Raw genomic sequence first — 144,179 nt, forward strand, 5'->3', positions numbered from 1 at the left:
TCAAAGAAAATAGATTAAAAGCGAAACGAGTAGCTCTCGTCGTTGATAAACTATATATTGATAACCAGTTGTTCAGAGACACAAAGATTACTCCATGGTTATTTTAAAAATTACAAAGTTCTCATAGATGAGGAAAATAAACACAATTCAAGCCTGGTTACTGATTGTAACAATACAATACAAAATATAGCTTTTCTATAAATCTTCACATAACTAATTGAACACAAGCACTATTTCTACATAGTGAAGATAAAAACTAAGTAAACAGAAGGCACAGTATGTGTGGATGGTGTGGTGTGTGTTTATTTTTATTTGTTATGTTTGGAAAGTTGAGTGAGTGAGTAATGAAATAGTTGCATATCCCAGAGCCAGTGTATTGCTGTGGGCCGGGTATGAGAGGGCTTTCAATGTTGTTCAGATGATGGATATACTTTTATAATGAATTATACGTCTTATTTATTTATTGTCCTATCATGGGGAACTACATTTTTAAAATAAATTATATCTAATTATTTATTATCCTATTTTAATGGTACGGTCCATGGCCCTATACCCTAGACACCCACATGAATGGCCCAGATACTAAGGAGAAGTCCCTAACTGTTTTATGTGCATGCTGTAAGCGGTCTGTATGCAGCCAAAATGAGGTCAGGGACCAAGAGCAGCACTGCCCCCTCAAGATTCTGAGCCTGCTTGGCAGGGTTGGTCCTGCAAAGCCAAAGCCCCCTAAAGGGAGAGCATAATAAACAAGGAAATTCTCAAAGCTGCTAATGAGAACCTTGACGACCTTGTACCTAGCCGGTGGGGATTCCGGTGGGGTGCCCCCACCCAGGCAGTGGCAGTGCTGGCAACACTAGCTGCAGTAACCCATGGGGAGGGGGTCACACTCGGACATTCAGAGAGGGGGTATATTATTGTGGCCCTGGTGGCACGAAACCAATCGGACTGCATGGAGATGCTTGGGAACATGGTCAAAATGGATGACCGTATTGTGGGTGTTTCAGGAAGAAGGTGTACATTTGACCTCCATCATCTAGGATGTGACAATGGTAAATAAATCTCTACATTTATGCTCATTTTTTGCGCGGTCTTGCAGGCCTTCTCATGCAGCTGCAACTGCAAGTACATTTGTAAATCATGACCCATCTTGAGTTGGGCTCTGGGATGGTGCAATTGTTGAGAGGGTGAGCTTATGGTTGTGTGGGGGTAAGGGCTGAATGTGTGTGGGTGTATGTGTGTATCCCACAACTGTTGCGAAGGAAGAAGTAAAAGATGTTAGGGACTATAGAGGATGATTCACAGCAATATGTAATAAAAATCGAGGTGAGGGCGATGGAAATGCATTTGGCAATGGATCTGCTTCGGTTCGGTGGATGGTGCTGTGTGCACTTTTCGAAGGATGGATCCCAGTCGGTCCGGGGCTGTGCAATGCGGGGGGTCGGGGGTGGTCTGCCGGGCATTGGGATGACAACCCAACTCGAGATGGGGGCTTTTGGCGGGTGGAATAGTGGGGACCAATTGGAGGTTTGCTTAGTGGAGATGCAAATGTCATGGTACAACTATATAGACACTCAATCATTATGTTACTTTTTAATAGGACGTTTACAAACATATATTTTGATAAAAATAATTGAAAGGTGTGTCTCATTATGGTAAGTGGTGAAATAAGTATAGCCAGTTACAATTGTAATGGCTTAGCAGATAATAAGAAAAGACGATCAGTATTTACCTGGCTAAAAGAGAAGGATTATAATATCTACTGTTTACAGGAAACCCATTCAACAGTTTTAGATGAAGTTTTGTGGAAAAAGAACTGGGGGGGCGAAATATATTTCTCCCATGGGCAAAGAAATTCAAAAGGGGTGATGGTTTTAATTAATAATAACTTTGATCCAAATGTGCAACTTGTCCAAACAGATCCTCAAGGTAGATGGATTATTTTAAATATGTTATTGGACAATAAACATATATGGCTTATTAACCTATACGGTCCGAATAATGATGATCCAAGCTTCTTTGACAATATATATAAGAATGTATCAACTCTACAAGCAACACTAGACTCTATTATTATAGTGGGAGATTTTAATACGGTCTTAAATACCTCTATGGACCGGAAAGGAAATCACACTACAAACTATCACCCTCAGGCACTTAAGGAAATCAGGAATGTCATGGATATATTGGAATTAGTGGATATATGGAGACTTAAATACCCTGACCTAGTGAGATATACATGGCGGAGGCTTAATCAAGCTAGTCGCCTTGACTACTTTCTTATATCATTCTCTCTGGCACCAAAAGTTAAAAAGTGTTTGATAGGGGACAGAATGCGGTCGGACCATCACATAATTGGCATATATATTACTCTTACAGAATTTCCACGTGGGCGAGGATATTGGAAATTTAATCAAAGCCTACTAGATGATAAATTGTTTAGAACTAGGACAGAAGAATTTATAACTGACTTTTTTAGACATAACATAGGTACAGCAGATCCCCATATTGTATGGGACACTTTTAAGTGTGCCTTTAGAGGCCATGCAATTCAGTACTCATCTATAAAACAAAAGCAATTTCGATCAAAAGAGTCCATATTAACAAAGGAAATTGAAGGACTAACAGTACAGTTAGATAACAATAAAAACGGTACCATAGAGGCACAGAATAAGTTAGAGGAAAAACAAAAAGAAATGGAGGAACTTATTCAAGAAAGATCCAGTGTAATATATTACAAAAATAAAGCGAACTGGATGGAATATGGGGAAAAATGCACCAAATTCTTTTTCAATCTTCAATATAGAAATGCTACCAAAAAAAACGTATTAAAACTTGTTACAAATGATGGAGTCACGCATGATTCACCAAATGATATTTTGAAAGAGGAAGTAAAGTACTTTAAGAATATATTTTCGTTTCAGGCTCCTCCATCTCCACTAACTGAAACTAATTGTATGGATTTTTTCCCTAATAATAATGTAAAATTAACATCTGTACAGAAAGACTCATGTGAAGGCCTAATTACAGAGGAGGAACTACTTGATGCAATTGGGGCCTTTAAGGATGGGAAAACTCCAGGACTGGATGGCATACCAGTGGAAGTATACAAACATTTTTTTGATATACTCAAAGGACCATTATTAGCTTGTTTTAACCACTCCTATATAAATGATAGATTATCAGACACGCAACAAGAAGGTGTGATATCATTATTACTGAAACAGGACCCAAGTGGTATATATAAAGATCCAGTCCATTTAAAAAATTGGAGACCTCTTACACTTCAGTGTTGTGATGCAAAAATCCTAGCAAAATGCTTGGCGCATAGAATAAAAAAAGTTTTGTCAGATATTATTCATCCTAATCAGACAGGTTTTTTACATGGACGATACATTGGAGATAATATAAGGCAAGTACTGGAAACAATAGAACACTATGAAATATCGGGGACACCAGGCCTGGTTTTCATAGCTGATTTTGAAAAGGCTTTTGATAAAGTACGACTGGAGTTTATATATAAATGCCTAGAATATTTCAATTTTGGGGAATCTCTTATAAAATGGGTAAAAATTATGTATAGTAACCCTAGGTGTAAAATAGTAAATAATGGCTACATCTCAGAAAGTTTTAAACTATCTAGAGGAGTAAAACAAGGTTGTCCACTATCGGCATATCTATTTATTATTGCCATCGAAATGTTAGCTGTTAAAATTAGATCAAACATTAATATTAAGGGATTAGAAATCCAGGGCCTAAAAACTAAGGTGTCATTGTACGCTGATGATTCATGTTTTCTTTTAAAACCACAACTAGAATCTCTCCACGGCCTCTTAGAGGATCTAGATACATTTGCTATCCTCTCTGGATTAAAACCAAATTATGATAAATGTACCATATTACGTATTGGATCACTAAAAAATACACATTTTACATTGCCATGTAGTTTACCAATTAAATGGTCTGACGGTGATGTGGACATACTCGGTATACAAATCCCAAAAGAAAGAAATGATCTCACTCCAATAAATTTTTATAGAAAGTTAGCAAAAATAGATAAGATCTTGCTACCATGGAAAGGAAAATACCTGTCTATTTGTGGGAAAATCACCCTGATTAACTCTTTAATCATATCACAGTTTACCTATTTGCTTATGGTTTTGCCTACACCTAGTGACCTGCTTTTTAAATTATATGAACAAAAAATATTCAATTTTATTTGGAACGGCAAGCCAGATAAAATTAAAAGGGCCTATTTATATAACGAATATGAATTCGGAGGGCAGAAATTATTAAATATTAAAGCATTAGACCTCTCACTAAAGGCATCAGTCATACAAAAGTTATACTTAAATCCAAACTGGTTCTCTAGTAGATTGGTACGAATGTCTCATCCTATGTTCAAGAAGGGCCTTTTTCCCTTTATTCAGATTACACCTGCTCACTTTCGGTTGCTTGAAAAGGAAATAATCTCCAAAATATCTTTATTTTTTAAACAAGCCTTAGAAAGTTGGTTGCAATTTCAGTTTAATCCACCTGAAAGGACGGAACAAATAGTACAACAAATCTTGTGGTTAAATTCAAATATAGTAATTGATAAAAAAACTGTATTTATCGAAGAAATGTTTAAAAAAGGTATAATTTTTGTGAATGATATCATAAATAGGACTGGTGGAGTAATGTCACACATGCAGCTAACACAGACATATGGAAATGTCTGCTCTACCCAAAATTACAACCAATTAATTGCAGCATTACCACAAAAATGGAAGAGGCAGGTGGAAGGGGATAAAAGTAAGGAACTTGTATGTCGGCCTTATATTAAAGAACATAAATGGTTAAAGAAAAGTGTGATAAATAAAAACATATACCAATTTCATTTAAGGACCAAAAAACTTACAGCTGTGCCATATAAATTGCAAAATAGTTGGGAAGAGATTTTCGATGTACCCATTCCATGGCACATGGTTTATGAATTGATACGCAAAACAACGCCGGATTCAAAACTTCGAATTTTTCAATTTAAATTATTGTACAAAATTCTTGCAACTAATAGAATGTTATATATATGGGGGATACAATCTTCCCAGCTCTGTAGATTCTGCTGTGAGGAGGCAGAGTCATTAGACCATTTATTTTGGTATTGTCCGCATGTAGCTCGTTTTTGGTCACAGGTCCAGGAATGGTTGAAGAATTGCAACATTTGCGTAGAACTAACGCTACAGATAGCAATACTGGGGGATTTGAAAAGCCATAGTCAATCAATCAATAATATAATAATTATTTTAGCAAAAATGTTTATTTTTAATTTACAATCCGTGGAAGCTATGAGAATAGGAAGATTCAAATCTTTTGTGAAGCATCACAGCACAGTTGAAAAATATATGGCAAATAAAAATCCGAAATGGATGATGTTGGAAGATAGATGGGAAAGGTTGAGTGGAGCTGAAGGGTGGGACTAATAACAAGATAAACAATGTAGGGCATACGGGATCTGTGAAATGTGTATAGGTGCGGAGCTATTGTGAAATAGCACAGTTACAAGTGGAAATCAAACTGGATGGACAACAGAAATAGAGGAAGGACTAAGAACAAACAAGAGAGAACTATTATAAAGTAGACTGTGTCTGTAAAATGTGTATAAGATGTATAAATTGAAGGTAAAAACAGAAATGTTTATCAGTTTACTCCAATTGGGGGATCGGTGGTAGGGTTTGCGGGGAATAATAATAAAGGTATACTCTTTAAAAAAAGTATGTATGTCTATGTAGGTATGTATATATGTGTATATGTATGCATACGTGAATGGATATATATATTTACCCCAAAAAATATGGGGGATTGGAAATGATGCAGACAATTACATTGGAAGCAACATTCTTTCCGCAATATTAAGCTGATCCACCCCCCAGAAAAATAAAAATAAAAAAAAATAAAAATAAAAAAAATAAAATAAAAAAAAAACGTAAAAAAAAAAAAAACATCGGCGTCTGGTAAGACAAGGGGCGGCGGTCTATGTATTCTTGTAAACAACAGCTGGTGCATGATATCTAAGGAAGTCTCGAGCTATTGCTCGCCTGAGATAGAGTTTCTCATGATAAGCTGCAGACCACACTACCTACCGAGAGAGTTTATATCTATATTCTTTGTAGCTGTTTACATACCACCACAGTCAGAGGCTGGCACTAAGATAGCATTGAATGAGCTGTATTCTGACATAAGCAAACAAGAAAACGCTCACCTAGCGGCGGCGCTCCTAGTAGCCGGGGACTTAAATGCAGGGTAACTTAAATCAGTTTTATCAAATTTCTATCAGCATGTTAAATGTGCAACCAAAGGGAAAAGAACTCTAGACCACCTATACTCCACACACAGATATGCATACAAAGCTCTCCCTCGCCCTCCATTTGGCAAATCTGACCATAATTCCATCCTCCTGATTCCTGCTTACAAGCAAAAATTAAAGCAGGAAGCACCAGTGACAAGATCAATAAAAAAAGTGGTCAGATGAAGCAGATGCTAAGCTACAGGACTGTTTTGTAAGCACAGACTGGAATATGTTCCTCGATTCCTCCAACGGCATTGAGGAGTACACCACATCTGTCATTGGCTTCATCAATGATGTCATCCCCACAGTAACCATACGTACATACCCCAAACAGAAGCCATGGATTACAGGCAGCATCCGCACTGAGCTAAAGGCTAGAGCTGCCGCTTTCAAGGAGCGGGACTCTAACCCGGAAGCTTATAAGAAATCCTGCAATGCCCTCTGACGAACCATCAAACAAGTAAAGCGTCAATATAGGACAAAATCGAGTCATATTACACCGGCTCTGACGCTTGTCGTATCTGGCAGGGCCTGCAAACCATTACAGACTACAAAGAGAAGCACAGCCGAAAGCTGCCCAGTAACACGACTCGAGCTAAACTACTTCTATGCTCGCTTCGAGGCAAATAACACTGAAACATGCATGAGAGCACCAGCTGTACCGGAAGACTGTGTGATCACGCAGCCGATCACGCATCACTGCAGCCGATGTGGGTAAATTTTTAGACAGGTCAACATTCACAAGGCCGCAGGGCCAGACGGATCACCAGGACGTGTACTGCAAGCATGCGCTGACCAACTAGCAAGTGTCTACACTGACATTTTCAACCTCTCCCTGTCCGAGTCTGTAATACCAACACGTTTTAAGCAGACCACCATAGTCCCTGTGCCCAAGAACACTAAGGTAACCTGCCTAAATGACTACCGACCCGTAGCACTCCCGTCTGTAGACATGAAGTGCATTTAAAGGCTGGTCATGGCTCACATCAACACCATCATCCCAGAAACCCTAGACCCATTCCAATTTGCATACCGCCCCAACAGATCCACAGATGATGCAGTCTCTATTGCACTTCACACTACCCTTTCCCACCTGGACAAAAGGAACACCTATGTGAGAATGCTATTCATTGACTACAGCTCAGCGTTCAACACCATAGTGACCTCAAAGCGCATCAATAAGCTAAGGACCCTGGGACTAAACATCTCCCTCTGCAACTGGATCCTGGACTTCCTGATGGGCCGCCCCCAGGTGGTAAGGGTAGGTAACAACACATCCGCCATGCTGATCCTCAACACAGGGGCCCCTCAGGGGTGCGTGCTCAACCCCGTCCTGTACTCCCTGTTCACTGATGACTGCACTGCCAGGCACGACTCCAACACCATCATTAAGTTTGCCGATGACACAACAGTGGTAGGCCTGATCACCGACAACAACGAGACAGCCTATAGGGAGGAGGTCAGAGCCCTGGCCGTGTGGTGCCAGGACAACAACCTCTCCCTCAACATGATCAAGACAACGAAGATGATTGTTGACTACAGGAAAAAGAAGACAGAGCATGCCCCCATTCTCATCGACGGGGCTGCAGTGGAGCAGGTTGAAAGCTTCAAGTTCCTTGGTGTCCACATCACCAACAAACTAACATGGTCCAAGCACACCATGACAGTTGTGAAGCAGGCACTACAAAACTTACTCCCCCTCAGGAGACTGAAAAGATTTGGCATGGGTCATCAGATCCTCAAAAGGTTCTACAGCTGCACCATCGAGAGCATCCTGACTGGTTGCATCACTGCCTGGTATGGCAACTGCTCGGCCTTCGACCGCAAGGCACTACAGAGAGTAATGCGGACGACCAAGTACATCACTAGGGCCAAGCTTCCTGTCATCCAGGACCTCTATACCAGGCGGTGTCAGAGGAAGGCCCTAGAAATTGTTATAGACTCCAGCCACTCTAGTCATAGACTACCACACGGCAAGCGGTACCAGAGCGCCAAGTCTAGGTCCAAGAGGCTTCTAAACAGCTTCTACCCCCAAGCCATAGACTCCTAAACATCTAGTCAAATGGCTACCCAGACTATTTGCATTGCCCCCCCACCACCCCACGGCCACTCTCTGTTGTCATCTATGCATAGTCACTTTAATTAACTCTACCTACATGTACATACTACCTCAACTAACCGGTTCCACGCACATTGACTCTGTACCGGCACCCCCCTGTATATATTGTTATTTTTTACTGCTGCTCTTTAATTACTTGTTACTTTTCTCTCTTATTTTTATCCATATTTTTTGGATAGGAGCTTGGTTTGGTTATTTTTTGGTTAGGTGAAGAAGCCGGATGTGGATGCTCATAAATGCTCATTATGTAAACAAATCTATTGGAGAGATGTGACACAATGCTTCCATGAGAAATTCCATAATTTGGTGTTTTGTTGACGGTGGTGTAAAACGCTGTCTCAGGGGCTGGTCCAAAATCTCCCTTAAGTGTTCAATTGGGATGAGATATGGTGACAGACGGCCATGGCATATGGTTTACATCATTTTCATGCTCACCAAACAATTCAGTGACCACTCGTGCCCTGTGGTTGAGGGCATTGTCTCTCTTGAACAAGGCATATTTCCCATGGACATGAAACACACTAAAGTTATACCTCTGTATAAGAAAGGGATAAAGTCTGACCCTGGGAATTATAGGCCTGTATCTATCCTCAGTGTAACATCAAAGATCATGGAGAGAGTTGTATATGAGCAAATGTATGATTTTCAGTCGGGTTTTAGAAAAACATACTCCACTGATTCATGTCTACTCAGTTGTGTAAAGTAACGAAGTAGAAATACTTTGTTACTGTACTGTAGACATCAGACAACTTTTTACATGGTGAAGCCGACAGGTTAGCCATCTTGTCAATCTTCCACAATCTTTGGTATAACAGCCAGTAAAAGAGTACTAGTCATGTTTTTGGGGTATCTGTACGTTACTATTTATATTTCTGTCGACTTTTACTTTACTAAATAAAAAAAAGTATACTTTTACTCCAATACATTTCCCCTGACACCTTCGTTACTCGCTACAAAATCAAATCAATCTGAAGCTGGAAGAAAAAAACGAATCATGTTGGCAAAAAGATGCTAGCAACATCGGAGAGTTGGCACACATGGGTGAACTTGTTTTGCTAGGCAGCAGGCGACGACATACAGAGTTTATCCAATCCTCATCAGTTTGGGCAAATCCAAGGGTCCTAAAGTGTAAACCCCATCCACCGGGAGCCTGTCACTTGCAAAACAGTCATCCACTCAGCAGCACTTTGCCCAAGCGTGTCCGAAATCGCACAATAATGTCCGACATCGCTCTACCACCACCTCCAGATGAGGACGAACACCCTTGGCTGTATCTAAAATAAATGTTGTCTTTTCTCGGAATGAAGGATTCATCCTACCGGATGAAATGTCTTATGTTTACCAAAAGTTCAGGAAATACTAGCATTCAAGAACTCACTGTCGATCCTAAAAAAACACAATGTAAGTCTACTGTTAGCTTGCCAGCTAGCTAGAATAACTTTAGCAGCTAATTAGCTAACCTAACATTAGCTAACCTAACTATCCCACATTTGCGAATGCAACAAGCAGTGTTAGTTGATGCTAGCTAATCCTATATAGTTCACTAGCTAGTAGCTACCTACTTTAGCTGGCTAAAATGTGCCCAGATTCAGAAGCTTTGTTCGCTAAAGCAATCTTTTTGCAAGACGGCACCGATAGAGATGGCAGCTTTGATTCAAGTCCTTAGGAAACAGTAGTATTTTAGTTTTTTTTAGGTGGTATAATTTCTTAAGTGTTATTACATACAGCCGGGAGAACTATTGGATATCAGAGAGACGTACATTTACCAGAGCAACCAGTACTACGACCAGGAATACGACTTTCCCAAAGCGGATCCTTTGTCTGCACCTCCCAGTGCAATTGAACTGATTGCAGAGGCCGACCCAAAACAACACCGTCGGAGGAGAGGGTGCCGGAGCGGTCTTCTAGTGAGGCTTCGGATGCGCGCACACCACCCACCGCTTCCAAGTATATTACACGCTAATGTCCAGTCCCAAGTTAACAAAGTCGACGAAATTAGGGCAAGAGTTGCTTTCCAAGAGATATCCGGAATTGTAACATACTCTGTTTCACGGAGACATGGCTAGCTGGGGACGGCTAGCTGGGGACATGATGTCGGAGTCCGTACAACCAACAGGATTTTCAGTACATTGCGCAGACAGGAACAAACATCTCTCTTGTAAGAAGAAGGGCGTATGTTTCATGAATAACAACTCATGGTGTAATTGTATCAACATACAAGAACTCAAGTCCTTTTGTTCACCTGACCTAGAATTCCTCACAATCAAGAGAACTCTCCTCGGTTATCGTCACAGCCGTGTATATCCCCCACAAGCGGATACCAAGACGGCCATCAAGGAAATTCACTGGACTTTATGCAAACTGGAAACCATATATCCTGAGGCTGCATTTATTGTAGCTGGGGATTTTAACAAATCTAATCTGAGAACAAGGCTACCTAAATTCTATCAGTGTATTGATTGCAGTACACGAGCGAGTAACACACTCGACCACTGCTACTGTAACTTCCGCGATGCATACAAGGCCCTCGCCAGTACTCCTTTTAGCAAATCTGACCATGACTCCATCTTGTTGCTCCCCTCCTATAGGCAGAAACTAAAACAGGAAGTGCCCGTTCTTAGGTATATCCAACGCTGGTCTGACCAATTGGATTCCACGCTTCAAGATTGCTTTGGTCACGTGGACTGGGACATGTTCCGGGTAGCCTCAGACAATAACATTGATGTACACGCTGACTCGGTGAGCGAGTTTATAAGGAAGTGTATAGGAGATGTTGTACCCACTGTGACTATTAAAATCTTTCCTAACCAGAAAACGTGGATTGATGGCAGCATTCGCGCAAAACTGAAAGTACGTACCACCACATTTAATCATGGCAAGGCGACTGGAAACATGACAATACAAACAGTGTAGTTATTCCCTCTGTAAGGCAAACAAACAAGCAAAGCGTTAGTATAGAGACAAAGTGGAGTCGCAATTCAACGGCTCAAACACGAGACGTATGTGGCAGGGTCTACAGACAATCACGGATTACAAAAAGAAAACCAGCCCCGTCGCAGACATCGACGTCTTGCTCCCAGACAAATTAAACAACTTCTTTGCGCGCTTTGAGGACAATACAGTGCCACCGACACAGTCTGCTACCAAAGACTGTGGGCTCTCCTTCTCCGATGTGAGTAAAACATTTAAACGTGTTAACCCTCGCAAGGCTGCCAGCCCAGATGGCATCCCTAGCCGTGTCCTCAGAGCATGCGTAGACCAGCTGGCTGGTGTGTTTACGGACATATTCAATCGATCCCTATCCCAGTCTGCTGTCCCCACATGCTTCAAGATGGCCACCATTGTTCCTGTTCCCAAGAAAGCTAAGGTAACTTAACTAAATGACTATCACCCCGTAGCACTCACTTCTGTCATCATGAAGTGCTTTGAGAGACTGGTCAAGGATCATGTCACCTCCACTCTACCGGTTACCCTAGATCCACTCCAATTTGATTACCGCCCCAATAGGTCCACAGACAATGCAATCACCATCACACTGCACACTGACCTATCCCATCTGGACAAGAGGAATAGCTATGTAAGAATGCTGTTCATTGACTACAGCTCAGCATTCAACACCATAGCTTGAGACCCTGGGTCTCGACCACACCCTGTGCAACTGGCTCTTGGACTTCCTGACGGGCCGCCCCCAGGTGGTGAAGGTAGGAAACAACATCTCCACTCCCCACAAGGGTGCGTTCTCAGCCCTCTCCTGTACTCCCTCTTCACCCATGACTGCGTGGCCATGCACGCCTCCAACTCAATCATCAAGTTTACAGACGACACTACAGTGGTAGGCGTGATTACCAACAACGACGAGACAGCATACACGGAGGAGGTGAGGGCCCTCGGAGTGTGGTGTCAGGAAAATAACCTCTCACTCAATGTCAGCAAAACAAAAGAGATGATCATGGACTTCAGGAACCATCAAAGGGAGCACCCCCTATCCACATCGACGGGACAGCAGTGGAGAAGGTGGAAAGTTTTAAGTTCCTCGGTGTACATATCACCAACAAACTGAAATGGTCCACGCACACAGACAGTGTGGTGAAGAAGGCACAACAGCGCCTCTTCGACCTCAGGAGGCTGAAAATCTCACTAACTTTTACAGGTGCACAATTTAAAGCATCTTGCAGGGCTGTATCACCGCCTGGTACGGCAGCTGCACCGCCCACAACCGCAGGGCTCTCCAGAGGGTCTGCACAACACATCACCGGGGGCAAACTACCTGCCCTCCAGGACACCTTCAACACCCAATGTCACAGGAAGGCAAAAAAGATCAAGGACAATAACCACCCGAGCCACTACCTGTTCACCCCGCTTCCATCCAGAAGCCAAGGTCAATACAGGTGCATCAAAGCCGGGACAGAGAGATTGAAAAGCAGCTTCTATCTCAAGGCCATCAGATTGTTAAACAGCCACCACTAGCACAGAGAGGTGGCTGCCTACCTACAGACTTGATATCATTGGCCACTTTAATAAATGGAACACTAGTCACTTTAAGAATGTTTACATATCTCGCATTACTCATCTCATACTGTATACTGTATCCTTCACTATCTCTTCTTTACTATCTATTGCATCTTAGCCCCTTTGTCACTGCTCATCCATATATTTTATATTTATATATTCTCACCCCATTCCTTTACTAGACTGTGTGTATTAGGTTTTGTTGTGGAATTTGTTAGATATTAGGTTTTGTTGTGGAATTGTTAGATATTACCTGTTAGATACTGCTGCACTGTCGGATCTAGAAGGATAAGCATTTCGCTACACTTGTAATAACATCTGCTAACCATGTGTATGTGACCAATACAATTTGATTTGACACGAGCTAACTAACTAGCTTCCGAAGTTTCTGAATCTGGGCACATTTTAGTCAGCTAACGTTAGTCTAGCCAAATACCTTTTTTCCAAACACCCAGTCAAGCTAGCTAGCTAGCTAATGTTAGCTTTCTAATTTTAGCTAACACCCAGTTAGCTAGACATTTTATTCTTTGTGTTAGTTGATAAAGTTGTTCTTACCTTGCTAATTACTGTAGACTTAAGTTATTGACATAACCTACTAACTAGCTAGATCAATTAACATATTTTTTTCTCATTGTAATATTAAATAGTCACTAACTGTCACTTAACAAATGTTGTTTATAGCTTTAAAATTAGGATCCTATACCTTAAGTATTTGGTGATGGTAGTTATCTAGTAACAGTTTTTCGCTTTTCCTTTTCTTCTTATTTCAGAGAAAGCATGTACACCATCTTAAGAATTATGGAGAACTGACGGCAAACACACTGAAGAGAAAACATGCCCCTAAGATTCCCTCCACCAGCAAGCAGAGCACATTACTGAAGACAGTGTCTCAAAAATCCATCAACAAAGCTGTGGTGAAAGTCCAAGGGTTCCAACCATTCGCTGTTGTAGAACACAAACCGTTCAGAGAGTTTGTCCAGGATCTGCAGCCTAACTCAAAGATCTTATCAAGGCCCACACTGCGCTCCAGGATTGATGAAGGCTCCAAGGAAATGAAGAAGAAGGTGACTGAGGCCATGAGAGGAGTTGACCACATCGCCACCACCACCGACTGCTGGTCTGCAAGAAGACAGAGCTTCATTGGTGTTACTGCCCACTGGATAGACCCTGACAGTTTCAACAGATGCTCTGCAGCCCTGGCCTGTAAACGGTTGAGAGGATCGCACACCTTCGATGTGTTGGCAGGCGCCCTAAATAACATCCATTCTGAGTTTGAAATCATGGGTTAAGATTGTGAGAACAACAACAGACAACGGCTCTAACTTATTGAATGTTTTCCGAGTTTTTGATGAAAAGATGAAAAACAACGAGATAGTGGAAGCAGTGGGTGGTGAAGCAGCTCAGCCAGGACAGGAAGATGGTGAAGAGGAACAAGAGGAGAGTGAAGAAGTGGAGTTTGTTGAGGTGGCAATGATCCTGAATGAAGATGATGGTTTTGAGTACCAGTTGCCGAAGCACCAGCACTGTTCTTGCCACCGACTCAACTAAGTATCTACAGTCAATGCCCTGAAAGCAACATTCAGTAAGAAAAAATAAATAAAAAGTTTCCCGTTCAATATTTGCCAAGTGCCAAGCCCCAAGCACTTTGGAACAAATGAAGATGCTTGCAGCTGCTGCGCCCGAATGCTACAGTACAAGGTGGAACTCCTGGTTCATGGCTGTAGAAAGACTCCTGAGGATCGTCAAAGACAAAGGAGTGGCGGTCGTCAGAGTTCTCTGCACAGACTTCAAGGTTCCAATGTAGGTAAGGATTATGTATTATTTTGTCATAATTTAAGTTCTTGAATGTTGTCTAAATCTGTTGCAGTTTCCTGACCCTTTGCTTGGGGACTAATAATTGTTTCATGTTGTAGCCATACACTAACATTGATTACTGTAGTTGAATCAGGTGAAATGGTTAGTAGTCCCCTTTGTATAGGGTTAGGAAACGCAGTATTATTCTATATAATTTTTTTTCATAGGTTCAATCCAGCTGCACACGCCTTCCTCACAGAGTATGCTGCCACCATGAGCCCAGTCGCAAAGGCCGTCAACATCCTGCAGGCTGAAACCAATGTCCAGATGGGGTGGCTACTTCCAACTACCAACCTGCTGATCACAAAACTTGACCGACTCAAGTTGTCCCTGAAGTACTGTAAGCCTCTGGTGGATAGCTACAACTGGGACTGAAGAAGCGCTTCAGCCACATGTTTCACAACCCTGAGCTGATAGCAGCTGCAATCCTTCTCCCCAAATTAAAAACAATGTGGACAAAGGATGATACCACCATCAGAATGGGTAACACAACATGTGGTAGATTCATAGTTTTTTATTATTCATAAACTGTGTATAGTGTACATTTTGACACTTCATAGAGTTGAGAACCACCCATTTAAACTACAATCCTGACTTTGTGGTTCAGTCCAATGGGTAGCCTACTTAGCCCTGTTGCTTGGTTTATATATATGGGGGATGGGGATGGATTAATGTAGGCTCTTGACTGCATGATTGATATTGTCATCTCCCTTGTATTTCAGGAATGGACTACATCAAGGACCTGGAAGAACCCTTGATGCAGCTAGGTGATGGCATCAGTTCATCAGATGAGGACTTCTTCTCTGCCATGAAAACCTCTCAAGCACAAGAAAGCTCCAAACAGATGGACGGACACCTGGCCTGTTCAGCTGATCATATGGAGTTGCTCAAGTCCTTCCCGGCAGTCTGTAAGCTGTCTCTGAGGTTAAACACACCCTTACCTACATCAAGGCTGTTCAGCATTGCAGTACTTGTTTTCAGCCCCAATGGCTGGATTCCAGAAACGTTGAAAACCAGCTTTTCCTGAAGATGAACCGTAAATTCTTCAACTTCAAGTAATGACAGCTTAACGCTAGCAAGCCCAAGGACACAGCTGCCTTATGCGTTTTGTTAATTTATGTTTAAAATTCTAAATCTTTACACCCAAGCCATAAGACTCCTGAACAGGTAATCAAATGGCTACCAGGACTATTTGCATTGTGTGCCCCCCCTAACCCCTCATTTACGCTGCTGCTACTCTCTGTTTATCATATATGCATAGTCACTTTAACTATACATTCATGTACATACTACCTCAATTGGCCCGACCAACCAGTGCCCCCACACATTGGCTAACCGGACTATCTGCATTGTGTCCCACCACCCGCCACCCCCTCTTTTACGCTACTGCTACTCTCTGTTCATCATATATGCAGTCACTTTAACCATATCTACATGTACATACTACCTCAATCAGCCCGACTAAACGGTGTCTGTATATAGCCTCGCTACTGTTATTTTTCACTGTCTTTTTACTGTTGTTTTTATTTCTTTACTTACCTATTGTTCACCTAATACCTTTTTTGCACTGTTGGTTATAGCCTGTAAGTAAGCATTTCACTGTAAGGTTGTTGTATTCGGCGCACGTAACAAATAAACTTTGATTTGATTTATAGGTGTCCTTGTTACGAAGGCATGACCTGACACACTGATGGAGCCAGATACTTAAGGACATCCACCACTGCTTAATATAAGGAATTTAATGTATAACTTTTACTCAAGTTTGATGATTGAGTACTTTTTACACCATTGAACTTAAGTACATTTAACACCAGATACTTTTAGACTTTTACTCAAGTAGTATTTTACTTGGTGACTTTCACCTTTACTTGAGTCATTTTCTATTAAGGTATCTTTACTTTTTCTCAAGTATGACAATTGAGTACTTTTTCCACCACTGTGTCTACTTTAATTCACTGACATCAGGAAAGAGATTGAGGGAAAACTCTGTGGAATGGTACTGCTTGACCTACAAAAGGCCTTTGATACAGTTAATCACTGTCTCCTAATCTTCAAACTGGAGGCACTGGGGTTAAGCAGTATCCCTCTAGGCGAGCAAGTAGTAAAGGTTAATGGTTCACTGTCTCAGGCAAAACCAATGAGTTGTGGCGTCCGCAGGGGAGCGTGCTTGGGCCTCTACTGTTTTTTTACTGTATATTAACAATATGAAAGATGCTTGTTCTTGCCGTCTTTTCCTTTAGGTGAATGACTCTACACTTCTTGTGTCTCACAAAAGTAAAACTATGTTGGAGAGCATACTTATCACAGAGCTTACTAGCAAATGGCTTGGCGATAATAAGCTATCTCTGCACTTTACAGAAGTATTTATGGTCCTGCGCTCAGATATCTAACTGATTACTTTCCCTGTGTTAGGGATGACCACAATCACAGAACCAGATCAGGTGTTGCTAATGTGTGGTTATACAGGTTCAGGAGTAATGCTGGGAAAGGCACTTTTTAGTTTACTGGAGCTTCAGAGTGGAATGAGTTGCCTCTGCCCATAAAACGACATCTTCTCTGGGCAGCTTTAAAAATAAAGTAAAAAACTGTTTGATGTCTTCTGTGTCCATATGAATGACCCCTATGATGTAGCTGCAATGATAATGTTCTTCTTCTTTGTTTCAAGAGGACCACAATGGAAATGAAGCCCCAGACTTTGTGCGTTATTGTCACGTTCCTGACCTCATTTCCTTTGTTTAGTCTTTGTTTAGTTGGTCAGGACGTGAGCTGGGTGGGCATTCTATGTTTTGTGTTTCTATGTTGGGTTTGTTGTTTGGCCTAATATGGTTCTCAATCAGAGGCAGGTGTTTGTCATTGTCTCTGATTGGGAACCATATTAAGGTAGCCTGTTTTCACTGTTGGTTTGTGGGTGATTGTTCCTGTTCGTGCGTTCATGTGTTCTATGTTCTCTAGTTTAGGACTGTAGCTTCGTTGGTTTTCGTTTGTTTATTGTTTTGTTCGTATTGAAGAAGTATTCTAATAAATATGGATACATACCACGCTGCGCTTTGGTCCTCCTCTCCTTCCAATGACGAAAGCCATTACAGAATCACCCACCAAACCCGGACCAAGCAGCGTGGTAATGGGCAGCAGCGACAGCAGCAGCAGCGGCCCATTACACAGGACTCCTGGACATGGGAGGGAATTCTGAACGGTAAGGGACCCTGGGCTAAAACTGGAGAATATCGCCGCTTTCGTGAAGAGCTGGAGGCAGCTAAAGCCGAGAGGCGGTGGTATGAGGAGGCAGCACGGAAGCGAGGCTGGAAGCCTGAGAGTCAGCCCCAAAAATGTATTGGGGGGAGGCTAAAGGAGAGTGTGGCGAAGTCAGGTAGGAGACCTGCGCCAACTTCCCGTGCTTACCGTGGAGAGCGAGAGTACGGGCAGACACCGTGTTATGCGGAAAAGCGCACGGTGTCTCCTGTACGTGTGCTTAGCCCGGTGCGGTACATCCCAGCTCCATGTATCGGCCGGGCTAGAGTGGGCATCAAGCCAGGTGCCATGAAGCCGGCTCAACGCATCTGGTCTCCAGTGCGTCTCCTCGGGCCAGTGTACATGGCACCAGCCTTACGCATGGTGTCCCCGGTTCGCCAGCACAGCCCAGTGCGGGCTATTCCACCTCGCCGCACTGGCCTGGCTACGGGGAGCATTCAACCAGGTAAGGTTGGGCAGGCTCGGTGCTCAAGAGCTCCAGTACGCCTTCACGGTCCGGTATATACGGTGCCACCTCCTCGCCCCAGCCCAGTACCACCAGTGGCAACACCACGCACCAGGCTTCCTGTGCGTCTTCAGAGCCCTGTTCCTCCTCCACGCACTCGCCCTGTGGTGCGTGACTCCAACCCAGTACCACCAGTTCTGGCACCACGCACTAAGCCTCCTGTGCGTCTCCAGAGCCCTGTACGCCCTGTTGCTGCTCCCCGCACTAGCCTTGAGGTGCGTGTCCTTAGCCCGGTACCACCAGTTCCGGCACCATGCACCAGGCCTACTGTGCGCCTCAGCAGGCCAGAGTCTGCCGTCTGCCCAGCGCCGCCTGCGCCGCCCGTCTGCCCAGCGCCGCCTGCGCTGCCCGTCTGCCCGAGCTGCCCGTTTGCCCAGCGCCATCTGAGCTGCCCGTCTGTCCTGAGCCTTCAAAGCCGCCCATCTGTCTTGAGCCTTCAAAGCCGCCCGTCTGTCCTGAGCCTTCAAAGCCGCCCGTCTGTCCTGAGCCTTCAAAGCCGCCCGTCTGTCCTGAGCCTTCAGAGCCGTCCGTCTGTCCTGAGCCTTCAGAGCCGTCCGTCTGTCAGGAGCCGCTAGAGCCGTCCGTCTGTCAGGAGCCGCCGGAGCCGCCCGCCAGTCAGTCAGGAGCCGCCGGAGCCGCCCGCCCGTCAGGAGCTGCCCGAGCCGCCCGCCAGTCAGGAGCTGCCCGAGCCGCCCGCCAGTCAGGAGCTGCCCGAGCCGCCCGCCAGTCAGGAGCTGCCCGAGCCGCCCGCCAGTCAGGAGCTGCCCGAGCCGCCCGCCAGTCAGGAGCTGCCCGAGTCGCCCGCCAGTCAGGAGCTGCCCGAGTCGCCCGCCAGTCAGGAGCTGCCCGAGTCGCCCGCCAGTCAGGAGCTGCCCGAGTCGCCCGCCAGTCAGGAGCTGCCCGAGTCGCCCGCCAGTCAGGAGCTGCCCGAGTCGCCCGCCAGTCAGGAGCTGCCCGAGTCGCCCGCCAGTCAGGAGCTGCCCGAGTCGCCCGCCAGTCAGGAGCTGCCCGAGTCGCCCGCCAGTCAGGAGCTGCCCGAGTCGCCCGCCAGTCAGGAGCTGCCCGAGTCGCCCGCCAGTCAGGAGCTGCCCGAGTCGCCCGCCAGTCAGGAGCTGCCCGAGCCGCCCGCCAGTCAGGAGCTCCCTGAGCTGCCCTTCAGCCATGAGCTACCCCTCAGCCATGAGCCGCCCCTCAGTCCGGAGCTGCCCCTCAGTCCGGAGCTGCCCCTCAGTCCGGAGCTGCCCCTCAGTCCGGAGGCGCCCATCAGTCCAGTGGGGTTCATTTGGAGGGTCGCCGTTAAGAGGGGCCACGGAAGCGAGGATTAACTATGGTGGGGTGGGGGCCACGTCCAGCGCCAGAGCCGCCACCGAGAACAGATGCCCACTGAGACCCTCCCCTATAGGTTCAGGTTTTGCGGCCGGAGTCCGCACCTTGGGGGGGGGGGGGGTTACTGTCACGTTCCTGACCTCATTTCCTTTGTTTAGTTGGTCAGGACGTGAGCTGGGTGGGCATTCTATGTTTTAAGTTTCTATGTTGGGTTTGTTGTTTGGCCTAATATGGATCTCAATCAGAGGCAGGTGTTTGTCATTGTCTCTGATTGGGAACCATATTAAGGTAGCCTGTTTTCACTGTTGGTTTGTGGGTGATTGTTCCTGTTCGTGCGTTCATGTGTTCTATGTTCTCTAGTTCAGGACTGTAGCTTCGTTGGTTTTCGTTTGTTAATTGTTTTGTTCGTATTGAAGAAGTATTCTAATAAATATGGATACATACCACGCTGCGCTTTGGTCCTCCTCTCCTTCCAACGACGAAAGTCATTACAGATATCCACGATGATTTTACTGTGCATGTATGGCTTTTAAGTTTTATGTGCTTGTTTTTTAAAATGGTCGAATTAATAAACTAAACATCCTATGGGGGCTTTGCCATGGTAGCCAAAATCAAGGCCAGCCCAGCATTTTTATACATGACCCTATACATGGGATGTTAATTGCTTAATTAACTCAGAAACCACACCTGTGTGGAAGCACCTGCTTTCAATATACTTTGTATCCCTCATTTACTCAAGTGTTTCATTATTTCAGCAGTTACCTGTACTTTTCTAGTCCTTATTATTCGCCTTCCACTGGAACCTCTAGCGCAACATTTTCTAAAGCTACCGAGACCAAAAAAACTTCAAAACCTATAGGCTGACTTTCTCCAGGTTGCTTGGAAAAAACCTTTTTGATAGTACTATTACTTTTCATACTACAAACACATTTGCATGAATCACAATGGAGAATTTACCCAAACAACCCAATATTCAAGTCTATCAAAGTAGTCATAGTGCTAAACAGAACTCCACCAATCCTTAGCTAGAACCTCCATATGCAGCTTACTCTGTGTCTGTCTAAAACAGCATTTCCCAATCTCGGTCCTCAGGAGCCAAAGGGGTGCACTTTTTGTTTTTTGCCCTAGCCCTACAAAGCTTGATGATTAGTTGATTATTTGAATCAGCTGTGTAGTGCTAGGGTAAAAAACAAAATGTGCACCCCTTTGGGTCCCGAGGACCGAGATTGGGAAACCCTGGTCTAGAATGGCAACGCAGTACGCTATTGAAGCACGTTCTTTCCGTGGCTTACCGCCCCCGGTTGAGCTGGCTGTGCCTTGACTGCCGCGGCTGAGGAGCATGGTCATTGGAGAGAGCCATGGGGGGTGGCACTGTACTGTGCTGGCTCTGGTATTTTCTAAACACATTCTCCTTTCTGGCACAGTTCCAGCAATTATGCTGAATGCCCATAGGAAACCCTTTGAATAACCCTTTTGGGTTCCAGGTAGAACACTTTTCACTGATGGTTCTACATGGAACCAGAAAGGGTTAAGCAGGTAACCAAAAAGGGTTCTCCTGTGGGGACAGCCGAAGAACCCTTTTTTCTAAGAGTAGAGACTACATAATGAGACCACAGACAACAGTACTGGATATGTAATAAATCACTCTGTGCCTTGAGATGTCATAATCCTCCTAGTCTGTTAACTGACCAGAATCATGCTGGTCTACAATCTTTGTTGTTGAATTCTCATACTGTTAACAGCAATACACAATACATGAACAGTAACCTCCCCTGAATTTCAAATCAAGTTCCATCCCCCACTACATCCTATGCACTTTTGGATTCAGGGTACATTTCAGCTTTAATAGAATATCAAATGATCTGGTAGCTTGACATCATCATTGTAAAGGATTCAGATAGGCTACACGATCACAACAACATTTATAATGACCATCTGAATATCTTTTTAGAGAAGACTATGCTGTGATTTTGAACATGTAAACCTCAGTGTTTAATGTATGGATTATATCAATTTTGTCAGATAATTTTTTTTAAATAGATGTTGAGTCTTCTGTGGTTTGAATCCATAGCAACATGGCCATAGTTTCATTAAAACATTTCATTTTCAGTAGATGCAGTCGTATGCATTTTCATCATCGCAGTAGAAACACTGAAATGTAGCTTTTGAAATAACGATCTCACATAACTTTAATAGCAGGTTTAGAGTTACAACAGCAGGTTGTGACATGTATTAGCACAAATCAAATTAACAAAATAAAAAAAGGAGTTAAAAAGGTCAAATCCTACGGCCCATCTATGACCATGTATTAAAATGTTTTTGTTCACTTACAATATTAAAAACAGATCACGAGTTAGTCAATGTGTTACCAGGAACTACAAGCATCAAACCAAATAAATGGAGAGGTTCTATGAGCTCTGCCTTAAAAAAAAACATGACTTCCTACACATGAAAGCACTTGGTCGGGTCCAGGTCCAGTGTCTGTCACACTTCATTGACTTCGTCACCTGTGAAAATGTCAATCATCAACAGAACATTCCCTGCTTGGCCTAGGATTTTACAACATATAAAACAATGAACATAAATCTTCACAGGGCCGGCCCCGACCAAATAATATTAATATACACTGAACACCTGCTCTTTCCATGACAGACTGACCAGGATATGATCCCTTATTGATGTCACTTGTTAAATCCACTTCAAATGAAGGGGAGGAGACAGGTACATTTTTTATTTTTAAGCCTTGAGACATTGATTGTGTATGTGTGCCATTCAGAAGGTTAATGGACAAGACAAAAAATGTAAGTGCCTTGGAACGGGGTATGGTAATGGGTGCCAGGCGCACCAGTGTGTGTCAAGAACTGCAACGTTGCTGGGTTTTTCACACATCTTTTAATGTTTTTTTTTTCAGTTTCCCATGTGTTGTGTGTTATAATTGTAGAATACACAAGGTGCAGTTTTGAAATTTTGTTGTGGATCAGCAGTTTCTCTTGTTATGTCCGTCACTCAATCAGCCATGTCAGCTCACAATTCTTAGATTAGGCACATTCAGGGGCCCAGAGCGACTTACAGGAGCATTTTTAGGGTTAGGTGCCTTGATCACGAGCCTATTTGGCTCGGGGACTCGAACCAGCAACCTTTTAGTGGCCTAACTATCCTTTTATTTATTTTTTTGTAGTACGTTTACTAGTTTTTCTCCCCAATTTCATGATATCCAATTGGTAGTTACAGTCTTGACCTATCGCTGCAACTCCCCTCCAGACTCGGGAGAGGCGAAGGTCGAGAGCCATGCGTCCTCCGAAACACGACCCTGCCAACCCACACTGCTTCTTGACACACTACTCGCTTACCCAGAAGCCAGAGGAAACACCATCCAGCTGGCGACCGAGGTTAGCTTGCAGGTGCCCGGCCCACCACAAGGAGTCACGTGAGCGCGACGGGACAAGGAAATCCCGGCCGGCCAAACCCTCCCCTAACCCGGATGACGCTAGGCCAATTGTGCGCCGCTTCATGGGCCTCCCGGTCACGGGATTGAACCCCGATCTGTAGTGACGCCTCAAGCACTGCGATGCAGTGCCTTACACCACTGCCCAACTCAGGAGGCCCCTCAGCCCAACGATCTTAAAACGCTAGGCTATCTGCCGCCCCGCTGATTTTGTTAGTCACTCTCATATCATTAACATGGCATAAGTCTTGACAAAATGTGTAGAATTGCAGGAAATTAACTGTAAAACCACTAATTTTATCCTCTCTGCCCCATGGCAAAATTTGTAGAATTGCATGGAATTTGTTATAAAGTTGCTAAACTTCTCTCCGAACAATGGCAAAATCTGTAGAATTGCCGAAAGTTTGCTTTAGAAATGCAACATTTCCTTTACTCCCCATGACAAATGTATAGAATTGCAGAAAATTTGCTTTACAACAAAAATATTTATCTCCGCCGTCAAGAGGGGGGCCACTAAATGTTTTTCCTGTGAGGTGCAAATCTCACTTAGGGCACTCAAAATGCTAGGGCCGGCCCTGTATCTTCATTCCTGTCAGTTAAGCATGAGTATGAGAAATGTAGGTTTGGTTATAGAAAGGTTGTTATGTACTTACTCTCTGCACACGGGGAGCTGTATTCACTCACAGCTTCATCACCTGAAAACAGAAGAGAGGAGAATGCAGAGGTCAGTTCCTTTATAATGATAACTACTTCCCTGTCAGTCAACATCATTAAACTCCCACTTCAGGGGTGAACCAATGGGCCCATACTGGTGATGTCTCATTTCCTTCTTCAGGGAACTAGAGTTATGGACAGTACCAGTCAAAAGTTTGGACACACCTACTCATTCAAGAGTTTCTTTATTTTTTACATTGCAGAATAATAGTGAAGACATCAAAACTATGAAATAACACATATGGAATAATTTAGTAACCAAAACAAAGTGTTAAACAAAATCAAAACCTATTATATTTGAGATTCTTCAAAGTAGCCACCATTTGCCTTGATGACAGCTTTGCACACGCCTGGCATTCTCTCAACCAGCTTCATGAGGTAGTCACCTGGAATGCATTTCAATTAATAGATGTGCCTTGTTAAGTTATTTGGGGGAATTTCTTTCCTTCTTAATGCATTTGAGCCAATCAGTTGTGTTGTGACAAGGTAGGGTTGGTATACAGAAGATGGTCTTTTACCAAATAGGGTTAAGTCCATATTATGGCAAGAACAGCTCAAATAAACAAAGAGAAATGACAGTCCATTACTTTAAGACATGAAGGTCAGTCAATGTGGAACATGTAAAGAACATCCAAAGTTTCTTCAAGTGCAGTCGCAAAATGATGAAACTGGCTCTCATGAGGACCGCCACAGGAAAGGAAGACCCAGAGTTACCTCTGCTGCAGAGGATAAGTTCATTAGAGTTACCAGCCTCAGATTGCAGCCCAAATAAATGCTTCACAGAGTTCAAGTAACAGACACATCTCAACTGTTCAGAGGATACAGCGTGAATCAGGCCTTCATAGTCAATTTGCTGCAAAGAAACCACTACTAAAGGACACCAATAAGAAGAAGAGACTTGCTTGGACCAAGAAACATGAGCAATGAACATTAGATCGGTGGAAATCTGTCCTTTGGTCTGATGAGTCCAAATTTGGATTTTTGGTTCCAACCGCTGTGTCTTTGTGAGATGCAGAATAGGTGAACTGATGATCTCTGCATGTGTGGTTCTCACTGTGAAGCATGGAGGAAGAGATGTGATGGTGCTTTGCTGGTGACACTGTTGGTGATTTATTTAGAATTCAAGGCACACTTAACCAGCATGGCTACCACAGCATTCTGCAGTGATACGCCATCCCATCTAGTTTGTGCTTAGTGGGACTATCATTTGTTTTTCAACATGAATGACCCAACACACCTCTAGGCTGCGTAAGGGCTATTTGACCAAGAAGGAGAGTGATGGAGTGCTGCATCAGATGACCTGGCCTCCACAATCACCCAACCTCAACCCAATTAAAATGGTTTGGGATGAGTTGGACCGCAGAGTGAAGGAAAAGCAGCCAACATGTGCTTAGCATATGTGGGAACTCCTTCAAGACTGGAAAAGCATTCCAGGTGAGCTGGTTGAGAGAATGCCAAGACTGCGCAAAGCTGTCATTTAGGCAAATGGTGGATACTTTGAAGAATCTAAAATATATTTTGATTTGTTCAAAACTTTTTTGGCTACTACATGACTCCATATGTGTTATTTCATAGTTTTGATGTCTTCACTATTATTCTACAATGTAGAAAATAGTAAAAATAAAGAAAAAACCCTTGAATGAGTAGGTGTGTCCAAACTTTTGACTGGTACTGTATCCCAGACAGGTATGGCATTTCCACCAAACACTGAGCAAAAATATATATACAAGATGCAACAATTTCAAAGATTTGACTGAGTTACAGTTCCATATAAGGAAATCAGTCAATTCAAATAAATTGATTAGGCCCTAATCTATGGATTTCACATGACTGGGCAGGCAGGGGTGCAACCATGGGTGGGGCTTGGAGGGCATAGGCCCACCCAATTGGCAGCCAGGCCCACCCACTGGGGAGCCAAGCCCAGCCAATTATATTTTTGTTTAGTATAGATATTTCAGACAGAAAGGGGTGTATTGGAAACTGGTTATTAGAAATTGGTAGTATTTCATTAATATACAAAAAAAGCAACATCCAAACTCAATTCATGGTTATCTTATATTAAAATAATTTGACACTTTCTTTCAAGGACTAATATATGTAGGACTAATATACCCTATGGGCAGTGGAGGCCCGTCATTCAGGGCAGGTGGGGCAGACCTATGAGATCAATATCATGTCAAATGTATTCACAAATGTAAATCACTATCCACAAATGCAATTCACTATCCACAAACAAACACCTTTTGATTTGTATATCGATATATTGCGTTAGAATTCTTTTAGAACTGCAGATCATTTCCAAGGGCCTTAAGTAAAATGACTGCCATAAAGACAAAAAGTTCAGGCATAGAAAGTGATTTGTAGTCGTAGAAAAAAGGAGCTGTGGAAAAGGAGGTGAGTGTAACCGGTGTGAAATGGCTAGCTAGTTAGCGGTGCACGCTAATAGCATTTCAAATCGGAGACGTCACTCGCTCTGAGACCTTGAAGTTGTTGTTTCCCGTGCTCTGCAAGGGCTGAGGCTTTTGTGGAGCGATGGGTAACGATGCTTCGAGGGTGACTGTTGTCGATGTGTGCAGAGGGTCCCTGGTTCAAGCCAGGTTGGGGCGAGGAGAGGGACGGAAGCAATACTGTTACAAAGTCTGATCCCATATCCTACACCTCCCCTTTGCATGACTCTCCTGGGGAAACATTTAGAGGCTTCAGGAATACCTATGTCTCCTTAATGCTCATCGTCTGTGCAACTTGAGACAGCGAATGGATTATAATCACTTACAATGTATGACATAGCACCACTAAATGTGAAGGATATCACACTGGCCAGCTAATTCAACTATTTGGGCGATGAATGGGTGTACACTGCAATAGCGTTGCAGATATAGAGTAATCTAGGGTTTCGATAATTTACGTTGGACATTATGTGATTACACATATGGTTAACATATTATGGTTACCATACTATAATTTCTGCAGCCTTGAAAGGCAGGCATCAACATGGCCGAACGAGGCTGCCAGCGATTTATAGAAATCGCTTTCTATGGGTACCAACCTTTTTTCTACGACTAGAAATCGCTTTCTATGTGTGAGAACTTTTCTACGCGTTTGAACTGTCTTTTTCTTGTCATCAAATCCCTGCCAAAAGTCAGGTGACCTAAGTTCTTCCAAATATGGAGTTGCAGGTTTGCCATATCTGTCATGTTTGCGCTATGTGCAAATTTTTATGGCAGTCATTTTACTTAAGGCCCTTGGAAATGATCTGCATATCTGCAGTTATTTAAAAAATTATAGTCACTATATCGATTTACAAATACAAATCAAAAGGTGTTTGTTTGTGGATAGTGAGTTGCAGTTGTGGATAGCGATTTACATTTGTGGAAAGTGATTTACATTTGTGGATTGGTGATTTATATTTGTGAATACATTTGGCATGATATTGATCCCATACAGACACCACCTATTTTTTGGGGGGGGGTTTTGTGCGTGTTTTGCATGTTATTTTGCCATTAATACGTGTCACATACATATCAGTTTGCAAACAATGTACATTTTTTATAATCAAATGAGTTAATACAAACATGGTCTCTTTTTTTCTTTCTTGAGTAATGCAGGTGTTTCAGACTAGCTCAGTGCTTTCTGTGGTGGTGGGGCAGCCAGCGGAAAATACGGAGCGTAGGGGTTGGTAATGTTCTCCAATTATGCCGTGATTGGCTGAGTGTTCTGTCACTCACGGGGACACTATGTCACTGCAAAATGTACGGGTAGAGCTCGAAAATTCAAGCCCCTTGGATGCTGCAATAGAGTTGCATTAGAAGTGCCTATCCAAGAAGGCTCAAGGTCATTGGACAGAGATAAAATGACGTCAAATCACGTTATATCTACTGTAGCTTTAATTGGACTGATCATGTCAACATCGTACTTTCAGAATCTTAGCTAGCAAGCTAGCAGTCATCATCATGAATCAAGTCAACAATCTACTGGCAAATCCTTTTCCATCATTGTCATATGAAGAGAAATTATGAAGAGAAATGATAGATAAAACACTGGTGCTCATCGGCCATAAATATTACACAACAAGTTGGAAAATCGCAAATTCAACAATAAATGGTTTGGAAGGAATCAGTGGCTAACTGCAAGCTCTGCAAAGCAATCACTAGCCTGCTATTCAGTGGAGTGGGTGTGTGGTCCAAGTCTGGATTTAAGGGTCAACATTGGCCATTCAACATTGGCCATGCTTTCAATCCAGCATCACTTCTGCCGTGTTCAAGACAACTGGGAACTCTGAAAAAAACAAGCTCAGACTAGGAAAATACATTTTGAACGGTCATCCAACTCAGAATTCCAGGTTGTAACTCAGGCCTCTTTCTAGAGCTCTTCAGTTTCCTGAAGATCACTGACATCATGATTGGACCTTGTTTTTTTGTTGAGTTCCCAGTTGTCTTGAAAGCCCTTCATCAATAAGTACATCGATGACGTCGTCCTCACAGTGACCGTACGTACATACCCCAACCAGAAGCCATGGATCACAGGGAACATCCGCACTGAGCTAAAGGGTAGAGTTGCCGCTTCAAGGAGCTGGACTCCAACCTGGACGCTTATAAGAAATCCTGCTATTGCCTCCGACAAACCATCAAACAGGCAAAGCATCAATATAGGGCTAAGACTGAATCCTACTACACCAGCTCCGATGCTCATGTGATGTGGATGGGCATGCAAATTATTACAGACTACAAAGGGAAGCCCCGTGAGCTGCCCAGTGGCACGAGCCTCCAGACGAGCTAAATGACTTCTATGCGTGCTACGAGGCAAGCAACAAAGAAGCATGCATGAGAGCACCAGATGTTCGGCTATGGAGAGCGTAACCACACAGTCGTCCCGATGTGAGTAAGACCTTGAAACAGGTCAACATTCACAAGGCCGCAGGGCCAGACGGATTACCAGGATGTGTACTCCTAGCATGCGCTGACTAACTGGCAAGTGTCTTGTTCAACCTGTCCCTGACTAAGTCTGTAATAACAAAATGTTTCAAGCAGACCACCATAGTCCCTGTGCCAAGGAACACCAAGGTAACCTGCCTAAATGACTACCGATCCGTAGCACTCACGTCCGTAGCCATGAAGTGCTTTGAAAGGCTGGTCATGGCTCATATCAATATCCCAGAAACCCTAGACCCATTGCAATTTGCATACCGCCACAATCTCTATTGCACTCTGCCCACCTGGACAAAAGGAACACCTACGTGAGAATGCTATTCATTGACTACAGTTCAGCATTCAACACCATAGTGTCCTCAAAGCTCATCACTGAGCTAAGGACCCTGGGACTAAACACCTCCCTCTGCAACTGGATCCTGGACTTCCAGATGGGCCGCCCCAGGTGGTAAGGGTAGGTAATAACATCTGCCACGCTGATCCTCAACACAGGGGCCCCTCGGGGGTGCATGCTTAGTCCCCTTCTGTACTCCCTGTTCACCCATGACTGCGTGGCCAAGCACAACTCCAACATTAAGTTTGCTGGTGACACAACAGTGGTAGGCTTATAGAGAGGAGGTCAGAGACCTGGCAGTGTGGTGCCAGGACAACAACCTCTCCCTCAACATGGTCAAGACAAAGGAGATGATCGTGGACTACAGGAAAAGGAGGGCCGAGCACGCCCCCATTCTCATCGACGGGGCTGTAGTGGAGCAGGTTGAGAGCGCCAAGTTCCTTGGTGTCCACATCACCAACAAATTATCATGGTCCAAACACACCAAGACATGAAGAGTGAAGAGGGCACGACAACGCATATTCCCCCTCAGGAGACTGAAAAGATTTGGCATGGGTCCTCAGATCCTCAAAAAGTTCTACAGCTGCACCGTCGAGAGAATGGTCACCGCCTGCTATGGCAACTGCTCGGCCTCCGACCGCAAGGCACTACAGAGGGTAGCGCGTATGGGCCAAGTTCCTGCCACCCAGGACCTCTATACTAGGCGGTGTCAAAGGAAGGCCCCAAAAATTGCCACCGCACGGCCAGTGGTATTGGAGTGCCAAGTCGAGGTTCAAAAGGCTTCTTAACAGCTTCTACCCCCAAGTCATAAGACTGCTGAACAGCTAATCAAATGGCTACCCAGAATATTTGCATTGAAACCCCACCCCCTTTTTTACGCTGCTGCTACTTGCTGTTTATTATTAATGCATAGTCACGTTACCCCTACCTACATGTACATATTACCTCAATTACCTTGACTAACCTGTACCCCCGCACGTTGACACGGTACTAGTACCCACTGTATATAGCCTCGTTATTGTTGCTCTTAAATTTCAGTTAGTTACGCTTACTTAGTAAATATTTATTATTTATTTAATTAAAATTGCATTGTTGGGTGCCTCCCGAACGGCGCAGCGGTCTAAGGCACTGCATCGCAGTGTTGTGGCGTAACTACAGCCTGGGGTTTTATCCCAGGCTGTGTCACAACCGGCCGTGACCGAGAGTCCCATAGGGCAGCGCACAATTGGCCCAGCTTCGTCCGGGTTAGGGGAGGGTATGGCCGGGGGGGGGGGGGGGGGTTGGTGCGCTGGCTTTCGGGTTAAAGGAGCGGGTGTTAAGAAGTGCGGCTTGGCGGGTCATGTTTCGGGTATGCATGACTCAACTTCCACCTCTCCCGATCCCATTGGGGAGTTGCAGCGATGAGAATAGATTGCAATTGGGGAGCAAAAGGTGGTTAAACATTCTCATTTGTGTTCTTTTGCCCATCTTAATCTTTTATTTTTATTGGCCAGTCTGAGATATGGCTTTTTCTTTGCAACTCTACTTAGAAGGTCAGCATCCCGGTGTCGCCTCTTCACTGTTGACATTTGATACTGGTGTTTTGAGGGTACTATTTAATGAAGCTGCCAGTTGAAGACCTGTGAGGCGTCTGTCTCAAACTAGAGACTCTAATGTACTTGTCCTTGTGCTCAGTTGTGCATCGGGGCCTCCCACTCCTCTTTCTATTCTGGTTAGAGCCAGTTTGTGCTGTTCTGTGAAGGGAGTAGTACACAGCGTTGTATGAGATCTTCAGTTTCTTGGCAATTTCTCGCATGGAATAGCCCTCATTTCTCAGAACAAGAATAGACTGACGAGTTTCAGAAGAAAGGTCTTTGTTTCTGGCCATTTTGAGCCTGTAATCAAACCCACAACTGCTGATGCTCCAGATACTCAACTAGTCTAAAGAAGGACAGTTTTATTGCTTCTTTAATCAGAACAACAGTTTTCAGCTGTAAGGTCTACTCTACACCTGTTGTATTCGGCGCATGTGACAAATATAATGTGATTTGAAATCCATAGAATGCCAGACTTTGATGACAAAATTTCCCCACGATGGCCCGCTGCACCACCTTCCTGTTCAAGTGAGCACAACAAGGTAAGTTGAAAAATTTATTGTATGCTGCTGCATAAATGATGTAATATGCCAGGGAGATAGATATACTGTAGCTAAGAAAGGAATACTAAGTGTATGTTGTGTAGTAAGCTGTTAGTAGCCCATGTGCCTCACCCTAATAATTTGGTCCCTTTCCCCCTCATAATTTAGGCTAATGTTCTGACTTGGTGGTGCACATGTAGCCTATAGCCTGTTTAGAGAAATGTAATCATTGAATATTGTAAAAGCTTTCATTGTCTGCTTATATGCCCCTTTTACTTATCCTACGGTTCTGACTTGGTGTACAGGGAATACTGTCAGAACGCCCATGTTCTGAATTATGTCGCTGTACATTTCAAAAGTGCTGAACAAAGTTAAATTGACTACGTCCGTCCTAGCTCACTCATTAATGTCTTAATCGAAATTACGTATTGCCTCTTATCCGCTCGTCTTCCCCTTATGCCATAGTTTGTACATCTCAAAATGTCAGTAGAAACCACATTTGTTTAAGCAAGTCAGCCATATGAGCCATGTATTTCTTTCTTTTAAAGGCAGTAAAATGAGGCTGAATTAACTTTTTCACTGCCAGACAAGGATTTCTGCACAAGAGATGACAATTTTGCTGTCTGTGTTAAGATGGAATTCTTACTTGTCTGGTAGTAGTCATACACTTTCACCACAGCTGGTTTCAGATTCCTCACAGGCACATCCTCCTCTATGGCCAGGCTGTACGTCTTCGTTTCCTTCTGCTTGAGCTGGAAGAAAAGGAATAATACATTTGACATTGCAGTTCAATGTTATAGATTCACATAGTGTTACTGTATAAAACATCCACTACAGTCTTACTTTGATGTTACTGTTCAAGTTAAATCCAGTGTGTAGATGCAGATGAGACCACATCCAACTAAGTTCTGTAACCGATAAAGACAGCCCCGTTTAGATGCAACAGTCATGTTCCTACCCCATCTAGGTAGATGATGACATGTCCTTCCTCCAGGTCAACACGTTTGACAGTGGGGTCATTTTTCAACTGGAAGAACAGAACACAGGATAAGATTGTGTCATAGTACAACTGATACATTCAAAGGACAACTACTGGCATTGACAAAAGGATAATACTTACAATTAGAACAGATGCCATTATCATTTTATACATTAACTAATCCTCAAGGGGATTATACCTAGGGCCAGGAGTGTTCCCCAAACTGGTAAAACTCCTGGCCCTGATTAACTGAGGTTCTCTTATTGACTCACAGGCCCGAGGGAGGATTTGTCCAGGACGAAGCCGGAGAGAAGCTTGACATTGATGATCACCATGTTGGTCTCCTCTCGCCGACCATTGTACCTGTCAGTCACACAGAGTCAGATGAAGGATGGATATTATCTTAAAGGTGCAAATATGCAGAAATCGCTCCACCATTTCCTGATTGCTATAATTCTACTAGTTAGCTTAAGTTAAGTTTGTGACAAAACAAGCAAGAAAATCATTGTACCATCTAAACCACTTTGAAATATATTTTCAGTAACCAAACATTTTTTATTTTATGCTGTTCAAAACCGAAAGTAAAAGACGCAAAAACGATACTTAAGAATGGGAAGCATAAAAATAGCGTACATAGAACAGATCTAACACTTCTTAGACTTGCTGTCAATAAGGACGACAGATCTATAACTCATATGTCTACATGAATTTGGTCAGGTCGCCCAAAAAGTTATAGTGCAGCTTTAAAGATGCATTTTAAATGCATAAACAAACTGGTGGTTGTCATTTTTTTCAGCTGCTATTTCAAAGGTAAAAGGAATACCACTGTACCTGACATCCACAGACACTATCAGAGATTTCTTGGTGCCGTCACATTTCCCAAGCGTCTGTGTTGAGATGTTGAAAGCAGAGAAGTCAGGAGGAGGGGGAATATTGTAGTGCATGGCGATCTGAAAAGACAGACGATACTATTGAGATGCATGAAATCAACAGACATTTCAATGTACAGTAGCACACATGCATTTCCATTAATGCTGAAATTCTAGGGATGAAACGTTAGTTTTTGTGCAACAGTGTGCTCTACTGAACACAAACCAGATACTCAGTACATGCAGTACTGAGAGGCAGCAAAGGGAAAATGACTGGAGCCTGACCTGCACAAACACGCAGCTCTTGCCCTGTGCCTTGATGTTGTAGTCTCCAGGGACCTCCCTCAGCTGCTCCTCCTGATAGAGCAGCCTGTTGTTCTGATTCACAGTGAACTCCATCTTCAGGCCTCCGGCCGAGTTCACACTGACTGTACTGGCGCCCTCTGGACTGAAGGTGGCAGCACCGTACTTGGCCAGGGCCTGCAGTGCTACTACTGTGTCCTGGTGACAGGGGGGGGGGAGAAAAGTACTGTTGCAAAATCAAATCCGGGTCGACTATAGCTTGGGTATGAATGGAGAGAATCAATATAATAAAGCAATACATATGAAGATTGTAAAATGAAACACAACAATTCAAGGAAATCCATGTGTTGTGTTATGAAATGATTGTAAAGCTTTAATACAATGTCCAATTTACTACATTTCATATACAAATAAGGATTTGGTGTGATCCATGTTTGGCCATGTACTAACAGTAGGAGCGATTGGCAGATGAGTTGCTAGAGTGAATGAATGTCTACCAGACCAACAAAGTACCTGTGTGGAGGCAAAGCCTCCGTAGGGGTTCTGCTGCTGGGCCAGCCAGCGGACGATGCCAGTGGAGTAGTCCAGCCCAAAGCCTGGCATGGTGGGACCGGAGAGCAGCGCCAGCAGCACATAGGATGTCATCTCCACCTCCAGAGAGTCAGTCTTCGTCCCTGAAGCCTCTGCTCTCTCCCAGTGACGATTGCCACCTGTGGTAATTTTCATTGTCAGTTTCCCAGCAGTCAGAAAGGTAGAGACATTTTCACAAAGCGACAAGACATACCTGAGGTAGCAGCTATCTTGTCCAGGTGGGTGATGAGCTTGGCCCTCATGTCCTGGTTTTGGGCCAGGGTGAAGGTGTAGGACAGCAGGGCCATGGTGTAGGTGTTCTCCAGCTGGTCAGACACTGCTGCCTTCAGACACGTCAGACTCTTCTCCACCATGGGGTCCTGACACACCCACATACAACAGGATTGTGTTTATTAGGCACCAAGCAGAGGAACACTGATTGATCCAGATATTCCCTCCCAGTTTCAATAAGAAACATGCACATTGTTGCAAAATGTTCATGGGTTTTCCATTGCGCTCCCTAATGAACACAACCCAGACCTTTTATCAGGTTTTTAATACGGGTATGAGTACCAAATAATGTTAGCAATATAAATAAATTAACTAGTGTATATACTGTGTACAGTGACAGAGCTTGAGAGAATCTGCAGAGAAGAATTGGACAAAATCCCTAATATATATACACTGCTCAAAAAAATAAAGGGAACACTTAAACAACACAATGTAACTCCAAGTCAATCACACTTCTGTGAAATCAAACTGTCCACTTAGGAAGCAACACTGATTGACAATAAATTTCACATGCTGTTGTGCAAATGGAATAGACAAAAGGTGGAAATTATAGGCAATTAGCAAGACACCCCCAATAAAGGAGTGATTCTGCAGGTGGTGACCACAGACCACTTCTCAGTTCCTATGCTTCCTGGCTGATGTTTTGGTCACTTTTGAATGCTGGCGGTGCTTTCACTCTAGTGGTAGCATGAGACGGAGTCTACAACCCACACAAGTGGCTCAGGTAGTGCAGCTCATCCAGGATGGCACATCAATGCGTGCTGTGGCAAGAAGGTTTGCTGTGTCTGTCAGCGTAGTGCCTTTTGGCAAACCCCAAGTGGGCTGTTATCTGTCTTTTACTGAGGAGTGGCTTCCGTCTGGCACTCTACCATAAAGGCCTAATTGGTGGAGAGCTGCAGAGATGGTTGTCCTTCTGGAAGGTTCTCCCATCTCCACAGAGGAACTCCAGAGCTCTGTCAGACTGACCGTCAGGTTCTTGGTCACCTCTCTGACCAAGGCCTTTCTTCCCCGATTGCTCAGTTTGGCCAGGCAGCCAGCTCTAGGAAGAGTTTTTACATTTAAGAATGATGGCGGCCACTGTGTTCTTGGGGACCTTCAATGCTGCAGAAATGTGTTGGTACCCTTCCCCAGATCTGTGCCTCGACACAATCTGTCTCGGAGCTCAACGGACAATTCCTTCAACCTCATGGCTTGGTTTTTGCTCTGGCATTCACTGTCAACTGTGGGACCTTATATAGACAGGTGTGTGCCTTTCCAAATCATGTCCAATCAATTGAATTTACCACAAGTGGACTCCAATCAACTTGTATAAACACCTCAAGAATGATCAATGGAAACAGTATGAACCTGTATCATTGCAAAATATCTGAATACTTGTGTAAATAAGGAATTTCTGTTTTTTTATTTTCAATACATTTGCAAACATTTCTAAAAACCTGTTTTCGCTTTGTCATTATGGTGTATTGTGTGTAGATCGCTGAGGATTTTTAACATTTTATTAATCCATTTTAGAATACGGCTGTAACGTAACAAACTGTGGAATTAATCAAGGGGTCTGAAAACTTTTCCAGACGGAACTGTATATTGGGATGCTGTTTTACAAATTCGAATACATGGTAAGTGAGGCGTTCTGTGGGTGATATCGTCTTATTTAAAATTGTGTGAAGTAGTTGGACGGCTAAGCAGAAATATCCACTAGGGCCGTTCATGTTTTGATAAAATCAACAAATGTGGCCTTCTTGTTTATCAATAATATATATATTTTTAAATACTTGGATATGGAAAGAGGTGATAACTCACAGAAGTGTTGGCATCCAGCTCCAGCAGTGCAGCGGTGATGTAGGCAGTGAGCGACACTTGATCCCCGACCCCTCCCTATGACAACAAAGGATGCCAGTAAACGTCATACAGTACTCCAAGGTGTTACAGAGTTTCAAAGTCACTGATGTCAGGTAAAATCATTGCAGTGTTTAAAACATTCAAATGATAATGGTGCAAAGATAAAGAACAGGTGGGTAATAATTTTAAGAGTACTGTTTTGGAGATGCAAAAGCTGTCGGGACTAGTCAGTCAGACTGAGGTCCCTTTAGGGAGGTGGTGTGTTCTCAGGACTGGCTAAAACATGCTTGGGATTCTTGTTGTGCTCAGTATGTGCTCCTTTAGGGCACACGTGGGGTTTTAAGGTCCTCCTGAACAGTACATTATCCTACATGTCAGTGCAATATGAAGTATGTAAAGTACAGTCGTGGCCAAAAGTTGAGAATGACACAAATATTAATTTTCACAAAGTCTGCTGCCTCATTTTGTATGATGGCAATTTGCATATACTCCAGAATGTTATGAAGAGTGATCAGATGAATTGCAAAGTTCCTCTTTGCCATGCAAATGAACTGAATCCCCCAAAACATTTCCACTGCATTTCAGCCCTGCCACAAAAGAACTAGCTGACATCATGTCAGTGATTCTCTAGTTAACACAGGTGTGAGTGTTGACGAGGACAAGGCTGGAGATCACTCTGTCATGCTGATTGAGTTCAAATAACAGACTGGAAGCTTCAAAAGGAGGGTGGTGCTTGGAATCATTGTTCTTCCTCTGTAAACCAAGGTTACCTGCAAGGAAACACATTCCGTCATCATTGCTTTGCGCAAAAAGGGCTTCACAGGCAAGGATATTGCTGCCAGTAAGATTGCACCTAAATCAACCATTTATCAGATCATCAAGAACTTCAAGGAGAGCGGTTCAATTGTTGTGAAGAAGGCTTCAGGGTGCCCAAGAAAGTCCAGCAAGCTCCATGACCGTCTCCTAAAGTTGATTCAGCTGCGGGATCGGGCACCACCAGTACAGAGCTTGCTCGGGAATGGCAGCAGGCAGGTGTGAGTGCATCTGCACACACAGTGAGGCAAAGACTTTTGGAGAATGGCCTGGTGTCAAGAACGGCAGCAAAGAAGCCACTTCTCTCCAGGAAAAACATCAGGGACAGACTGATATTCTGCAAAAGGTACAGGGATTGGACTGCTGAGAACTGGGTTAAAGTCATTTTCTCTGATGAATCCCCTTTCCGGTTGTTTGGGGCATCCGGAAAAAAGCTTGTCCGGAGACGACAAGATGAGCGCTACCATCAGTCCTGTGTCATGCCAACAGTAAAGCATCCTGAGACCATTCATGTGTGGGGTTCAAGACTAGTCATTCAACTGAGACTGCTCTTCTCTGTGTCACGGAGGCGCTCCGCACTGCTAAAGCTAACTCTCTCTCCTCTGCTCTCATCCTTCTAGACCTATCGGCTGCCTTTGATACTGTGAACCATCAGATCCTCCTCTCCACCCTCTCCGAGCTGGGCATCTCCGGCAAGGTCCACGCTTGGATTGCGTCCTACCTGACAGGTCGCTCCTACCAGGTGGCGTGGCGAGAATCTGTCTCCGCACCACGTGCTCTCACCACTGGTGTCCCCCAGGGCTCTGTTCTAGGCCCTCTCCTATTCTCGCTATACACCAAGTCACTTGGCTCTGTCATATCCTCACATGGTCTCTCCTATCATTGCTATGCAGACGACACACAATTAATCTTCTCCTTTCCCCCCTCTGATAACCAGGTGGTGAATCACATCTCTGCATGTCTGGCAGACATATCAGTGTGGATGACGGATCACCACCTCAAGCTGAACCTCGGCAAGACGGAGCTGCTCTTCCTCCCGGGGAAGGACTGCCCGTTCCATGATCTCGCCATCACGGTTGACAACTCCATTGTGTCCTCCTCCCAGAGTGCTAAGAACCTTGGCGTGATCCTGGACAACACCCTGTCGTTCTCAACTAACATCAAGGCGGTGACCCGTTCCTGTAGGTTCATGCTCTACAACATTCGCAGAGTACGACCCTGCCTCACGCAGGAAGCGGCGCAGGTCCTAATCCAGGCACTTGTCATCTCCCGTCTGGATTACTGCAACTCGCTGTTGGCTGGGCTCCCTGCCTGTGCCATTAAACCCCTACAACTCATCCAGAACGCCGCAGCCCGTCTGGTGTTCAACTTTCCCAAGTTCTCTCACGTCACCCCGCTCCTCCGCTCTCTCCACTGGCTTCCAGTTGAAGCTCGCATCCGCTACAAGACCATGGTGCTTGCCTACGGAGCTGTGAGGGGAACGGCACCTCCGTACCTTCAGGCTCTGATCAGGCCCTACACCCAAACAAGGGCACTGCGTTCATCCACCTCTGGCCTGCTCGCCTCCCTACCTCTGAGGAAGTACAGTTCCCGCTCAGCCCAGTCAAAACTGTTCGCTGCTCTGGCACCCCAATGGTGGAACAAACTCCCTCACGACGCCAGGTCAGCGGAGTCAATCACCACCTTCCGGAGACACCTGAAACCCCACCTCTTTAAGGAATACCTAGGATAGGATAAAGTAATCCTTCTAACCCCCCCCTCCCCCCCCTTAAAAGAGTTAGATGCACTATTGTAAAGTGGTTGTTCCACTGGATATCATAAGGTGAATGCACCAATTTGTAAGTCGCTCTGGATAAGAGCGTCTGCTAAATGACTTAAATGTAAATGGGTTGCTTCTCAGCCAAGGGAGTGGGCTCACTCACAATTTTGCCTAAGAACACAGCCATGAATAAAGAATGGTACCAACACATCCTCCGAGAGCATCTTCTCCCAACCATCCAGGAACAGTTTGGTGACGAACAATGCCTTTTCCAGCATGATGGAGCACCTTGCCATAAGGAAAAAGTGATAACTAAGTGGCTCGGGGAACAAAACATTGATATTTTGGATCCATGGCCAGGAAACTCCCCAGACCATAATCCCATTGAGAACTTGTGGTCAATCCTCAAGAGGCGGGTGGACAAACAAAAACCCACAAATTCTGACACACTCCAAGCATTGATTATGCAAGAATGGGCTGCCATCAGTCAGGATGTGGCCCAGAAGTTAATTGACAGCATGCCAGGGCGGATTGCAGAGGTCTTGAAAAAGAAGGGTCAACACTGCAAATATTGACTCTTTGCATCAACTTCATGTAATTGTCAATAAAAGCCTTTGACACTTATGAAATGCTTGTAATTATACTTCAGTATTCCAAAGTAACATCTGACAGAAATTATCTAAAGACACTGAAGCAGCAGACTTAGTGAAAATAATTATTTGTGTCATTCTCAAAACATTTGGCCACGACTGTACTCATATTTGATGTTAGACTATGTATTATTATCAAGTCTTTTGTTTGCTAGTTATCTAGCATTTTATGCAGACTCCACCATTGCACTCTAAATAGAAATGGGACACTTGCACCAGAACCTCCTGCTGAATCTCTGCCCTTAACGTTACCTTGTCACATTTGGTGGCTGCAGTATAATACTCCTCTTATTACCCACTGAGCTCTGACCCCCCTTTACCTTCATGCCGTTATGGAAGAGTTTCCCCACTGACGCGATGCAGCCATCCGTCTGCTGGTGACTGGCCAACCAGGCCTTGGCCTGGGCAATGTGGGCGGGGTCCACAAAGATGTAGGGCTTGGCCCCTCCAAAGGACTTCAGCACAAAGGAGGTGAGCCTGAGAGAACACAGGTCAGATGTCACTGGAGTTACACGGACTAGATGTCGTGAGCCTTGCCTAAACTATGGATCATAGACTCTAGATAACAGTAGCTAGTAGCCATACTGTATGTGCTGAAGCCAACTCTATATTTGCCATAGCACATGCTAGTATGGTTTGAGACCATCACATTCCTACCTTGATTACATACTGCAACCCCCTTTAAACTAATGTAATTTTCATAACAAACAAATGTAAATTGAGGAATCATCTAAGAGAAGGTATTATGACTGTGTGGACAACTGAACTGACCACGTGTTTCCAGACTCATCGCTCTTCCCAAAGGCACTGTAGGAGCCATCGTCATGCTTGTAGTTGAGCTCTCTCTGGTAGCCTGCAACACAAATGGCCAAATGAACAAAGACACTCCTTCTAGGGACTTGTACTGCATGTGGAAGGTGACGTTAACTGGTTCAGAGCCAAATACACTGCTCAAAAAAATAAAGGGAACACTTAAACAACACAATGTAACTCCAAGTCAATCACACTTCTGTGAAATCAAACTGTCCACTTAGGAAGCAACACTGATTGTCAATAAATTTCACATGCTGTTGTGCAAATGGAATAGACAAAAGGTGGAAATTATAGGCAATTAGCAAGACACCCCCAATAAAGGAGTGATTCTGCAGGTGGTGACCACAGACCACTTCTCAGTTCCTATGCTTCCTGGCTGATGTTTTGGTCACTTTTGAATGCTGGCGGTGCTTTCACTCTAGTGGTAGCATGAGACGGAGTCTACAACCCACACAAGTGGCTCAGGTAGTGCAGCTCATCCAGGATGGCACATCAATGCGAGCTGTGGCAAGAAGGTTTGCTGTGTCTGTCAGCGTAGTGTCCAGAGCATGGAGGCGCTACCAGGAGACAGGCCAGTACATCAGGAGACGTGGAGGAGGCCGTAGGAGGGCAACAACCCAGCAGCAGGATCGCTACCTCCGCCTTTGTGCAAGGAGGAGCAGGAGGAGCACTGCCAGAGCCCTGCAAAATGACCTCCAGCAGGCCACAAATGTGCATGTGTCTGCTCAAACGGTCAGAAACAGACTCCATGAGGGTGGTATGAGGGCCCGACATCCACAGGTGGGGGTTGTGCTTACAGCCCAACACCGTGCAGGACGTTTGGCATTTGCCAGAGAACACCAAGATTGGCAAATTCGCCACTGGCGCCCTGTGCTCTTCACAGATGAAAGCAGGTTCACACTGAGCACATGAGCACATGTGACAGACGTGACAGAGTCTGGAGACGCCGTGGAGAACGTTCTGCTGCCTGCAACATCCTCCAGCATGACCGGTTTGGCGGTGGGTCAGTCATGGTGTGGGGTGGCATTTCTTTGTGGGGCCGCACAGCCCTCCATGTGCTCGCCAGAGGTAGCCTGACTGCCATTAGGTACCGAGATGAGATCCTCAGAGCCCTTGTGAGACCATATGCTGACACATACACATTTGTGGCCTGCTGGAGGTCATTTTGCAGGGCTCTGGCAGTGCTCCTCCTTGCACAAAGGCGGAGGTAGCGGTCCTGCTGCTGGGTTGTTGCCCTCCTACGGCCTCCTCCACGTCTCCTGATGTACTGGCCTGTCTCCTGGTAGCGCCTCCATGCTCTGGACACTACGCTGACAGACACAGCAAACCTTCTTGCCACAGCTCGCATTGATGTGCCATCCTGGATGAGCTGCACTACCTGAGCCACTTGTGTGGGTTGTAGACTCCGTCTCATGCTACCACTAGAGTGAAAGCACCGCCAGCATTCAAAAGTGACCAAAACATCAGCCAGGAAGCATAGGAACTGAGAAGTGGTCTGTGGTCACCACCTGCAGAACCACTCCTTTATTGGGGGTGTCTTGCTAATTGCCTATAATTTCCACCTTTTGTCTATTCCATTTGCACAACAGCATGTGAAATTTATTGTCAATCAGTGTTGCTTCCTAAGTGGACAGTTTGATTTCACAGAAGTGTGATTGACTTGGAGTTACATTGTGTTGTTTAAGTGTTCCCTTTATTTTTTTGAGCAGTGTATATACAACAGGTTGTTGCTAGTCAGAGAAGAGATGCACACAGGATCAGACAAACTGTCAAACAGTGTTGATCTTTGCAGAGTCCTGTTCAATCACAGCTCATTATTCAAAAAGAACAAGGCCTACTGCAAATTCTCTTGTCATATCCCATTCTATGCATTAGGTTAAGCAATAGTCTTCAGAATAGATAGCGGTCAATTTCACCAGGGTTGTGTCCAGTAGGGAGATTTTAACATTTTTATTGAGTAAAACGGGGAGTGCAGGCTGTAACTGAACATGTCTGATAATAATTGCTTGATTTTCGTTGCAACATGTTGTGCCTTACTGAACTGGACCCAGTTCACTCACCACTGTCTAGGAAGCCTGTGGCCCTGGTCTGGATCTCCATGGTGAGCTGCCGGGTGCTCTGCAGGTAGTTGAGGATGTAGATGTTGGGAGCAAACAGCACCATGTTCTGCTCTCCACAGCCATAGGGCATCTGCAACAGGCTGTCCAGGTTCTTCATGGCCCGACCCATCAGGTCACCTGGTGAAAGAGACCAACCATTATGACAATCAATCAAACATAGGTCTCTAGTCAATGGCAGTGTATATTCGACCGGCAGATCCCGGTTTCTTACCCTAACCCTAAAATTAACCATGCTTATCCCGATCATAGATCTGCAGGTTGAATATCAACTTCCCTCGTCATGAATAGAGGGATGAAAAATCATCTGCACCAAAATGGAAAACATATCCTGAAAATGTTATAAAACTTTTAAAATCTATATATATTAGGTGTGAAAAAAACTCAGCAAAACAGATGAGGAATTCTCACCCAGTACTGAGAGGGAGGCCTTGGCAGAGCCCTCCACAAACACCTCAGGCAGCTTCAGAGAGATGTCCTTCTCCACTGGGCCCTCTGGTGACGCGAGACAGATAAACGAGACAGACTGAGTGACTTGAGAACCAATTAAAAAGTATCTGTCATCTAAACCACAACAAATGCACGTCAACTTAATCGTCGGGGTAGTTATGAGAAAGTATGACTGATAGAGGTCAGGAGATTACCTGCAGGGCAGAGCAGAGCGTTGTGGCTGACCGTCTCCTGGGTTCCCTCGGCCTGACAGAGAAAGTGAAACAGCACCAAAATTTAAATTTTAAAAAGTGTAATGACAAGTAAATTCTGCCATAGAATTTATATGGTAACCACTTAAAGGTACATTTCACTCAAATGTTTTAGACCTGAAACGTAGACCAATTTTAAGATAAGTCTACGTCCCAGACCATCTGTTATGTAGGTCCAGCTATACAGCTTAATCTAAAAATGTAAAAGATATGCACCAAGTAATTCTTTATTAAAAATATATATACACATTTTCAATTTATTATGCATGGGCCGGAGTCTAACTGCACTTGGGCTTGAAACACCAAACCTCGTTGGTCTCCTCGCATAAAAATATGCAACATACAATAGCAGGGGATATAAATTCTACTGTATTCACCCTTGCCCTAGTGTTACTGAACACCCGGATCTCTTTATAATTAATGTGGGAGAAAAACAGTTGACTTGCTATACAGGACAGACACTCACCTCCACCAGCAGTGTTTGCACAACGGTGTCAATGCGTCCTTTCTCTGGCACCGTGGCCACTTCGTTGCCGCAGAGCTCCTCAGTTTTCAATGCCTCAGCGCTCACTTTCACACTCACCTCCCCTATAGTTCAGGTAAACATTAACATTCCAGTCTAGACCAGTCACTGATGAACCTGCCCCTCCATCAGCTTGCTCCCTTTTACCCCGTCCACCTCCAGCCTCTCAGTCACTCATGTACCCTGGCTCAACTGTTCCCGCCTTCCCTCCTCATTCCTTCCTTTCTTTCTTCCTTCCTTCCTTTCTTCCATTCCCTCGTTCCCTGCCTCCATTTCTCCGATAGCCATGATACCCCTGAGGGAGAGCTTTCTGAGCATGTCATCAGATATCCCTCTCGACTTGTTAGTACAAGCCATTGTCAACAATTCTTTACAGGGCTAGGATATATACAAGGAATTTATTTGAGCCATGTCAATAAGATAAATAATTGAATATTCTTACATTTCAGTCTGACAAGAGCTGTGCAAAGTGAACAACCCTGTCCTTAGGCACCACAGTGGTGCCACAGACGAAACAATTCACATCCTACCTCCTCCACTTTGGTCCTAACCTTTCAACATTTGCATGAATTGAGAGTCTGGATTTCTTAAACCTTAGAGAAGGGTTAGGGGGTAAGGGCCAAGGTGTAGGGAGTAACTGTGGAGTCTATTGCAAGAGCCTTGTGATAGATTGACAGAGAGTACTGTATGGCTCACCTAAAGCAGTTGGGGTGAGGATCCACTTGAAGGTCCTGCTCTCTTCAGCACACAGACACAGTGTGTACTGGCAGCCTTCACATGGCCTGGCTGTGAACTGGTTCGACTCAGCTAGAGTCACCTTCACCTAGGAGAAACACATGGGGTCAATCGCAAGTCTTTACTAGATTCCATGCGTTTCTTCTCTCATCCTTAAAATGTCAGAGCGTCTATAGGTCTACAGGGACTATCCAAATGAAGTGGGACTGGAGAGGTAAAGAAAGAGACAACACTGGGAGGGCTTACCATGATACACTTGGAGAGGTAGTTGAACACTGTGGCCTTGAGTGTGAACACCTCCCCCCGGATGACAGAGTAGGGCAGCGTCAGGCTCACAAAGAAGGGTTGGAAGGCAGTGAGGCCAGTGTTGGGAGCCAGGCCAAAACCCACTGGGGAAGTACAGAACGCTCCTGCAGCCCACTTAGTGATGGTGTCCGGGACAGTCTTCTCAACATTCACTTTTCCTGTATGTCTGGTAGTGGTGAAAAGGGCGCAATAAAAACACAAAATGTATATTAACATTAGAACACATGACATGGTCAATTCAATAAATAAACCTACCCCTTGGACAAAAACATTCATGTAGTTTCAGTATAACCCCATTACAAGGCAGTGTCAGCCCAGCACCCCATGGAAAGGGATGTAATGTTGGACTACAAATATGGCGTCTGTCACAAAGCTTACCCCACAGGAACCAGGTCCCAGATCCAGGTCTCAGGGAAGTACGTGCGGACAGTCTCCTTAGGCCCGTCAGAGGCTCTAGCGGCTGAAGTCCCTAGCATCATGTTGCCCATTAACACTGGATCATCAATTTCTTCTACTGATTTAACTCGGATAGCTGAAAATAGAAACGAATCCTTTATTATTAGGTTAAGACTAGAAAGGTTCACATATTAGAATATATCATACCCTCTTCTACCATACCGTCATATTCCATTGAAAAGGGTATAATACAGTGGTAAGGTTTTTCCACGTCAGAGTTGGTCAGGATCTTGATTCCAACTTCCTAAAATGAAAAGTACATACAATTGTAAAACAGTGTCCGTAAGTAAAGGCCATATCATACCTGTATTTCAGTTTTGCTAAATTATGTGGGTATTGGTTTAAAAACCAAACATTTTTAAAGATACGGTGTATACGTCTTCACAGACTGCATTCCATTTTAATTAATTCAGTGTCTACTTTCTTACTTAAATATTAAGTATTTATTTATACATTTTCCATATTCCAAACAGACAAAAACAATAACATTAAACTTATTTGATCCTCTTACTTTAAAGATGTTGTAAACATCGTTTTTGTCATCTTTGGGGACAAACCAGACTGAGCGTTTTTTCCTGTCAGGTACAGGTGGTGCTTCTAACTCCTCGGACAGTTTAGGGACAGGTAGAGGGGGCACTTCCATCTCCTCTTTAACAATTGGAGGAAATGGTCGGCATGGGTAGGGGTCAAAGTCTTCTACTCTGTATGAATATCCAGACAACTTCTGAACAGGCAGCTGACTGAAGACCTGCGGAGAGAGAAGTAATATACCTCTAGTAATACTGACTTTATAATCCGCAGCATCTTGACACAGTCAGAATGTGGTCGGTGCATGATCAGAGTGTGGTCAGTGCATGGTCAGATTGTGGTCAGAGGTTACAGGGTCAGTACGTAGTTAGGACAAGGTCAGTGCATAGGATAACACCTGGTTTAAATACATATGACAAATACTTGATCTGTACTCGATTTTGCTTGAGTGGTACAAGACAACCAACGAAATAGTCCCACAAGTTGAAACTTCTAAACTAAGTATCAGACAGTGGTTAAAACCTCTAACGAGTCACAAACCCGGATCCGGGATCCCCCCCATCAAAAAAGCTGACTAGCATAGCCTAGCCTAAAGCCACAGGGATATCATATAATAAAATGTTCATGAAATCACAAGTCCAAGACACCAAATGAACGATACACATCTTGTGAATCCAGCCATCATTTCTGATTTTTAAAATGTTTTACAGGGAAGACACAATATGTATTTCTATTAGCTAACCACCATAGCAAAAGACAACTTTTTTTTCTCCACCATTTTTTTCCTGCATAGGTAGCTATCACAAATTCGACCAAATAAAGATATAAATAGTCACTAACCAAGAAACAACTTCATCAGATGACAGTCTGATAACATATTTATTGTATAGCATATGTTTTGTTCGAAAAATGTGCATATTTCAGGTATAAATCATAGTTTTACATTGCAGCCACCATCACAACTCTCACCAAAGCAACTAGAATAACTAGAGCAACGTGAATTACCTAAATACTCATCATAAAACATTTATGAAAAATACACAGCGTACAGCAAATGAAAGACAAAGATCTTGTGATTCCAGACAATATTTCAGATTCTTTAAGTGTTTTACAGCGAAAACACAATTTAGCATTATATTAGCTTACTACAATAGCCAACCACACAGCAGCATTGATTCATGCACGTTAGCGAATAAACCAGCAAAAGATATTCAATTTTTCACTAACCTTCTCAAAACTTCAGATGACAGTCCTATAACATCATATTAGACAATACATATATTGTTTGTTCGAAAATGTGCATATTTAGCGGCACAAATCGTGGTTATACAATGAGAATAGTAGCCAAGCTGCCAACAAAATGTCGGGAGAAATCTTGGGAGAGGCACCTAATCTAATCAATAACTAATCATAAACTTGACAAAAAAAAATACAGGTTGGACAGCAAATGAAAGATACATTAGTTCTTAATGCAACCGCTGTGTTAGATTTTTAAAATTAACGTTACTACGACATACAGCGTGCGTTAAAGCGAGACCGCACCGAAATTAATGGCGGAATAGTAGTTTTACATTTTTCAACAGAACAACGAATTAACATCATAAATAGTTCTTACTTTTTGATGAGCTTCCATCAGAATCTTGTGCAAGTGGTCCTTTGTCCAGAATCATTGTTGCTCGGTTGTAGATTGTCGTCTTCAACTTAGGAATTAGCAGCAAACATTAGCTATGTGGCACAGACGTGTCCAACTCTTCATAACGCAGCACAAAGAAATATCTGAAAATCGCAATATACTGATATAAACTGATATAACTCGGTTTAAAATAACTACATTATGATGTCTTTAACACCTATATCGAATAAAATCAAGGCCTATAACAAGAGCTTTTCAGAATGCCATCCTGAGGTCTGTCTTGCGCCATGACGAACGTTGAAAAGAGTGCACCCCACGTTCCAAGACCCTTTATATGGCCTCAGATCTGCCTAGCAACACCATTCCAATTCTCACTGCTTACTGACATCTAGGGGAAATCGTATGCAGTGCATGTCGACTCATAGATTACATGCAAATTAATAAACTGACCCTGGAACAGAGTGCCCGATTTCAGATTTCTCACTTCCTGACAGGAAGTTAGCTGCAACTTGAGTTCTGTTTTACTCACAGATATAATTCAAACGGTTTTAGAAACTAGAGTGTTTTCTATCCAATAGTAATAATAATATGCATATTGTACGAGCAAGAATTGAGTACGAGGCAGTTTAATTTGGGAACACATTTTTACAAAGTCGAAATGGCGCCCCCCTATTGACAAGAAGTTTACATGGTTAGAGGAAGCTGAAAATGAGCCAAATCCTATCTTGAAAAACATGGGTGCACAAAAACAATGCCAAAGGTGGTGTGATCATGGTTAGGCTTCAGCTTAGTGTGGTGAGTCAATGGTTAGTTAGTTAATGTGACGGGCTGTGTCTTGTCCCAAATGGCACCCTATTCCCTCTATAGTGCACTGACCACAATGAGGCCCTGGTTAAGAGTAGTGCACTACATAGAGAGCCATTTGGGATGCAGGACCATGGAGAACGTACAGAGTCTAGGCTGAGCTCCTGTTCAGGCTGCAGCAGCAGCACACTCTGGTCGATGGCCCTGAGAGAACACAGAGACCCTGGGTGGGCCTGGAGGCTCAGAGAGGTCTTCTCCCCTGGCAACTCCTGGGGGGACGAGAACTTCAGGGACACCTGGAGAGGAGAAAAGCAGGAGACATCACAGAAAATGTTTAAACATATCTACAGTGCCTTCAGAAAGTATTCATACCAATTGACTTAATCCACTTTTTTTTGTGTTACAGCCCAAATTCAAAATTGATTAAATATGTATTTTTTCCTCATCCATCCACACACACACATCCCCATAATGACAAAGTGAAAACACGTTTTTAGAAAAAGATCGCAAATGTATTTAAAATGAAATACAGAAATCTAATTTACATAAGTTTTTCTCCCCCGAGTTAATAGTTTGTATAAGCACCTTTGGTGGCGATTAAAGCTGTGAGTCTTTTTGAGTTTTGCGAACCTAGGGCTGTGGCAGTCAAAAAAAATTGTCAGCCGGTGATTGTCAAGCAAATAACTGGTCGGTCTCACGGTAATTGACCGTTAATTAACAAACATTTAGCATCTCCTGGCTTACACACATAGCATACATCCATTTTTAAAAAGTCTAATAAATCCATGTAATATAGCCTACACCTTCACAATAAATCCATTATTTATTTTAGACGGGTCTAAAGAAACATGATATGAAGAAAATATAGTCTATTTCAGAAGAACAGAACAGCATACTCTGAGTTGTCCTTATGTTAGGTCATGATGAGGCTATGAGTTACACTAGTTAATTAGCAGACATGATTTGCTTATAATTCCATGGCATTATTTTATAGTATGAACAATACAATTGAACAAAGCTGAATAAAATATAAATATTTTCTTCAAAAGATGAGCGCATGTGGCTATTCTGTGGTGAGAGGTTAACAAAGAAATAGGTACTCCTATATGCTTAATTTAGAGTTATTAATTTAACTTGTTGTTCGACAAACGTTGGGCTATATGTTTTGATTTTTAATACATTGTAAGGCTGCATGATGACTAATGATGATTTGAAAAGTCGTTTGAAAGGCATAAGCTCTGCTTTGTTGATAGCGCAGGCTGTACACACTCCAATAGTCTCTCATTCACAATTTGACAAGCACTTGATAATGCCTCACATTTCACGGCGGCATCCCCTTTGTGGCCGTAATGCACCCTAAAAAAAATCCATGCCTTTTGCGGCCCGGAGTGCTGCATTGTGCCCTTCGACTGCGCCTCTCACTGACATGGCTCTACAAGTGAAGACAGACACATCGGGGCCGCAACTGCGCTCGTCCTTATCCAATTCCGAGGTGCATATTGAAGATAATGGAAGAACTGTCCACATTTACTTTTTGTCAGCCAACAAGATGAGTAGGTCTAACGAACAGCAAAAGCACTAGCTTATGTCAATCTTCTATCCCCTATAGTACAAAAGTCGACCTATTCTATTCCGTGCAATACATAAATATTCAAAACAGTCTGGGAAAGTTGTGGGGTGCAATAAATCCCAAATTAATACAACCACGAGCATAAAAAAAAAGAATTTTGACACATTGTGGCTAACGCAACAAATCAGAACGTTCAGCTTAAAATGTTGATAAACTATTAAGCTATTTCTTCAAATTATAAGTGCAGCAAAGCGCACATGAAAGTAGGCTATAAGCGCAAATGTTCCACTAGCGGGAAAACACCATTATCAAAATTGACCGCAAATGAGATTATGCATGTAATGCTTTTATTAGAAAGGTGCATTTTATAGTGAACATTTTCTTCCCCAAACTCACGCGCTGCTTATGTATGCCAGTTAGGCTCTAAACCCCATTTTAAGAAGTTATTTGGCCACTTTAGTTGTGGTACAACCCTTATCAAAACATATAGGCCTATGGACTAGGCTACATGAGGTGTGCGACTATGATTAAAAAAAGGTTGCAAAAAAAGGCAGTTTCTTATGCTGGGCATCATTCACAAGTGATAATATATAATTCACAAGTGATAGGCTAATATCGTCACCCATCAGACTATTCTTGATTTAATCTTGACTTTACATACTAAATAATGTTTGTGAGAATTTATTTAGAAAGGATTTAGAAAGGTGCATGATAATGGTCCAGTCTCGAAACAGGGGCAGTAGGAAAAAAATATGTAATCTATGCACTTAAATAACGAATGGAGGACACTTTCCCCATGGTTCATTTTCATGCCAGCTGGGTAGGCTATACTCCTGTTCTAAAGATAAACAATGTGCTTAATATTAGGAAAGTTGAGAAATAAATATAGTAGGCCTAGTCTATTGAAAGCTGATGGAATCCTCCTCTTTTTAATAGAGGCAACCACTGTTGTTTTCTCGTGCAATTGCATAGCCTATAGAAATGTTTTGCAACATGAGCTCTCATTAAGTGTTTGATTAGATTTTCAACACATTTGCATTGATGACAGAGTGATTAGAGGGACAATAGAGTGCCGAGTACCAGGCAGTTAGCAAGTTTGGTAGGCTACTAATGACCATCAGCAGCATCAGAACTTGGAGGCCTAATTAACATGACTAAACGGTCACGTGGAATTTGACTGCCTTCATGATCGATGGAGCGGCGGTAATACGGTCACCGCAACAGCCCAATTGTACAATATTTGCCCATAAAAATTGTTTACATTCTTCAAGCTCTGTCAAGTTGATTGTTGATCATTGCTAGACAGCCATTTTCAAGTCTTGCTAAAGATTTTTGTTCTTGGAATTTATATGTTTAAATTAATGATTAGAATATTCCACCCTGAAACCATATAGTTGTATGAAATTGATTAGAATCCTAAAATTATTATTAATGATGTGTGTAGTTTTAGTCAGAATTAGGGTAAAACAATATATCTGTACAATATATCTTTATAGTATCTTAAACACAGACTGTCTGAGCAAAATTCGGTGCCGACCTGGCTAGGCTGGGAGATTTGGGAGAGGGCAGGGAGTACTTCTCATAGTCTCCCTAATCTTGGGGGAGGACAGGGAATGCTTCTCACGGTCTCCCTAATCTTTATCGGCTGGGTAGTGATACAGTATGTGCATAGGATACCTACTGTTTGTGTGTGAAGGTATATGCGTAAGGAGAAAGTATAAAATGGATGGTTTTGTACAACGGACTAGGACGTCCTCGTGAATAAATATTTGACTATTGTAGGCTGGGCCTCTGTCTGTTTTCATTTCAACCAGTATCTTACAAATTCTGGGTTGCAGACTGAGTAGTTAATTGAAGTTCAGTTTATGAACATTGAGAACATAATTCTCTTAACAATTTTCAAGCCAATTTAAGTCAAAACTAACATTCATAGCTGAATTTGAAAAGGCTTTAGATAAAGTACGACTGGAATTTATAAATGATTTCCCCACGATGTCAAGCAAAGAGGCACTGAGTTTGAAGATAGGCCTTGAAATACATCAACAGGTACACCTCCAATTGACTCAAATTATGTCAATTAGCCTATCAGAAGCTTCTAAAGCCACATCATTTTCTGGAATTTCCCAAGCTGTTTAAAGGCACAGTCAACTAAGTGTAGGTAAACTTCTGACCCACTGGAATTGTGATGGAGTGAATTATAAGTGCAATTGTCTGTCTGTAAACAATTGTTGGAAAATGTACTTGTGTCATGCACAAAGTAGATGTCCTAACCGACTTGCCAAAACTATAGTTTGTTAACGAGAAATGTGTGAGTTTTAATGAGGTAAGCAACTCCAGTGTAGAAATAGCCTTGTGTTTGAAGTTATTGTCCTGCTGAAAGGTGAATTTGTCTCCCAGTGTCTGTTGTAAAGCAGACTGAACAAGTTCTCTAGTATTTTGCCTGTGCTTATAGCTGTATTCTGTTTCTTAGCCCTTGCTGATGACAAGCATTGTATTGGTTTTGCCCCAAACATAACGCTTCATATTCTTTGCCTATTTTCTTGCAGTATTACTTATGTGCCTTTTTGTAAACAGGATGCAGGTTTTGGAATACTTTTATTCTGTTCAGGCATCCTTCATTTCACTCTGTCATCTAGGTTAGTATTGTAGAGTCTCTGAGCAGTTCTTTCCTCTCCGGCAACTGAGTTAGGAAAGACGCCTGTATCTTTGTAGTAAAGCCTAAATAATAACTTCACCATGCTCATAGGGATGGTCAGCATCTGTTACCAATTAGTGCCATTCTTTGAGAGGCACTGGAAAACCTCCCTGGTCTTTGTGGTTGAATCTGTGTTTGAAATTCACTGCTCAACTGAGGGACCTTACAGATAATTGTATATGTGGGGTACAGAGATGGGGTAGTCATTCGAAAATCATCCTAAACAATATTAATGAACACGGAATGAGTCCATGCAACTTATTATGCGATATGTTAAGGACCTTTTTACTCCTGAACTTATTTAGACTTGCCATAACAAAGGGGTTGAATACTTATTGACTTAATAAGACATCAGCTTTTCATTTTTTATTCATTTCTAAAATGTTCAACAAACAAAATTCCACTTTGACATTACGGGGTACTGTCTGTAGATCAGTGGACAACATCTAAATTAAATCAATTTTAAATTCAGGCTAACCCAACAAAATGTGGGGAAAATAAAGGGGTGCGAACGCTTTCTGAAGGCACTGTATACTAGCATACATGTCCAACACATTGGTTCATTTCAAGTACAGTAGCATACTGATGTGAATATTGGAATAAAGCCCACACAACATAATAATTGCTAGAGGGATAGTTACAGACCCGACGAACGTGATGATCAAAGAGGAGCAGTTGAAGCATTTCATATCATAGTCTGATGCAAAGTCATTTTGGAAAATGATTGTAGTGCACATGTTGCCCCAATATATCTACATGGCTCAGGCTCTCTGATGAGACATTTTGACATCTCATGTGGCTGGCAAAAGATGCAGAGTTGCCTACCTCGTTTTTTAGGCAGAGGTGAATGGGGAAGTCTCGGCTGTCTGCTACTGCCTCCCCATCAGGCAACACGGTGTACACCACCACCTGGGCAAAAGGGGTCAGCTCAGGCATCCGCTGCAGCGAGAGAGTCAGCTGCCCTTGGTTTACTAAAACAAGAGATGGACAATGGGATAAACATTAGGTCACCATAAACCACCAATCATCCAATACGGACATAGTGTTCAGTGACTAGTCTATGAAATAAGTAAGAACTTGTACTGAAGATGTAATCTGGATGATTGAATCCTGTCGTGACAGGTTTATATCCCATGCCAGTTTAATGCCATTAGGTCTTTTCCAGGAGGTATGTTCTCTAATCAAGTGGGGTTCTGAGAAGTCCTAATGAAAAACGGCAAGAAACATTCGGGAGAATCCAAGTCCCATGTATTTACCTTTTCCTTCTGTAACAGTCACCGGAAGATGGCCGTGCTGCTGAATGCTGCCTCTAGATATAACCTGGGACATAAGAGACAGCCAGGTGGCAGCGTCAACATTAATAACCAGAGAGTGACCCAGGGAGACTGGAACATTGGATAAAACTGGGGGATCTGCTAGCAAATATCTTGAAGTTACTGCTTTATTAAAGTGTAAAATTACTGAATATCCCTAATGATTAACTTTTCAACTGCATGTAAAGTACTGTATGGTTTGCCCGAGCCATTAAAATATTTCCAGACGCAACACAATGACAATCAAATACCGAAGTAAGTAAAATATATATCCCAAAACCACAGACCAAGTGTAAAAACCATGTTAGGTTGTACTTTGAGTGAAACATCCCTTTAATCTTACCAGATAGAAGAAGTCCAGGGTCGTCTGTCCCTTTTTCAGCTCCACCCCTTGGATGATGTAGTGAGCAAGAACAATACCGTCCTTCTCACAGGATAACTTCCCTTCACCCTGCATTATCTTCACAAAGCTCTTGCTCTTGGAATAAAATTCTCTTGTGAATTGGTAATCGGATGAATATTCTGGTCTACGCACACCCTGCTCGTACGGATAATCCTCCATAACCTTTTGATAACGAGCCTGGTTCAAGAAAAACAGAAAATATATGAAAAATAAACAATTGTAGTAACCTTGGAGAATACATCAGGAGAAATGAGTGATCTCACTCAGAACAAACAATTTAATATTTAAATAATATCATTAAATATTTAATAGAGGAAAACATGAGTGAGTGACCACTGACCGACAGAGAGACAGAATCAGAACTCCATAGAGAAGTGTCTAGAGAGAAAGAAGCAATGCCCTTGCTGTCTGTGGTGAGAGTCCAGTTCTCAGATGTGCCACTGTTTTGTAGGAAGAGATACACAGGCTCATTGGGAATGGGACTAGAGTCTGGACCGGTCACTTTGATCTGAAAACACAGGACAGGATGACTGCAGACATTCAATATACTAAATATACACTCCCATTAAATACAAGACATCAAATGCCTAGTTTACATGCTCCAAATTACATGTTAACATTTATCACCACTTCATGCTCAAATCGATTTTTCTGAGTAATACATTTTCTGCAGCGTTATTAAAAAGGCATTTGTTAATATAGTTTGTCCTCACCTTCCCCTCGTATGCAATTCCTGGTTTATATGCTTGGGGCACGTCCTCAAAACGAACAGTTATGATGACATTGGTGAAGCTTGCCTTGCCACTACCTTTAAGGATGACCCCTGGAGAGAACACAGGCAAGGGTCAGAGGTCAACAGTTGAGCATGTAAACACATCTACGTTCAAGATAAGGTTCTCTCCTACCCGTTCCATATTCTTCCATCTCAGTCTCCACTTCGAAGTCATCAAACTTTGATTCATTTAGACCGAACCGGGTCACGTCAATAATTTGGGTTGCACAACCAGTTGTGTCGGTCTAGGCAGAATGAGTAGTTATTGTAGCTCAGCTTAAATCCGCTACGAAAACGTCTATAAACCTCAACATTTTCCCCACAGTGAGTGTTCTTTGTCATCAAAGAATTTGGCATAACAAGAATAAAAAATACTTACTTTCATATGATACAACTCGCAGATATTAATAGCATCATATAACCAGCGATATTGAATGACATTTCTGCAAACTTTCGCCATGACAGACCCCAGCACTGGTTTTCCATAAGTGTATCTAGAAACAAAGTCAACAGAAGAAAAACAATTCAAGAATGGCAATCACGTGTTGTAAAAATAGAAACAGCTATGAACATGAGCAAGTATCAAACATGGGACAGTATATATATCAAGTAAAGTCTATGCAACACACAAATTAAGTCTGACTTAATATTCTGCCCATAAAATGTCCCAGTTTAAAAGCTTGTTTGTCATTATCATCTTACTGTCTATCATGCTCTATCATCTTATGCACTTACTTTCCACAAACTCTCAGTGTTGCTTGCTTGTCCAGAATAGTTATTGTTTGGGGAAGATAGACTTTCACCTCATATTTGGGCAACACTAAAAAATACATACAGATATTACATCCTCGTGGTCTGTTGAACTACACCAAAAACATAATCACACCACAATTAAATCACCATGTAAAAACAATATAATCATCAAATGTTTTTATCCCATGCCAATTTCCTCACCATATTCTTTGATGTCAAAGTTTTGGGAGGTTTGCTCTCCCTTCTCATTCCATGCAGTGATGATGTAACTTCCTTGCGTTGCCTCTGCGGACATGGGGTGGGACAGGTCCAGAATTCCACTCACTGTTGACTGGTTCAACCACTGAGCAATGCGGTTGGAGTTTGGGTCCTGTATACAGATTCATAATAGGTTTAAGGAATGTATTTTTGTTATAGAGAGGAATTGTATAAATTCATGCCACAGTACATATTGGCAGGTAATATTTTTGAAGGGAGATCATGTCATTATTATTGCTCATGTTATATACAGCTTTGGTTTTTAGTTGCAATGGATTTGAATGAGTCTCACCTGAAGCTCCACTGTTAGAAACTAGAAAAGATAAACAAAACATTCAGCATTTAACATTTGGCCCCAAAAAACATTTTCAAACTTTATTATTTCCCTAAATTATTTTCACAGTAGGCCTAAAGGGAACTACTGTCGTGTCAGGAAATGGGTTTAAAACAAACATTTCATAACTTTCCAAAACAGTTTCTACAGTACAGGCATCTTTATCTACAGAGTTACAGTACAGAGCAGGCCTTGAGTTCATGTTGACTCAGATGCTCTGCTCAAACAGCCAGGCCAAATGAACTCTGACCACATGTTTGCTGAGCCACACACACACACACACTGACCCATTAAACAAATAAAATAATAGCAGACAAAATTAGACTGCAAGAGGATGAAATCATTGCTCCATCACTTGCCTTCCTTACTCAACTACAGTAAACCTCTCCCAAACTACACCTCCCTAGAATGTTCCAAAGCTGACTAACACTCGGCTGTCCTGTTCAACCCAACTTAAATGCTTTGAAAGAGTAACTTTATTTATATTGAACAACATTGAAAGAGTAACTTACTATCTGATTGAATGACAAGAAACTGGCATCCAGCGAGACGATTCGGAACTTGACTGGAAAAGTGTTAGAAACATTTGTCTATATAGTATCTGTCTATGTACAGTATATTCATCATCCATTTCAGGAAGGACCTTTCTGATGGCCTCACAAATATACTGTAAAGTATGCATAATCATCAATCAAAATTAACAGTAGGCCTAGACAAAAGAGTCAGTTTAGTACATTTACAAGTAATAACTCAGGAAGGGTCAGTTTCAGTGTTCATCAAAGATGATTTCTAACTACCTGTCTGTCCAGGTTTGTAGACTGGTTTGTCTGTCTGGAAAATGGTGAGGAATCTTTTAGGCTTGATAAGGATCTTGGTCTTTTTACTCATCTCATCCTTCCTCCCCTTGATGCTGACATGGACAGTGGCCACACTGTCAGCCTTCACTGGGGGTACCTACAACATGAAGAACAGAAGAATGGAAGCTTGTTAGAACTTCTACAATCCTCTAGCTCCTAACCAAAGCTTGGCTCTCCGAGTAGCTTGAGAACAGAGGGCTTTTTGTTAAATGGTAGATAGCATAGCAAAGTATGATTTAAAATAACTGCTATTGCCTTTAATAGGTTGGATCATTTTGCATATAGCACCCAGCCTGGAATTCAAGTTGAGTTCCACACAACATGACGGAGTTACAACCAAACTATTCAAAATAAAATACTGAAATGAATGTGTTTTGTTGAATGAATGCGCATAGGTAACTTAAAAGCTAGTAAGAATAGTACTTTATTTAGACAAAATGACCACAGAAGAGCCAGGAGATTCTATCAACTGTAATCTTACACACACTGAGTGTACAAAACATTAAGAACAACCTGGTCTTTCCATAACATAGACTGACCAGGTGAATCCAGGTGAAAGCTATGATCCCTTATTGATAACACTTGTTAAATCCACTTCAAAAATCTGTGTAGATGAAGGGGAGAAGACAGGTTAAAGAAGGGTTTTTAAGCCTTGAGACAATTGAGACATGTGTGCCCCATTCGGGGGGTGAATTGGCAAGACAAAAGATTGACAGATAAGTGCCTTTGAACAGGCTATGATAGTAGGTACCAGGTGCACCAGTTAGTCAAGAACTGCAACGCATCTGTTTTTTTCACACTCAACAGTTTCCTGTGTGTGATGTGTCAAGAATGGTCCACCACCCAAAGGACATCCAGCCAACTTGGGCCAGCATCTCTGTGGAACAATTGACACCTTGTAGAGCCCATGCCCCGATAAATTAAGGTTGTTCTAAGGTCAAAACTCAAAATTGGGAAGGTGTTCATAATGTTTGGTATACTCAGTGTATGTACAACTGATGGGGGTAACTGTTCAACTAAAATCAATATGAAGCGAGGCACAGGTTGTGTAACACCATACCATTGACAGGAAAGAGACCCAATTCAAAGTGTCAGCTACTATTAAAGCTGATGACTCCGGTCAGTGTTAAGTAAAGAAATGACGTCAACATTTAACCCATTGGCTTGTTGACTGTGGTCGGGATGCTTTTGCATGAAAGACGATAGAATAGGGCCACATTCAGTAGCTCACATCGTTGTGGAACTTTGCAGTTAGAAATGTCATACATAGGGCTGGCATGACTTCTTAACCTACATGTCAGAGAGGCATGTTGGTTCTACATGAAATATTTATATCAGAGCATTCCACAACGTTGTAGCCTGCTGAACGCAGCACAGTTGCAGCTGACCTGGAAGGAGATGCAGCGATAGAAGTCCTGTGTTACAGCTTCCTCCAGTAGAATGATGCTGCTGCCACCCTCCATCTCCAGCGACACCGTCAACGACAGAGGCTCTGTGGCTTGGTGGACCTGAGCACAAAGTTTCTCTTTGGTCCCTCCTACCACCTCCGAGCTGACCGTCACCAGGTAAATCCTAAAAGGGGAAAGAATCAGCATGAATGCGGCTGTGGTAATAATACTTAAGTGGCAGTGTACTCAAACAGCTCTTTAGTTCCTTTGTAGCCTACTGATTTTTTTAAAGTTGGGGACAAAGTGACCTTAATTGTCTCTGGCTATGTGCCCCACTCAGAGTCCAAACAATGAGAAATTGTTTCTGTTTCAGACAGTGTTGGAGGGAATACCAATTAGTTGTTTGATGGTCTGTCAACCATGTATTGGGGAACAAGGGCGTCATGCCCATTGGGGCTCGTGCCCACTCAGATTTGTACTGTTTAAAATAGATATACATATACACACTGGACAAACATATAAAACACAACATGTAAAGTGTTGGTCCCATGTTTCATAAGCTGAAATAAAACATCCCAGAAATGTTCCATATGCACAAAAAGCTTATTTCTGTCAAATTATGTGCACAAATTTGTTTACATCCCTATTAGTGAGCATTTCTCCTTTCTCCACCAGACAGATGTGGCATATTAAGAAGCTGATTAAACAGCATGATCATTATACAGTGCACCTTGTAAAAGGCCACTCTAAAATTTGCAGTTTTGTCACACCAGAATGCCACAGATGTCTCAAGTTGAGGGAGCGTGTAATTGGCATGATGACTGCAGTAATGTCCACCAGAGCTGATGCCAGAGAATTTAATGTTAATTTCTCTACCATAAGCCGCCTCCAATATCATTTTAGAGAATTTTGCAGTACGTCCAACCGGCCTCATAACCACAGACCACATGTAACCACGCCAGCCCAGGACCTCCACATCCGGCTACTTCACGTGCGGGATCATCTGAGACCAGCCACCCATAAAGCTGATGAAACTGAGGAGTACTTGTCTGTAATGAAGCCCTTTTGTGAGGAAAAGCTCATTCTGATTGGCTGGGCCTGGCTCCCCAGTGGGTGAGCCTATGTCCTCCCAGGACCACCCATGGCTGCGCCCCTGAACAGTCATGTGAAATCCATAGATTAGGGCCTAATGAATTTAAATTGACAGATTTTCTTATATGAACTGTAACTCAATAAAATCGTTGAAATTGTTGCGTTATATATATTACGCATATACACTACCGTTCAAAAGTTTGGGGTCACTAAGATGCTGGCCTTCTAAGCAGAGTTGCAAAGAAAAAGCCATATCTCAGACTGGCCAATAAAAATAAAAGATTAAGATGGTCAAAAGAACACAGACATTGGACGGAGGAACTCTGCCTAGAAGGCCAGCATCCCGGAGTCGCCTCTTCACTGTTGACGTTGAGATTGGTGTTTTGCGGGTACTATTTAATGAAGCTGCCAGTTGAGGACTTGTGAGGCGTCTGTTTCTCAAACTAGACACTCTAATGTACTTGTCATCTTGCTCAGTTGTGCACCGGGGCCTCCCACTCCTCTTTCTATTCTGGTTAGAGAATAATTGCAAAAGGGTTTTCTAATGATCAATTAGCTTTTTAAAATGATAAACTTGGATTAGCTAACACAACGTGCCATTGGAACACGAGTCATGGTTGCTGATTATGGGCCTCTGTACGCCTATGTAGATAATCCATTAAAAAATCAGCCATTTCCAGCTACAATAGTCATTTACAATATTAACAATGTCTACACTGTATTTCTGATCAATTTGATGTTATATTAATGGACCAGAAATGTGCTTTTCTTTCAAAAACAAGGACATTTCTATGTAACTCCAAACTTTTGAACGGTAGTGTATACACACACACACAATGCATTTGGAAAGTACTCAGACCCCTTGACTTTTTCCACATTTTGATATGTTACAGCCTTTCTCCTAAAATTGATTAAATTGTTTCCCCTCCTCAATCTACACACAATACACCATAATGACAAAGCAAAAATAGGTTCATAGAAATGTTCACATTTATTACAAATTTAAACTTAAATACCACATTTACAGAAGTATTCAGACCCTTTACCAGGTACTTTGTTGAAGCACCTTTGGCAGCAATTATAGCCTTGAGTCTTTTTGGGTATGACGCTACAAGCTTTGCACACCTGTATTTGGGGAGTCGCTCCCATTCTTCTCTGCAGATCCTCTAAGCTCTGTCAGGTTGGATGTGGTGCGTCGCTGCACAGCTATTTTCAGGTCTCCCCAGAGATGTTTGATCGGGTTCAAGTCCGGACTCTGGCTGGGCCACTCAAATACATTAAGACTTTTCCCGAAGCCACTCCTGCATTGTCTTGGCTGTGTGCTTAGGGTCATTATTATTTTTGTTGTTTCTCTATACTACTAGCCACCTAGCAATTGTATTTAGTTGGCTTTAGCTAGCCAAGATATGTTCCCAGTCTCCTAACCATATAAAGCTACCAAGAAGCCATTTCAGGCTATCAATCAAGACAGACAAGCAAGCTACTCTTAGCTGGCATGCCTGTTGGCAAGTTGGGAGACTTTAGAAAAGCAACATTCAACATTCTCCAACTTCAGGCCAGGGTCCTAAGCCCCATATGGACCACCCCCCAGCCATCCTTACATACTTTGTGCCCCTCAGATTTTGAGGGTGCATGAAGCCCCTGTTGGGGATGATTGCACAGAGGGACATTGGAGGAAAGCACACTAATATGGACTATCCAAGGACTATCACAAGTCGGATTTGTAACCCCAAAATGTACAGGCCTGTTTGCCAGCATGTCTCATAAGATATGAAAAGCCTCTCACGTGCAAGAAAGAGAGAGAATGGTACTTTTCCTGTCCTGTGGCCTTCCCATTTCCAACTTTTTTATATATTGTTATTCACAAATGGAGACAATTACAAGCAGATATTCAGCTATATCAGTGCAGTAAGCATATACACGATTGTTGTTATGTAATATTATGTTTATAACTAAAATAATTATATTGCTCAGGTGACATACCCTACATCTGCAGGTGCATAGCCTGGAAATTACGGAGAATAATGAATTCCTCAATTTGATTATAGACTGTGGTATGCAGCTGTAACAGTATAACTTTAAACCGTCCCCTCGCCCCGACACGGGCGCGAACCAGGGACCCTCTGCACACATCAACAACTGACACCCACGAAGCGTCGTTACCCATCGCTCCACAAAAGCCGCGGCCCTTGCAGAGCAAGGGGCAACACTATATCTAGGTTTCAGAGCAAGTGACGTAACTGATTGAAACGCTACTAGCGCGTACCCGCTAACTAGCTAGCCATTTCACATCCGTTACACTCACCCCCCTTTCAACCTCCTCCTTTTCCGCAGCAACCAGTGATCCGGGTCAACAGCACCAATGTAACAGTATAACTTTAAACCGTCCCCTCGCCCCGACCCGGGCGCGAACCAGGAACCCTCTGCACACATCAACAACTGTCACCCACGAAGCGTCCTTACCCATCGCTCCACAAAAGCCGCGGCCCTTGCAGAGCAAGGGGCAACACTATATCTAGGTTTTCAGAGCAAGTGACGTAACTGATTGAAACGCTACTAGCGCGTACCCGCTAACTAGCTAGCCATTTCACATCCGTTACACAGCCAAACATGTAAACGACAATTGCTTGTTGTGAGTTTAATCCCTCAATTAAATGACGAAAATACTACGTGCTTCTACTGCCTACTACTTACTGTACGTTAAATGTTTTGTAGCGTACTTACGATTCATTGAAGGTACTCGATGTCGCAGTTCGTAAAATTACTGATGTGATAAATACAAGGCAAAGGAAGTTGAGAGCCATGGCCATAACCGTGGTACACATCCTCCGCACTTCGAAATGCTCCCTTCCCTCGTCCAGATGGTCAGGAAAGTTGCACAAACGGTGCTGTTTATACCCAAATGCACCCTCTTGTGTCACCCCCTTCCAAATTGTTTGGCACACCGCAGCCACCTCCCGTTTCCTCCCAATTCCGAAGAAGTTCTCAAACAGTCACAGCCCCGCGAGAAATGGGATGGTCAGAATGACACAAAATTCGGGCGTAGGAACTCTTTCCCCCTCGAACATCCATCGACGTAAAGAAAGTTTCAAGTTGGATATTCGACCGATATTCGCGCTTTCAAACCACTTGAGGCACAGACTCCAAATAAGTGGCATGATGTTGGAAAAATTGCGCACAACATTATTTTCCCGATTTGGACATTCATTCGCATTCCAAAGCTAATAAACATGTGGAAATGTGAGCAACATTTGGTATTCCTAGTCGAATTAGTTAGGGAGCGTAAACAAAGTACAAACTTTTTTTACTTTCGAATTTCAATAGCTCCTTGGTCATGTGACCTACTTGACTCAAACAAGTTTCAGAATGTCCACTGACTACCCTTCTATATTGCACACCCTTTGGTTTGTTCATTTTCATCTCACACGTTTTAACATGAATTGTTCAAACTTTCACATTTCAATAGCTCCTTGGTCATGTGACCTACGGACTACAAACAAGGTTCAGAATGTCCACTCCAAGACAATGAGGCTGCAGGCCAGGTATGTTTTTTTTCTTCCAATGTTAAAGGATTGTGATAGTTTGTTTTCAGTTCATGTTTAAGAGGACAATAACTCTTCTAAATGCGTTTCATTTGCATATTGCAGGTCACAGCTCTGTGGCGAAGAAACAATTGCGAGGTAGTGGTTGCTGATGTGAGGTCTACAGACAAAAATTCCTCTTTCCTTCTCCATCATTCAGAGTTTAAAACTCTGCAGCCCCACAAATGGCTTGTGGATGAGGTAGTCGTAACATGACAATAAGCATTTTTTTCAATCACAATTCTAAACATATCGTGGAGAGAAATTCATACAATATGAAGGATGAACATAGAAGTACATTAGATGTGCACCTAACCAAGTCTAATGACATGTAATATCATTATGTAGTTAAGTGGAATTGGAGTTGAATGTTTCTGATGATGTACACTTGAGTATTTATGGCCCTTATTCTGTCACTTTAAAGTAAATAGTGAAGATGTGTCATCGCATAAACACAGTGTTGTCAGCAATAACACATTTTTTGACTACATAACACCTTATGTATGATACTTAATCTCCCTAACAAGGCATATAAACTCAGCAAAAAAATAACGTCCTTTTTTCAGGACCCTGTCTTTCAAAGATAATTCGTAACCTGTGGAACAGTCGTTAAGGCACTAACAGTTTACAGACGGTAGGCAATTAAGGTCACAGTTATGAAAACTTAGGACACAAAAGAGGCCTTTCTACTGACTGAAAAAGACCAAAGAAAGATGCCCAAGGTCCCTGCTCCTCTGCGTGAACGTGCCTTAGGCATGCTGCAAGGAGGCATGAGGACTGCAGATGTGGCCAGGGCAATAAATTGCAATGTCCGTACTGTAAGACAGCACTACAGGGAGACAGGACGGACAGCTGATCATCCACAGTGGCACACCACGTGTAACACCTGCACAGGATGGCAACAACTGCCCAAGTTACACCAGCAACGCACAATCCCTCCATCAGTGCTCAGACAGGCTGAACTGAGGTCTTGTAGGCCTGTTGTAAGGCAGGTCGTCAGACATCACTGGCAACGTCGCCTATGGGCGCAAACCATCGCTGGACCAGCCAGGACTGGCAAAAAGTGCTCTTCACTGACAAGTAGCGGTTCTGTCTCACCAGGGGTGATGGTCGGATTCGCATTTATCGTCAAAAGAATGAGCGTTACGCCAAGGCCTGTACTCTTGAGCAGGATCGATTTGGAGGGTCCGTCGTGGTCTGGGGGCGGTGGGTCACAGCATTATCGGACATTGCCTGCAATGACAAGCTCTCTCAACAACGCTGTGCGTTACAGGGAAGACAGCCTCCTCCCTCATGTGGTACCCTTCCTGCAGGCTCATCCTGACATGACCCTCCAGCATGACAATGCCATACTGCTCGTTCTGTGCGTGATTTCCTGCAACACAGGAATGTCAGTGTTCTACCATGGCCAGCGAAAAGCCCAGATCTCAATCCCATTGAGGACCTGTTGGATCGAAGGGTGAAGGCTAGGGCCATTCCCCCCAGAAGTGTCCGGGAACTTGCAGGTGCCTTGGTGGAAAAGTGGGGTAACGCCTTAGTTGTTCATACAAATATTTAAACATGTTAAGTTTGCTGAAAACAAATGCAGTTGACAGTGAGGGGACTTTTTTTTGATGAGTTTATACATTACATCACACGGTGCACTTTTGGTAAAAGCTAACAAGTTGACACTTAAGGTCACATCCAAGGGGTGTCACTCATTTAATGGAGGGCCGCCTCTGCTGGATTTTTTTTTCTTTCTCTCAATTAAGTCCTAGACAACCAGGTGAGGGGAGTTCCTTACTAATCAGTGACCTTAATTCAATCAAACATTTACAAGGGAGGAGTAAAAACTCCCACTCGAATGAGTTTGACACGGTCTAATATCTAGTTGAGTGTTTATCTTTTTCCATTTGAGAAAGAGTATCAGTTTTTCATGATAACCCTTGGGGAGCACAATGTTTTCTGCAAATGAAATCACTTTTAAGGTTGCAGCATTTCAGGAAACTTAAATACCCTGGTATTCCATAAATCCTGGTTGGAGGATAATGGATATCCTGCTTATTCTCCCTTTTCTGTGAATCCGCCAGTCGGGATTTTGGGAAAACCACAGAATTTATTTAAAGTTCTTGGCAACCCTACACATTTCACTGTTAGATGGAATTCTTACTTGTCTGGTAGTAGTCACACACTTTCACCACAGCTGGTTTCAGATTCCTCACAGGCACATCCTCCTCTATGGCCAGGCTGTACGTCTTCGTTTCCTTCTGCTTGAGCTGGAAGAAAAGGAATAATACATTTGACATTGCAGTTCAATGTTATAGATTCACATAGTGTTACTGTATAAAACATCCACTACGGTCTTACTTTGATGTTACTGTTCAAGTTAAATCCAGTGTGTAGATGCAAATGAGACCACATCCAACTAAGTTCTGTAACCGATAAAGACAGCCCCGTTTAGATGCAACAGTCATGTTCCTACCCCATCTAGGTAGATGATGACATGTCCTTCCTCCAGGTCAACACGTTTGACAGTGGGGTCATTTTTCAACTGGAAGAACAGAACACAGGATAAGATTGTGTCATAGTACAACTGATACATTCAAAGGACAACTACTGGCATTGACAAAACGATAATACTTACAATTAGAACAGATGCCATTATCATTTTATACATTAACTAATCCTCAAGGGGATTATACCTAGGGCCAGGAGTGTTCCCCAAACTGGTAAAACTCCTGGCCCTGATTAACTGAGGTTCTCTTATTGACTCACAGGCCCGAGGGAGGACTTGTCCAGGACGAAGCCGGAGAGAAGCTTGACATTGATGATCACCATGTTGGTCTCCACTCGCCGACCATTGTACCTGTCAGTCACACAGAGTCAGATGAAGGATGGATATTATCTTAAAGGTGCAAATATGCAGAAATCACTCCACCATTTCCTGATTGCTAAAATTCTACTAGTTAATGACAAAACAAGCAAGAAAATCATTGTACCATCTAAACCGCTTTGAAATATATTTTCAGTAACCAAACATTTATTTTATGCTGTTCAAAACCAAAAGTAAGATGCAAAAACGATACTTAAGAATGGGAAGCATAAAAAGAGATCTAATATTTTAGACTTGCAGTCAATGAGGATGATAGATCTATAACTCATATTTCCACATGAATTGTCAGGTCGCCCAAAAAGTTGTGCAGCATTAAAGATGCCTTTTAAAATGCATCTACACACTGATGGTCGTCATTTTTTTCAGCTGCTATTTCAAGGGTAAAAGGAATACCACTGTACCTGACAGCCACAGACACTATCAGAGATTTCTTGGTGCCGTCACATTTCCCAAGCGTCTGTGTTGAGATGTTGAAAACAGAGAAGTCAGGAGGGGGAATATTGTAGTGCATGGCGATCTGAAAAGACAGACAATACTATTGAGATGCATGAAATCAACAGACATTCCAATGTACAGTAGCACACATGCATTTCCATTAATGCTGAAATTCTAGGGTTGAAAAGTTAGTTTTTGTGCAACAGTGTGCTCTACTGAACACAAACCAGATACTCAGTACATGCAGTACTGAGAGGCAGCAAAGGAAAATGACTGGAGCCTGACCTGCACAAACACGCAGCTCTTGCCCTGTGCCTTGATGTTGTAGTCTCCACGGACCTCCCTCAGCTGCTCCTCCTGATAGAGCAGCCTGTTGTTCTGATTCACAGTGAACTCCATCTTCAGGCCTCCGGCCGAGTTCACACTGACTGTACTGGCGCCCTCTGGACTGAAGGTGGCAGCACCGTACTTGGCCAGGGCCTGCAGTGCTACTACTGTGTCCTGGTGACAGTGGGGAGGGGGGGAGAAAAGTACTGTTGCAAAATCAAATCTGGATCAACTATAGTTTGGGTATGGATGGAGAGAATCAATAAAATTAAGCACAATTCAAGGAAATCCATGTGTTGTGTTATGAAATGATTGTAAGGCTTTAATACAATGTCCAATTTGCTACATTTCATATACAAATAAGGATTTGGTGTGATCCATGTTTGGACATGTACTAACAGTAGGATCGACAGGCAGATGAGGTGCTAGAGTGAATGAAAGTCTACCAGACCAACAAAGTACCTGTGTGGAGGCAAAGCCTCCGTAGGGGTTCTGCTGTTGGGCCAGCCAGCGGACGATGCCAATGGAGTAGTCCAGCCCAAAGCCTGGCATGGTGGGACCGGAGAGCAGCGCCAGCAGCACATAGGATGTCATCTCCACCTCCAGAGAGTCAGTCTTCGTCCCTGAAGCCTCTGCTCTCTCCCAGTGACAATTGCCACCTGTGGGAATTTTCATTGTCAGTTTCCCAGCAGTCAGAAAGGTAGAGACATTTTCACCAAGAGACAAGACATACCTGAGGTAGCAGCTATCTTGTCCAGGTGGGCGATGAGCTTGGCCCTCATGTCCTGGTTTTGGGCCAGGGTGAAGGTGTAGGACAGCAGGGCCATGGTGTAGGTGTTCTCCAGCTGGTCAGACACTGCTGCCTTCAGACACGTCAGACTCTTCTCCACCATGGGGTCCTGACACACCCACATACAACAGGATTGTGTTTATTAGGCACCAAGCAGAGGAACACTGATCCAGATATTCCCTCCCAGTTTCAATAAGAAACATGCACATTGTTGCAAAATGTTCTTGGCTTTTCCATTGCGCTCCCTAATGAACACCCAGACCTTTTCTCAGGTTAATACGGGTATGAGTACCGAATAATGTTAGCAATATAAATAAACTAGTGTATATACTGTGTACAGTGACAGAGCTTGAGGAGCTGCAGAGAAGAATGGGACAAAAACATTATGGATTTTCTCCCATTCTTCTCTGCAGATCCTCTCAAGCTCTGTCATGTTAGATGGGGAGCGTTTCTGCACAGCTATTTTCAGGTCTCTCCAGAGGCAAAACAGTCAGGGGTCCTGAGCGCTCTGGAGCAGGTTTTCATCAAGGACCTCTGTACTTTGCGCCGTTCATCTTTGCCTTGATCCTGACTAGTCTCCCAGTCCCTGCTACTGAAAAACACCCCCACAGCATGCTGCCACCGCCACCATGCTTCACCGTAGGGATGTTGCCAGGTTTCCTCCAGACATGGCCCTTTGAATTCTTTGGCCTGAATGCCATCTTGGTTTCATCAGACCAGAGAATCTTGTTTCTCATGGTCTGAGAGTCTTTAGGTGCCTTTTGGCAAACCCCAAGTGGGCTGTCATGTGCCTTTTACTGGAGGAGTGGCTTCCGCCTGGCACTCTACCATAAAGGCCTGATTGGTGGAGTGCTGCAGAGATGGTTTTCCTTCTGGAAGGTTCTCCCATCTCCACAGAGGAACTCCAGAGCTCTGTCAGACTGACCGTCAGGATCTTGGTCACCTCTGACCAAGGCCCATCTCCCCCGATTTCTCAGTTTGGCCGGCCGGTTCTAGGAAGAGACTTGGTGGTTCCAAACTTTTTCCATTTAAGAATGATGGCAGCCACTGTGTTCTTGGGGACCTTCAATGCTGCAGAAATGTTGGTACCCTTCCCCAGATCTGTGCCTCGACAATCTGTCTCGGAGCTCAACGGACAATTCCTTCAACCTCATGGCTTGGTTTTTGCTCTGGCATTCACTGTCAACTGTGGGACCTTATATAGACAGGTGTGTGCCTTTCCAAATCAAGTCCAATCAATTGAATTTACCACAAGTGGACTCCAATCAACTTGTATAAACACCTCAAGGATGATCAGTGGAAACAGGATGCACCTGAGCTCAATCTCATTGCAGAAGATCTGAGGAATCTGTTTTATTTTCAATACATGTGCAAACATTTCTACAAACCGGTTCTTGCTTTGTCATGTGTATAGATTGCTGAGGATTTTAAAAATGGTATAAGGCTAACGTAACAAAAATCAAGGGGTCTGAATACTTTTCCAGAAGGAACTGTATATTGGGATGTTGTTTAACAAATTCGAATACATGGCAAGTGAGGCGTTGTGGGTGATATCGTCTTATTTAAAATTGTGTGAAGTAGTTGGACGGCTAAGCAGAAATATCCACTAAGGCCGTGTGGACCACCTTGTTTATCAATAATATTTTTTTTTAAATACTTGGATATGGAAAGAGGTGATAACTCACAGAAGTGTTGCCATCCAGCTCCAGCGTTGATGTAGGCAGTGAGCGACACTTGATCCCCGACCCCTCCCTATGACAACAAAGGATGCCAGTAAACTTCATACAGTACTCCCAAGGTGTTACACAGTTTCAAAGTCACTGATGTCAGGTAAAATCATTGCAGTGTTTAAAACATTCAAATGATAATGGTGCAAAGATAAAGAACAGGTGGGTAATAATTTTAAGAGTACTGTTTTGGAGATGCAAAAGCTGTCGGGACTAGTCAGTCAGACTGAGGTCCCTTTAGGGAGGTGGTATGTTCTCAGGACTGGCTAAAACATGCTTGGGATTCTTGTTGTGCTCAGTATGTGCTCCTTTAGGGCACACGTGGGGTTCTAAGGTCCTGCTGAACAGTACATTATCCTACATGTCAGTGCAATATGAAGTATGTAAAGTAATTCATATTTGATGTTAGACTACGTATTATTATCAAGTCTTTTGTTTGCTAGTTATCTAGGATTTTATGCAGACTCCACCATTGCACTCTAAATAGAAATGGGACACTTGCACCAGAACCTCCTGCTGAATCTCTGCCCTTAACGTTACCTTGTCACATTTGGTGGCTGCAGTATAATACTCCTCTTATTACCCACTGAGCTCTGACCCCCCTTTACCTTCATGCCGTTATGGAAGAGTTTCCCCACTGACGCGATGCAGCCATCCGTCTGCTGGTGACTGGCCAACCAGGCCTTGGCCTGGGCAATGTGGGCGGGGTCCACAAAGATGTAGGGCTTGGCCCCTCCAAAGGACTTCAGCACAAAGGAGGTGAGCCTGAGAGAACACAGGTCAGATGTCACTGGAGTTACACGGACTAGATGTCGTGAGCCTTGCCTAAACTATGGATCATAGACTCTAGATAACAGTAGCCATACTGTATGTGCTGAAGCCAACTCTATATTTGCCATAGCACATACTAGTATGGTTTGAGACCATCACATTCCTACCTTGATTACATACTGCAACCCCCTTTAAACTAATGTAATTTTCATAACAAACAAATGTAAATTGAGGAATCATCTAAGAGAAGGTATTATGACTGTGTGGACAATTGAACTGACCACGTGTTTCCAGACTCATCGCTCTTCCCAAAGGCACTGTAGGAGCCATCGTCATGCTTGTAGTTGAGCTCTCTCTGGTAGCCTGCAACACAAATGGCCAAATGAACAAAGACACTCCTTCTAGGGACTTGTACTGCATGTGGAAGGTGACGTTAACTGGTTCAGAGCCAAATACACTGCTCAAAAAAATAAAGGGAACACTTAAACAACACAATGTAACTCCAAGTCAATCACACTTCTGTGAAATCAAACTGTCCACTTAGGAAGCAACACTGATTGACAATAAATTTCACATGCTGTTGTGCAAATGGAATAGACAAAAGGTGGAAATTATAGGCAATTAGCCAAATATATACAACAGGTTGTTGCTAGTCAGAGATGCACACAGGATCAGACAACTCATTTAAAAAGTACAAGGCTTACTACAAATATTGTCATATACCAGGGCATGCTATGTATGCCATTAAACATTGCAGTCCATTTCACAAGGGTTGTGTCCAGTAGGAAGATTGTTATTTTTAGGCTGTAACTGAACATGTCTGATAATAATTGTTTGATTTGTTGTGCCTTACTGAACTGGACCCAGTTCACTCACCACTGTCTAGGAAGCCCGTGGCCCTGGTCTGGATCTCCATGGTGAGCTGCCGGGTGCTCTGCAGGTAGTTGAGGATGTAGATGTTGGGAGCAAACAGCACCATGTTCTGCTCTCCACAGCCATAGGGCATCTGCAACAGGCTGTCCAGGTTCTTTATGGCCCGACCCATCAGGTCACCTGGTGAAAGAGACCAACCATTGAGACAATCGCAGTGGATAGTTGACCAGCAGAGCCCCATTTCTTACCTTAACCCTAAAAATAACCAATGCTTATCCTGATCAGCCATAACCTTAAGGCAATCATAGATCTGCAGGTGGAAATCCACATCCATGAATAGAGGGATGAAAAATCCTTGCCTACACTTCATCTGCACCAAAATGGAAAACATATCCTGAAAATGTTATGAAACTTAAAATAATTAGGTGTGAAAACTCAGCAAAACAGATGAAGAATTCTCACCCAGTACTGAGAGAGAGGCCTTGGCAGAGCCCTCCACAAACACCTCAGGCAGCTTCAGAGAGATGTCCTTCTCCACTGGGCCCTCTGGTGACGCGAGACAGATAAACGAGACAGACTGAGTGACTTGAGAACCAATTAAAAAGTATCTGTCATCTAAACTACAACAAATGCACGTCAACTTAATCGTCAGGGTAGTTATGAGAAAGTATGACTGATAGAGGTCAGGAGATTACCTGCAGGGCAGAGCAGAGCGTTGTGGCTGACCGTCTCCTGGGTTCCCTCGGCCTGACAGAGAAAGTGAAACAGCACCAAAATTTTAATTTTAAAAAGTGTAATGACAAGTAAATTCTGCCATAGAATTTATATGGTAACCACTTAAAGGTACATTTCACTCAAATGTTTTAGACCTGAAACGTAGACCAATTTTAAGATAAGTCTATGTCCCAGACCATCTGTTATGTAGGTCCAGCTATACAGCTTAATCTAAAAATGTAAAAGATATGCACCAAGTAATTCTTTATTAAAAATATATATACACATTTTCAATTTATTATGCATGGGCCGGAGTCTAACTGCACTTGGGCTTGAAACACCAAACCTCGTTGGTCTCCTCGCATAAAAATATGCAACATACAATAGCAGGGGATATAAATTCTACTGTATTCACCCTTGCCCTAGTGTTACTGAACACCCGGATCTCTTTATAATTAATGTGGGAGAAAAACAGTTGACTTGCTATGCAGGACAGACACTCACCTCCACCAGCAGTGTTTGCACAACGGTGTCAATGCGTCCTTTCCCTGGCACCGTGGCCACCTCGTTGCCGCAGAACTTCTTAGTTGTCAACGCCTCGGCGCTCACTTTCACGCTCACCTCCCCTATAGTTCAGTCCAGGGAGACATTAACATTCTAGTCTAGACCAGTCACCCATCAACCTGCCCTTCCATCAGCTTGCGCACCCTTAACCACTCCACCTCCAGCCTCTGTCACTCATGTACCCTGGCTCAACTGTTCCCTCCTTTGTTCCATCCCTCATTTCCTCTCCCCCTTGTTCCCTCCCACCATTTCTCTGATAGCCACAGATAACCCGAGGGTTATAACCCCCGAGGGTTATCTTTGAGCATGTCATATATTCAAGGAATTTGTGTATCATATAAATAATTTCATTTACATAAATTTCAGTCTAACGAGAGCTGTGTGAAGTCAACAACCCTGTCTTACAGGAGCATCACTGCTTCCAAATCACTCCCTACCCCTCTGGCCCTAACCCTTCACTATTTGCATATTTGAAAGGTGTGGATGGTATAAGCAGTGCAGTGGAGCTTCTACCATATTTCTAACACCTTACCGATCTGCAAACAAAGGGTTAGGGGGCAAGAGCCTAGGTGTAGGGAGTAACTGTGGAGTCTATTGCAAGAGCCTTGTGATAGATTGACAGAGAGTACTGTATGGCTCACCTAAAGCAGTTGGGGCGAGGGTCCACTTGAAGGTCCTGCTCTCTTCAGCACAGACACAGTGTGTACTGGCAGCCTTCACATGGCCTGGCTGTGAACTGGTTCGACTCAGCTAGAGTTACCTTCACCTAAGAGAAACACATGGGGTCAATTGCAACTCTTTACTAGATTTCTCAAAAACGTCTATAGATTGTCGGCAACAGGCAGCTCGTGGGCCAAAACCGTCCCGTGAGTGATTTGTTCCCCCAAAGTTTAGCAAAAATAACTAATTCAAGGGTATCTTTATATGTTCTACATTGTAGAATAGTGACGACATCATAACTATGACAACCAAAAAAAATTGTTAAAATATATTTTATATTCTTCAAAGTAGCCACCCTTTGCCTTGAGAGCTTTGCACACTCGTGGCATTCCCTCAACCAGCTTCATGAGTAATGTTATCCAACAGTCTTGAAGGAGTTCCCACATATGCTGAGCACTCGTTGGCTGCTTTTCCTTCACTCTGCGGTCCAACTCAACCCAAAACATCTCAATTGGGTTGAGGTAAGGTCACCTGACGCAGTACACCATTGCTCTCCTTGCTCAAACAGCCCTTACAGCCTGGAGGTGTGTTTTGAGTCATTGTCCGGTTGAAAAACAAATCATCCCTTTAAGTGCAAACCAGATGTTACGGCGTATCGCTGCAGAATGCTGTGGTAGCCATGCTGGTTAAGTGTGCCTTGAATTGTAAATAAATCAGTGTCACCAGCAAAGCACCCCCACACCACAATGCTTCCCGGTGGGAACCACACATGCGGAGATCCGTTCACCTACTCTGCGTCTCACAAAGACATGGCGGTTGGAACCAAACATCTCAAATTTGGAGTCAGGGACAGACTACTGGTCTAATGTCCATTGCTTGTTTTTCTTGGCCAAGTCTCTTCTTATTGGTGTCCTTTAGTAGTGGTTTCTTTGCAGCAATTTGACCATGAAGGCCTGATTCACACAGTCTCCTCTGAATAGGTGATGTTGAGATGTGTCTGTTACTTGAACTCTGAAGCTTTATTTGGGCTGCAATTCCTGAGGCTGATAACTAATAAACTTATCTTCTGCAGCAGAGGTAAGTCTGGGTCTTCCTTTCCTGTGGCGGTCCTCATGAGAGCCAGTTATCATAGCGCTTGATGGTTTTTGCAACTGCACTTGAAGGTCAGTCAAAACAGAAAATGTCAACTTTGTCATTCCTTTAAGACATGAAGAAACTTTCAGACTTGTTTCTCATTGCTTATTTGAGCTGTTCTTGCCATAATATGGACTTGGTCTTTCACCAAATAGGGCTATCAAATGCATTAGAGGAAAGAAATTCCACAAATTAACAAGTCACACCTGGTAATTGAAAAGCATTCCAGGTCACTACCTCATGAAGCTGGTTGAGAGAAAGCCAAGAGTGTGCAAAGCTGTCAAGGCAACAGGTAGCTACTTTGAAGAATCTCAAATACAAAATCTATTTTGATTTGTTTAACACATTTTTGGTTACTACATGATTCCATGTGTTATTTCATAGTTGAGATGTCATCACTATTATACAATGTACAAAATTGTAAAATAAAAAAACCTGGAATTAGTAGGTGTCCAAACTTTTGATTGGTACCGTACACTGCCGTTCAAAGGTTTGGGGTCACTTAGAAATGTCATTGTTTTTGAAAGAGCACATTTTGTCCATTCAAATATCAAATTGATCAGCAATACAGTGTAGACATTGTTAATGTTGTAAATGACCATTGTAGCTGGAAACGGCTGATTTTTTAATGGAATATTTACATCGGCCCATTACCGGCAACCATCACTCCTGTGTTCCAATGGCACGTTGTGTTAGCTAATCCAAGTTTATAATTTTAAAAGGCTAATTGATCATTAGTAAACCCTTTTGCAATTATGTTAGCACAGCTGAAAACTGTGCTAATAAAACTGGCCTTTAGAGAATCAGAATTGGTGGGTTTGATTACAGGCAGAAACAAAGAAACTCGTTCTGAAACTCGTCAGTCTATTCTTGTTCTGAGAACTGAAGGCTATTCAATAGGAGAAATTGTCAAGAAACTGAAGATCTCATACAACACTGTGTACTACTCCCTTCACAGAACAGCACAAACTGGCTCTAACCAGAATAGAACGAGGAGTGGGAGGCCCCGGTGCACAACTGAGCAAGAAGACAAGTACATTAGTGTGTCGAGTTTGAGAAAGACACCTCACAAGTCCTCAACTGGCAGCTTCATTAAATAGTACCCGCAAAACACCAGTCTCAACGTCAACAGTGAAGAGGCGACTCCGGGATGCTGGCCTTCTAGGCAGAGTTGCAAAGAAAAAGCCATCAGACTCAGCCAATAAAATAACAGATTAAGATGGGCAAAAGAACAGACACTGGACAGAGGAACTCTGCCTAGAAGGCCAGCATCCCAGAGTCGATGCTGTTAGATTATCATCATCAGGCCCCCCCCCTAATCATTTGCTCCAACACAAATTGGCCTGCAGCTGAATCTAGTTGCCTACCCCTGGTCTACCCAAATGAAGTGGGACTGGAGAGGTAAAGAAAGAGACAACACTGGGAGGGCTTACCATGATACACTTGGAGAGGTAGTTGAACACTGTGGCCTTGAGTGTGAACACCTCCCCCCGGATGACAGAGTAGGGCAGCGTCAGGCTCACAAAGAAGGGTTGGAAGGCAGTGAGGCCAGTGTTGGGAGCCAGGCCAAAACCCACTGGGGAAGTACAGAACGCCCCTGCAGCCCACTTAGTGATGGTGTCAGGGACAGTCTTCTCAACATTCACCTTTCCTGTATGTCTGGTAGTGGTGAAAAGGGCGCAATAAAAACACAAAATGTATATTAACATTAGAACATATAACATGGTCAATTCAATAGCGGACTAGGTGATTTTTTTATATCGACCCCTAGGACAAAGACATGCCTGTGGTTTCAGTATTGCCATATTAGTAGGCATTGTCAGCCCAGCACCCCATGGAAAGGGATGTGTTGGACTACAAATATGGCGTCTGTCACAAAGCTTACCCCACAGGAACCAGGTCCCAGATCCAGGTCTCAGGGAAGTACGTGCGGACGGTCTCCTTAGGCCCGCCAGAGGCTCCAGGGGTTGGTGCACTCTCCTCATTTGGCATCATGTTCATGGGACGAGCTGTAAATAGAAACAAATCCTTCATTAGGTTGACTAGAAAGGTTTATACATAAACATATCAAATCAAAGTTTATTGGTCACATACAGATTTGCAGGCATTTTGGCAGGTGCAGTGAAATGCTGGCATTACTAGCTCCAACAATACAAATAAAAGGTTAAGAACTAACAATCCAAGTAGATATTAGTGGGAATATAAATGGTGTGGATAGACAGAATATAATTTGGGAAATAAAAAATGTACAGTAGTAGCTATATTAGGATGAGCCATGTCGAGAACAGTATTATCATACAGTGATTAAACAGTATATAAACAGAATGAGGTGACCAGCATTCAATGACTCTATACAATACCTTCCATCATAACATTATGTTTCATTGCATAGGTAGTCTTGCAGTCGTAAGGTTTTTTCACATCAGAGTTGGTCAGGATCTTGATTCCAACTTCCTAAAATGAAAAGTACAATTAATTAATTGAGTGTCTACTTTACAAAGACGCCATTTCAGCAGTCTTGTATATACTTACTATTAATTTATACATTTTCCATATTCAAAACAGACAAACTTATTTGAGTCTCATACTTTAAAGATGCTGTAGACATCGTTTTTGTCGTCGCTGGGGCCAAACCAGAATGAGCGTTTCCCCCAATCAGGTACAACCAACTCATCGACCAGTTTTGGTACGGGTGGAAGGCGCATCCTCATCATCTCCTCTTCAAATCTTGGAGGATATCGAAGGCATGGGTAGGGGTCTGCTACCCTGTATGAATATCCAGACAACTTCTGAACAGGCAGCTGACTGAAGACCTGCGGAGAAGTAATATACCTCTAGTAATACTGACTTTATAATCCGCAGCATCTTGACAGTCAGAGCGTGGTCAGAGGTTTTAGGGTCAGTACATAGTCAGGACAATGTCAGTGCATAGGATAACACCTGGGTTAAATTCAAATAGCCAATACTTGATCTGCACTCGATTTAGTGGTACAACAGAACCAACGAAATAGTCCCACAAGTTGAAACTTCTAAACTTTAAGTATCAGACAGTGGTTAATACATGGTTAGAGGAAGCTGACAATGAGCCAAATCCTATCTTGAAAAACATGGGTGAACAAAAACAATGCCAAAGGTGGTGTGATCATGGTTAGGCTTCAGCTTAGTGTGGTGAGTCAATGGTTAGTTAGTTAATGTGACGGGCTGTGTCTTGTCCCAAATGGCACCCTATTCCCTCTATAGTGCACTGACCACAATGAGGCCCTGGTTAAGAGTAGTGCACTACATAGAGCCATTTGGGATGCAGGACCATGGAGAACGTACAGAGTCTAGGCTGAGCTCCTGTTCAGGCTGCAGCAGCAGCACACTCTGGTCGATGGCCCTGAGAGAACACAGAGACCCTGGGTGGGCCTGGAGGCTCAGAGAGGTCTTCTCCCATGGCAACTCCTGGAGGGACGAGAACTTCAGGGACACCTGGAGAGGAGAAAAGCAGGAGACATCACAGCTATGTTGAAATATATCTATACTAGCATACATGTCCAACGCATTGGTTCATTCCAAATATAGTAGCATCCTGGTACAGAGCCCATAACATAATAATGCTTGTACTGTGTAGAGCAGGGGTCTCCAACTGGTAGCTTGTGATCGACCTGTAGGTCGCAGCCCACCTAGAGTAGCTCGCCCAAAAATTCTGAAAGTACATGTAAATCTCACGTGTTCCACAGCAAACTGTCAAACACCGTAAGCTCTCAGCTACTATCTAATCAACGCAACATTGACATCCCAGCCCCGGTTAGCCACTATTGGCTTAAAAAGCCAAACCTAACACAATGTCTGCCAACTCATCTCCATTAATATTACCCCAGTCGGTCTGTGCGGTGTGCATGTGTGCCTACCACTCAGTGTGTAGCCAGTTGATGTGATCATCTTGTGAGTTGGCAGAAATATTTCCCCCCCAAAAAACTAAATTAAAATGTTAACTGCGAAGTAGGCTGACCTGGCAGAATTATATCATGAGTAAGTGTATCTGTGGGGATTGCGCAGCAAAAGCCCCAGCTTAGATATTCAACGTACTTTTTCTTATTCAGCATGCTACTCCTCCTACACCGTTTACGCTAGACACGCAGTTCAAACTAAAACGTGTGGAATGGTCTCACTCAAGTTACTTGTATACAACTTTTTGTTCTGACTGGAAAGAGCAGATTAGGAATAGCTGCTACCAATAAAAAAAAAGTTAGCCGTTTGTCAGAGTGACATGCTGAGGTCTACTATACTGTGTGTCATTATGGAGCAGCCCAAACGGAGCCATTGCTATGGGTACTCACCAGACAGAGGGCAAAAAAATGAGGGTGACCACAATTACTGATCACAACCACACAAATATTGACCACAACCACACATCTAGTGATCACTCAACTGCTGACCACAACTACATATCTTCCGACCATTCATCTTCTGACCTCAACCACACAACACCTGACTACAACAACTAGTGACCAAAACCACTGACTTTCATCTACACCACTACTGAGCACGCAACTGACCACAACCAGAAACAGAAACAGATCCAAAGGATTTGTGATGATCCAAAAGGTGCAGTTGAAGGATTTCATATCATCGTCTGATGCGAAGTCATTTTGGAAATTGATCGTAGTGCATGTTGCACCGATAGATCACATTTCATGTAGCTGGTGAAAGACGCCTAGTTGCCTACCTTGTTTTTTAGGCAGAGGTGAATGGGGAAGTCTCGGCTGTCTGCTACTGCCTCCCCATCAGGCAACACGGTGTACACCACCACCTGGGCAAAAGGGGTCAGCTCAGGCATCCGCTGCAGCGAGAGCATCAGCTGCCCTTGGTTAACTGAAATAAGAGATGGACAATGGGATGGACATTAGCTCACCATAAACCACCAATACGGACATAGTGTTCAGTGACTAGTCTATGAAATATACTGTGCAGTAAGAGCTTGTACTGAAGATGTAATCTGGATGATTGAATTCTGTCGTGACAGCTTTATATCCCATGCCAGTTTAATGCCATTAGGTCTTTTCCAGGAGGTATGTTCTCTAATCAAGTAGGGTTCTGAGAAGTTCTAAAGAAAAAATGTCAGGAAGCATTCGGAAGAATCCAAGACGCTTTATTTACCTTTTCTTTCTTTAATGGCCACAGGAAGATGGCTGTGCTGCTGAATGCTGCCTCTAGATATAACCTGGGACATAAGACAGCCAGGTGGCAGCGTCAACATTAACAACCAGAGAAAGAGTTGACAAAACCTGGAGATCTGCTAGCAAATATATTACTAAAGTGATATATTACTGTGTATCAGCTAAGGTGAAATATTCAACTAGAAGTCAAGTACTATATGGTTTTCCCAAGCCATTCTTAAAATATTTCCAGACAAAACAATCAAATACTGAAGTAAAATATCCCAAATCTTGTGGTGGAAAAGTTTTTGAGTGAAACATCCCTTTAATCTTACCAGATAGAAGAAGTCCAGGGTCGTCTGTCCCTTTTTCAGCTCCACCCCTTGGATGATGTAGTGAGCAAGAACAATACCATCCTTCTCACAGGAGAACTTCCCTTCACCCTGCATTATATTCACAAAGCTCTTGCTCTTGGAATAAAATTTCCATGCGAAATGGTAAGCAGATGTATATAAAGGTCTACGCACACCCTGCTCGTACGGATAATCCTTCTCAACCTTTTGATAACGAGCCTGGTTCAAGAAAAACAGAAAATGTATCAAAATTAGAAATTGTAGTAACCTCGGAGAATACACCAGGAAATTAATGATCAGTCAGAACAAACTGAATATTTACAGTAAATAATATATGATTAAATATTCAGAGGTAAACATGAGTGAGGGACCACTGACCGACAGAGAGACAGAATCAGAACTCCATAGAGAAGTGTCTAGAGAGAAAGAAGCAATGCCCTTGCTGTCTGTGGTGAGAGTCCAGTTCTCAGATGTGCCACTGTTTTGTAGGAAGAGATACACAGGCTCATTGGGAATGGGACTAGAGTCTGGACCGGTCACTTTGATCTGAAAACACAGGACAGGATGACTGCAGACATTCAATATACTAAATATACACTCCCATTAAATACAAGACATCAAATGCCTAGTTTAGATGAGCCAAATGATATGTTAACATTCAGCACAACTTCTTTCAAAGATATTTCCCTGCAGTGTTAAAAAAAACATTTGTTAATATAGTTTGTCCTCACCTTCCCCTCGTATGCAATTCCTGGTTTATATGCTTGGGGCACCTCCTCAAAACTGACAGTTATGATGACATTGGTGAAGCTTGCCTTGCCACTACCTTTAAGGATGACCCCTGGAGAGAACACAGGCAATGGTCAGAGGTTAACAGTTCAGCATGTAAACACATCTACGTTCAAGATAAGGTTCTCCTACCCGTTCCATATTCCTCCATCTCAGTCTCCACTTCGAAGTCCCCAAAAGATTCACGTAGACGGAACCGGGTCAAGTCGATAATTTGGGTTGCACAACCAGTTTTGTCAGTCTAGGGAGAATGAGTACAGTTGTAGGTCAGCTTCGCGACAAAAACCTTAACATTTCGTCCACAGTGAGTGTTCTTCGTCAAAGAATTTGGCGTAACAATAAAAACACTTACTTTCATAAGATACAACTCGCAGATATTACTAGAATCAGTGAACCAGCGATATTGAACGACATTTCTGCAAACTTTCGCCGTGACAGACCCCACCACTGGTTTTCCATAAGTGTATCTAGAAATAAAGTCAGCAGAAGACAGACAAATTAACTGTTGCAAAAAAGTAGAAACAGCTTTGAACATGAGCAAGTAGCAAACATGGGACAGGATCTATAAAGTACAGTCTATGCAATAACCAAATTAAGGCTTAATATTCTGTCCATTAAGTGTCCCAGTTTACATCATCATCTTATTGTCTGTCATCTTATGCACTTACTTTCCACAAACTCTTAGTGTTGCTTGTTTGTCCAGAATAGTGATGGTTTGGGGTAGATAGACTTTGACCTCATATTTGGGTAAAACTATAAAAAATACATATCAATATTATTTCCTCATTGTCTGTTGAACTACACCAAAAACATAATCACAGACCACAATGGAATCAACATGTAAAAACAATAATCAGATTTGTTTTATCCCATACTTTTCTCTTTTTATCCCATGCCAATTTCCTCACCATATTCTTTGATGTCAAAGTTTTGGGAGGTTTGCTCTCCCTTCTCATTCCATGCAGTGATGATATAACTTCCTTGCGTTGCCTCTGCGGACATGGGGTGGGACAGGTCCAGAATTCCACTCACTGTTGACTGGTTCAACCACTGAGCAATGCGGTTGGAGTTTGGGTCCTGTATACAGATTCATAATAGGTTGAAGGAATGTATTTTTGTTATAGAGAGGAATTGTATAAATTCATGCCACAGTACATATTGGCAGGTAATATTTTTGAAGGGAGATCATGTCATTATTATTGCTCATGTTATATACAGCTTTGGTTTTTAGTTGCAATGGATTTGAATGAGTCTCACCTGAAGCGCCACTGTTAGATACTAGAAAAGAGAAACAAAACATTCAGCCCCCCAAAACATTCTCAAACTTTATTATTTCCCTAAATTGTTCTCACAGTAGGCCTAAAGGGAACTACTATCGTGTCAAAAATGGGTTTGAAGCAGTTTCACGACTTCCCAAAACAGTTTCTACAGTACAGGCATCTTTATCTACAGAGTTACAGTAGAGCAAATAAACTCTGACCACGTTTGCCGAGCCAGCTACACAGTCCGTCTGTCTCACCCAGACAACACTGAAAGAGTAACTTACCATCTGATTGAATGTCAAGAAACTGGCATCCAGCGAGACGATTCGGAACTTGACTGGAAAAACGGTAGAAACATTTGTCTATATAGTGTACAGTATATCCATCCACCATTTCAGTAATGACCTTTCATCAAGCTTATGGCCTCACAAATATACTGTAAAGTACACAAACATTTCAGTGTTCATCAAAGATGATTTCTAACTACCTGTCTGTCCAGGTTTGTAGACTGGTTTGTCTGTCTGGAAAATGGTCAGGAATCTTTTAGGCTTGATAAGGATCTTGGTCTTATTACTCATCTCATCCTTCCTCCCCTTGATGCTGACATGGACAGTGGCCACACTTTCAGCCTTCACTGGGGGTACCTACAATATGAAGAACAGAAGCTTGTTAGATTGTCTACAATTGTCTAGCCCCTTAACCAAAGTATGGCTCTCTGACTGAGTAGCTTGAGAACAGAGGGCTTTTTGTTAAGTGGTAGATATAGTAATCATACTTCGCTCTGCTGAGGTTAACTGCTATTGCCTTTCATAGGTTGGATCATTTTCCATACAACACCCAGCCTGTAATCCAAGTTGAATTCCACAAAACATGATTGACTACTCAGAATAAAATAATGAAGTGTTGAATGAATGTAGCTAGCTTGAGTCTAGTAAGAATAGTGTTCTTTAGATGATGGTAGAGGATGACCAGTACTAGTTTCCATAGTATTATAGAAGATCCTGATCTATAGCGCATCACATCGTTGTGGAACTTTGCAGTTAGAAATGTCATACATAGAGCTGGCTTGATACTTTACATGTCAGAGAGGCATGTTGGTTCTACATGAAATATTTATATCAGAGCATTCCACAATGTTGTAGCCTGCTGAACGCAGCACAGTTGCAGCTGACCTGGAAGGAGATGCAGCGATAGAAGTCCTGTGTTACGGCTTCCTCCAGTAGAATGATGCTGCTGCCACCCTCCATCTCCAGCGTCACCTTCAACGACAGAGGCTCTGTGGCTTGGTGGACCTGAGCACAAAGTTTCTCTTTGGTCCCTCCTACCACCTCCGAGCTGACCGTCACCAGGTAAATCCTAAAAGGGGAAAGAGTCAGCATGAATGCAGCTGTGGTAATAATACTTAAGTGGCAGTGTACTCAAACAGCTCTTTAGTTCCTTTGTAGCCTACTGATTTTTTAAAGTTGGGGATAAAGTGACCTTAATTGTCTCTGGCTATGTGCCCCACTCAGAGTCCAATGTAGGGCACAATTGATTCTGTTTTGTCTCATAACAAATGAAAAGCCTCACATGCAGAGAGATAGAGGTACTGTATGTATAACAGTGATGTCCTGTGGCCTTACCAATATCTTTTTTTGTATTATTATTCACAAAGAGACAATTGCAAGCATCTATTAATTTATCAGTGCAATGAACATATAAAAATTATATTTAATATGTTTAGAACTAAAATAATTATATTGTTCAGGTTGGCTATTCTACACCTGCACGTGCATAGCGTGCAGAATTCAGAGTATAATTAATTCCTACATTTGAAGTTGTATCCAGCCAGACATGTAAATAAAAATAGCTGATTGTGTGTTTAATCTACTGCTTTCTACATCAAATGTTTTGTAGCGTACTTACGATTTGAAGGTGCTCGATGTCGCGGTTTGTATAATCACTGATGTGATCAATACAAAGAAAAGTAAGTTGAGAGCCATGGCCATAGCTTCGGTACACAGTCGGTCTTCCTCCGCACTTCGAAATGCTCCCTTCTCTTCCTCGTCCAGGGAGATTGTCAGGAAAGCTGCACAAACGGTGCTATATATACCCAAATGCACCCTCCTGTGTCACTCCCTTCCAAATTGTTTGGAACACTGCAGCCACCTCCCGTTTCCTCCCAATTCCCGCTGAAGTTCTCAACTAGTCACAGCCCCCGACCAATGGGATGGTCAGAATGATGATGAAATCACCTCAGGCTATTTTGGCTGGAACACCTGAGAGAAGAAATACCTATGTAGCCTGGCTAACCTGTCGATTTAGTCCACCTGTCAATTTAGCCATTATTCATGTGAAAAGCCACCATAGCCTACAGCTTTCTGCTTTGACTGATAAAATGCAACATATTAGCTAACCAATAGCATATTTATTTCCCATTGTGTCAACACTATGGTAATATCAACAGCCAAATATTGTCATCTAATCTAACAGTAAACCTAGTGGATTAATATACAACAACAAGAGTAATTTGAAACAATGGCAATTGTATGCTCCAATGCAGGGGGATTGTGCCTCTTGCTATTCTCAGTGGTGTAAAGTACTTAAGTAATACTCTCAAGTATTTTTTACTTACGTAGTTTTTTGGGGTAACTGTACTTTACTATTGATATTTTTGACAACTTGTACTTTTACTCCACTACATTCCTAAAGAAAATGATGTGTTTTTACACCATACATTTTCCCTGACACCAAAAAGTACAGGTTACAGTTTGAATGCTTAGGAGGACAGGAAAATTGCCTAATTCACACACTTATCAAGAGAAGATACCTGCTCATCCCCATACTGCCTCTGATATGGCGGACTCACTAAACACATGCTTCATTTGTAAATGATGTCCGTAAATTAAAAAACAAGAAAATGATGCTGTCTGGTTTGCTTTATATAAGGAATTTGAAATCATTTATACTTGTACTTTTACTTTTGATACTTAAGTATATTTTAGCAATTACATTTACTTTTGATAGTTAAGTATATTTAAAACCAAATACTTTTAACCTTTTACTCAAGTAGTATTTTACTGAGTGACTTTCACTTTACTAGTCATTTTCTATTAAGGTATCTTTACTTTTACTCAAGCATGACAACTGGGTACTTTTTCCACCACTGGTTATTCTAAACATCTCTTTCTGGGTGCTGAAATTAGCCACATGTCAATGTGAACAGCCGTTATGCCATTATAATGTGGATATCAGGCCCCGTGTTCCCCCAGGAATGAAGAGGAGTAAGTTAATAATGTGGATATCATGGAGAGAGTTTTCCATAGGCCAACCATGGCTGATAAAAATAATATGAAGATGGTGAAACTAAAACAATGACATTTCCTAAGGAAAATATGTATGCTTGCTAGTCTTGAAGTATTATGATTTAGTTTAGTTTACTAGGATCTCCATTAGCTGCTGCACATGCAGTAGCCACTCTTACTGGGATCCACATAAAATACAGTCACATCTGAAATGTATTAGCACCCTTGATAAAGATGAGCAAAAAAGACTGTATAAAATAAATAATAAACACTGAGCTATAATGTATGCTCAATTTTTTTCAGAGAAAAATATTTACTTTAACAGGTATTGCTTTTGAAATCTTAAAAATATAGGTGTGGCCAGTCCTTGCATCCATAGCTCTGTGTATGGATGCAGAGAAGTTCTCAACTAGACGCAGCCTTCTGACCAATGGGACAGTCAGAATGACGACCAAAATACCCCAGGCAATTTCTTTTGGACACATGTTGGCGGGAACACTTGAGAGAAGAAATACATGTTTAGCCTGGCTAACCTGTTGATTTAGCCCACCTGTCAATTTAGACATTAGCCATGGAAAAGCCACCATAGCCTACTGCTATGTGCTTGGAGGGATAAAATGCAACATATTAGCTCACCAATAGCATATTTATTTCCCATTGTGTGAGCAGGAAATGTCCTTTTCTAGTTTCACTATCCTCATATTATTTATATCAGCCATGGTTGGCCTATGCAAAACTCTCTCCATGATATCCACATTACTGACTATCAACAGCCAAATATTGTCATCAAATTTAACAGTAAACCTAGTGGATCAATATAGAACAACAAGTGTAATTTCATACAATTGCAATTGTACGCTCCAATGCAGGAGGATTGGGCCTCTTGTTATTCTAAACATTTGGTTCTGGGTGCCGAGATTAGCCTCAGCAAACCAAAATGTGTTGTTAGGAATTATGTGGATATCAGGCCATGTTCCTTCAGGAACTAAGAAGATTAGGTAAATAATGTGGATGTCATGTAGAGAGTTTTGCATAGGCAAACCATGGCTGATATAAATTATATGAAGACATTGTAAAACTAGAAACGCTGTATGCTTTCTAGTCTTGAAGTATTATGGTTTAGTTTCGTTTAGTTTATTAAGATCCCCATTAGCTGCTGTAACTCTTCCTGGGGTCCAACATAAAACTTAACATACAGTCACATCCAAAATTATTAGCACCCTTGATAAAGCAAAAAATACTATAAAATAAATTATACAAATACTGAGCTGTATTGTATGACCACATTTATATATATATACACTGCTCAAACACTTAAACAACACAATGTAACTCCAAGTCAATCACACTTCTGTGAAATCAAACTGTCCACTTAGGAAGCAACACTGATTGACAATAAATTTCACATGCTGTTGTGCAAATGGTATAGACAAAAGGTGGAAATTATAGGTAATTAGCAAGACACCCCCAATAAAGGAGTGGTTCTGCAGGTGGTGACCACAGACCACTTCTCAGTTCCTATGCTTCCTGGCTGATGTTTTGGTCACTTTTGAATGCTGGCGGTGCTTTCACTCTAGTGGTAGCATGAGACGGAGTCTACAACCCACACAAGTGGCTCAGGTAGTGCAGCTCATCCAGGATGGCACATCAATGCGTGCTGTGGCAAGAAGGTTTGCTGTGTCTGTCAGCGTAGTGTCCAGAGCATGGAGGCGCTACCAGGAGACAGGCCAGTACATCAGGAGACGTGGAGGAGGCCGTAGGAGGGCAACAACCCAGCAGCAGGACCGCTACCTCCGCCTTTGTGCAATGAGGATTAGGAGGAGCACTGCCAGAGCCCTGCAAAATGACCTCCAGCAGGCCACAAATGTGCATGTGTCTGCTCAAACGGTCAGAAACAGACTCCATGAGGGTGGTATGAGGACCCGACGTCCACAGGTGGGGGTTGTGCTTACAGCCCAAACCTAAATACCAGCAACAGTGTGTGAAAACCTTGTGAAGACTTACAGAAAACGTTTGACCTCTGTCATTGCCAACAAAGGGTATATAACAAAGTATTGAGATAAACTTTTGTTATTGACCAAATACTTATTTTCCACCATAATTTGCAAATAAATTCATTAAAAATCCTACAATGTGATTTTCTGGATTTTTTTTTCTCATTTTGTCTGTCATAGTTGAAGTGTACCTATGATGAAAAAACAGGCCTCTCTCATCTTTTTAAGTGGGAGAACTTGCACAATTGGTGGCTGACTAAATACTTTTTTGCCCCACTGTAGGTAAACAGAGATGGCCTCCTCGCTTCGCGTTCCTAGGAAACTATGCAGTATTTTGTTTTTTTACGTGTTATTTCTTACATTGGTACCCCAGGTAATCTTAGGTTTTATTACATACAGTCGGGAGGAACTACTGAATATAAGAGCAACGTCAACTCACCATCATTACGACCAGGAATATGACTTTCCCGAAGCGGATCCAGTGTTTTGCCTTCCACCCAGGACAATGGATCTGATCCCAGCCGGCGAACCTAAACAACGTCGCCGTAAAAGGGGCAAACGAAGCGGTCTTCTGGTCAGGCTCCGGAGACGGGCACATCGCGCACCACTCCCTAGCATACTACTCGCCAATGTCCAGCCTCTTGACAACAAGTTTGACGAAATCCGAGCAAGGGTTGCCTTCCAGAGAGACATCAGAGACTGTAACGTTCTTTGCTTCACGGAAACATGGCTCACCCGAGAGACTCTATCGGAGTCGGTGCAGCCAGCTGGTTTCTTCATGCATCGCGCCGACAGAAGCAAGCATCTTTCTGGTAAGAAGAGGGGCGGGGGGGTATGCCTTATGATTAACGAGACGTGGTGTGATCATAACAACATACAGGAACTCAAGTCCTTCTGCTCACCTGACTTAGAATTCCTCACAATCAAATGTCGACCGCATTATCTACCAAGGGAATTCTCTTCGATTATAATCACAGCCGTATATATTCCCCCCCAAGCAGACACATCGATGGCCCTGAACGAACTTCATTTGACTCTATGTAAACTGGAAACCACATATCCTGAGGCTGCATTCATTGTAGCTGGGGATTTTAACAAGGCTAATCTGAAAACAAGACTCCCTAAATTCTACCCGCATATCGATTGCGCAACCAGGGCTGGTAAAACCCTGGATCATTGTTATTCTAAATTCCGTGACGCATATAAGGCCCTCCCCCGCTCTCCTTTCGGAAAAGCTGACCGCGACTCCATTTTGTTGCTTCCAGCCTACACACAGAAACTAAAACAAGAAGCTCCCGCGCTCAGGTCTGTTCAATGCTGGTCCGACCAATCTGATTCCACGCTTCAAGACTGCTTTGATCACGTGGATTGGGATATGTTCCGCATTGCGTCCAACAACAACATTGACGAATACGCTGATTCGGTGAGCGAGTTCATTAGAAAGTGCATTGGCGATGTCGTATCCACAACAACTATTAAAACATTCCCAAACCAGAAACCGTGGATTGATGGCAGCATTCACGCGAAACTGAAAGCGCGAACCACTGCTTTTAACTAGGGCAAGGTGACCGGAAACATGACCGAATACAAACAGTGTAGCTATTCCCTCCGCAAGGCAATCAAACAAGCTAAGCGTCAGTATAGAGACATAGTAGAGTTGCAATTCAACGGCTCAGACACAAGAGGTATGTGGCAGGGTCTACAGTCAATCACGGATTACAAAAAGAAAACCAGCCCCGTTGCGGACCAGGATGTCTTGCTCCCAGACAAATAACTTCTTTGCTCGCTTTGAGGACAATACAGTGCCACTGACACGGCCCGCTACCAAAACCTGCGGACTCTCCTTCACTGCAGCCGAAGTGAGTAAAACATTTAAACGTGTTAACCCTCGCAAGGCTGCAGGCCCAGACGGCATCCCCAGCCGTGTCCTCAGAGCATGCGCAGACCAGCTGGCTGGTGTGTTTATGAACATATTCAATCAATCCTTATCCCAGTCTGCTGTTCCCACATGCTCCAAGAGGGCCATCATTGTTCCTGTTCCCAAGAAAGCTAAGGTAACTGAGCTAAATGACTACCGCCCCGTAGCACTCACTTCCGTCATCATGAAAATCTTTGAGAGACTAGTCAAGGACCATATCACCTCCACCCTACCTGACACCCTAGACCCACTCCAATTTGCTTACCGCCCCAATAGAGCCACAGACGACGCAATCGCAACCACACTGCACACTGCCCTAACCCATCTGGACAAGAGGAATACCTATGTGAGAATGCTGTTCATCGACTACAGCTCAGCATTTAACACCATAGTACCCTCCAAACTTGTCATCTAGCTCGAGACCCTGGGTCTCGAGCCCGCACTGTGCAACTGGGTACTGGACTTCCTGACATGCCGCCCCCAGGTGGTGAGTGTAGGTAACAACATCTCCACCCCGCTGATCCTCAACACTGGGGCCCCACAAGGGTGCGTTCTGAGCCCTCTCCTGTACTCCCTGTTCACCCACGACTGCGTGGCCATGCACGCTTCCAACTCAATCATCAAGTTTGCGGACGACACTACAGTGGTAGGCTTGATTACCAACAACGACGAGACGGCCTACAGGGAGGAGGTGAGGGCCCTCAGAGTGTGGTGTCAGGAAAATAACCTCACACTCAACGTCAACAAAACAAAGGAGATGATTGTGGACTTCAGGAAACAGCAGAGGGAGCACCCCCCTATCCACATCGACGGGACAGTAGTGGAGAGGGTAGTAAGTTTTAAGTTCCTCGGCGTACACATCACGGACAAACTGATTTGGTCCACCCACACAGACAGCGTTGTGAAGAAGACCTCAGGAGGCTGAAGAAATTCGGCTTGTTACCAAAAGCACTCACAAACTTCTACAAATGCACAATCGAGAGCATCATGTCGGGCTGTATCACCGCTTGGTACGGCAACTGCTCCACCCACAACCGTAAGGCTCTCCAGAGGGTAGTGAGGTCTGCACAACGCATCACTGGGGGCAAACTACCTGCCCTCCAGGACACCTACACCACCCGATGTCACAGGAAGGCCATAAAGATCATCAAGGACAACAAACACCCGAGCCACTGCCTGTTCACCCCGCTATCGTCCAGAAGGCGAGGTCAGTACAGGTGCATCAAAGCAGGGACCGAGAGACTGAAAAACAGCTTCTATCTCAAGGCCATCAGACTGTTAAACAGCCACCACTAACATCGAGTGGCTGCTGCCAACATACTGACTCAACTCCAGCTCACTTTAATAATGGAATTGATGGAAATTGATCAAAAACGTATCACTAGCCACTTTAAACAATGCCACTTAATATAATGTATATGTATATACTGTACTCTATATCATCTACTGCATCTTGCCATCTTTATGTAATAATGTATCACTAGCCACTTTAAACTATGCACTTTTATGTTTACATACCCTACATTACTCATCTCGTATGTATATACTGTACTCGATACCATCTACTGCATCTTGCCTATGCCGTTCTGTACCATCACTCATTCATATATCTTTATGTACATATTCTTTATCCCTTTACACTTGTGTGTATAAGGTAGTAGTTGTGGAATTGTTCGGTTAGATTACTCGTTGGTTATTACTGCATTGTCGGAACTAGAAGCACAAGCATTTCGCTACACTCGCATTAACATCTGCTAACCATGTGTATGTGACAAATAACATTTGGTTTGATTTGATTTGATTTGAGCTACATGTCTTAACAAAAGATTCCACTATGCAAGTAACCATTTCGGGTGCGTTTGTAAATTCTGTCTGGCCATCTACTCTACTTCAAAGCACTCTCGCCTGAGTATGCCAGAGCGCAGAATAACTGATGAATTTACGAACGCTCAACACCCGTTGAATATGGCCGGTGTCAGTAACAGTCTGCAAAAATGCGTAATCCAATGTTTGACAGCAGCACAGTTACAGTCCCCAACGCTCTGGATAACATGAAAACAGCCTAACCAGCTCTGCTAGGGTGAGTAAAATGGTCAGAGTGGGGTGTTTTCTCATTTGTGTCTGGAAGTAGCTAGCAAGCTAGCCAATATTTGCGTGGGTGCTTGACTGCAGTTGTGAGGTAAGAACGTTCGGGTCAACCATACTCATCGGCCAGTCGCTCTGAATTTAGGAACGGACAATCTGACAGCAAAGTTACAGTCACCAACACTCTGGATAACATAACAGCCTAACCAGCTCTGCTAGGGCGAGTAATGTTCAGTGAGCTGTTCTCTCATTCGTGTCTGGAAGTAGCTAGCAAGTTAGCTTGGGTGCTTGACTGCTGTTGTTAGTACAGAATGCACAGATCAACCCTTAAAGAGATGGGTGGGGCTAAAGAAGGGCTCTCCAGTAGTAGTACCAAAACATTCAAAGGCCATTTTCTCAAAAGTGAGTTTACAAGTTTATCAACTTTCAAAGCACAATTACTTTCCCATTGTTGCTCAACTGTAGTGATAATATGCCATTTTGTAGCACAGAGTCTCTACTTTTATTCAATGTAAAAAACACAATTTCAAAATTTGCTACACAAGACCAATTTGAGCCAGTCGGTCACTATGTATTCAGCCACCAATTATTCTGTTCATACATCAACTATTTAAAAAAACAAAACGTTATTTTTGTTAAATATATAGGTATTTTCAACATAATACAAACCTGTGTGGCAGCCATTCTATCACAGAGAGCCTCTGCCCCCTGGCTCTCCCTCTAGCCCTGCTAGCCGAACTGCCATCATCAATTTTGTCCAACGCAACCTGTGCATACAATGAATGACGTTAGCTAGATGTCCTGCTATGTGAAATACTTTCTTACAAACATTGGCTATTACTAGCTGTTTGAAACTAATTGTGTCAAACTAGCTTTGGTTTAGCAAACGTTAGCAAGGGAACAGACAGAACACATCACGGAAAATCGAAAAGTTGGTTCAGAGTTCGTTTTTTTATTTCAATCTGCGTGTCCTGATCGCGTCTGGTGTGGGTGGACAAAATCAACATGCGCGCAATAGCGTGCGAGCGGTCTGGTCAGCATGTTAGCATTGCAAAATAAATCCACACATACATTTTATTCAATCATTGCACTCACACTGCTCGCTGTTTCACAGTTCCAGGCAAGAACATCTTCTTGACTGGGCATTGACATCGCATTACTAGTTTCACAGCCCCATGCAAAAAAACACATTCTTGACCAGGTATGGACATCACATTACCAGTTTAACAACATTCAAGAACACACTATAGGCCAGGAATGGTGGTTGCATTACCAGTTTCACACTGTTTACTTCAGATACAATTTACTGGATTTAATCAAGTCAAACTTTGGGATAATTCAGTAAGAACAGCAAGCACACTAATAACTAGTAGGAACCAATATAACTTGATGAGCAAGGTATGTCGCAATATCCTTTAATCCTTCCTCTTAGCAAACACTATGTTTATTAAGGTATATGTGTGTGCTTGCTAGCCTTGAAGTATTAATGGTTGTGAAATAGTAGTACTAGTGACAGTGGTAATGACGGCAGTAGGCCTAGTAATGGTAGTAGTTAAAGGTAGTTATTTCGGGGTGGTTTGTAGGTGTGGACTTGTTATAGTGGGAAATTATAATAGGCAAGCGTGAGTGCTAGTGCATTATTAGCAATAGAATGGGTTTTAAAGATTTCCATTTTTGTTTGTTATAATAGTCTGATTGTTCTGTGGCAGTGATTTCAGTTTAGAATGTTGAAGCTTGCATTCCACCATCGAAATGAATGGAGATACAACAAGCTTTATCGTTTCTAAAGTATGAATCGTGGCATAAAGCTGTGTTGAGGAAATCTAAATTAAGTCAGTCAGCACATGTCAACATTGGGTGGTTTTTGTAGTTGAAATGGATCAAGAGCAGTGGCGAAAACAATTTTTCCTCATATTCTAAACTGAAGTCACTGCCACAAAACTTTCAGAATGTTCAAAAATATATATAATTAAGCTTAAAACCCCATTCTATTGCTAATGATGCTATACTTACTCTAACCTATTATACTTGCCCACTATAATAACTCCACACCTACAAACCAACCCAAAATAACTCACTTTAACTAACCCATAGCCTATGACAACCCTTTTACCACCATTACTACAACTACCATTAGCTAGGCATACTGCCATCATTACCAATAATACTACTATTTCACAACCATTAATACTTCAACACTAGCAAGCACACACATGTACCTTAATAAATATAGTGTTTGATAAGAGGAATGATAAAAGAATATTGCAATATACCCTTGCACATCAAATTATATTGGTTCCACCTACTAGTTATTAATGTGCTTGCTGCGCAGTAATATGAACAAAATGTGTCCGCTTATAGTATTGTTTTTACTGAATTATCTCAAAGTGTTACTTGATAAAATCCAGTAAGATATATCTGAAGTAAACGGTGTGAAACTGATAATGCGACCTCCATACCTGGCCTGTAGTGTGTTCTTGAATGGAGCGGTAAAACTGGTAATGCAAATAGCAACATTTGTTTTTGTCCAAGGCTCAACCAGTCTTCACTTGACCACCTAGCATCATAGCATGAGTTTTGTCTAACCTCCAAAAGCTTCAAACACTAACACAGAAGGCAGACGTTTTACGTGCCCCCAACCGTTTTTTTGTTTGCAGCTTATTTTTTCTGAGAAGTCGGAGGCGATCGAATAAACCTCCAATTCTGCTAGCAAACATATAATCTTAGGACAATAAAATGGATGAGTTACTGGGAAGATTAAATGACCAACAGGACATTAAAAACTGTAACATCTTATGCTTCACGGAGTCGAGGCTGAACGACGACAATATCAACATACAGCTGGCTGGTTATGTGATGTTCCGACAGGATAGAACATCGGTGTCTGGTAAGACAAGGGGCGGCGGTCTATGTATTCTTGTAAACAACAGCTGGTGCATGATATCTAAGGAAGTCTCGAGCTATTGCTCGCCTGAGGTAGAGTTTCTCATGATAAGCTGCAGACCACACTACCTACCGAGAGAGTTTTCATCTATATTCTTTGTAGCTGTTTACATACCACCACAGTCAGAGGCTGGCACTAAGATAGCATTGAATGAGCTGTATTCTGACATAAGCAAACAAGAAAACGCTCACCTAGAGGCGGCGCTCCTAGTAGCCGGGGACTTAAATGCAGGGTAACTTAAATCAGTTTTATCAAATTTATATCAGCATGTTAAATGTGCAACCAAAGGGAAAAGAACTCTAGACCACCTATACTCCACACACAGATATGCATACAAAGCTCTCCCTCGCCCTCCATTTGGCAAATCTGACCATAATTCCATCCTCCTGATTCCTGCTTACAAGCAAAAATTAAAGCAGGAAGCACCAGTGACAAGATCAATAAAAAAAGTGGTCAGATGAAGCAGATGCTAAGCTACAGGACTGTTTTGTAAGCACAGACTGGAATATGTTCCTGGATTCCTCCAACGGCATTGAGGAGTACACCACATCTGTCATTGGCTTCATCAATAAATGCATCGATGATGTCATCCCCACAGTAACCATATGTACATACCCCAAACAGAAGCCATGGATTACAGGCAGCATCCGCACTGAGCTAAAGGCTAGAGCTGCCGCTTTCAAGGAGCGGGACTCTAACCCGGAAGCTTATAAGAAATCCCGCAATGCCCTCCGACGAACCATCAAACAAGTAAAGCGTCAATATAGGACAAAACCGAGTCATATTACACCGGCTCTGACGCTTGTCGTATCTGGCAGGGCCTGCAAACCATTACAGACTACAAAGAGAAGCACAGCCGAAAGCTGCCCAGTAACACGACTCTACGGGACGAGCTAAACTACTTCTATGCTCGCTTCGAGGCAAATAACACTGAAACATGCATGAGAGCACCAGCTGTACCGGAAGACTGTGTGATCACGCAGCCGATCACGCATCACTGCAGCCGATGTGGGTAAAGTTTTAGACAGGTCAACATTCACAAGGCCGCAGGGCCAGACGGATCACCAGGACGTGTACTGCAAGCATGCGCTGACCAACTAGCAAGTGTCTTCACTGACATTTTCAACCTCTCCCTGTCCGAGTCTGTAATACCAACACGTTTTAAGCAGACCACCATAGTCCCTGTGCCCAAGAACACTAAGGTAACCTGCCTAAATGACTACCGACCCGTAGCACTCCCGTCTGTAGACATGAAGTGCATTTAAAGGCTGGTCATGGCTCACATCACAACACCATCATCCCAGAAACCCTAGACCCATTCCAATTTGCATACCGCCCCAACAGATCCACAGATGATGCAGTCTCTATTGCACTTCACACTACCCTTTCCCACCTGGACAAAAGGAACACCTATGTGAGAATGCTATTCATTGACTACAGCTCAGCGTTCAACACCATAGTGACCTCAAAGCGCATCAATAAGCTAAGGACCCTGGGACTAAACATCTCCCTCTGCAACTGGATCCTGGACTTCCTGATGGGCCGCCCCCAGGTGGTAAGGGTAGGTAACAACACATCCGCCACGCTGATCCTCAACACAGGGGCCCCTCACCTCAGGGGTGCATGCTCAGCCCCGTCCTGTACTCCCTGTTCACTGATGACTGCACTGCCAGGCACGACTCCAACACCATCATTACGTTTGCCGATGACACAACAGTGGTAGGCCTGATCACCGACAACAACGAGACAGCCTATAGGGAGGAGGTCAGAGCCCTGGCCGTGTGGTGCCAGGACAACAACCTCTCCCTCAACATGATCAAGACAACGAAGATGATTGTTGACTACAGGAAAAAGAAGACCGAGTATGCCCCCATTCTCATCGACGGGGCTGCAGTGGAGCAGGTTGAAAGCTTCAAGTTCCTTGGTGTCCACATCACCAACAAACTAACATGGTCCAAGCACACCATGACAGTCGTGAAGCAGGCACTACAAAACTTACTCCCCCTCAGGAGACTGAAAAGATTTGGCATGGGTCATCAGATCCTCAAAAGGTTCTACAGCTGCACCATCGAGAGCATCCTGACTGGTTGCATCACTGCCTGGTATGGCAACTGCTCGGCCTTCGACCGCAAGGCACTACAGAGAGTAATGCGGACGACCAAGTACATCACTAGGGCCAAGCTTCCTGTCATCCAGGACCTCTATACCAGGCGGTGTCAGAGGAAGGCCCTAGAAATTGTTATAGACTCCAGCCACTCTAGTCATAGACTACCACACGGCAAGCGGTACCGGAGCGCCAAGTCTAGGTCCAAGAGGCTTCTAAACAGCTTCTACCCCCAAGCCATAGACTCCTAAACATCTAGTCAAATGGCTACCCAGACTATTTGCATTGCCCCCCCACCACCCCACGGCCACTCTCTGTTGTCATCTATGCATAGTCACTTTAAATAACTCTACCTACATGTACATACTACCTCAACTAACCAGTTCCGCGCACATTGACTCTGTACCGGCACCCCCCTGTATATATTGTTATTTTTTACTGCTGCTCTTTAATTACTTGTTACTTTTCTCTCTTATTCTTATCCATATTTTTTGGATAGGAGCTTGGTTTGGTTATTTTTTGGTTAGGTGAAGAAGCCGGATGTGGATGCTCATAAATGCTCATTATGTAAACAAATCTATTGGAGAGATGTGACACAATGCTTCCATGAGAAATTCCATAATTTGGTGTTTTGTTGACGGTGGTGTAAAACGCTGTCTCAGGGGCTGGTCCAAAATCTCCCTTAAGTGTTCAATTGGGATGAGATATGGTGACAGACGGCCATGGCATATGGTTTACATCATTTTCATGCTCACCAAACAATTCAGTGACCACTCGTGCCCTGTGGTTGAGGGCATTGTCTCTCTTGAACAAGGCATATTTCCCATGGACATGAAACACACTAAAGTTATACCTCTGTATAAGAAAGGGATAAAGTCTGACCCTGGGAATTATAGGCCTGTATCTATCCTCAGTGTAACATCAAAGATCATGGAGAGAGTTGTATATGAGCAAATGTATGATTTTCAGTCGGGTTTTAGAAAAACATACTCCACTGATTCATGTCTACTCAGTTGTGTAAAGTAACTAAGTAGAAATACTTTGTTACTGTACTGTAGACATCAGACAACTTTTTACATGGTGAAGCCGACAGGTTAGCCATCTTGTCAATCTTCCACAATCTTTGGTATAACAGCCAGTAAAAGAGTACTAGTCATGTTTTTGGGGTATCTGTACGTTACTATTTATATTTCTGTCGACTTTTACTTTACTAAATAAAAAAAAGTATACTTTTACGCCAATACATTTCCCCTGACACCTTCGTTACTCGCTACAAAATCAAATCAATCTGAAGCTGGAAGAAAAAAACGAATCATGTTGGCAAAAAAATGCTAGCAACATCGGAGAGTTGGCACACATAGGTGAACTTGTTTTGCTAGGCAGCAGGCGACGACATACAGAGTTTATCCAATCCTCATCAGTTTGGGCAAATCCAAGGGTCCTAAAGTGTAAACCCCATCCACCGGGAGCCTGTCACTTGCAAAACAGTCATCCACTCAGCAGCACTTTGCCCAAGCGTGTCCGAAATCGCACAATAATGTCTGACATCGCTCTACCACCACCTCCAGATGAGGACGAACACCCTTGGCTGTATCTAAAATAAATGTTGTCTTTTCTCGGAATGAAGGATTCATCCTACCGGATGAAATGTCTTATGTTTACCAAAAGTTCAGGAAATACTAGCATTCAAGAAATCACTGTCGATCCTAAAAAAACACAATGTAAGTCTACTGTTAGCTTGCCAGCTAGCTAGAATAACTTTAGCAGCTAATTAGCTAACCTAACATTAGCTAACCTAACTATCCCACATTTGCGAATGCAACAAGCAGTGTTAGTTGATGCTAGCTAATCCTATATAGTTCACTAGCTAGTAGCTACCTACTTTAGCTGGCTAAAATGTGCCCAGATTCAGAAGCTTTGTTAGCTAAAGCAATCTTTTTGCAAGACGGCACCGATAGAGATGGCAGCTTTGATTCAAGTCCTTAGGAAACAGTAGTATTTTAGTTTTTTTTAGGTGGTATAATTTCTTAAGTGTTATTACATACAGCCGGGAGAACTATTGGATATCAGAGAGACGTACATTTACCAGAGCAACCAGTACTACGACCAGGAATACGACTTTCCCAAAGCGGATCCTTTGTCTGCACCTCCCAGTGCAATTGAACTGATTGCAGAGGCCGACCCAAAACAACACCGTCGGAGGAGAGGGTGCCGGAGCGGTCTTCTAGTGAGGCTTCGGATGCGCGCACACCACCCACCGCTTCCAAGTATATTACACGCTAATGCCCAGTCCCAAGTTAACAAAGTCGACGAAATTAGGGCAAGAGTTGCTTTCCAAGAGATATCCGGAATTGTAACATACCGTTTCACGGAGACATGGCTAGCTGGGGACATGATGTCGGAGTCCGTACAACCAACAGGATTTTCAGTACATTGCGCAGACAGGAACAAACATCTCTCTTGTAAGAAGAAGGGCGTATGTTTCATGAATAACAACTCATGGTGTAATTGTATCAACATACAAGAACTCAAGTCCTTTTGTTCACCTGACCTAGAATTCCTCACAATCAAGAGAACTCTCCTCGGTTATCGTCACAGCCGTGTATATCCCCCACAAGCGGATACCAAGACGGCCATCAAGGAAATTCACTGGACTTTATGCAAACTGGAAACCATATATCCTGAGGCTGCATTTATTGTAGCTGGGGATTTTAACAAATCTAATCTGAGAACAAGGCTACCTAAATTCTATCAGTGTATTGATTTCAGTACACGAGCGAGTAACACACTCGACCACTGCTACTTTAACTTCCACGATGCATACAAGGCCCTCGCCAGTACTCCTTTTAGCAAATCTGACCATGACTCCATCTTGTTGCTCCCCTCCTATAGGCAGAAACTAAAACAGGAAGTGCCCGTTCTTAGGTATATCCAACGCTGGTCTGACCAATTGGATTCCACGCTTCAAGATTGCTTTGGTCACGTGGACTGGGACATGTTCCGGGTAGCCTCAGACAATAACATTGATGTACACGCTGACTCGGTGAGCGAGTTTATAAGGAAGTGTATAGGAGATGTTGTACCCACTGTGACTATTAAAATCTTTCCTAACCAGAAAACGTGGATTGATGGCAGCATTCGCGCAAAACTGAAAGTACGTACCACCACATTTAATCATGGCAAGGCGACTGGAAACATGACTGAATACAAACAGTGTAGTTATTCCCTCTGTAAGGCAATCAAACAAGCAAAGCGTTAGTATAGAGACAAAGTGGAGTCGCAATTCAACGGCTCAAACACGAGACGTATGTGGCAGGGTCTACAGACAATCACGGATTACAAAAAGAAAACCAGCCCCGTCGCAGACATCGACGTCTTGCTCCCAGACAAATTAAACAACTTCTTTGCGCGCTTTGAGGACAATACAGTGCCACCGACACAGTCCGCTACCAAAGACTGTGGGCTCTCCTTCTCCGTGGCCGATGTGAGTAAAACATTTAAACGTGTTAACCCTCGCAAGGCTGCCAGCCCAGATGGCATCCCTAGCCGTGTCCTCAGAGCATGCGTAGACCAGCTGGCTATTGTGTTTACGGACATATTCAATCGATCCCTATCCCAGTCTGCTGTCCCCACATGCTTCAAGATGGCCACCATTGTTCCTGTTCCCAAGAAAGCTAAGGTAACTTAACTAAATGACTATCACCCCGTAGCACTCACTTCTGTCATCATGAAGTGCTTTGAGAGACTGGTCAAGGATCATGTCACCTCCACTCTACCGGTTACCCTAGATCCACTCCAATTTGCTTACCGCCCCAATAGGTCCACAGACAATGCAATCACCATCACACTGCACACTGACCTATCCCATCTGGACAAGAGGAATAGCTATGTAAGAATGCTGTTCATTGACTACAGCTCAGCATTCAACACCATAGCTTGAGACCCTGGGTCTCAACCACACCCTGTGCAACTGGCTCCTGGACTTCCTGACGGGCCGCCCCCAGGTGGTGAAGGTAGGAAACAACATCTCCACTCCGCTGATCCTCAACACTGGGGCCCCACAAGGGTGCGTTCTCAGCCCTCTCCTGTACTCCCTCTTCACCCATGACTGCGTGGCCATGCACGCCTCCAACTCAATCATCAAGTTTACAGACGACACTACAGTGGTAGGCGTGATTACCAACAACGACGAGACAGCATACACGGAGGAGGTGAGGGCCCTCGGAGTGTGGTGTCAGGAAAATAACCTCTCACTCAATGTCAGCAAAACAAAAGAGATGATCATGGACTTCAGGAACCATCAAAGGGAGCACCCCCTATCCACATCGACGGGACAGCAGTGGAGAAGGTGGAAAGTTTTAAGTTCCTCGGTGTACATATCACCAACAAACTGAAATGTTCCACGCACACAGACAGTGTGGTGAAGAAGGCACAACAGCGCCTCTTCGACCTCAGGAGGCTGAAACTCTCACTAACTTTTACAGGTGTACAATTTAAAGCATCTTGTAGGGCTGTATCACCGCCTGGTACGGCAGCTGCACCACCCACAACCGCAGGGCTCTCCAGAGGGTCTGCACAACACATCACCGGGGGCAAACTACCTGCCCTCCAGGACACCTTCAACACCCAATGTCACAGGAAGGCAAAAAAGATCAAGGACAATAACCACCCGAGCCACTACCTGTTCACCCCGCTTCCACCCAGAAGCCAAGGTCAATACAGGTGCATCAAAGCCGGGACAGAGTGATTGAAAAGCAGCTTCTATCTCAAGGCCATCAGATTGTTAAACAGCCACCACTAGCACAGAGAGGTGGCTGCCTACCTACAGACTTGATATCATTGGCCACTTTAATAAATGGAACACTAGTCACTTTAAGAATGTTTACATATCTCGCATTACTCATCTCATACTGTATACTGTATCCTTCACTATCTCTTCTTTACTATCTATTGCATCTTAGCCCCTTTGTCACTGCTCATCCATATATTTTATATTTATATATTCTCACCCCATTCCTTTACTAGACTGTGTGTATTAGGTTTTGTTGTGGAATTTGTTAGATATTAGGTTTTGTTGTGGAATTGTTAGATATTACCTGTTAGATACTGCTGCACTGTCGGATCTAGAAGGATAAGCATTTCGCTACACTTGTAATAACATCTGCTAACCATGTGTATGTGACCAATACAATTTGATTTGACACGAGCTAACTAACTAGCTTCTGAAGTTTCTGAATCTGGGCACATTTTAGTCAGCTAACGTTAGTCTAGCCAAATACCTTTTTTCCAAACACCCAGTCAAGCTAGCTAGCTAGCTAATGTTAGCTTTCTAATTTTAGCTAACACCCAGTTAGCTAGACATTTTATTCTTTGTGTTAGTTGATAAAGTTGTTCTTACCTTGCTAATTACTGTAGACTTAAGTTATTGACATAACCTACTAACTAGCTAGATCAATTAACATATTTTTTTCTCATTGTAATATTAAATAGTCACTAACTGTCACTTAACTAATGTTGTTTATAGCTTTCAAATTAGGATCCTATACCTTAAGTATTTGGTGATGGTAGTTATCTAGTAACAGTTTTTCGCTTTTCCTTTTCTTCTTATTTCAGAGAAAGCATGTACACCATCTTAAGAATTATGGAGAACTGACGGCAAACACACTGAGGAGAAAACATGCCCCTAAGATTCCCTCCACCAGCAAGCAGAGCACATTACTGAAGACAGTGTCTCAAAAATCCATCAACAAAGCTGTGGTGAAGTATGTGGTCCAAGGGTTCCAACCATTCGCTGTTGTAGAACACAAACCGTTCAGAGAGTTTGTCCAGGATCTGCAGCCTAACTCAAAGATCTTATCAAGGCCCACACTGCGCTCCAGGATTGATGAAGGCTCCAAGGAAATGAAGAAGAAGGTGACTGAGGCCATGAGAGGAGTTGACCACATCGCCACCACCACCGACTGCTGGTCTGCAAGAAGACAGAGCTTCATTGGTGTTACTGCCCACTGGATAGACCCTGACAGTTTCAACAGATGCTCTGCAGCCCTGGCCTGTAAACGGTTGAGAGGATCGCACACCTTCGATGTGTTGGCAGGCGCCCTAAATAACATCCATTCTGAGTTTGAAATCATGGGTTAAGATTGTGAGAACAGCAACAGACAACGGCTCTAACTTATTGAATGTTTTCCGAGTTTTTGATGAAAAGATGAAAAACAACGAGATAGTGGAAGCAGTGGGTGGTGAAGCAGCTCAGCCAGGACAGGAAGATGGTGAAGAGGAACAAGAGGAGAGTGAAGAAGTGGAGTTTGTTGAGGTGGCAATGATCCTGAATGAAGATGATGGTTTTGAGTACCAGTTGCCGAAGCACCAGCACTGTTCTTGCCACCGACTCAACTAAGTATCTACAGTCAATGCCCTGAAAGCAACATCCAGTAAGAAAAAATAAATAAAAAGTGTCCCGTTCAATATTTGCCAAGTGCCAAGCCCCAAGCACTTTGGAACAAATGAAGATGCTTGCAGCTGCTGCGCCCGAATGCTACAGTACAAGGTGGAACTCCTGGTTCATGGCTGTAGAAAGACCCCTGAGGATCGTCAAAGACAAAGGAGAGGTGGTCGTCAGAGTTCTCTGTACAGACTTCGAGGTTCCAATGTAGGTAAGGATTATGTATTATTTTGTCATAATTTAAGTTCTTGAATGTTGTCTAAATCTGTTGCAGTTTCCTGACCCTTTGCTTGGGGACTAATAATTGTTTCATATTGTAGCCATACACTAACATTGATTACTGTAGTTAAATCAGGTGAAATGGTTAGTAGTCCCCTTTGTATAGGGTTAGGAAACGCAGTATTATTCTATATATTTTTTTTTCATAGGTTCAATCCAGCTGCACTCGCCTTCCTCACAGAGTATGCTGCCACCATGAGCCCAGTCGCAAAGGCCGTCAACATCCTGCAGGCTGAAACCAATGTCCAGATGGGGTGGCTACTTCCAACTACCAACCTGCTGATCACAAAACTTGACCGACTCAAGTTGTCCCTGAAGTACTGTAAGCCTCTGGTGGATACGCTACAACTGAGACTGAAGAAGCGCTTCAGCCACATGTTTCACAACCCTGAGCTGATAGCAGCTGCAATCCTTCTCCCCAAATTCAAAACAATGTGGACAAAGGATGATACCACCATCAGAATGGGTAACACAACATGTGGTAGATTAATAGTTTTTTATTATTCATAAACTGTGTATAGTGTACATTTTGACACTTCATAGAGTTGAGAACCACCCATTTAAACTACAATCCTGACTTTGTGGTTCAGTCCAATTGGTAGCCTACTTAGCCCTGTTGCTTGGTTTATATATATGGGGGATGGGGATGGATTAATGTAGGCTCTTGACTGCATGATTGATATTGTCATCTCCCTTGTATTTCAGGAATGGACTACATCAAGGACCTGGAAGAACCCTTGATGCAGCTAGGTGATGGCATCAGTTCATCAGATGAGGACTTCTTCTCTGCCATGAAAACCTCTCAAGCACAAGAAAGCTCCAAACAGATGGACGGACACCTGGCCTGTTCAGCTGATCATATGGAGTAAGCTGTCTCTGAGGTTAAACACACCCGTACCTACATCAAGGCTGTTCAGCATTGCAGTACTTGTTTTCAGCCCCAATGGCTGGATTCCAGAAACTTTGAAAACCAGCTTTTCCTGAAGATGAACCGTAAATTCTTCAACTTCAAGTAATGACAGCTTAACGCTAGCAAGCCCAAGGACACGGCTGCCTTATGCGTTTTGTTAATTTATGTTTAAAATTCTAAATCTTTACACCCAAGCCATAAGACTCCTGAACAGGTAATCAAATGGCTACCAGGACTATTTGCATTGTGTGCCCCCCCCCAACCCCTCGTTTACACTGCTGCTACTCTCTGTTTATCATATATGCATAGTCACTTTAACTATACATTCATGTACATACTACCTCAATTGGCCCGACCAACCAGTGCCCCCACACATTGGCTAACCGGACTATCTGCATTGTGTCCCACCACCCCCTCTTTTACGCTACTGCTACTCTCTGTTCATCATATATGCAGTCACTTTAACCATATCTACATGTACATACTACCTCAATCAGCCCGACTAAACGGTGTCTGTATGTAGCCTCGCTACTGTTATTTTTTCACTGTCTTTTTACTGTTGTTTTATTTCTTTACTTACCTATTGTTCACCTAATACCCTTTTTGCACTGTTGGTTAGAGCCTGTAAGTAAGCATTTCACTGTAAGGTTGTTGTATTCGGCGCACGTAACAAATAAACGTTGATTTGATTTATAGGTGTCCTTGTTACAAAGGCATGACCTGACACACTGATTTCTAATACAGTATCAGTGGTGAGGTCATATTCCTACAGTGAGGTTGTGTGCAGTTCTATACATGTACAGAATTGTTTCTTTTTTTAAGTATAGGATTCTATTTTTTCTAAAGCAAAGTGTCTGTGATTGTAAGTGCTTACGTTTACTGGCTATATTCCTTCATTATTAAAGGCATATTTCTATTTTGTCTGTAAGAGATGTATTTTGAAGTGCTGCTTATTTGAGAATCAACTCTGTTTTTGTATCTGAGCTATTCTTGCATCTGTAAGACTACCTTTCAGAAAAGCTCAAACCAAATAAAAGGGCTGGCTGTTTAGCTTTTTGGATTTACAGCTCCTATGTTTCATACTTTTACTTTTGGAGCCAGATACTTAAGGACATCCACCACTGCCTAATATAAGGAATTGAATGTATAACTTTTACTTTTACTCAAGTTTGATGATTGAGTACTTTTTACACCATTGAACTTAAGTACATTTAACACCATATACTTTTAGACTTTTACTCAAGTAGTATTTTACTTGGTGACTTTCACCTTTTCTTGAGTGATTTTCTATTAAGGTATCTTTACTTTTTCTCAAGTATGACAATTGAGTACTTTTCCCACCACTGTGTCTACTTTAATTCACTGACATCAGGAAAGAGATTGAGGGAAATCTCTGTGGAATGGTACTGCTTGACCTACAAAAGGCCTTTGATACAGTTAATCACTGTCTCCTAATCTTCAAACTGGAGGCACTGGGGTTAAGCAGTATCCCTCTAGGCGAGCAAGTAGTAAAGGTTAATGGTTCACTGTCTCAGGCAAAACCAATGAGTTGTGGCGTCCGCAGGGGAGCGTGCTTGGGCCTCTACTGTTTTTTACTGTATATAAACGATATGAAAGATGCTTGTTCTTGCCGTCTTTTCCTTTATGTGAATGACTCTACACTTCTTGTGTCTCACAAAAGTAAAACTATGTTGGAGAGCATACTTATCACAGAGCTTACTAGCAAATGGCTTGGCGATAATAAGCTATCTCTGCACTTAGGTAAAACTGAGGCAATTATTTTTGGAGCCAGACCTAAATTGAGTAGCTCCTCTGAAATCAGAGTGGAGTTAGGGGGTGAGGTGATGACAACTAAAACCTGTTAGCTACCTGGGATGCTTCCTTGATGGAAGCTTGGGAGGTGTGAGCAGGGGCACTAAAGTGCAATGGAAGGTTAATGCCAGGACTAAGTTTTTGGCTAGAAAGTCCAAGCTGCTTGATAAGGACTCCATGAAAGTGCTAGCCACTGCCCTCATTCAATGCCATTTTGACGACGCTAGTACTTCCTGGTTTGGGGGCTTATCTAGGCTTAAGAGGAAGCTCCAGAATAAGCTGATCAGGGTAGTATTGAAGGTGGAACTCAACTGGCTGCCTGTTGAGGCTAGGGTGTCCCAGATTAGACTGAGTTTGGTTTACAGAAGTATTTATGGTCCTGCGCCCAGATATCTAACTGATTACTTTCCCTGTGTTAGGGATGACCACAATCACAGAACCAGATCAGGTGTTGCTAATGTGTGGTTATACAGGTTCAGGAGTAATGCTGGGAAAGGCACTTTTTAGTTTACTGGAGCTTCAGAGTGGAATGAGTTGCCTCTGCCCATAAAACGACATCTTCTCTGGGCAGCTTTAAAAATAAAGTAAAAAACTGTTTGATGTCTTCTGTGTCCATATGAATGACCCCTATGATGTAGCTGCAATGATAATGTTCTTCTTTGTTTCAAGAGGACCACAATGGAAATGAAGCCCCAGACTTTGTGCGTTATCCACGATGATTTTACTGTGCATGTATGGCTTTTTCAAGTTTTATGTGCATTTGTTTTTTTAAATGGTCGAATTAATAAACTAAACATCCTATGGGGGCTTTGCCATGGTAGCCAAAATCAAGGTCAGCCCAGCATTTTTATACATGACCCTATACATGATGGGATGTTAATTGCTTAATTAACTCAGGAACCACACCTGTGTGGAAGCACCTGCTTTCAATATACTTTGTATCCCTTATTTACTCAAGTGTTTCATTATTTCAGCAGTTACCTGTACTTTTCCAGTCATTATTATTATTCGCCTTCCACTGGAACCTCTAGCGCAACATTTTCTAAAGCTACCGAGACCAAAACAACTTTAAAACCTATAGGCTGACTTTCTCCAGGTTGCTTGGAAAAAACCTTTTTGATAGTACTATTACATTTCATACTACAACCACATTTGCATGAATCACAATGGAGGATTTACCCAAACAACCCAATATTCAAGTCTATCAAAGTAGTCATAGTGCTAAACAGAACTCCACCAATCCTTAGCTAGAACCTCCATATGCAGCTTACTCTGTGTCTGTCTAAAACAGCATTTCCCAATCTCGGTCCTCAGGACCCAAAGGGGTGCACTTTTTGTTTTTTTTCCCTAGCCCTACAAAGCTTGATGATTAGTTGATTATTTGAATCAGCTGTGTAGTGCTAGGGTAAAAAACAAAATGTGCACCCCTTTGGGTCCCGAGGACCGAGATTGGGAAACCCTGGTCTAGAATGGCAACGCAGTACGCTATTGAAGCACGTTCTTTCCGTGGCTTACCGCCCCCGGTTGAGCTGGCTGTGCCTTGACTGCCGCGGCTGAGGAGCATGGTCATTGGAGAGAGCCATGGGGGGTGGCACTGTACTGTGCTGGCTCTGGTATTTTCTAAACACATTCTCCTTTCTGGCACAGTTCCAGCAATTATGCTGAATGCCCATAGGAAACCCTTTGAATAACCCTTTTGGGTTCCAGGTAGAACACTTTTCACTGATGGTTCTACATGGAACCAGAAAGGGTTAAGCAGGTAACCAAAAAGGGTTCTCCTGTGGGGACAGCCGAAGAACCCTTTTTTCTAAGAGTAGAGACTACATAATGAGACCACAGACAACAGTACTGGATATGTAATAAATCACTCTGTGCCTTGAGATGTCATAATCCTCCTAGTCTGTTAACTGACCAGAATCATGCTGGTCTACAATCTTTGTTGTTGAATTCTCATACTGTTAACAGCAATACACAATACATGAACAGTAACCTCCCCTGAATTTCAAATCAAGTTCCATCCCCCACTACATCCTATGCACTTTTGGATTCAGGGTACATTTCAGCTTTAATAGAATATCAAATGATCTGGTAGCTTGACATCATCATTGTAAAGGATTCAGATAGGCTACACGATCACAACAACATTTATAATGACCATCTGAATATCTTTTTAGAGAAGACTATGCTGTGATTTTGAACATGTAAACCTCAGTGTTTAATGTATGGATTATATCAATTTTGTCAGATAATTTTTTTTAAATAGATGTTGAGTCTTCTGTGGTTTGAATCCATAGCAACATGGCCATAGTTTCATTAAAACATTTCATTTTCAGTAGATGCAGTCGTATGCATTTTCATCATCGCAGTAGAAACACTGAAATGTAGCTTTTGAAATAACGATCTCACATAACTTTAATAGCAGGTTTAGAGTTACAACAGCAGGTTGTGACATGTATTAGCACAAATCAAATTAACAAAATAAAAAAAGGAGTTAAAAAGGTAAAATCCTACGGCCCATCTATGACCATGTATTAAAATGTTTTTGTTCACTTACAATATTAAAAACAGATCACGAGTTAGTCAATGTGTTACCAGGAACTACAAGCATCAAACCAAATAAATGGAGAGGTTCTATGAGCTCTGCCTTAAAAAAAAACATGACTTCCTACACATGAAAGCACTTGGTCGGGTCCAGGTCCAGTGTCTGTCACACTTCATTGACTTCGTCACCTGTGAAAATGTCAATCATCAATAGAACATTCCCTGCTTGGCCTAGGATTTTACAACATATAAAACAATGAACATAAATCTTCACAGGGCCGGCCCCGACCAAATAATATTAATATACACTGAACACCTGCTCTTTCCATGACAGACTGACCAGGATATGATCCCTTATTGATGTCACTTGTTAAATCCACTTCAAATGAAGGGGAGGAGACAGGTACATTTTTTATTTTTAAGCCTTGAGACATTGATTGTGTATGTGTGCCATTCAGAAGGTTAATGGACAAGACAAAAAATGTAAGTGCCTTGGAACGGGGTATGGTAATGGGTGCCAGGCGCACCAGTGTGTGTCAAGAACTGCAACGTTGCTGGGTTTTTCACACATCTTTTAATGTTTTTTTTTTCAGTTTCCCATGTGTTGTGTGTTATAATTGTAGAATACACAAGGTGCAGTTTTGAAATTTTGTTGTGGATCAGCAGTTTCTCTTGTTATGTCCGTCACTCAATCAGCCATGTCAGCTCACAATTCTTAGATTAGGCACATTCAGGGGCCCAGAGCGACTTACAGGAGCATTTTTAGGGTTAGGTGCCTTGATCACGAGCCTATTTGGCTCGGGGACTCGAACCAGCAACCTTTTAGTGGCCTAACTATCCTTTTATTTATTTTTTTGTAGTACGTTTACTAGTTTTTCTCCCCAATTTCATGATATCCAATTGGTAGTTACAGTCTTGACCTATCGCTGCAACTCCCCTCCAGACTCGGGAGAGGCGAAGGTCGAGAGCCATGCGTCCTCCGAAACACGACCCTGCAAACCCACACTGCTTCTTGACACACTACTCGCTTACCCAGAAGCCAGAGGAAACACCATCCAGCTGGCGACCGAGGTTAGCTTGCAGGTGCCCGGCCCACCACAAGGAGTCACGTGAGCGCGACGGGACAAGGAAATCCCGGCCGGCCAAACCCTCCCCTAACCCGGATGACGCTAGGCCAATTGTGCGCCGCTTCATGGGCCTCCCGGTCACGGGATTGAACCCCGATCTGTAGTGACGCCTCAAGCACTGCGATGCAGTGCCTTACACCACTGCCCAACTCAGGAGGCCCCTCAGCCCAACGATCTTAAAACGCTAGGCTATCTGCCGCCCCGCTGATTTTGTTAGTCACTCTCATATCATTAACATGGCATAAGTCTTGACAAAATGTGTAGAATTGCAGGAAATTAACTGTAAAACCACTAATTTTATCCTCTCTGCCCCATGGCAAAATTTGTAGAATTGCATGGAATTTGTTATAAAGTTGCTAAACTTCTCTCCGAACAATGGCAAAATCTGTAGAATTGCCGAAAGTTTGCTTTAGAAATGCAACATTTCCTTTACTCCCCATGACAAATGTATAGAATTGCAGAAAATTTGCTTTACAACAAAAATATTTATCTCCGCCGTCAAGAGGGGGGCCACTAAATGTTTTTCCTGTGAGGTGCAAATCTCACTTAGGGCACTCAAAATGCTAGGGCCGGCCCTGTATCTTCATTCCTGTCAGTTAAGCATGAGTATGAGAAATGTAGGTTTGGTTATAGAAAGGTTGTTATGTACTTACTCTCTGCACACGGGGAGCTGTATTCACTCACAGCTTCATCACCTGAAAACAGAAGAGAGGAGAATGCAGAGGTCAGTTCCTTTATAATGATAACTACTTCCCTGTCAGTCAACATCATTAAACTCCCACTTCAGGGGTGAACCAATGGGCCCATACTGGTGATGTCTCATTTCCTTCTTCAGGGAACTAGAGTTATGGACAGTACCAGTCAAAAGTTTGGACACACCTACTCATTCAAGAGTTTCTTTATTTTTTACATTGCAGAATAATAGTGAAGACATCAAAACTATGAAATAACACATATGGAATAATTTAGTAACCAAAACAAAGTGTTAAACAAAATCAAAACCTATTATATTTGAGATTCTTCAAAGTAGCCACCATTTGCCTTGATGACAGCTTTGCACACGCCTGGCATTCTCTCAACCAGCTTCATGAGGTAGTCACCTGGAATGCATTTCAATTAATAGATGTGCCTTGTTAAGTTATTTGGGGGAATTTCTTTCCTTCTTAATGCATTTGAGCCAATCAGTTGTGTTGTGACAAGGTAGGGTTGGTATACAGAAGATGGTCTTTTACCAAATAGGGTTAAGTCCATATTATGGCAAGAACAGCTCAAATAAACAAAGAGAAATGACAGTCCATTACTTTAAGACATGAAGGTCAGTCAATGTGGAACATGTAAAGAACATCCAAAGTTTCTTCAAGTGCAGTCGCAAAATGATGAAACTGGCTCTCATGAGGACCGCCACAGGAAAGGAAGACCCAGAGTTACCTCTGCTGCAGAGGATAAGTTCATTAGAGTTACCAGCCTCAGATTGCAGCCCAAATAAATGCTTCACAGAGTTCAAGTAACAGACACATCTCAACTGTTCAGAGGATACAGCGTGAATCAGGCCTTCATAGTCAATTTGCTGCAAAGAAACCACTACTAAAGGACACCAATAAGAAGAAGAGACTTGCTTGGACCAAGAAACATGAGCAATGAACATTAGATCGGTGGAAATCTGTCCTTTGGTCTGATGAGTCCAAATTTGGATTTTTGGTTCCAACCGCTGTGTCTTTGTGAGATGCAGAATAGGTGAACTGATGATCTCTGCATGTGTGGTTCTCACTGTGAAGCATGGAGGAAGAGATGTGATGGTGCTTTGCTGGTGACACTGTTGGTGATTTATTTAGAATTCAAGGCACACTTAACCAGCATGGCTACCACAGCATTCTGCAGTGATACGCCATCCCATCTAGTTTGTGCTTAGTGGGACTATCATTTGTTTTTCAACATGAATGACCCAACACACCTCTAGGCTGCGTAAGGGCTATTTGACCAAGAAGGAGAGTGATGGAGTGCTGCATCAGATGACCTGGCCTCCACAATCACCCAACCTCAACCCAATTAAAATGGTTTGGGATGAGTTGGACCGCAGAGTGAAGGAAAAGCAGCCAACATGTGCTTAGCATATGTGGGAACTCCTTCAAGACTGGAAAAGCATTCCAGGTGAGCTGGTTGAGAGAATGCCAAGACTGCGCAAAGCTGTCATTTAGGCAAATGGTGGATACTTTGAAGAATCTAAAATATATTTTGATTTGTTCAAAACTTTTTTGGCTACTACATGACTCCATATGTGTTATTTCATAGTTTTGATGTCTTCACTATTATTCTACAATGTAGAAAATAGTAAAAATAAAGAAAAAACCCTTGAATGAGTAGGTGTGTCCAAACTTTTGACTGGTACTGTATCCCAGACAGGTATGGCATTTCCACCAAACACTGAGCAAAAATATATATACAAGATGCAACAATTTCAAAGATTTGACTGAGTTACAGTTCCATATAAGGAAATCAGTCAATTCAAATAAATTGATTAGGCCCTAATCTATGGATTTCACATGACTGGGCAGGCAGGGGTGCAACCATGGGTGGGGCTTGGAGGGCATAGGCCCACCCAATTGGCAGCCAGGCCCACCCACTGGGGAGCCAAGCCCAGCCAATTATATTTTTGTTTAGTATAGATATTTCAGACAGAAAGGGGTGTATTGGAAACTGGTTATTAGAAATTGGTAGTATTTCATTAATATACAAAAAAAGCAACATCCAAACTCAATTCATGGTTATCTTATATTAAAATAATTTGACACTTTCTTTCAAGGACTAATATATGTAGGACTAATATACCCTATGGGCAGTGGAGGCCCGTCATTCAGGGCAGGTGGGGCAGACCTATGAGATCAATATCATGTCAAATGTATTCACAAATGTAAATCACTATCCACAAATGCAATTCACTATCCACAAACAAACACCTTTTGATTTGTATATCGATATATTGCGTTAGAATTCTTTTAGAACTGCAGATCATTTCCAAGGGCCTTAAGTAAAATGACTGCCATAAAGACAAAAAGTTCAGGCATAGAAAGTGATTTGTAGTCGTAGAAAAAAGGAGCTGTGGAAAAGGAGGTGAGTGTAACCGGTGTGAAATGGCTAGCTAGTTAGCGGTGCACGCTAATAGCATTTCAAATCGGAGACGTCACTCGCTCTGAGACCTTGAAGTTGTTGTTTCCCGTGCTCTGCAAGGGCTGAGGCTTTTGTGGAGCGATGGGTAACGATGCTTCGAGGGTGACTGTTGTCGATGTGTGCAGAGGGTCCCTGGTTCAAGCCAGGTTGGGGCGAGGAGAGGGACGGAAGCAATACTGTTACAAAGTCTGATCCCATATCCTACACCTCCCCTTTGCATGACTCTCCTGGGGAAACATTTAGAGGCTTCAGGAATACCTATGTCTCCTTAATGCTCATCGTCTGTGCAACTTGAGACAGCGAATGGATTATAATCACTTACAATGTATGACATAGCACCACTAAATGTGAAGGATATCACACTGGCCAGCTAATTCAACTATTTGGGCGATGAATGGGTGTACACTGCAATAGCGTTGCAGATATAGAGTAATCTAGGGTTTCGATAATTTACGTTGGACATTATGTGATTACACATATGGTTAACATATTATGGTTACCATACTATAATTTCTGCAGCCTTGAAAGGCAGGCATCAACATGGCCGAACGAGGCTGCCAGCGATTTATAGAAATCGCTTTCTATGGGTACCAACCTTTTTTCTACGACTAGAAATCGCTTTCTATGTGTGAGAACTTTTCTACGCGTTTGAACTGTCTTTTTCTTGTCATCAAATCCCTGCCAAAAGTCAGGTGACCTAAGTTCTTCCAAATATGGAGTTGCAGGTTTGCCATATCTGTCATGTTTGCGCTATGTGCAAATTTTTATGGCAGTCATTTTACTTAAGGCCCTTGGAAATGATCTGCATATCTGCAGTTATTTAAAAAATTATAGTCACTATATCGATTTACAAATACAAATCAAAAGGTGTTTGTTTGTGGATAGTGAGTTGCAGTTGTGGATAGCGATTTACATTTGTGGAAAGTGATTTACATTTGTGGATTGGTGATTTATATTTGTGAATACATTTGGCATGATATTGATCCCATACAGACACCACCTATTTTTGGGGGGGGGGTTTTGTGCGTGTTTTGCATGTTATTTTGCCATTAATACGTGTCACATACATATCAGTTTGCAAACAATGTACATTTTTTATAATCAAATGAGTTAATACAAACATGGTCTCTTTTTTTCTTTCTTGAGTAATGCAGGTGTTTCAGACTAGCTCAGTGCTTTCTGTGGTGGTGGGGCAGCCAGCGGAAAATACGGAGCGTAGGGGTTGGTAATGTTCTCCAATTATGCCGTGATTGGCTGAGTGTTCTGTCACTCACGGGGACACTATGTCACTGCAAAATGTACGGGTAGAGCTCGAAAATTCAAGCCCCTTGGATGCTGCAATAGAGTTGCATTAGAAGTGCCTATCCAAGAAGGCTCAAGGTCATTGGACAGAGATAAAATGACGTCAAATCACGTTATATCTACTGTAGCTTTAATTGGACTGATCATGTCAACATCGTACTTTCAGAATCTTAGCTAGCAAGCTAGCAGTCATCATCATGAATCAAGTCAACAATCTACTGGCAAATCCTTTTCCATCATTGTCATATGAAGAGAAATTATGAAGAGAAATGATAGATAAAACACTGGTGCTCATCGGCCATAAATATTACACAACAAGTTGGAAAATCGCAAATTCAACAATAAATGGTTTGGAAGGAATCAGTGGCTAACTGCAAGCTCTGCAAAGCAATCACTAGCCTGCTATTCAGTGGAGTGGGTGTGTGGTCCAAGTCTGGATTTAAGGGTCAACATTGGCCATTCAACATTGGCCATGCTTTCAATCCAGCATCACTTCTGCCGTGTTCAAGACAACTGGGAACTCTGAAAAAAACAAGCTCAGACTAGGAAAATACATTTTGAACGGTCATCCAACTCAGAATTCCAGGTTGTAACTCAGGCCTCTTTCTAGAGCTCTTCAGTTTCCTGAAGATCACTGACATCATGATTGGACCTTGTTTTTTTGTTGAGTTCCCAGTTGTCTTGAAAGCCCTTCATCAATAAGTACATCGATGACGTCGTCCTCACAGTGACCGTACGTACATACCCCAACCAGAAGCCATGGATCACAGGGAACATCCGCACTGAGCTAAAGGGTAGAGTTGCCGCTTCAAGGAGCTGGACTCCAACCTGGACGCTTATAAGAAATCCTGCTATTGCCTCCGACAAACCATCAAACAGGCAAAGCATCAATATAGGGCTAAGACTGAATCCTACTACACCAGCTCCGATGCTCATGTGATGTGGATGGGCATGCAAATTATTACAAAGGGAAGCCCCGTGAGCTGCCCAGTGGCACGAGCCTCCAGACGAGCTAAATGACTTCTATGCGTGCTACGAGGCAAGCAACAAAGAACCATGCATGAGAGCACCAGATGTTCGGCTATGGAGAGCGTAACCACACGGTCGTCCCGATGTGAGTAAGACCTTGAAACAGGTCAACATTCACAAGGCCGCAGGGCCAGACGGATTACCAGGATGTGTACTCCTAGCATGCGCTGACTAACTGGCAAGTGTCTTGTTCAACCTGTCCCTGACTAAGTCTGTAATAACAAAATGTTTCAAGCAGACCACCATAGTCCCTGTGCCAAGGAACACCAAGGTAACCTGCCTAAATGACTACCGATCCGTAGCACTCACGTCCGTAGCCATGAAGTGCTTTGAAAGGCTGGTCATGGCTCATATCAATATCCCAGAAACCCTAGACCCATTGCAATTTGCATACCGCCACAATCTCTATTGCACTCTGCCCACCTGGACAAAAGGAACACCTACGTGAGAATGCTATTCATTGACTACAGTTCAGCATTCAACACCATAGTGTCCTCAAAGCTCATCACTGAGCTAAGGACCCTGGGACTAAACACCTCCCTCTGCAACTGGATCCTGGACTTCCAGATGGGCCGCCCCAGGTGGTAAGGGTAGGTAATAACATCTGCCACGCTGATCCTCAACACAGGGGCCCCTCGGGGGTGCATGCTTAGTCCCCTTCTGTACTCCCTGTTCACCCATGACTGCGTGGCCAAGCACAACTCCAACATTAAGTTTGCTGGTGACACAACAGTGGTAGGCTTATAGAGAGGAGGTCAGAGACCTGGCAGTGTGGTGCCAGGACAACAACCTCTCCCTCAACATGGTCAAGACAAAGGAGATGATCGTGGACTACAGGAAAAGGAGGGCCGAGCACGCCCCCATTCTCATCGACGGGGCTGTAGTGGAGCAGGTTGAGAGCGCCAAGTTCCTTGGTGTCCACATCACCAACAAATTATCATGGTCCAAACACACCAAGACATGAAGAGTGAAGAGGGCACGACAACGCATATTCCCCCTCAGGAGACTGAAAAGATTTGGCATGGGTCCTCAGATCCTCAAAAAGTTCTACAGCTGCACCGTCGAGAGAATGGTCACCGCCTGCTATGGCAACTGCTCGGCCTCCGACCGCAAGGCACTACAGAGGGTAGCGCGTATGGGCCAAGTTCCTGCCACCCAGGACCTCTATACTAGGCGGTGTCAAAGGAAGGCCCCAAAAATTGCCACCGCACGGCCAGTGGTATTGGAGTGCCAAGTCGAGGTTCAAAAGGCTTCTTAACAGCTTCTACCCCCAAGTCATAAGACTGCTGAACAGCTAATCAAATGGCTACCCAGAATATTTGCATTGAAACCCCACCCCCTTTTTTACACTGCTGCTACTTGCTGTTTATTATTAATGCATAGTCACGTTACCCCTACCTACATGTACATATTACCTCAATTACCTTGACTAACCTGTACCCCCGCACGTTGACACGGTACTAGTACCCACTGTATATAGCCTCGTTATTGTTGCTCTTAAATTTCAGTTAGTTACGCTTACTTAGTAAATATTTATTATTTATTTAATTAAAATTGCATTGTTGGGTGCCTCCCGAACGGCGCAGCGGTCTAAGGCACTGCATCGCAGTGTTGTGGCGTAACTACAGCCTGGGGTTTTATCCCAGGCTGTGTCACAACCGGCCGTGACCGAGAGTCCCATAGGGCAGCGCACAATTGGCCCAGCTTCGTCCGGGTTAGGGGAGGGTATGGCCGGGGGGGGGGGGGGGGGGGGGGTTGGTGCGCTGGCTTTCGGGTTAAAGGAGCGGGTGTTAAGAAGTGCGGCTTGGCGGGTCATGTTTCGGGTATGCATGACTCAACTTCCACCTCTCCCGATCCCATTGGGGAGTTGCAGCGATGAGAATAGATTGCAATTGGGGAGCAAAAGGTGGTTAAACATTCTCATTTGTGTTCTTTTGCCCATCTTAATCTTTTATTTTTATTGGCCAGTCTGAGATATGGCTTTTTCTTTGCAACTCTACTTAGGTCAGCATCCCGGTGTCGCCTCTTCACTGTTGACATTTGATACTGGTGTTTTGAGGGTACTATTTAATGAAGCTGCCAGTTGAAGACCTGTGAGGCGTCTGTCTCAAACTAGAGACTCTAATGTACTTGTCCTTGTGCTCAGTTGTGCATCGGGGCCTCCCACTCCTCTTTCTATTCTGGTTAGAGCCAGTTTGTGCTGTTCTGTGAAGGGAGTAGTACACAGCGTTGTATGAGATCTTCAGTTTCTTGGCAATTTCTCGCATGGAATAGCCCTCATTTCTCAGAACAAGAATAGACTGACGAGTTTCAGAAGAAAGGTCTTTGTTTCTGGCCATTTTGAGCCTGTAATCAAACCCACAACTGCTGATGCTCCAGATACTCAACTAGTCTAAAGAAGGACAGTTTTATTGCTTCTTTAATCAGAACAACAGTTTTCAGCTGTAAGGTCTACTCTACACCTGTTGTATTCGGCGCATGTGACAAATATAATGTGATTTGAAATCCATAGAATGCCAGACTTTGATGACAAAATTTCCCCACGATGGCCCGCTGCACCACCTTCCTGTTCAAGTGAGCACAACAAGGTAAGTTGAAAAATGTATTGTATGCTGCTGCATAAATGATGTAATATGCCAGGGAGATAGATATACTGTAGCTAAGAAAGGAATACTAAGTGTATGTTGTGTAGTAAGCTGTTAGTAGCCCATGTGCCTCACCCTAATAATTTGGTCCCTTTCCCCCTCATAATTTAGGCTAATGTTCTGACTTGGTGGTGCACATGTAGCCTATAGCCTGTTTAGAGAAATGTAATCATTGAATATTGTAAAAGCTTTCATTGTCTGCTTATATGCCCCTTTTACTTATCCTACGGTTCTGACTTGGTGTACAGGGAATACTGTCAGAACGCCCATGTTCTGAATTATGTCGCTGTACATTTCAAAAGTGCTGAACAAAGTTAAATTGACTACGTCCGTCCTAGCTCACTCATTAATGTCTTAATCGAAATTACGTATTGCCTCTTATCCGCTCGTCTTCCCCTTATGCCATAGTTTGTACATCTCAAAATGTCAGTAGAAACCACATTTGTTTAAGCAAGTCAGCCATATGAGCCATGTATTTCTTTCTTTTAAAGGCAGTAAAATGAGGCTGAATTAACTTTTTCACTGCCAGACAAGGATTTCTGCACAAGAGATGACAATTTTGCTGTCTGTGTTAAGATGGAATTCTTACTTGTCTGGTAGTAGTCATACACTTTCACCACAGCTGGTTTCAGATTCCTCACAGGCACATCCTCCTCTATGGCCAGGCTGTACGTCTTCGTTTCCTTCTGCTTGAGCTGGAAGAAAAGGAATAATACATTTGACATTGCAGTTCAATGTTATAGATTCACATAGTGTTACTGTATAAAACATCCACTACAGTCTTACTTTGATGTTACTGTTCAAGTTAAATCCAGTGTGTAGATGCAGATGAGACCACATCCAACTAAGTTCTGTAACCGATAAAGACAGCCCCGTTTAGATGCAACAGTCATGTTCCTACCCCATCTAGGTAGATGATGACATGTCCTTCCTCCAGGTCAACACGTTTGACAGTGGGGTCATTTTTCAACTGGAAGAACAGAACACAGGATAAGATTGTGTCATAGTACAACTGATACATTCAAAGGACAACTACTGGCATTGACAAAAGGATAATACTTACAATTAGAACAGATGCCATTATCATTTTATACATTAACTAATCCTCAAGGGGATTATACCTAGGGCCAGGAGTGTTCCCCAAACTGGTAAAACTCCTGGCCCTGATTAACTGAGGTTCTCTTATTGACTCACAGGCCCGAGGGAGGATTTGTCCAGGACGAAGCCGGAGAGAAGCTTGACATTGATGATCACCATGTTGGTCTCCTCTCGCCGACCATTGTACCTGTCAGTCACACAGAGTCAGATGAAGGATGGATATTATCTTAAAGGTGCAAATATGCAGAAATCGCTCCACCATTTCCTGATTGCTATAATTCTACTAGTTAGCTTAAGTTAAGTTTGTGACAAAACAAGCAAGAAAATCATTGTACCATCTAAACCACTTTGAAATATATTTTCAGTAACCAAACATTTTTTATTTTATGCTGTTCAAAACCGAAAGTAAAAGACGCAAAAACGATACTTAAGAATGGGAAGCATAAAAATAGCGTACATAGAACAGATCTAACACTTCTTAGACTTGCTGTCAATAAGGACGACAGATCTATAACTCATATGTCTACATGAATTTGGTCAGGTCGCCCAAAAAGTTATAGTGCAGCTTTAAAGATGCATTTTAAATGCATAAACAAACTGGTGGTTGTCATTTTTTTCAGCTGCTATTTCAAAGGTAAAAGGAATACCACTGTACCTGACATCCACAGACACTATCAGAGATTTCTTGGTGCCGTCACATTTCCCAAGCGTCTGTGTTGAGATGTTGAAAGCAGAGAAGTCAGGAGGAGGGGGAATATTGTAGTGCATGGCGATCTGAAAAGACAGACGATACTATTGAGATGCATGAAATCAACAGACATTTCAATGTACAGTAGCACACATGCATTTCCATTAATGCTGAAATTCTAGGGATGAAACGTTAGTTTTTGTGCAACAGTGTGCTCTACTGAACACAAACCAGATACTCAGTACATGCAGTACTGAGAGGCAGCAAAGGGAAAATGACTGGAGCCTGACCTGCACAAACACGCAGCTCTTGCCCTGTGCCTTGATGTTGTAGTCTCCAGGGACCTCCCTCAGCTGCTCCTCCTGATAGAGCAGCCTGTTGTTCTGATTCACAGTGAACTCCATCTTCAGGCCTCCGGCCGAGTTCACACTGACTGTACTGGCGCCCTCTGGACTGAAGGTGGCAGCACCGTACTTGGCCAGGGCCTGCAGTGCTACTACTGTGTCCTGGTGACAGGGGGGGGGGAGAAAAGTACTGTTGCAAAATCAAATCCGGGTCGACTATAGCTTGGGTATGAATGGAGAGAATCAATATAATAAAGCAATACATATGAAGATTGTAAAATGAAACACAACAATTCAAGGAAATCCATGTGTTGTGTTATGAAATGATTGTAAAGCTTTAATACAATGTCCAATTTACTACATTTCATATACAAATAAGGATTTGGTGTGATCCATGTTTGGCCATGTACTAACAGTAGGAGCGATTGGCAGATGAGTTGCTAGAGTGAATGAATGTCTACCAGACCAACAAAGTACCTGTGTGGAGGCAAAGCCTCCGTAGGGGTTCTGCTGCTGGGCCAGCCAGCGGACGATGCCAGTGGAGTAGTCCAGCCCAAAGCCTGGCATGGTGGGACCGGAGAGCAGCGCCAGCAGCACATAGGATGTCATCTCCACCTCCAGAGAGTCAGTCTTCGTCCCTGAAGCCTCTGCTCTCTCCCAGTGACGATTGCCACCTGTGGTAATTTTCATTGTCAGTTTCCCAGCAGTCAGAAAGGTAGAGACATTTTCACAAAGCGACAAGACATACCTGAGGTAGCAGCTATCTTGTCCAGGTGGGTGATGAGCTTGGCCCTCATGTCCTGGTTTTGGGCCAGGGTGAAGGTGTAGGACAGCAGGGCCATGGTGTAGGTGTTCTCCAGCTGGTCAGACACTGCTGCCTTCAGACACGTCAGACTCTTCTCCACCATGGGGTCCTGACACACCCACATACAACAGGATTGTGTTTATTAGGCACCAAGCAGAGGAACACTGATTGATCCAGATATTCCCTCCCAGTTTCAATAAGAAACATGCACATTGTTGCAAAATGTTCATGGGTTTTCCATTGCGCTCCCTAATGAACACAACCCAGACCTTTTATCAGGTTTTTAATACGGGTATGAGTACCAAATAATGTTAGCAATATAAATAAATTAACTAGTGTATATACTGTGTACAGTGACAGAGCTTGAGAGAATCTGCAGAGAAGAATTGGACAAAATCCCTAATATATATACACTGCTCAAAAAAATAAAGGGAACACTTAAACAACACAATGTAACTCCAAGTCAATCACACTTCTGTGAAATCAAACTGTCCACTTAGGAAGCAACACTGATTGACAATAAATTTCACATGCTGTTGTGCAAATGGAATAGACAAAAGGTGGAAATTATAGGCAATTAGCAAGACACCCCCAATAAAGGAGTGATTCTGCAGGTGGTGACCACAGACCACTTCTCAGTTCCTATGCTTCCTGGCTGATGTTTTGGTCACTTTTGAATGCTGGCGGTGCTTTCACTCTAGTGGTAGCATGAGACGGAGTCTACAACCCACACAAGTGGCTCAGGTAGTGCAGCTCATCCAGGATGGCACATCAATGCGTGCTGTGGCAAGAAGGTTTGCTGTGTCTGTCAGCGTAGTGCCTTTTGGCAAACCCCAAGTGGGCTGTTATCTGTCTTTTACTGAGGAGTGGCTTCCGTCTGGCACTCTACCATAAAGGCCTAATTGGTGGAGAGCTGCAGAGATGGTTGTCCTTCTGGAAGGTTCTCCCATCTCCACAGAGGAACTCCAGAGCTCTGTCAGACTGACCGTCAGGTTCTTGGTCACCTCTCTGACCAAGGCCTTTCTTCCCCGATTGCTCAGTTTGGCCAGGCAGCCAGCTCTAGGAAGAGTTTTTACATTTAAGAATGATGGCGGCCACTGTGTTCTTGGGGACCTTCAATGCTGCAGAAATGTGTTGGTACCCTTCCCCAGATCTGTGCCTCGACACAATCTGTCTCGGAGCTCAACGGACAATTCCTTCAACCTCATGGCTTGGTTTTTGCTCTGGCATTCACTGTCAACTGTGGGACCTTATATAGACAGGTGTGTGCCTTTCCAAATCATGTCCAATCAATTGAATTTACCACAAGTGGACTCCAATCAACTTGTATAAACACCTCAAGGATGATCAATGGAAACAGTATGAACCTGTATCATTGCAAAATATCTGAATACTTGTGTAAATAAGGAATTTCTGTTTTTTTATTTTCAATACATTTGCAAACATTTCTAAAAACCTGTTTTCGCTTTGTCATTATGGTGTATTGTGTGTAGATCGCTGAGGATTTTTAACATTTTATTAATCCATTTTAGAATACGGCTGTAACGTAACAAACTGTGGAATTAATCAAGGGGTCTGAAAACTTTTCCAGACGGAACTGTATATTGGGATGCTGTTTTACAAATTCGAATACATGGTAAGTGAGGCGTTCTGTGGGTGATATCGTCTTATTTAAAATTGTGTGAAGTAGTTGGACGGCTAAGCAGAAATATCCACTAGGGCCGTTCATGTTTTGATAAAATCAACAAATGTGGCCTTCTTGTTTATCAATAATATATATATTTTTAAATACTTGGATATGGAAAGAGGTGATAACTCACAGAAGTGTTGGCATCCAGCTCCAGCAGTGCAGCGGTGATGTAGGCAGTGAGCGACACTTGATCCCCGACCCCTCCCTATGACAACAAAGGATGCCAGTAAACGTCATACAGTACTCCAAGGTGTTACAGAGTTTCAAAGTCACTGATGTCAGGTAAAATCATTGCAGTGTTTAAAACATTCAAATGATAATGGTGCAAAGATAAAGAACAGGTGGGTAATAATTTTAAGAGTACTGTTTTGGAGATGCAAAAGCTGTCGGGACTAGTCAGTCAGACTGAGGTCCCTTTAGGGAGGTGGTGTGTTCTCAGGACTGGCTAAAACATGCTTGGGATTCTTGTTGTGCTCAGTATGTGCTCCTTTAGGGCACACGTGGGGTTTTAAGGTCCTCCTGAACAGTACATTATCCTACATGTCAGTGCAATATGAAGTATGTAAAGTACAGTCGTGGCCAAAAGTTGAGAATGACACAAATATTAATTTTCACAAAGTCTGCTGCCTCATTTTGTATGATGGCAATTTGCATATACTCCAGAATGTTATGAAGAGTGATCAGATGAATTGCAAAGTTCCTCTTTGCCATGCAAATGAACTGAATCCCCCAAAACATTTCCACTGCATTTCAGCCCTGCCACAAAAGAACTAGCTGACATCATGTCAGTGATTCTCTAGTTAACACAGGTGTGAGTGTTGACGAGGACAAGGCTGGAGATCACTCTGTCATGCTGATTGAGTTCAAATAACAGACTGGAAGCTTCAAAAGGAGGGTGGTGCTTGGAATCATTGTTCTTCCTCTGTAAACCAAGGTTACCTGCAAGGAAACACATTCCGTCATCATTGCTTTGCGCAAAAAGGGCTTCACAGGCAAGGATATTGCTGCCAGTAAGATTGCACCTAAATCAACCATTTATCAGATCATCAAGAACTTCAAGGAGAGCGGTTCAATTGTTGTGAAGAAGGCTTCAGGGTGCCCAAGAAAGTCCAGCAAGCTCCATGACCGTCTCCTAAAGTTGATTCAGCTGCGGGATCGGGCACCACCAGTACAGAGCTTGCTCGGGAATGGCAGCAGGCAGGTGTGAGTGCATCTGCACACACAGTGAGGCAAAGACTTTTGGAGAATGGCCTGGTGTCAAGAACGGCAGCAAAGAAGCCACTTCTCTCCAGGAAAAACATCAGGGACAGACTGATATTCTGCAAAAGGTACAGGGATTGGACTGCTGAGAACTGGGTTAAAGTCATTTTCTCTGATGAATCCCCTTTCCGGTTGTTTGGGGCATCCGGAAAAAAGCTTGTCCGGAGACGACAAGATGAGCGCTACCATCAGTCCTGTGTCATGCCAACAGTAAAGCATCCTGAGACCATTCATGTGTGGGGTTGCTTCTCAGCCAAGGGAGTGGGCTCACTCACAATTTTGCCTAAGAACACAGCCATGAATAAAGAATGGTACCAACACATCCTCCGAGAGCATCTTCTCCCAACCATCCAGGAACAGTTTGGTGACGAACAATGCCTTTTCCAGCATGATGGAGCACCTTGCCATAAGGAAAAAGTGATAACTAAGTGGTTCGGGGAACAAAACATTGATATTTTGGATCCATGGCCAGGAAACTCCCCAGACCATAATCCCATTGAGAACTTGTGGTCAATCCTCAAGAGGCGGGTGGACAAACAAAAACCCACAAATTCTGACACACTCCAAGCATTGATTATGCAAGAATGGGCTGCCATCAGTCAGGATGTGGCCCAGAAGTTAATTGACAGCATGCCAGGGCGGATTGCAGAGGTCTTGAAAAAGAAGGGTCAACACTGCAAATATTGACTCTTTGCATCAACTTCATGTAATTGTCAATAAAAGCCTATGACACTTATGAAATGCTTGTAATTATACTTCAGTATTCCAAAGTAACATCTGACAGAAATTATCTAAAGACACTGAAGCAGCAGACTTAGTGAAAATAATTATTTGTGTCATTCTCAAAACATTTGGCCACGACTGTACTCATATTTGATGTTAGACTATGTATTATTATCAAGTCTTTTGTTTGCTAGTTATCTAGCATTTTATGCAGACTCCACCATTGCACTCTAAATAGAAATGGGACACTTGCACCAGAACCTCCTGCTGAATCTCTGCCCTTAACGTTACCTTGTCACATTTGGTGGCTGCAGTATAATACTCCTCTTATTACCCACTGAGCTCTGACTCCCCTTTACCTTCATGCCGTTATGGAAGAGTTTCCCCACTGACGCGATGCAGCCATCCGTCTGCTGGTGACTGGCCAACCAGGCCTTGGCCTGGGCAATGTGGGCGGGGTCCACAAAGATGTAGGGCTTGGCCCCTCCAAAGGACTTCAGCACAAAGGAGGTGAGCCTGAGAGAACACAGGTCAGATGTCACTGGAGTTACACGGACTAGATGTCGTGAGCCTTGCCTAAACTATGGATCATAGACTCTAGATAACAGTAGCTAGTAGCCATACTGTATGTGCTGAAGCCAACTCTATATTTGCCATAGCACATGCTAGTATGGTTTGAGACCATCACATTCCTACCTTGATTACATACTGCAACCCCCTTTAAACTAATGTAATTTTCATAACAAACAAATGTAAATTGAGGAATCATCTAAGAGAAGGTATTATGACTGTGTGGACAACTGAACTGACCACGTGTTTCCAGACTCATCGCTCTTCCCAAAGGCACTGTAGGAGCCATCGTCATGCTTGTAGTTGAGCTCTCTCTGGTAGCCTGCAACACAAATGGCCAAATGAACAAAGACACTCCTTCTAGGGACTTGTACTGCATGTGGAAGGTGACGTTAACTGGTTCAGAGCCAAATACACTGCTCAAAAAAATAAAGGGAACACTTAAACAACACAATGTAACTCCAAGTCAATCACACTTCTGTGAAATCAAACTGTCCACTTAGGAAGCAACACTGATTGTCAATAAATTTCACATGCTGTTGTGCAAATGGAATAGACAAAAGGTGGAAATTATAGGCAATTAGCAAGACACCCCCAATAAAGGAGTGATTCTGCAGGTGGTGACCACAGACCACTTCTCAGTTCCTATGCTTCCTGGCTGATGTTTTGGTCACTTTTGAATGCTGGCGGTGCTTTCACTCTAGTGGTAGCATGAGACGGAGTCTACAACCCACACAAGTGGCTCAGGTAGTGCAGCTCATCCAGGATGGCACATCAATGCGAGCTGTGGCAAGAAGGTTTGCTGTGTCTGTCAGCGTAGTGTCCAGAGCATGGAGGCGCTACCAGGAGACAGGCCAGTACATCAGGAGACGTGGAGGAGGCCGTAGGAGGGCAACAACCCAGCAGCAGGATCGCTACCTCCGCCTTTGTGCAAGGAGGAGCAGGAGGAGCACTGCCAGAGCCCTGCAAAATGACCTCCAGCAGGCCACAAATGTGCATGTGTCTGCTCAAACGGTCAGAAACAGACTCCATGAGGGTGGTATGAGGGCCCGACGTCCACAGGTGGGGGTTGTGCTTACAGCCCAACACCGTGCAGGACGTTTGGCATTTGCCAGAGAACACCAAGATTGGCAAATTCGCCACTGGCGCCCTGTGCTCTTCACAGATGAAAGCAGGTTCACACTGAGCACATGAGCACATGTGACAGACGTGACAGAGTCTGGAGACGCCGTGGAGAACGTTCTGCTGCCTGCAACATCCTCCAGCATGACCGGTTTGGCGGTGGGTCAGTCATGGTGTGGGGTGGCATTTCTTTGTGGGGCCGCACAGCCCTCCATGTGCTCGCCAGAGGTAGCCTGACTGCCATTAGGTACCGAGATGAGATCCTCAGAGCCCTTGTGAGACCATATGCTGACACATACACATTTGTGGCCTGCTGGAGGTCATTTTGCAGGGCTCTGGCAGTGCTCCTCCTGCTCCTCCTTGCACAAAGGCGGAGGTAGCGGTCCTGCTGCTGGGTTGTTGCCCTCCTACGGCCTCCTCCACGTCTCCTGATGTACTGGCCTGTCTCCTGGTAGCGCCTCCATGCTCTGGACACTACGCTGACAGACACAGCAAACCTTCTTGCCACAGCTCGCATTGATGTGCCATCCTGGATGAGCTGCACTACCTGAGCCACTTGTGTGGGTTGTAGACTCCGTCTCATGCTACCACTAGAGTGAAAGCACCGCCAGCATTCAAAAGTGACCAAAACATCAGCCAGGAAGCATAGGAACTGAGAAGTGGTCTGTGGTCACCACCTGCAGAACCACTCCTTTATTGGGGGTGTCTTGCTAATTGCCTATAATTTCCACCTTTTGTCTATTCCATTTGCACAACAGCATGTGAAATTTATTGTCAATCAGTGTTGCTTCCTAAGTGGACAGTTTGATTTCACAGAAGTGTGATTGACTTGGAGTTACATTGTGTTGTTTAAGTGTTCCCTTTATTTTTTTGAGCAGTGTATATACAACAGGTTGTTGCTAGTCAGAGAAGAGATGCACACAGGATCAGACAAACTGTCAAACAGTGTTGATCTTTGCAGAGTCCTGTTCAATCACAGCTCATTATTCAAAAAGAACAAGGCCTACTGCAAATTCTCTTGTCATATCCCATTCTATGCATTAGGTTAAGCAATAGTCTTCAGAATAGATAGCGGTCAATTTCACCAGGGTTGTGTCCAGTAGGGAGATTTTAACATTTTTATTGAGTAAAACGGGGAGTGCAGGCTGTAACTGAACATGTCTGATAATAATTGCTTGATTTTCGTTGCAACATGTTGTGCCTTACTGAACTGGACCCAGTTCACTCACCACTGTCTAGGAAGCCTGTGGCCCTGGTCTGGATCTCCATGGTGAGCTGCCTGGTGCTCTGCAGGTAGTTGAGGATGTAGATGTTGGGAGCAAACAGCACCATGTTCTGCTCTCCACAGCCATAGGGCATCTGCAACAGGCTGTCCAGGTTCTTCATGGCCCGACCCATCAGGTCACCTGGTGAAAGAGACCAACCATTATGACAATCAATCAAACATAGGTCTCTAGTCAATGGCAGTGTATATTCGACCGGCAGATCCCGGTTTCTTACCCTAACCCTAAAATTAACCATGCTTATCCCGATCATAGATCTGCAGGTTGAATATCAACTTCCCTCGTCATGAATAGAGGGATGAAAAATCATCTGCACCAAAATGGAAAACATATCCTGAAAATGTTATAAAACTTTTAAAATCTATATATATTAGGTGTGAAAAAAACTCAGCAAAACAGATGAGGAATTCTCACCCAGTACTGAGAGGGAGGCCTTGGCAGAGCCCTCCACAAACACCTCAGGCAACTTCAGAGAGATGTCCTTCTCCACTGGGCCCTCTGGTGACGCGAGACAGATAAACGAGACAGACTGAGTGACTTGAGAACCAATTAAAAAGTATCTGTCATCTAAACCACAACAAATGCACGTCAACTTAATCGTCGGGGTAGTTATGAGAAAGTATGACTGATAGAGGTCAGGAGATTACCTGCAGGGCAGAGCAGAGCGTTGTGGCTGACCGTCTCCTGGGTTCCCTCGGCCTGACAGAGGGAAAGTGACATTGAGAAAAGACAGACCACTGGCTTTCTTCAGCACTAAAATAAAACGGTCTAATGACGACAACTCTAGTTAATTTCATTATAGAATTTATATGTATAACCACTTAAAAGGTTAATTAAACGTAGACTTGCTATACAGGACAGACACTCACCTCCACCAGCAGTGTTTGCACAACGGTGTCAATGCGTCCTTTCTCTGGCACTGTGGCCACTTCGTTGCCGCAGAGCTCCTCAGTTTTCAATGCCTCAGCGCTCACTTTCACACTCACCTCCCCTATAGTTCAGGTAAACATTAACATTCCAGTCTAGACCAGTCACTGATGAACCTGCCCCTCCATCAGCTTGCTCCCTTTTACCCCGTCCACCTCCAGCCTCTCAGTCACTCATGTACCCTGGCTCAACTGTTCCCGCCTTCCCTCCTCATTCATTCCTTCCTTCCTTTCTTTCTTCCTTCCTTCCTTTCTTCCATTCCCTCGTTCCCTGCCTCCATTTCTCCGATAGCCATGATACCCCTGAGGGAGAGCTTTCTGAGCATGTCATCAGATATCCCTCTCGACTTGTTAGTACAAGCCATTGTCAACAATTCTTTACAGGGCTAGGATATATACAAGGAATTTATTTGAGCCATGTCAATAAGATAAATAATTGAATATTCTTACATTTCAGTCTGACAAGAGCTGTGCAAAGTGAACAACCCTGTCCTTAGGCACCAGTGGTGCCACAGACGAAACAATTCACATCCTACCTCCTCCACTTTGGTCCTAACCTTTCAACATTTGCATGAATTGAGAGTCTGGATTTCTTAAACCTTAGAGAAGGGTTAGGGTGTAAGGGCCAATGTGTAGGGAGTAACTGTGGAGTCTATTGCAAGAGCCTTGTGATAGATTGACAGAGAGTACTGTATGGCTCACCTAAAGCAGTTGGGGTGAGGATCCACTTGAAGGTCCTGCTCTCTTCAGCACAAAGACACAGTGTGTACTGGCAGCCTTCACATGGCCTGGCTGTGAACTGGTTCGACTCAGCTAGAGTCACCTTCACCTAGGAGAAACACATGGGGTCAATCGCAAGTCTTTACTAGATTCCATGCGTTTCTTCTCTCGTCCTTAAAATGTCAGAGCGTCTATAGGTCTACAGGGACTATCCAAATGAAGTGGGACTGGAGAGGTAAAGAAAGAGACAACACTGGGAGGGCTTACCATGATACACTTGGAGAGGTAGTTGAACACTGTGGCCTTGAGTGTGAACACCTCCCCCCGGATGACAGAGTAGGGCAGCGTCAGGCTCACAAAGAAGGGTTGGAAGGCAGTGAGGCCAGTGTTGGGAGCCAGGCCAAAACCCACTGGGGAAGTACAGAACGCCCCTGCAGCCCACTTAGTGATGGTGTCAGGGACAGTCTTCTCAACATTCACCTTTCCTGTATCTCTGGTAGTGGTGAAAAGGGTGCAATAAAAACACAAAATGTATATTAACATTAGAACACATGACATGGTCAATTCAATAAATAAACCTACCCCTTGGACAAAAACATTCATGTAGTTTCAGTATAACCCCATTACAAGGCAGTGTCAGCCCAGCACCCCATGGAAAGGGATGTAATGTTGGACTACAAATATGGCGTCTGTCACAAAGCTTACCCCACAGGAACCAGGTCCCAGATCCAGGTCTCAGGGAAGTACGTGCGGACGGTCTCCTTAGGCCCGTCAGAGGCTCTAGCGGCTGAAGTCTCTGGCATCATGTTGGCCATTGACACTGGAGCATCAATTTCTTCTACTGATTTAACTCGGATAGCTGAAAATAGAAACGAATCCTTTATTATTAGGTTAAGACTAGAAAGGTTCACATATTAGAATATATCATACTCTCTTCTACCATACCGTCATATTCCATTGAAAAGGGTATAATACAGTGGTAAGGTTTTTTCACGTCAGAGTTGGTCAGGATCTTGATTCCAACTTCCTAAAATGAAAAGTACATACAATTGTAAAACAGTGTCCGTAAGTAAAGGCCATATCATACCTGTATTTCAGTTTTGCTAAATTATGTGGGTATTGGTTTAAAAACCCAAACATTTTTATAGATACGGTGTATACATCTTCACAGACTGCATTCCATTTTAATTAATTCAGTGTCTACTTTCTTACTTAAATATTAAGTATTTATTTATACATTTTCCATATTCCAAACAGACAAAAACAATAACATTAAACTTATTTGATCCTCTTACTTTAAAGATGTTGTAAACATCGTTTTTGTCATTGTTGGGGACAAACCAGACTGAGCGTTTTTTCCTGTCAGGTACAGGTGGTGCTTCTAACTCCTCGGACAGTTTAGGGACAGGTAGAGGGGGCACTTCCATCTCCTCTTTAACAATTGGAGGAAATGGTCGGCATGGGTAGGGGTCAAAGTCTTCTACTCTGTATGAATATCCAGACAACTTCTGAACAGGCAGCTGACTGAAGACCTGCGGAGAGAGAAGTAATATACCTCTAGTAATACTGACTTTATAATCCGCAGCATCAGATTATGGTCAGAGGTTACAGGGTCAGTACGTAGTTAGGACAAGGTCAGTGCATAGGATAACACCTGGTTTAAATACATATGACAAATACTTGATCTGTACTCGATTTTGCTTGAGTGGTACAAGACAACCAACGAAATAGTCCCACAAGTTGAAACTTCTAAACTAAGTATCAGACAGTGGTTAAAACCTCTAACAAGTCACAAACCCGGATCCGGGATCCCCCCCATCAAAAAAGCTGACTAGCATAGCCTAGCCTAAAGCCACAGGGATATCATATAATAAAATGTTCATGAAATCACAAGTCCAAGACACCAAATGAACGATACACATCTTGTGAATCCAGCCATCATTTCTGATTTTTAAAATGTTTTACAGGGAAGACACAATATGTATTTCTATTAGCTAACCACCATAGCAAAAGACACAACTTTTTTTTCTCCACCATTTTTTTCCTGCATAGGTAGCTATCACAAATTCGACCAAATAAAGATATAAATAGTCACTAACCAAGAAACAACTTCATCAGATGACAGTCTGATAACATATTTATTGTATAGCATATGTTTTGTTCTAAAAATGTGCATATTTCAGGTATAAATCATAGTTTTACATTGCAGCCACCATCACAACTCTCACCAAAGCAACTAGAATAACTACAGAGAGCAACGTGAATTACCTAAATACTCATCATAAAACATTTATGAAAAATACACAGCGTACAGCAAATGAAAGACAAAGATCTTGTGAATCCAGCCAATATTTCAGATTCTTTAAGTGTTTTACAGCGAAAACACAATTTAGCATTATATTAGCTTACTACAATAGCCAACCACACAGCAGCATTGATTCATGCACGTTAGCGATAGCGAATAAACCAGCAAAAGATACATTTTTCACTAACCTTCTCAAAACTTCATCAGATGACAGTCCTATAACATCATATTACACAATACATATATTGTTTGTTCGAAAATGTGCATATTTAGCGGCACAAATCGTGGTTATACAATGAGAATAGTAGCCAAGCTGCCAACAAAATGTCGGGAGAAATCTTGGGAGAGGCACCTAATCTAATCAATAACTAATCATAAACTTGACTAAAAAATACAGGTTGGACAGCAAATGAAAGATACATTAGTTCTTAATGCAACCGCTGTGTTAGATTTTTTAAATTAACGTTACTACAACATACAGCGTGCGTTAAAGCGAGACCGCACCGAAATTAATGGCGGAATAGTAGTTTTACATTTTTCAACAGAACAACGAATTAACATCATAAATAGTTCTTACTTTTTGATGAGCTTCCATCAGAATCTTGTGCAAGTGGTCCTTTGTCCAGAATCATCGTTGCTCGGTTGTAGATTGTCGTCTTCAACTTAGGAATTAGCAGCAAACATTAGCTATGTGGCCCAGACGTGTCCAACTCTTCATAACGCAGCACAAAGAAATATCCGAAAATCGCAATATACTGATATAAACTGATATAACTCGGTTTAAAATAACTACATTATGATGTCTTTAACACCTATATCGAATAAAATCAGAGCCGGATATATCTAAGGCCTATAACGAGAGCTTTTCAGAATGCCATCCCGAGGTCTGTCTTGCGCAATGACGAACGTTGAAAAGAGTGCACCCCACGTTCCAAGACCCTTTATATGGCCTCAGATCTGCCTAGCAACACCATTCCAATTCTCACTGCTTACTGACATCTAGGGGAAATCGTATGCAGTGCATGTCGACTCATAGATTACATGCAAATTAATAAACTGACCCTGGAACAGAGTGCCCGATTTCAGATTTCTCACTTCCTGACAGGAAGTTAGCTGCAACTTGAGTTCTGTTTTACTCACAGATATAATTCAAACGGTTTTAGAAACTAGAGAGTGTTTTCTATCCAATAGTAATAATAATATGCATATTGTACGAGCAAGAATTGAGTACGAGGCAGTTTAATTTGGGAACGAATTTTTACAAAGTCGAAATGGCGCCCCCCTATTGACAAGAAGTTTTAATACATGGTTAGAGGAAGCTGAAAATGAGCCAAATCCTATCTTGAAAAACATGGGTGCACAAAAACAATGCCAAAGGTGGTGTGATCATGGTTAGGCTTCAGCTTAGTGTGGTGAGTCAATGGCCCTGGTCAAAAGTAGTGCACTACATAGGGTATAGGGAGCCATTTGGGATGCAGGACCATGGAGAACGTACAGAGTCTAGGCTGAGCTCCTGTTCAGGCTGCAGCAGCAGCACACTCTGGTCGATGGCCCTGAGAGAACACAGAGACCCTGGGTGGGCCTGGAGGCTCAGAGACGTCTTCTCCCCTGGCAACTCCTGGAGGGACGAGAACTTCAGGGACACCTGGAGAGGAGAAAAGCAGGAGACATCACAGCTATGTTGAAATATATCTATACTAGCATACATGTCCAACGCATTGGTTCATTCCAAATATAGTAGCATACTGGTACAGAGCCCATAACATAATAATGCTTGTACTGTGTAGAGCAGGGGTCTCCAACAGGTCGATCACAAGCTACCAGTAGGTCGCAGCCCACCTAGAGTAGCTCGCCCAAAAATTCTGAAAGTACATGTAAATCTCACGTGTTCCACAGCAAACTGTCAAACACCGTAAGCTCTCAGCTACTATCTAATCAACGCAACATTGACATCCCAGCCCTGGTTAGCCACTATTGGCTTAAAAAGCCAAACCTAACACAATGTCTGCCAACTCATCTCCATTAATATTACCCCAGTCGGTCTGTGCGGTGTGCATGTGTGCCTACCACTCAGTGTGTAGCCAGTTGATGTGATCATCTTGTGGGTTGGCAGAAATATTTCCCCCCCAAAAAACTAAATTAAAATGTTAACTGCGAAGTAGGCTGACCTGGCAGAATTATATCATGAGTAAGTGTATCTGTGGAGATTGCGCAGCAAAAGCCCCAGCTTAGATATTCAACGTACTTTTTCTTATTCAGCATGCTACTCCTCCTACACCGTTTACGCTAGACACGCAGTTCAAACTAAAACGTGTGGAATGGTCTCACTCAAGTTACTTGTATACAACTTTTTGTTCTGACTGGAAAGAGCAGATTAGGAATAGCTTCTACCAATAAAAAAAAGTTAGCCGTTTGTCAGAGTGACATGCTGAGGTCTACTATACTGTGTGTCATTATGGAGCAGCCCAAACGGAGCCATTGCTATGGGTACTCACCAGACAGAGGGCAAAAAAATGAGGGTGACCACAATTACTGATCACAACCACACAAATATTGACCACAACTACATATCTTCCGACCATTCATCTTCTGACCTCAACCACACCTGACTACAACAACTAGTGACCAAAACCACTGACTTTCATCTACACCACTACTGAGCACGCAACTGACCACAACCAGAAACAGAAACAGATCCAAAGGATTTGTGATGATCCAAAAGGTGCAGTTGAAGGATTTCATATCATCGTCTGATGCGAACTCATTTTGGAAATTGATCGTAGTGCATGTAGCCCCGATAGATCACATTTCATGTCGCTGGTGAAAGACGCCTAGTTGCCTACCTTGTTTTTTAGGCAGAGGTGAATGGGGAAGTCTCGGCTGTCTGCTACTGCCTCCCCATCAGGCAACACGGTGTACACCACCACCTGGGCAAAAGGGGTCAGCTCAGGCATCCGCTGCAGCGAGAGCATCAGCTGCCCTTGGTTAACTGAAATAAGAGATGGACAATGGGATGGACATTAGCTCACCATAAACCACCAATACGGACATAGTGTTCAGTGACTAGTCTATGAAATATACTGTGCAGTAAGAACTTGTACTGAAGATGTAATCTGGATGATTGAATCCTGTCGTGACAGGTTTATATCCCATGCCAGTTTAATGCCATTAGGTCTTTTCCAGGAGGTATGTTCTCTAATCAAGTGGGGTTCTGAGAAGTCCTAATGAAAAAACGGCAAGAAACATTCGGGAGAATCCAAGTCCCATGTATTTACCTTTTCCTTCTGTAACAGTCACCGGAAGATGGCCGTGCTGCTGAATGCTGCCTCTAGATATAACCTGGGACATAAGAGACAGCCAGGTGGCAGCGTCAACATTAATAACCAGAGAGTGACCCAGGGAGACTGGAACATTGGATAAAACTGGGGGATCTGCTAGCAAATATCTTGAAGTTACTGCTTTATTAAAGTGTAAAATTACAAAATATCCCTAATGATTAACTTTTCAACTGCATGTAAAGTACTGTATGGTTTGCCCGAGCCATTAGAATATTTCCAGACGCAACAATGACAATCAAATACCGAAGTAAGTAAAATATATATCCCAAAACCACAGACCAAGTGTAAAAACCATGTTAGGTTGTACTTTGAGTGAAACATCCCTTTAATCTTACCAGATAGAAGAAGTCCAGGGTCGTCTGTCCCTTTTTCAGCTCCACCCCTTGGATGATGTAGTGAGCAAGAACAATACCGTCCTTCTCACAGGAGAACTTCCCTTCACCCTGCATTATCTTCACAAAGCTCTTGCTCTTGGAATAAAATTTTCTTGTGAATTGGTAATCGGATGAATATTCTGGTCTACGCACACCCTGCTCGTACGGATAATCCTCCATAACCTTTTGATAACGAGCCTGGTTCAAGAAAAACAGAAAATATATGAAAAATAAACAATTGTAGTAACCTTGGAGAATACATCAGGAGAAATGAGTGATCTCACTCAGAACAAACAATTTAATATTTAAATAATATCATTAAATATTTAATAGAGGAAAACATGAGTGAGTGACCACTGACCGACAGAGAGACAGAATCAGAACTCCATAGAGAAGTGTCTAGAGAGAAAGAAGCAATGCCCTTGCTGTCTGTGGTGAGAGTCCAGTTCTCAGATGTGCCACTGTTTTGTAGGAAGAGATACACAGGCTCATTGGGAATGGGACTAGAGTCTGGACCGGTCACTTTGATCTGAAAACACAGGACAGGATGACTGCAGACATTCAATATACTAAATATACACTCCCATTAAATACAAGACATCAAATGCCTAGTTTACATGCTCCAAATTACATGTTAACATTTATCACCACTTCATGCTCAAATCGATTTTTCTGAGTAATACATTTTCTGCAGCGTTATTAAAAAGGCATTTGTTAATATAGTTTGTCCTCACCTTCCCCTCGTATGCAATTCCTGGTTTATATGCTTGGGGCACGTCCTCAAAACGAACAGTTATGATGACATTGGTGAAGCTTGCCTTGCCACTACCTTTAAGGATGACCCCTGGAGAGAACACAGGCAAGGGTCAGAGGTCAACAGTTGAGCATGTAAACACATCTACGTTCAAGATAAGGTTCTCTCCTACCCGTTCCATATTCTTCCATCTCAGTCTCCACTTCGAAGTCATCAAACTTTGATTCATTTAGACCGAACCGGGTCACGTCAATAATTTGGGTTGCACAACCAGTTGTGTCGGTCTAGGCAGAATGAGTAGTTATTGTAGCTCAGCTTAAATCCGCTACGAAAACGTCTATAAACCTCAACATTTTCCCCACAGTGAGTGTTCTTTGTCATCAAAGAATTTGGCATAACAAGAATAAAAAATACTTACTTTCATATGATACAACTCGCAGATATTAATAGCATCATATAACCAGCGATATTGAATGACATTTCTGCAAACTTTCGCCATGACAGACCCCAGCACTGGTTTTCCATAAGTGTATCTAGAAACAAAGTCAACAGAAGAAAAACAATTCAAGAATGGCAATCACGTGTTGTAAAAATAGAAACAGCTATGAACATGAGCAAGTATCAAACATGGGACAGTATATATCAAGTAAAGTCTATGCAACACACAAATTAAGTCTGACTTAATATTCTGCCCATAAAATGTCCCAGTTTAAAAGCTTGTTTGTCATTATCATCTTACTGTCTATCATGCTCTATCATCTTATGCACTTACTTTCCACAAACTCTCAGTGTTGCTTGCTTGTCCAGAATAGTTATTGTTTGGGGAAGATAGACTTTCACCTCATATTTGGGCAACACTAAAAAATACATACAGATATTACATCCTCGTGGTCTGTTGAACTACACCAAAAACATAATCACACCACAATTAAATCACCATGTAAAAACAATATAATCATCAAATGTTTTTATCCCATGCCAATTTCCTCTCCATATTCTTTGATGTCAAAGTTTTGGGAGGTTTGCTCTCCCTTCTCATTCCATGCAGTGATGATGTAACTTCCTTGCGTTGCCTCTGCGGACATGGGGTGGGACAGGTCCAGAATTCCACTCACTGTTGACTGGTTCAACCACTGAGCAATGCGGTTGGAGTTTGGGTCCTGTATACAGATTCATAATAGGTTTAAGGAATGTATTTTTGTTATAGAGAGGAATTGTATAAATTCATGCCACAGTACATATTGGCAGGTAATATTTTTGAAGGGAGATCATGTCATTATTATTGCTCATGTTATATACAGCTTTGGTTTTTAGTTGCAATGGATTTGAATGAGTCTCACCTGAAGCTCCACTGTTAGAAACTAGAAAAGATAAACAAAACATTCAGCATTTAACATTTGGCCCCAAAAAACATTTTCAAACTTTATTATTTCCCTAAATTATTTTCACAGTAGGCCTAAAGGGAACTACTGTCGTGTCAGGAAATGGGTTTAAAACAAACATTTCATAACTTTCCAAAACAGTTTCTACAGTACAGGCATCTTTATCTACAGAGTTACAGTACAGAGCAGGCCTTGAGTTCATGTTGACTCAGATGCTCTGCTCAAACAGCCAGGCCAAATGAACTCTGACCACATGTTTGCTGAGCCACACACACACACACACACACACACACACACACACTGACCCATTAAACAAATAAAATAATAGCAGACAAAATTAGACTGCAAGAGGATGAAATCATTGCTCCATCACTTGCCTTCCTTACTCAACTACAGTAAACCTCTCCCAAACTACACCTCCCTAGAATGTTCCAAAGCTGACTAACACTCGGCTGTCCTGTTCAACCCAACTTAAATGCTTTGAAAGAGTAACTTTATTTATATTGAACAACATTGAAAGAGTAACTTACCATCTGATTGAATGACAAGAAACTGGCATCCAGCGAGACGATTCGGAACTTGACTGGAAAAGTGTTAGAAACATTTGTCTATATAGTATCTGTCTATATATGTACAGTATATTCATCATCCATTTCAGGAAGGACCTTTCTGATGGCCTCACAAATATACTGTAAAGTATGCATAATCATCAATCAAAATTAACAGTAGGCCTAGACAAAAGAGTCAGTTTAGTACATTTACAAGTAATAACTCAGGAAGGGTCAGTTTCAGTGTTCATCAAAGATGATTTCTAACTACCTGTCTGTCCAGGTTTGTAGACTGGTTTGTCTGTCTGGAAAATGGTGAGGAATCTTTTAGGCTTGATAAGGATCTTGGTCTTTTTACTCATCTCATCCTTCCTCCCCTTGATGCTGACATGGACAGTGGCCACACTGTCAGCCTTCACTGGGGGTACCTACAATATGAAGAACAGAAGAATGGAAGCTTGTTAGAACTTCTACAATCCTCTAGCTCCTAACCAAAGCTTGGCTCTCCGAGTAGCTTGAGAACAGAGGGCTTTTTGTTAAATGGTAGATAGCATAGCAAAGTATGATTTAAAATAACTGCTATTGCCTTTAATAGGTTGGATCATTTTGCATATAGCACCCAGCCTGGAATTCAAGTTGAGTTCCACACAACATGACGGAGTTACAACCAAACTATTCAAAATAAAATACTGAAATGAATGTGTTTTGTTGAATGAATGCGCATAGGTAACTTAAAAGCTAGTAAGAATAGTACTTTATTTAGATGACAAAATGACCACAGAAGAAGAGCCAGGAGATTCTATCAACTGTAATCTTACACACACTGAGTGTACAAAACATTAAGAACAACCTGGTCTTTCCATAACATAGACAGACCAGGTGAATCCAGGTGAAAGCTATGATCCCTTATTGATGTCACTTGTTAAATCCACTTCAAACATCTGTGTAGATGAAGGGGAGAAGACAGGTTAAAGAAGGGTTTTTAAGCCTTGAGACAATTGAGACATGTGTGCCCCATTCGGGGGGTGAATTGGCAAGACAAAAGATTGACAGATAAGTGCCTTTGAACAGGCTATGATAGTAGGTACCAGGTGCACCAGTTAGTGTCAAGAACTGCAACGCATCTGTTTTTTTCACACTCAACAGTTTCCTGTGTGTGATGTGTCAAGAATGGTCCACCACCCAAAGGACATCCAGCCAACTTGGGCCAGCATCTCTGTGGAACAATTGACACCTTGTAGAGCCCATGCCCCGATAAATGAAGGTTGTTCTAAGGTCAAAACTCAAAATTGGGAAGGTGTTCATAATGTTTGGTATACTCAGTGTATGTACAACTGATGGGGGTAACTGTTCAACTAAAATCAATATGAAGCGAGGCACAGGTTGTGTAACACCATACCATTGACGGGAAAGAGACCCAATTCAAAGTGTCAGCTACTATTAAAGCTGATGACTCCGGTCAGTGTTAAGTAAAGAAATGACGTCAACATTTAACCCATTGGCTTGTTGACTGTGGTCGGGATGCTTTTGCATGAAAGACGATAGAATAGGGCCACATTCAGTAGCTCACATCGTTGTGGAACTTTGCAGTTAGAAATGTCATACATAGGGCTGGCATGACTCCTTAACCTACATGTCAGAGAGGCATGTTGGTTCTACATGAAATATTTATATCAGAGCGTTCCACAACGTTGTAGCCTGCTGAACGCAGCACAGTTGCAGCTGACCTGGAAGGAGATGCAGCGATAGAAGTCCTGTGTTACAGCTTCCTCCAGTAGAATGATGCTGCTGCCACCCTCCATCTCCAGCGACACCGTCAACGACAGAGGCTCTGTGGCTTGGTGGACCTGAGCACAAAGTTTCTCTTTGGTCCCTCCTACCACCTCCGAGCTGACCGTCACCAGGTAAATCCTAAAAGGGGAAAGAGTCAGCATGAATGCAGCTGTGGTAATAATACTTAAGTGGCCGTGTACTCAAACAGCTCTTTAGTTCCTTTGTAGCCTACTGATTTTTTAAAAGTTGGGGACAAAGTGACCTTAATTGTCTCTGGCTATGTGCCCCACTCAGAGTCCAAACAATGAGAAATTGTTTCTGTTTCAGACAGTGTTGGAGGGAATACCAATTAGTTGTTTGATGGTCTGTCAACCATGTATTGGGGAACAAAGGCGTCATGCCCATTGGGGCTCGTGCCCACTCAGATTTGTACTGTTTAAAATAGATATACATATACACACTGGACAAACATATAAAACACAACATGTAAAGTGTTGGTCCCATGTTTCATAAGCTGAAATAAAACATCCCAGAAATGTTCCATATGCACAAAAAGCTTATTTCTGTCAAATTATGTGCACAAATTTGTTTACATCCCTATTAGTGAGCATTTCTCCTTTCTCCACCAGACAGATGTGGCATATTAAGAAGCTGATTAAACAGCATGATCATTATACAGTGCACCTTGTAAAAGGCCACTCTAAAATTTGCAGTTTTGTCACACCAGAATGCCACAGATGTCTCAAGTTGAGGGAGCGTGTAATTGGCATGATGACTGCAGTAATGTCCACCAGAGCTGATGCCAGAGAATTTAATGTTATTTTCTCTACCATAAGCCACCTCCAATATCCTTTTAGAGAATTTTGCAGTACGTCCAACCGGCCTCATAACCACAGACCACATGTAACCACGCCAGCCCAGGACCTCCACATCCGGCTACTTCACGTGCGGGATCATCTGAGACCAGCCACCCATAAAGCTGATGAAACTGAGGAGTACTTGTCTGTAATGAAGCCCTTTTGTGAGGAAAAGCTCATTCTGTTTGGCTGGGCCTGGCTCCCCAGTGGGTGAGCCTATGTACTCCCAGGACCACCCATGGCTGCGCCCCTGAACAGTCATGTGAAATCCATAGATTAGGGCCTAATGAATTTAAATTGACAGATTTTCTTATATGAACTGTAACTCAATAAAATCGTTGAAATTGTTGCGTTATATATATTAGGCATATACACTACCGTTCAAAAGTTTGGGGTCACTAAGATGCTAGCCTTCTAAGCAGAGTTGCAAAGAAAAAGCCATATCTCAGACTGGCCAATAAAAATAAAAGATTAAGATGGTCAAAAGAACACAGACATTGGACGGAGGAACTCTGCCTAGAAGGCCAGCATCCCGGAGTCGCCTCTTCACTGTTGACGTTGAGATTGGTGTTTTGCGGGTACTATTTAATGAAGCTGCCAGTTGAGGACTTGTGAGGCGTCTGTTTCTCAAACTAGACACTCTAATGTACTTGTCCTCTTGCTCAGTTGTGCACCGGGACCTCCCACTCCTCTTTCTATTCTGGTTAGAGAATAATTGCAAAAGGGTTTTCTAATGATCAATTAGCTTTTTAAAATGATAAACTTGGATTAGCTAACACAACGTGCCATTGGAACACGAGTCATGGTTGCTGATTATGGGCCTCTGTATGCCTATGTAGATAATCCATTAAAAATAAGCCATTTCCAGCTACAATAGTCATTTACAATATTAACAATGTCTACACTGTATTTCTGATCAATTTGATGTTATATTAATGGACCAGAAATGTGCTTTTCTTTCAAAAACAAGGACATTTCTAAGTAACTCCAAACTTTTGAACGGTAGTGTATACACACACACAATGCATTTGGAAAGTACTCAGACCCCTTGACTTTTTCCACATTTTGATATGTTACAGCCTTTCTCCTAAAATTGATTAAATTGTTTCCCCTCCTCAATCTACACACAATACGCCATAATGACAAAGCAAAAATAGGCAGCAATTGCTTTGGCAGCAATTATAGCCTTGAGTCTTTTTGGGTATGACGCTACAAGCTTTGCACACCTGTATTTGGGGAGTCTCTCCCATTCTTCTCTGCAGATCCTCTAAGCTCTGTCAGGTTGGATGTGGTGCGTCGCTGCACAGCTATTTTCAGGTCTCTCCAGAGATGTTTGATCGGGTTCAAGTCCGGGCTCTGGCTGGGCCACTCAAATACATTGAGACTTTTCCCGAAACCACTCCTGCATTGTCTTGGCTGTGTGCTTAGGGTCATTATTATTTTTGTTGTTTCTCTATACTACTAGCCACCTAGCAATTGTATTTAGTTGGCTTTAGCTAGCCAAGATATGTTCCCAGTCTCCTAACCATATAAAGCTACCAAGAAGCCATTTCAGGCTATCAATCAAGACAGACAAGCAAGCTACTCTTAGCTGGCATTCCTGTTGGCAAGTTGGGAGACTTTAGAAAAGCAACATTCAACATTCTCCAACTTCAGGCCAGGGTCCTAAGCCCCCTATGGACCACCCCCCAGCCATCCTTACATACTTTGTGCCCCTCAGATTTTGAGGGTGCATGAAGCCCCTGTTGGGGATGATTGCACAGAGGGACATTGGAGGAAAGCACACCAATATGGACTATCCAAGGACTATCACAAGTCGGATTTGTAACCCCAAAATGTACAGGCCTGTTTGCCAGCATGTCTCATAAGATATGAAAAGCCTCTCACGTGCAAGAAAGAGAGAGAATGGTACTTTTCCTGTCCTGTGGCCTTCCCATTTCCAACTTTTTTATATATTGTTATTCACAAATGGAGACAATTACAAGCAGATATTCAGCTATATCAGTGCAGTAAGCATATACACGATTTTGTTGTTATGTAATATTATGTTTATAACTAAAATAATTATATTGCTCAGGTGACATACCCTACATCTGCAGGTGCATAGCCTGGAAATTACGGAAAATAATGAATTCCTCAATTTGATTATAGACTGTGGTATGCAGCCAAACATGTAAACGACAATTGCTTGTTGTGAGTTTAATCCCTCAATTAAATGACGAAAATACTACGTGCTTCTACTGCCTACTACTTACTGTACGTTAAATATTTTGTAGCGTACTTACGATTCATTGAAGGTACTCGATGTCGCAGTTCGTAAAATTACTGATGTGATAAATACAAGGCAAAGGAAGTTGAGAGCCATGGCCATAACCGTGGTACACATCCTCCGCACTTCGAAATGCTCCCTTCCCTCGTCCAGATGGTCAGGAAAGTTGCACAAACGGTGCTGTTTATACCCAAATGCACCCTCTTGTGTCACCCCCTTCCAAATTGTTTGGCACACCGCAGCCACCTCCCGTTTCCTCCCAATTCCGAAGAAGTTCTCAAACAGTCACAGCCCCGCGAGAAATGGGATGGTCAGAATGACACAAAATTCGGGCGTAGGAACTCTTTCCCCCTCGAACATCCATCGACGTAAAGAAAGTTTCAAGTTGGATATTCGACCGATATTCGCGCTTTCAAACCACTTGAGGCACAGACTCCAAATAAGTGGCATGATGTTGGAAAAATTGCGCACAACATTATTTTCCCGATTTGGACATTCATTCGCATTCCAAAGCTAATAAACATGTGGAAATGTGAGCAACATTTGGTATTCCTAGTCGAATTAGTTAGGGAGCGTAAACAAAGTACAAACTTTTTTTACTTTCGAATTTCAATAGCTCCTTGGTCATGTGACCTACTTGACTCAAACAAGTTTCAGAATGTCCACTGACTACCCTTCTATATTGCACACCCTTTGGTTTGTTCATTTTCATCTCACACGTTTTAACATGAATTGTTCAAACTTTCACATTTCAATAGCTCCTTGGTCATGTGACCTACGGACTACAAACAAGGTTCAGAATGTCCACTCCAAGACAATGAGGCTGCAGGCCAGGTATGTTTTTTTTCTTCCAATGTTAAAGGATTGTGATAGTTTGTTTTCAGTTCATGTTTAAGAGGACAATAACTCTTCTAAATGTGTTTCATTTGCATATTGCAGGTCACAGCTCTGTGGCGAAGAAACAATTGCGAGGTAGTGGTTGCTGATGTGAGGTCTACAGACAAAAACTCCTCTTTCCTTCTCCATCATTCAGAGTTTAAAACTCTGCAGCCCCACAAATGGCTTGTGGATGAGGTAGTCGTAACATGACAATAAGCATTTTTTTCAATCACAATTCTAAACATATCGTGGAGAGAAAAAAATTCATACAATATGAAGGATGAACATAGAAGTACATTAGATGTGCACCTAACCAAGTCTAATGACATGTAATATCATTATGTAGTTAAGTGGAATTGGAGTTGAATGTTTCTGATGATGTACACTTGAGTATTTATGGCCCTTATTCTGTCACTTTAAAGTAAATAGTGAAGATGTGTCATCACGTAAACACAGTGTTGTCAGCAATAACACATTTTTTTGACTACATAACACCTTATGTATGATACTTAATCTCCCTAACAAGGCATATAAACTCAGCAAAAAAATAACGTCCTTTTTTCAGGACCCTGTCTTTCAAAGATAATTCGTAAAAATCCAAATAACTTCACAGATCTTCATTGTAAAGGGTTTAAACACTGTTTGCCATGCTTGTTCAATGAACCATAAACAATTAATGAACATGCACCCGTGGAACAGTTGTTAAGGCACTAACAGTTTACAGACGGTAGGCAATTAAGGTCACAGTTATGAAAACTTAGGACACAAAAGAGGCCTTTCTACTGACTGAAAAACACCAAAAGAAAGATGCCCAGGGTCCCTGCTCATCTGCGTGAACGTGCCTTAGGCATGCTGCAAGGAGGCATAAGGACTGCAGATGTGGCGAGGGCAATAAATTGTAATGTCCGTACTGTAAGACACCTAAGACAGCGCTACAGGGAGACAGGACAGACAGCTGATCGTCCTCGCAGTGGCAGCACAAACCCACCGTCGCTGGACCAGACAGGACTGGCAAAAAGTGCTCATCACTGACGTGTCGCGGTTCTGTCTCACCAGGGGTGATGGTTGGATTCGCATTTATCATCGAAGGAATGAGCATTACACCGAGGCCTGTACTCTGGAGTGGGATCGATTTGGAGGTGGAGGGTCCATCATGGTCTGGGGCGGTGTGTCACAGCATCATCGGACTGAGCTTGTTGTCATTGCAGGCAATCTCAACGCTGTGCGTTACAGGGAAGACATCCTCCTCCCTCATGTGGTACCCTTCCTGCATGCTCATCCTGACATGACCCTCCAGCATGACAATGCCACCAGCCATACTGCTCGTTCTGTGCGTGATTTCCTGCAAGACA

General features: G+C 43.0%; 4 protein-coding genes and 2 long non-coding RNA genes across 7 annotated transcripts in view; 1 reads left to right on the top strand and 5 right to left on the bottom strand.

Annotated features, from left to right (window-relative positions):
* Nucleotides 1–22,046: 22,046 nt before the first annotated feature.
* Nucleotides 22,047–62,524, bottom strand: LOC120028336 (alpha-2-macroglobulin-like). Of its 2 annotated transcripts, none has more exons than XM_038973553.1 (36): nt 62,270–62,524; nt 58,454–58,637; nt 57,006–57,162; nt 56,721–56,773; nt 56,167–56,187; nt 55,818–55,986; nt 55,599–55,683; nt 55,243–55,357; nt 54,997–55,108; nt 54,805–54,914; nt 54,432–54,599; nt 54,032–54,268; nt 53,632–53,695; nt 53,201–53,346; nt 48,257–48,406; nt 45,657–45,893; nt 45,293–45,389; nt 45,068–45,221; nt 44,630–44,855; nt 44,345–44,471; nt 43,592–43,713; nt 43,069–43,120; nt 42,836–42,919; nt 42,368–42,544; nt 40,266–40,347; nt 39,815–39,971; nt 36,234–36,308; nt 34,357–34,522; nt 34,086–34,282; nt 33,555–33,770; nt 33,232–33,350; nt 32,673–32,763; nt 32,380–32,448; nt 32,068–32,173; nt 23,986–24,027; nt 22,047–22,394 (listed from the first exon to the last, which is right to left on the bottom strand). In XM_038973553.1, the coding sequence occupies exons 1-36, from the start codon at nt 62,368–62,370 to the stop codon at nt 22,372–22,374; spliced, it is 4,491 nt and encodes a 1,496-aa protein (XP_038829481.1). In that variant the 5' UTR covers nt 62,371–62,524; the 3' UTR covers nt 22,047–22,371. The 2 variants fall into 2 exon arrangements, with proteins under 2 accessions (XP_038829481.1, XP_038829482.1); XM_038973554.1 differs by having other exon boundaries at nt 45,308–45,389; nt 62,270–62,523.
* Nucleotides 62,525–65,243: 2,719 nt separating this feature from the next.
* LOC120029191 (alpha-2-macroglobulin-like) lies at nt 65,244–78,863 on the bottom strand. Its single transcript, XM_038974485.1, has 21 exons — nt 78,705–78,863; nt 77,315–77,464; nt 76,582–76,806; nt 76,354–76,447; nt 75,879–76,002; nt 75,361–75,652; nt 72,841–72,949; nt 72,140–72,261; nt 71,617–71,668; nt 71,384–71,467; nt 70,925–71,101; nt 70,330–70,411; nt 69,886–70,042; nt 69,236–69,302; nt 67,494–67,673; nt 67,223–67,419; nt 66,719–66,934; nt 66,400–66,515; nt 65,881–65,971; nt 65,588–65,656; nt 65,244–65,381 (listed from the first exon to the last, which is right to left on the bottom strand). The coding sequence occupies exons 1-21, from the start codon at nt 78,831–78,833 to the stop codon at nt 65,259–65,261; spliced, it is 2,856 nt and encodes a 951-aa protein (XP_038830413.1). The 5' UTR covers nt 78,834–78,863; the 3' UTR covers nt 65,244–65,258.
* Nucleotides 78,864–80,672: 1,809 nt separating this feature from the next.
* On the bottom strand, nt 80,673–81,377 carry LOC120028341. The gene is made up of 3 exons (XR_005473432.1): nt 81,185–81,377; nt 80,945–81,029; nt 80,673–80,743 (listed from the first exon to the last, which is right to left on the bottom strand). It is a non-coding gene; the product is annotated as an uncharacterized LOC120028341 (long non-coding RNA).
* A 126-nt stretch (nt 81,378–81,503) lies between these two features.
* On the bottom strand, nt 81,504–82,965 carry LOC120029192 (alpha-2-macroglobulin). Its single transcript, XM_038974486.1, has 4 exons — nt 82,711–82,965; nt 82,026–82,182; nt 81,823–81,875; nt 81,504–81,554 (listed from the first exon to the last, which is right to left on the bottom strand). The coding sequence occupies exons 1-4, from the start codon at nt 82,915–82,917 to the stop codon at nt 81,504–81,506; spliced, it is 468 nt and encodes a 155-aa protein (XP_038830414.1). The 5' UTR covers nt 82,918–82,965.
* Nucleotides 82,966–107,692: 24,727 nt separating this feature from the next.
* Nucleotides 107,693–142,216, bottom strand: LOC120028337 (alpha-2-macroglobulin-like). Its single transcript, XM_038973555.1, has 36 exons — nt 141,965–142,216; nt 138,777–138,960; nt 137,321–137,477; nt 137,032–137,084; nt 136,460–136,480; nt 136,111–136,279; nt 135,892–135,976; nt 135,538–135,652; nt 135,292–135,403; nt 135,100–135,209; nt 134,727–134,894; nt 134,327–134,563; nt 133,929–133,992; nt 133,497–133,642; nt 132,149–132,298; nt 129,644–129,880; nt 129,294–129,375; nt 129,054–129,207; nt 128,616–128,841; nt 128,331–128,457; nt 127,572–127,693; nt 127,350–127,401; nt 127,117–127,200; nt 126,649–126,825; nt 124,538–124,619; nt 124,087–124,243; nt 121,875–121,949; nt 119,998–120,163; nt 119,727–119,923; nt 119,196–119,411; nt 118,873–118,991; nt 118,314–118,404; nt 118,021–118,089; nt 117,709–117,814; nt 109,632–109,673; nt 107,693–108,040 (listed from the first exon to the last, which is right to left on the bottom strand). Exons 1-36 carry the CDS (start codon nt 142,063–142,065, stop codon nt 108,018–108,020), a joined length of 4,476 nt encoding a protein of 1,491 aa, XP_038829483.1. The 5' UTR covers nt 142,066–142,216; the 3' UTR covers nt 107,693–108,017.
* The window catches only part of LOC120028340, a 4,296-nt gene continuing 1,231 nt past the window's right edge, over nt 141,115–144,179 (top strand). The window contains exons 1-2 of the long non-coding RNA XR_005473431.1: nt 141,115–142,782; nt 142,888–143,022. This is a non-coding gene — a long non-coding RNA (uncharacterized LOC120028340). The remainder of the gene's footprint in view (nt 142,783–142,887; nt 143,023–144,179) is intronic.

This window comes from Salvelinus namaycush, chromosome 34 (assembly GCF_016432855.1).
Source record: "Salvelinus namaycush isolate Seneca chromosome 34, SaNama_1.0, whole genome shotgun sequence".
NCBI lineage: Eukaryota > Metazoa > Chordata > Actinopteri > Salmoniformes > Salmonidae > Salvelinus > Salvelinus namaycush.

Coding starts and splice junctions, on each gene's coding strand:
- LOC120028336 (XM_038973553.1), bottom strand. CDS start 62,370: ATGTGTACCACGGTTATGGCCATGGCTCTCAACTTCCTTTGCCTTGTA. Junction 43,714..44,344: donor CCTCACCCCAACTGCTTTAG/GTGAGCCATACA, acceptor CCTGAACTATAG/GGGAGGTGAGTGTGAAAGTG. Junction 42,545..42,835: donor GGCCTCCCTCTCAGTACTGG/GTGAGAATTCCT, acceptor CTCTTTCACCAG/GTGACCTGATGGGTCGGGCC.
- LOC120029191 (XM_038974485.1), bottom strand. CDS start 78,833: ATGCTCTCGCTGCAGCGGATGCCTGAGCTGACCCCTTTTGCCCAGGTG. Junction 71,102..71,383: donor GGCCTCTCTCTCAGTACTGG/GTGAGAATTCTT, acceptor CTCTTTCACCAG/GTGACCTGATGGGTCGGGCC. Junction 66,935..67,222: donor GAGGCTTTGCCTCCACACAG/GTACTTTGTTGG, acceptor CACTGTCACCAG/GACACAGTAGTAGCACTGCA.
- LOC120029192 (XM_038974486.1), bottom strand. CDS start 82,917: ATGCTGACTCTTTCCCCTTTTAGGATTTACCTGGTGACGGTCAGCTCG. Junction 82,183..82,710: donor ATCGCTGCATCTCCTTCCAG/GTCAGCTGCAAC, acceptor TTCATATTGTAG/GTACCCCCAGTGAAGGCTGA. Junction 81,555..81,822: donor TCTTGACATTCAATCAGATG/GTAAGTTACTCT, acceptor TCTCTTTTCTAG/TATCTAACAGTGGCGCTTCA.
- LOC120028337 (XM_038973555.1), bottom strand. CDS start 142,065: ATGTGTACCACGGTTATGGCCATGGCTCTCAACTTCCTTTGCCTTGTA. Junction 128,842..129,053: donor TGGGACCTGGTTCCTGTGGG/GTAAGCTTTGTG, acceptor CACCACTACCAG/AGATACAGGAAAGGTGAATG. Junction 124,244..124,537: donor GATGAGTCTGGAAACACGTG/GTCAGTTCAGTT, acceptor GTGTTCTCTCAG/GCTCACCTCCTTTGTGCTGA.